This window comes from Oncorhynchus mykiss, chromosome 10 (genome assembly GCF_057628025.1).
Source record: "Oncorhynchus mykiss isolate SJ-2025 chromosome 10, ASM5762802v1, whole genome shotgun sequence".
NCBI classification, from domain to species: Eukaryota; Metazoa; Chordata; class Actinopteri; order Salmoniformes; family Salmonidae; genus Oncorhynchus; species Oncorhynchus mykiss.
In genome coordinates, this window is record NC_143031.1 from 55767333 (window position 1) to 55883251 (window position 115919).

Genomic DNA, 115919 nt, shown 5'->3' on the forward strand with positions numbered 1-115919 from the left:
TATTCTACATCTACATTTATGGCAATAACATTCTCTGTGTGATTCTCTGTGTGAGTTTCCATTTTACCTCTGACTGGGTAGAGACAGACTTACCAGCAAATAAGTGTCTCCCTCACAAAGTGGTCCAAATGTTTAATGCAACTGTCTGAAAGTATGCAAACAAGTTTGATAAATTGTTAGAACAATTAAGCAGGATAATTGTATACTATTAAGTCTTGATAATGTTGCAATCCATTTTCAACGTGTCTTTCAAAATGGTCAAGTTTTTAGCCACCAATAAAAAAACATGCACTATGTGGACACCACTTCAAATAAGTGAATTTGGCAATTTAAGCCACACTAGTTGCAGACAAGTGTATACAATTGAGCACACAGCCATGCAATTTACAGACAGATATTGGCAGTAGATTGGCCTGTACTGAAGAGCTCAGTGACTTTCAACATGGTACCAACGTGCTACCTTTTCAACGAGTCAGTTAGTCAAATGTATTTCCTGCTAGAGCTGCCACGGGCAACTGTAAGTGCTGTTTTTGTGATGTGGAAACATCTAGGAGCAACACTGGCTCAGCCCCGAAGTGGTAAGCCAGGGAAGCTCACAGAATGGGACGACCGTCTCTCCTCGGTTGCAACACTCACAAACTAATTCCAAACTGCCTCTGGAAGCAATGTCAGCACAATAACTGTTAGTCATGAGGTAAATTAAATGGGTTTCCATGGCCAAACAGCCGCACACAATTCTAAGATCGCCTTGAGCAATGCCAAGCGTGGGCTTGAGTGGTGTAAAGATCACGGCTATTGGACTCTGGAGAAGAGGAAACACGTTCTCTCCAGTGATGAAGCACGCTTCATCATCTGGCAGTCCGATGGATTAATATGGATTTGGCAGATGCCAGAAGAACGCTACCTGCCCCAATGCATAATGCCAACTTTAAAGTTTGGTGGTTGAGGAAAAATGGTCTTTGTTGTTTTTCACTCCAACTGCAAGCCAGGCCTAATCGCACAAAGTCAGTGCCCAACCTCAATAATGATCTTGTGACTGAATGGAAGCCAGTCCCCGCAGCAATGTTCCAACATCTAGAGGAAAGCTGGGGGCTATTACAGCGGCAAAGGGGGGACCAATCCATATTAATGCCCATGATATTGGAATGAGATGTTCGATGAGCAGGTGTATTTTGGGCCATGGAGTGTATTTGGTTATCTGCAACCCAAGAAGAACTGCTAGTGGGTCTTGACCCCTCTTTGGAAACAACAAAACCTCTGGAACTGATTATGAATTCAGAAGTTTTGTTGATTTCATACTTGTTTACAATTGTTTTAGGACTTGTAGAGCCTTCCACCTTATATCAGAGAGGTTTCACACTTGTTTTGAAAGGATCTCAAATAGTTTGTCAAACAAACAGAACACAACAGACAAAGACATACACAAAATGACGGATCTTAACTTATTTCATTTATTAATGATGGAATAATCAGCTCTGAACAGGAGCTAATGTCAACATATTTGATTTAAACAAGTTTTTTCTCCTTCCCCTATCGACACCCGTCTCATTTTCCACCCGCTGCCGGGGCTGGAGCTGGAGCTGCAGCAGGAGTTGCGGCAGGAGCAGAGGCAAGGCTGGCCAATAGGAAGGGCAGGAGGGCCATCAAGGCAGAGTTACCTTGAGAAGGCTGCGCATAAGGGAAGTAGGATGGGTACTGAGGCTGCTGATGGGGGTAAAACCCTCCCAAACCACGGCCATAACCCCTGTACCTCTGTAGAGAGAGAGAGAGCGAGAGAGAGAGAGAGAGAGAGAGAGAGCTGGAATAATTGTTCTGAGCTGAAACAAACTAGTAATCATATTCAAATAGTAGACTGTACTATAGTACTCTAATAGACAGAATACCTAATAGATACCAATAGATTGTACTAAATATTTCTGCACCTCATTGCTAGATGAGCGCTCCTCTCGATCATGTTCCTCAGACACCTGCACACACAAACAAAATCCCAGGATGAAATATTATGGTATAAAGTAATCAACACTCAAAGTGTGAACTTAAGTCCATCATATTGTAATAATTCAGATATTGTCATATTCCAATGCAATGCAATCTATGGAAACAGCAATCTCTTGATGTATTGATGTGTAAATTGAAGGCTTGATGTTGTATTTCAAGTATTCTTACAGGAATGGAAGAACAAAGTCCAATCAGGCACATCTCTAAGAATAGTAGTTTCATGGTCACCATGGAATTCTTGAAATGAAAAAGACGTACAATGAATTCAAAGCTAGACACGCATGACTAAACTCCCCTACAGTATTCTTTGAAACTCTTACCTGTAACTTAACAGCAAAAATATGCTTTTTATAGACCCTTTCATTCCACCAATGAGCTTTAGTCCCATGATCAAATTTGTGTCCTGTGTCCTGGAGATGTAAAATGTGATGAAATTAGGCATTTGGTGGGTAATCCTACAAAATCTATATATCCCACAGTGCCCACAAAGAACAATGTCTCATCAGTGTTAGGAAACTTTAGCTAAATTGAAAGGTTTTGAAACTGTCGATGATTCGTCTACCTGTTTTGGGTTATTGCGGAGGCTAAATGAAAACATTTAATTGTAATGTTTAACTTTAATATCTCAATTTATACAATATAGCTCAAATACCAGACTTTATTTTGATTTCTCCTGTCATGCAATATAATGTACAACATTTTTTTTTAAATTAAATAACGCAATGTAATGTACCACACTTTGTATAGATTTCTCACAATTTCCATAAACTTAATGAGCATTCATCAGAGGACTGGATAGACATACAATTGAGCTTCAAAATATAAATGTGTTTATTAAACAGAAATGCATAAAGGAATCACACTTCATAGTCAATGTCTGGGAGTTCCATGAAATACCTGATAGACAGAAAAGCGAATTAATGAATTTATAGGATATACATTGTACTTATGATGTTTGGGGAATCCAGTGTTGGGAAAAGTGCCCAATTGTCGTACTTGAGTAAAAGTAAAGATACCTTAATAGAAAATAAAGTTACCCACTTAAATACAACTTGAGTAAAAGTCTAAAAGTATTTGGTTTTAAATATACTTAAGTATCAAAAGTATATGTAATTGCTCAAATATACTCAACAGTAAAAGTATAAATCATTACAAAAACCTTATATTAAACAAACCAGACGCCACCATTTTCTTGTTTACTTTATTTACGGATAGCCAGGGGTACACTCCAACACTCAGACATCTTTATAAACTAAGCATTTGTGTTTTGTGAGTCCACCAGATCAGAGACAGTAGGGATGAGCAGGGATGTTCTCTTGATAAGCATATGAATTTGTCCATTTTCCAGTCCTGCTAAGCATTCAAAAGGTAATTTTTGGATGTCAAGGACAATGTATGGGGTAAAATGTACATTATTATCTTCAGGAATTTTGTGAAGCAAAAGTAAAAATTGTCAGAAATATATATATAGTAAAGTAAAGTACAGATACTCCCAAAAACTGTTTAAGTAGTACTTTTCACCTGTTTAACGTCCACCTGGGGCAGGGGCTGGTGCAGGGGCAGGGGCAGGGGCTGGGGCTGGGGCAGGGGCAGGCGCAGGGGCAGGGGCAGGGGCAGGGGCAGGCGCAGGGGCAGGGGCAGGGGCAGGGGCAGGGGCAGGAGCAGGGGCAGGGGCAGGGGCAGGGGCAGGGGCAGGGGCAGGGGCAGGGGCAGGGGCAGGGGCAGGGGCTGGTGCTGGGACAGAGGCAGCAAACAGTTTAAGTAGAAGTTGAAGTAGCTGATTTGAATTCAACTGTGGCAGGGAGGGCAGAAAGGAACCAGCCTAAATAGGAAAAGAAAACAGCAGTTTTTTTCTCATTCAATGTCCTTTTGATATACACACCACACATGGAATCATATTTCAGAATATTCACATTTGTTTCATACACATTGATGTTCACTACTATATGTTAAATAATTTCTGCTCATAATCTGTGGAGCTATGGAACGTACCTCCTTGGAGTTTGAGTTAGAGTTGGAGTCAGAGCTGGAACGTGCAACTCTCAAATGATCCACATCAGCCTGAAAAAGTATCATTGTATCATTTAAATATGCATATGTATGTATATATACAGTATATACTAAAATATATATACATCAAATATGATATAAAGAAGAATATTATATATTTTGGGGCAAATATATTGTATGTTGATATTTGCTAAACTCACAGGAAGAGCCAATGACAGGCCCAGGAGGCAGCCCAGAAAGATTACAGTCTTCATCATCATCTTGGTGGTCAGTTCTAAAAACATAAAAAGATAAAAAAGCAATTAGATGACCTTTTTTTATTCTGAATTTTGAAGTTGAATGTTAACACTAGAGCGTAAGTACATTTATCACTATTCAAAAGCCCTGCTTCACAACCAATTCCCTTACCTTCGTTAATTTCAGCAGTTGATCAGGTGTAATGATGCGAGTCGGTTGGTTCTTTTAAATAGAGTTAAGAGCACTGATGTCACAACCCCTAATACTAGGCGGTATTATTGTGAAAATAATCATGTTTAATATTCTGAAATCTTTAATCTCTCTGTTGAAGGATAGGTGTGGGTTTAGCATTATAACTGTATAGATGAGTCACACATGAAATGTATGATATACAGTACCAGTCAAAGGTTAAGACACACCTACTCATTCAAGTTTTTTTTAAACATGTTTTATTTTCTACACTGTATGATAATAGTGAAGACATCAGAACTATGAAATAACACATGTAGAATCATCTAGTAACCAAAAAAGTGTTAATCAAATCAAAATGTATTTTACATTTGAGATTCTTCAAAGAGAATGCCAAGTGTGTGTGAAGCTGTCATCAAGGCAAAAGGTGGTTACATTGAAGAATCTGAACACTTTTTAAAAATTACTACATGATTCCATACGTGTTACTTCATAGTTTTGATGTCTTCACTATTATTCTACAATGTAGAAAATAGTAAAAATGTAAAAAATAACCTTGAATGAGTAGGTGGGTCCAAACTTTCGACTGGTACTGTATGCATAAAAAAAACTGGTAACTCTTCACAATAATGTGTTTATTATTAGTTATTTACAACAGTATTATAAGCATACAATGTATAATCCTTTAAAATCTTTATTATAATATATAACAGTTTTTACACATTTCTGAACATTTATTAGAATTTGAAACAGCTTCATCATAAATGTTACTATAAAGACAAAATATCAACTACATCCAGCTAATAGGTGAATTTTCAGGAGATTGTGCGATATAAATGGATATAAATTATTTTGTAAACTCATGCAGTACCAGTGATTTGCAAACAAACACCCATTTCGCTCCCCACCTTTGAACGTTGCCAAATCGTCATGGGAAGGACTTGATTGTAGAATTAAGTAGGCTTGTGATTACAAGATAAACTGAGTCACCAGCTTAAACAATATAATATGCAACTCAATCCCCACCTTGCCATGACAAATTTCCAGATTCACTACAGGCAGTCCTCCCCCAAAAATCTAAAAGAAGTGTGTTCTAAAGTGTCTGTCCTAAAGGAACCCCTTTTCTATTTTTTATTTTACATTACATACCATTATTTTTTAACAATAAACAGTACTTCCATAATTTGTTTAACTGGTATCGGGTGACATTCAGACAAGTCATGTGAGGCCTGTGGGCATCCTAGAGAAAATCCACCAATACCAGTCAAAAGTTTGGACAAACATACTCAATCAAGGGTTTTTCTTTATTTGTATTATTTTCTACTTTGTAGAATAATAGTGAAGACATCAAAACTATGAAATAACACATACAGTGGGGAGAACAAGTATTTGGTACACTGCCAATTTTCCAGGTTTTCCTACTTACAAAGCATGTAGAGGTCTGTAATTTTTATCATAGGTACACTTCAACTGTAAGACAGAATCTAAAACAAAAATCCAGAAAATCACATTGTATGATTTTTAAGTAATTATTTTGCATTTCATTGCATGACATAAGTATTTGATACATCAGAAAAGCAGAACTTAATATTTGGTATAGAAACGTTTGTTTGCAATTACAGAAATCATACATTTCCTGTAGTTCTTGACCAGGTTTGCACACACTGCAGCTGTGATTTTGGCCCACTCCTCCATATAGACCTTCTCCAGATCCTTCAGGTTTTGGGGCTGTCGCTGGGCAATGCAGACTTTCAGCTCCCTCCACTCCAGGACCTTGAGATGCTTCTTACGGAGCCACTCCTTAGTTGCTGTGTGTTTCGGGTCGTTGTCATGCTGGAAGACCCAGCCACGACCCATCTTCAATGCTTTTACTGAGGGAAGGAGGTTGTTGGCCAAGATCTCGCGATACATGGCCCCATCCATCCTCCCCTCAGTACGGTGCAGTCGTCCTGTCCCCTTTGCAGAAAATCATTCCCAAAGAATGATGTTTCCACCTCCATGCTTCATGGTTGGGATGGTGTTCTTGGGGTTGTACTCATCCTTCTTCTTCCTCCAAACTCGACGAGTGGAGTTTAGACCAAAAAGCTCTATTTTTGTCGCATCAGACCACATGACCTTCTCCCATTCCTCATCTGGATCATCCAGATGGTCATTGGCAAACTTCAGACGGGCCTGGACATGTGCTGGCTTGATCAGGGGGAGCCCCAGACCGAGGGTGATTGACCGTCATCTTGAACTTCTTCCATTTTCTAATAATTGCGCCAACAGTTGTTGCCTTCTCACCAAGCTGCTTGCCTATTGTCCTGTAGCCCATCCCAGCCTTGTGCAGGACTACAATTTTACCCTGATGTCCTTACACAGCTCTCTGGTATTGGCCATTGTGGAGAGGTTGGAGTTTCTTTGATTGAGTGTGTGGACAGGTGTCTTTTATACAGGTAACGAGTTCAAACAGGTGCAGTTAATACAGGTAATGAGTGGAGAACAGGAGGGCTTCTTAAAGAAAAACTAACAGGTCTGTGAGAGCCAGAATTCATACTGGTTGGTAGGTGATGAAATACTTATGTCACGCAATAAATGCAAATTAATTACTTAAAAATCATACAATGTGATTTTCTGGATTTTTGTTTTAGATTCCATCTCTCACAGTTGAAGTGTACCTATGATAAAAATTACAGACCTCTACATGCTTTGTAAGTAGGAAAACCTGCAAAATCGTCAGTGCATCAAATACTTGTCCTCCCCACTGTATGGAATCATGTAGTAACCAAAAAAGTGTTAAACAAAACAAGCTTCTTAAGTTTTGACCGGAGAACGCATCCGAACGAGTGAAACTGCGCCCCTCTGTACTGTTCTACAGTTCTCTCTGTAGGCCATCTATCTGATGCTGTCTGGTCTTAGTGCCAGCATCAGTTTGTGGTAGTGCGCTACTCACCAGATGGCTTGTTTGCTTGTTTGTTTGATTAGTTTTGGGATATCGACCGAAGGCCTGTAAGGTCTGGAATGATATACCAATATTTTGTTTTGTTGTGTTTTGACACTCGGCTGGGAAGCTTTGATTGCTGGAGAACACTGAGTCCAGCAAATACAGTGGCAAGAAAAAGTTTGAACCCTTTAGAATTACCTGGATTTCTGCATAAAGTGGCCATAAAATCTTCTAAGTAACAACAATAGACAAACACAGTCTGCTTAAACCAATAACACACAAACAATTATACGTTTTCATGACTTTATTGAACACACTGTGTAAACATTCACAGTGCAGGGTGGGAAAAGTATGTGAACCCTTGGATTTAATAACTGGTTGACCCTCCTTTGGCAGCAATAAACTCAACCAACCGTTTTCTGTAGTTGTGAACCAGACCTGCACAACGGTCAGGAAGAATTTTGGACCATTCATCTTTACAAAACTGTTTCAGTTCAGCAATATTCTTAGGATGTCTGTCCACAGAATATTTTGCCAAATGCGTTGTGGAACATCCAGGTTCTCTATTGCAGACTTCAGACGTGCAGCAATGATTTTTTCAGACAGGAGTGGCTTCTTCCATGGTGTCCTCCCATGAACACCATTCTTGTTTAGTGTTTTACATATCGTAGACTCGTCAACAGAGATTTTGGCATGTTCCAGAGATTTCTGTAAGTCTTTAGCTGACACTCTAGGATTCTTCTTAACCTCACTGAGCATTCTGCTCTGTGCTCTTGCAGTCATCTTTGCAGGACGGCCACTCCTGGGGAGAGTAACAACAGTTCTGAACTTTCTCCATTTATAGTCAATTTGTCTTACTGTGGAAAGATGAACATCAAGGCATTTAGACATACTTTTGTAACCCTTTCCAGCTTTTTGCAAGTCAACAATTCTTAATCTTAGGTCTTCTGAGCCTCTTTTATTCGAGGCATGGTTCACATCAGGCAATGCTTCTTGTGAATAGCAAACTCATATTTTGTGAGTGTTTTTCATAGGGCAGGGCAGCTCTAAACAACATCTCCAATCTCGTCTCACTGATTGGACTCCATGTTAGCTGACTCCTGACTCCAATTAGCTTTTAGAAAAGTCATTAGCCTAGGGGTTGAAATTATTTTTTCAACCTGCACTGTGAATGTTTAATTGATGTATTAAATATAGGCAAGAAAAATACAATAATATTGTTGTGACTAAGATGAAAATCGGATCAAATTGTACGACTAATTAATGCAGGAATTGAGGTAATTCCAAAGGGTTCACATACTCTTTCTTGCCACTGTATCTATTTGAGGATCAACCATCCATCAATTCTTAAGTAAGAAGTATCCTCACTGTATAATGCTGAATAGTTTTGTTGCTTTATTTAAATGTTAAACAAATTACTTTAATCATTAACACTACAATTAAAATGGCTGCTGTAGTTGTGGCTATTTCCAGCGATGCAAAAACTGATGTCAAGGAAAATGAGACCTGGAGCAAGGTTGTGGGTTGAAATTGAGCCTGTTTTACCTTTTTCATAATGGAAAGAGAAATCCTAACAGAGGAGGAGGCCATAACCAATCTGATTATGGAGTAGGAGCTCTACCACAATCTCATACAGGAAATTCATCCAAACCACTTGAGGTCAGTACAGAGAGTACGTGCACTCTGTCATGTATATATTCTCAGTAAGGAAGAAATGGCAACGCTTCTGATCAGAGGAATGACAGTCAGAGGAAAACATGTTGTGTTCAAATAGAATACAGTCCTACTACACTGGACAACATAAGGTGCATACAGGAAACTTTTCACACTATGTGCAGGACAACGATCCTGTCCCCCTGAGTAAGGAGGATGTATCACATATCTCAGATGAAATGACTGAACGGGAGACTGAGGTTGAAGAGGATAATTCCTTGCCTACCAGGGACAAAGATGGAGTGAATGAAACATTGGAGTTGGTACCTGGGGAGTCGGAGTCTGCAACAGTGACTTCTCATTCCAAGAAAAAGAAGAAGAATAAGAAGAAAACTACTAAAATGAAGCTGGGCAAGTGGTTACTAAGACTAGTGACAATCATAACACAATAGAAAACCTTGAGGTTCATAAGAGAACCCGAAGGCGGTGCAACTCTGGGGAATACAAAAGAAGGCAGACAGACATCAATGCTGGCCTTCATTCAAACAATCCGGAATCAACATACATCCTAGCGTCCCAGGTTACCAAGCTCCCCATCAGAGTCTGGAGTTAGGTCACCTGCAGAAAAAAGGCTGATATGTAGGATGTAATTCTGGGAGAAGTGGAGAGTGGAGTCCCCCTTATTAGCCATCCAGACTGAAATCATTGATGAGGGATTGAAATAATCTATATATTTCAGAACCTATACTATCTAGTTCAGAGAAGGACATTTTCTGTATGTGAGCATAACTTCTGTTGCTAACATGGATTTTCAAGAGAATGAGCAATCTGCTAATAATTTAATTTGAATGCCAACTCTTGATACGTGTCCGAAACAAAACCTACCTTTGAGACAGAAACTCATTCGAAAACATTGTGCCATTAAACTTTTTCAAACCGTCAATCAGGCTAAAATACTCTGGGACCCTCATTCCAAGCCTAGAAGAATATTGGGAAGTCATCTGAATATTCGTAGCATTATTTCTAAGAGTGAACAGGTAGAACATTTATTGAATGACTCTAATCTAGATTTTTTTCTGTTTCTCTGAGACATGGCTGAAGAAATCTTCTCCTATTTCTGCCTTTAAAGTCCCTGGATATTCCATATTCAGGAGAGACAGGGGAGAGGGCAGAGGGGGTGGATTGCTTGAGTACATGAAAGATAACTTTTAATGCAATTGTATCATATGGAAACATGCCAATGACATTGAATGTATGGGGCTGAATGTCTTCCTCTCCCCTCATATGTCTCTCACTATTATTGGATTATATCGACCACCACCATCTGATATCTCATTTCTGATATCTGATATCTCATAAAGAATGTGATAAGAAATAGATTATCTTTATGGGTGATTTCAATATAAACTGGGGAAACAAAACTTGCAGGAAAAAACTTCAAGGGATCACAGATTATTTCAACCTGACTGAAATAATACAAAACCCAACCAGAGTAACACGGTCATCCCAGACTCAACTTGATCTGGTCTTTACTAACAGACCTGATCAAATAATTAAGTCCAGTAACTTACCTACTGGCATATGTGACCACAATGTTACATCGGTGGTTAGAAAGCTCACTAGAAAGAGATTTAAGAACCATATTAATGTTCAACAGTATGATAACAAAATGCAGAAAAGTGAGCAGAGTAACTACGATGCAGCTATAAGTCAATTTGACTGGTCTGATCTGTTAAGCAATGAAGACCCAGAGTCTGGATGCAGAACATTTCTGTCAGCTATTGACAAGTTGAATACCTCATTTACTTGGAAATTTCAACGTAAGCCAAGAAGGAAAACCTCTCTACCATGGCTCAACGAGGACCTCTGGAGGCAGACGAGAGAACGGGATTTTTAATTGAAAACAATCACTGAAGTCTAGTTAGAATGATGACAGACGTATATTTGCATCACTGAGAAATAAGGTGGTTAGGAATATAAAAAAGCAAGTTATTTCTTAGAGTGATCAATGAAGCAAAAGGAAATGGCAAAGTGATTTGGGAAAATCTCAACAAACTAATAGGGAGAGGAGCTGAAAAGTCCAAAAAACATGCTGAATTCAAGGTTAATGGGATTCTAATTCAAGACTCCAATTTCATATCCACCACCTTTAACAATTTATTTGTTGACTCTGTCAGGGAACTGTCTCAAAGATGTTCAACCAAGACAACAGTTCTCACTCCCATAGATACAAATAAACCAATATTCAGAATTCCTGAAATCTCAGTGTCAGCCGTGGAGAGTATTATTAGCTTCTTCAGGAGCTCTAGAACAAAATATGTATTTGGTCTGTACGTTGTACTTCTGAAGAGACACAAAAATTCTCTGATTGCCCCTATTTTACATCTAGTTAATCTGTCCATCAAATATGGGTTATTTCCCAATGCTGGGAAGTCTGCTGCAGTGATACCTGTCTTAAAATCTGGTGGCCAAACACTGGTGGAAAATTACCGACCTATAAGCATTCTTCCAGTGCTATCAAAATTAGCTGAAAGATGGGTGTCTGATCATCTGAATGATCACCTCATTCTCCATACATCAAATGCAATTTGGATTCAGAACTAACCATTCAACCAAAACAGCCAATTGCTATTTTCTGGAGTGTATTAAATCTAAATTGAACATAGGTAGTGAAGTCTGCACAGTCTTTTTGGATCTTGAAAGGGTCTTTGATACTGTGAATCATGAGGTCCTCCTATTCAAACTACTACCTCCCTTAATGTGTCCACTGAAGTCATTCGTTGGATGTATTCCTATCTGACAAACAGAAGTCAAAGGGTTGGTTTGGGGGACACTCAGCCGGACTCTCTTTACTATACAATTGGGGTCCCACAAGGGGCAATATTAGGCCCCCTTCTGTTTACCATCTAAATAAATTATCTCTCACTTGCTTGCCAACAAGTTAACATGCAGATGTATGCAGATGATACAGTTATGTATGTACACTCAAAAAATAGACGATTGACAAGTTACCAAGTTAACTGAAGCTATGGTATATGTTTCTAAATGGATGACTAATTCTTGCCTGCATTTAAATATCGACAAGACTATTCGTATGTACTTCTCTAAGAAATGTATTGATTCTTCCCAACAAGCTGTTCTTGTTGGGGAGAATCATAAAGTAGTGTCTAACTTCAGGTGTCTTGGTGTCATTTTGGACTCCAACTTGACATTTGACATGTGAAGAAGGTGGTAAACACGGTTAAATTTGGATTATCCAACTTAAAGGTTTATAAGAACTTTCCTTCCTCTGGAGGCCGCCAAACTATATATGCATGCAATGATTTCTCACATCTGCGATATCATCTCACATGCTGGTCACAAGCAGGAGCTACTATTCTGAAACCAATTGAATTACTCTACAAAAAAACACTTAAGATTTTTGATAACAAACCAAACAGTTACCACCATTGTTATATATTTTACAAACATAGTTGATTTAGTCTGGATAGCTTTAAGTAGTATGTAGAAGCAAGCCTTGTCTTTAAGATCCTGCATGGTCTTGCCCCTCCACCTCTACACCAGCATATCATTCTCAAGGAAAGCACCTCCAGAATATCAAGGGCAATAACTAGAGGGAATTGGCCAATCGGCCTTCTCTGTTAGAGCTACAACATACTTGAATGAAATGCCCATGAACTTGAGAAGCTGCACTGATTATTGTACTTTTAAATGTGAATTGAAAACATGGCTAAAACCGATCCAAATCTGTACACGAGTTATCTGTGGTTCCTCATACGTAAGACAACAGTTGATGATAGTGTTGTTGTTGTCGTTAGAATTATATACAGTTGAAGTCAGAAGTTTACATACACCTTAGCCAACTACATTTCAACTCAGGTTTTTCACAATTTCTGACATTTAATTCTAGTAAAAAAATCCCTGTCTTAGGTCAGTTAGGATCACCACTATATTTTAAGAATGTGAAATGTCAGAATAATAGTAGGGAGAATGATTTATTTCAGCTTTTGTTTCTTTCATCACATTCCCAGTGGGTCAGAAGATGACATACACTCAATTAGTATTTGGTAGCATTGCCTTTAAAATGTTTAACGTGGGTCAAACATTTCAGGTAGCCTTCCACAACCTTCCCACAATAAGTTGGGTGAATTTTGGCCCATTCCTCCTGTCAGAGTGTAATAAATCCTGTGTGTAGCTGGTGTAGAGTAGTCAGGCGCAGGACAGCAGATGTGATTAAGAAACGTACTTTACTCAAAATATCACAAATACAACGCAAAATAAACGAGCCCACAATAACAGACCGCATTACATACCAACAATCACTCACAAACACACATGGGGGAACAGAGGGTTAAATAATGAACAAGTAATTGGGGGATTGAAACCAGGTGTGTAAAACAAAGACAAAACCAATGGAAAATGAGAAGTGGATCGGCGATGGCTAGAAGGCCGGTGACATCGACCGCCGAACGCCACCCGAACAAGGAGAGGGACCGACTTCGGCTGAAGTCGTGACACAAAGCTGGTGTAACTGAGTCAGGTTTGTAGGCCTCCTTGCCCGCACACGCTTTTTCAGTTCTGCCCACAAATTGTCTATAGGATTGACGTCAGGGCTTTATGACGGCCACTCCAATACGTTCACTTTGTTGTCCTTAAGCCATTTTGCTACAACTTTGGAAGTATGCTTGGGGTCATTGTCCATTTGGAAGATCCATTTGCAACCAAGCTTTAACTTCCTGACTGATGTCTTGAGTTGTTGCTTCAATATAGCCACATAATTTTCCGTCCTCATGATGCCATCTATTTTGTGAAGTGCACCAGTCCCTCCTGCAGCAAAGCACCCCCACCACATGATGCTGCCACCCCCGTGCTTCACAGTTGGGATGGTGTTCCTCGACTTGTAAGCCTCCCCCTTTTCCTCCTAACATAAAGATGTTATTATTATGGTCAAACAGTTCTATTTTTGTTTCATCAGACCAGAGGACCAGATTTCTCCAAAAAGTGCAATCTTTATCCCCATTTGCAGTTGCAAACTGTAGTCTAGCTTTTTTATGGCGGTTTTGGAGCAGTGGCTTCTTCCTTGCTGAGTGGGCTTTCAGGTTATGTCAAACTCGTTTTACTGTGGAAATAGATACTTTTGTACCTGTTTTCTCCAGTATCTTCACAAGGTCCTTTGCTGTTGTTCTGGGATTGATTTGCACTTTTTTATATATTATTGGATGTAATGTATTTGTATTTTGTATTGTTTTAGTGAGTATGTGTATTATGGTTGTGTTTATTGTCCTCAGCTGCCCTGGGACTACAGGTGCAAATGAGCTTTTGGCTAACACCGGTATATTTACATGGATTTTGCATTATTGTAATATTGATGTTGATTAATGTGCATTGTCCCCTATAAACAAATACTTGATTATTATTATTTGACCCTGCTGGTCATCTATGAACATTTTAACATCTTGGCCATGTTCTATTATAATCTCCACCCGGTACAGCCAGAAGAAGACTGGCCAGCACGCATAGACTGGTTACTCTCTAGGTTTTTTCCTAGGGTCTGGCCTTTCTAGGGAGTTTTTCCTAGACACCGTGCTTCTACACCTGCATTGCTTGCTGTTTGGGGTTTTAGGCTGGGTTTCTGTACAGCACTTTACAGCTTCATGAGGTAGTCACCTGGAATCTATTTCAATTAACAGGAGTGCCTTTTTAAAAGTTTAATTAATTAATGCATTTGTGCCAATCAGTTGTGTTGTGACAAGGTAGGAATGGTATACAGAAGATAACCCTATTTGGTAAAAGACCAAGTCCCTATTATGGCAAGAACAGATCAAGTATGCAAAGCGAATCAGCAGTCCATCATTAGTCGACTGCCGAAAAACTTCAAAAACGTTGAACATTTCTTCAAATGCAGTCGCAAAAACCATCAAGCGCTATGATGAAACTGGTTCTCATGAGAACCGCCAGATAAAAGGAAGACCCAGAGTTACCTTTGCTGCAGAGGATAAGTTCATTAGAGTTACCAGCCTCAAAATTTGCAGCCCAAATAAATACTTCACAGAGTTCAAGTAACAGACACATCTCAACATCAACTTCAGAGGAGACTGTGTGAATCAGGCCTTTATGGTCGAATTGCTGCAAAGAAACCCCTACTAAAGGACACCAATAATAAGAAGAGACTTGCTTGGGCCAAGAAGCACGAGCAATGGACATTAGACCGGTGGAAATCTGTCCTTTGGTCTGATGAGTCCAGATTTGAGATTTTTAGTTCCAACCGACATGTCTTTGTGAGATGCAGAGTAGGTGAATGGATGATCCCTGCATGAGTGGTTCCCACCGTAAAGCATGGAGGAGGAGGTGTGATGGTGTGGGGTGCTTTGCTGGTGAGGTGACACTGTCTGTGATTTATTTAGAATTCAAGGCACACGTAACCAGCATGGCTACCACAGCATTCTGCAGCGATACACCGTCCCATCTGGTTTGCTCTTATAGGGACTATCTATCATTTGTTTTTCAACAGGATAATGACCCAACACACATCCAGGCTGTGTAAGGGCTATTTGACCAAGAAGGAGAGTGATGGAGTGCTGCATCCGATGACCTGGCCTCCACAATCACCCGACCTCAACCCAATTGAGATGGTTTGGGATGAGTTGGACCGCAGAGTGAAGGAAAAGCAGCCAACAAGTGCTATGCATATGTGGGAACTCCATCAAGACTTTTGGGAAAGCCTTCCAGGTGAAGCTGGTTAAGAGGATTTCTAGCTGTCATCAAGGCAAAGGGTGGCTACTTTATACATTGACGAATCTCAAAAATAAAATACATTTTGATTTGTTTAACACTTTTTTGGTTACTACATGATTCCATATGTGCTATTTCATATTAAACTAAAGTTGAGTTGTTTGGAAGGAACACACAACACTATGTGTGGAGAAGATAAGGCACAGCACACCAAAATAAAAACCTCATCCCAACTGTAAAATATGGTGGAGGGAGCATCATGGTTTGGGGCTGCTTTGCTGCCTCAGGGCCTGGATAGCTTGCTATCATCGACGGAACAATAAATTCCCAAGTTTATCAAGACATTTTGCAGGAGTATGTAAGGTTTATCTGTCCGCCAATTGAAGCTCAACAGAAGTTGGGTGACGCAACAGGACAACGACCCAAAACACAGAAGTAAATCAACAACAGAATGGCTTCAACAGAAGATAATACGCCTTCTGGAGTGGCCGAGTCAGAGTCCTGACCTCAGCCCGATTTAAAATGACAGAGAGCGGTTCACACAAGACATCCTTAGAATATTGCTGAACTGAAACAGTTTTGTAAAGATGAATGGTCCAAAAGTCCTCCTGACCGTTGTGCGGGTCTGATTCCCAACTACAGAAAAAGTTTGGTTGAGGTTATTGCTGCCAAAGGAGGGTCAACCAGTTATTAAATCCAAGGGTTCACATACGTTTTCCACCCTGCACTGTGAATGTTTACACAGTGTGTTCAATAAAGACCTATAATTGTTTGCGTGTTATTGGTTTAAGCAGACTGTGTTTGTCTATTGTTGTGACTTTATTTTATGACCACTTTATGCAGAAATCCCGATAATTCTAAAGGGTTCACATACTTTTTCTTGCCACTGGATTCAGTGTTCTCCAGCAATCTAAGCTTCCCAGCCGGGCCGAATACGCAAACAAAATGAGATGTCGAAACACAACAAAACAAAATATGGATATATCATTCCGGACCTTACAGGCCATCGGTCGATAAATCCAACAAACAATCAAACAAACAAGCAAACAAGCCACAAACTGATGCTGGCACTAAGACCAGCCTGCATCAGATAGATGGCCTACAGAGAACTGTAGAACAGTACAGAGGGGCGCAGTTTCGCTCATTCGGTTGCGTTCTCCTGTCAAAACTTTGAATAAGAATCTTTTATTTAACACTTTTTTGGTTACTACATGATTACATAAGTTTATTTCATAGATGTGATGTCTTCACTATTATTCTACAAAGCAGAAAATAGTAAAAATAAAGAAAAACCTCTTGAAAAGTGTGACACCAATCAGGCCCTCGAGGAGTTGCCCACCCCTGGTGTAGCCCAAACTGTTTGGATGCTACCGTCAGAAGTTGGCAAATTGGCTGTACCGACTTCAGACGATTACCAAGACGTTTGTTGGGGTCATACAGCAAAACAGAGAATACCATCATGTTCGTTAGAGTCTCGTCTTTCCATGTCGAGGTCATGTAGGCCAATCCGTTAGGAAGCTACAGACGATTTTGTGAGAAGACCATTTTTCGGGATGTCTCATGGTCTGACAAACACTGCACTGACACCTTTCCCTGCAGATGCAGAAGTGCAACATCGGAGGAAGTGGTGGATTGAGATGATTCCAATGCAAAAAAACAGATATCACTTGCTTAAACTGACAGATTTTTATGGGGAATTTTGTATCATGCTAATTATATTTCAGTGGGGGCGCGGACATCGTCTCAAGAGGGAAAATTGCCTGAGGGATAATTGCCCTCTTGCACACATCACACAGAGGTTGTGTTTTCTCAAACTGTAAAGAGATTGCACAACACTGTATGTCTAATATAGCACAAAGATTCTGGCCAGGTGAAGAGACTAACGAGACTAGTTTCAGAGTTGGATTGCCTCATAGCAACCTAAAAATAAATGTGTAGATTAGCAATGAAAACAATTTTCTACTTATCAGACTCATTTATCAATTTTAGCTTTTTGTTAATTAATCTTGCAGAGACTGAGAGGGTTACTACAGTGTCTGGATTGTCATACAAATTGTTCCCAATATCACTGAATATGATTTATTCGGCATGTAATGCTTATCCCATTATAATAGGTGTGTGAATGAATAAATAATGAATCAATGAGACAGGGTTATTCTCTGTCAAAAAGTAATCACATTCACGCGCGCACACACACACACACACACACACACACACACACACACACACACACACACACACACACACACACACACACACACACACACACACACACCTCAGGTGAGGTATTTCCTTTAACCACATGGTGTCACTCATGGCATGAAATTGATATTACTTCCATAACGAGTCTTTTTTTCTTCTTTGTTGATGTGTTGGTAACTTTCAGAGTAAGTCTCCAAAAAGTACAACAATCTTACTCTCAGTATAGCCAAGCACCTCCTGCGAGAATAAGTCCAGACCTAGCATTGCCACTCATTCTGCACTTGCCTTGTCCTTTTATGAATATGTCCTGTACTGTATCCAGGTACAGTAACTGTAACCCAGTGACTCATTTACTTCCTCATCGTAAGCAGCCTGGTAAAATAAGCAGTGGAGTGGGAATAAGTTGAATGATTAAATGTATGTAAAATTTATACTATATTATGTCAAGGCTTTCAATGATTTCAACCATCGAAAGATTTAAATGTTTGACCATTGAATTTGGCTACTTGACTTCCTGTAACATACTTTACTCAATGTGAATACAATTTAAAACATGTTTAATTGTTTAAAACATAACTCAAATATTGTTCACAACCAATATAGCCTCACTAAATATATTAAGACATATCAACAGACAAAACAAGATGCTAATCCTCATATTTAAGTAATGTGTTAATCATTTTCTCTCAAGCCCCACTCCTTTCCCTCTCATGCACACTACCCCTCTTTTTATCTCCTCCATTTAGCTAGATGTCCAGTGATGCATATATTTGTATGGATAGTTAATTTTATTAATGTAACCTTTATTTATAAAGGTAAGTCAATTAGGAACATTATTATTTGCAAAAGGTTACAACATATTTTCACACATCCAACTCTGACTAACAAATGCACAAACTGTGTGAATTCAAATTCGTACTTCTCAGGCAAAAGAAAGTGTGCAGGAGGGGACATATGTCATTTCAAATCCTCTTTATTGCATTGCAGATAGACATACAGCAAATACATTAAAGGGAAACTCAAGCAAAATATGGAAGACAGCTATTACAGTACTTATTGTCAGTTAATGTTCTGGTCATTTCATCAACCATAGCTTGCTCTTGTTGAGTTGAAGTTTCTGATTCATGTCCTTTCTCAGCGACAAGCTGGGGCTGGAGCTGGGGTGGGGCTGGAGCTGGGGCTGGGGCTGGAGCTGGGGCTGGGGCTGGGAGGCAAAAAGAAGGATAATCAAAACGAATGTAGTCACTGGAGTCTCAATTGTGTACACCATACACATAACTGTACATAGTTTATTTTAGCAGTAAATAATTTGTATTGAATAACTGTATATACCAGGGGCCATGTAGATGCTCATACTATATGTCATTGGTTTCTATGTCAAGTTGCTTGAAGGAAAAATCATTACATCATGTGTTCTGGGGTGGTCCAGTAGTTAATGCTGCTGCCTTTAGCTCACACTTAAAGTACCTTCAGAAAGTTCTCACACCCTCTTACTTTTTCCACATTTTGTTTTGTTACACCCTGAATGTAAAATGGATTAAATTGAGATTTTTTGTCACTGGCCTACACACAATACCCCATAATGTCAAAGTGGAATTATGTTTATAGAAAAAATGAAAAGCTGAAATGTCTTGAGTCAATAAGTATTCAATCTCTTTGTTATATCATGACTAAAAAAGTACAGGAGTAAAAATATGCTTAAGAAATCACATCAGGTGTTGCATCGATTCACTGTTTGCAATAATAATAATACTTTTTTTATGACTACCTCAACTATGTACCCCACACATATGGTTCGGTTTGAAAATCTATGACAAGATTTGGAAATGGATGTCTAGCAATGATCAACCACCAACTTGACAGGGCTTGAATATATTTTAAGAATAATGTGCAAATATTGAACAATCCAGGTATGCAAAGCTCTTAATGACTTACCCAGAAAGACTCACAGCTGATTCTGTTGACTCAAGGATTTGAATACTTATTTTTCACATTTTCTTTACAAATAATAATAATAATTTACAAATTATATTTACGTTGTACACAATAACTGTACATAGTTTATTTTAGTTGTTTATCCTTTTTGTTATTTAACTGTATATAGCAAGGGCCATGCATATTGTCACGGTTGTCGTAAGAACGGGACCAAGGCGCAGCGGATGTTGAGTTCCACATCTTTAATTTAAAGAGAACCTTAAACAAAACAAAACATATCACTCAACAAACAAACAAACAACTAACTAACTAACTAACTAACTAACTAACTAAAAATGACTACGTGGTGCACAAGCACAAAACAACATCTCACAAACACAGGTGGGAAAAATAGCTACTGAAATATGATCCCCAATTAGAGACAACGATTACCAGCTGCCTCTAATTGAGAATCATACAAAACACCAACATAGAAAATTTTAACTAGAACGCAACATAGAAATTATAAACTAGAATACCCCCTAGTCACGGGCGTGACACATATACTGATAATATATGTAATTGGTTTCTATGTAAAGTTGTTTGAAGGAAAAATAATTTAATCATGTGTCCTGGGGTGGTCTAGTAGTTAAGGCCGCTGCATTTAGCACATTTAGTGCCTTCAGAAAGTAAGTACTCCCCTTGAAATCTTCTACATTTTGTTTTGTTACAGCCTGAATTTAAAATCGATTAAATTGAGATTTTGTGTCACTGGCCTACACATAATACCCGTAATACCCATAATGTCCCATAAGTGGAATTATGTTTATAGAAACACTTAAGTATTTAACCCCTTTGTTATGGCAAGCCTAAATAAGTTCAGGAGTAAAAATGTGCAAGTCAGGAGTTGCATGGACACACTCTGTTTACAAAAATAGTGTATAATATCATTTTTTTATGATTACCTCATCTCTGTACCCCACATGTACAATTATCGGTAAGGTCCCTCAGTCGAACAGGGATTTTACCATGAGGCCAATGCTGACATTAAAACAGTTACATAGTTTATTAATGGCTGTGTTAGGAGAAAACTGAGGATGGATCAGCAACACTGTAGTTAATCCACAATACTAATCTAAATGATAGAGTGAAAAGAAGGAAGGTTGTACAGAATTTGAAAAAATTCAAAACACGCATCCTGTTTGAAAAAAAGCACAAAAGAAAAAGTGTAAAAAATGTGGCAAAGAAATTAACTTTATTCCCTGAATAGAAAGTGTTATGTTACGGGGCAAATCCAGCACAACACATCACTGCCTACCACTCTTCATATTTTCAAGCATGGTGTTGGCTGCATCATGTTATGGGTATGTGTCACGTTCTGACCCTAGTTATTGTGTTTGTTGTTTGTTTTAGTTGGTCAGGACGTGAGTTGGGTGGGCATTCTATGTTTTGTGTGTCTAGGTTGTTTTTCTGTGTTCGGCCTAGTATGGTTCTCAATCAGAGGCAGGTGTCGTTAGTTGTCTCTGATTGAGAATCATACTTAGGTAGCCTGGGTTTCACTGTTGTTTTGTGGGTGATTGTTTCCGTGTCTGTGTTTTACACCACACGGTACTGGTTTCGGTTTTCGTCATTCACGTTTATTGTTTTGTATGGAGTGTAGAGATTATGTGTTTAATAAACAACCATGGAGACTTACCACGCTGTGCATTGGTCCTCCGATCCTTCTCGCTACTCCTCCTCAGAAGAGGAGGATGAAAACCCTTACAGTATGCTTGTCAATGGCAAGGATTAGGGAGTTTTTTCGGATAAAAAGAAATGGAATAGAGCTAAGCACAGGCAGAATCATAGAGGAAAACTTGGTTCATTCAATGGGAGACAAAATGTACCTTTCAGCAGGACAATAATCTACATTGAATGTTCCAGAGTGGCCTAGTCACAGTTTTGACATAAATCAGCTTGCAAATCTATGGCAAGACTTGAAAGTGGCTCTCTAAGCAGAGATCATGTGCAAATTTTGTACCATCCAGGTGTTCAAAGATCTTAGACTTAATTAACCAGAAAGACTCACAGCTGCAATAATTGCCAAAGATAACTCAAACCTCTATTGATTCAGGGGTTTGAATACCTATGTAATCAAGACATATTAGAGTTTTATTGTTCATATTTTCTTTACAAATGTTTGAATGTTTTTTCCACTTTGACATTAGAGAGTATTTTGTGTAGATCGTTGACAGAAAATACTATTTTTTTTGTCCATTTGAATCCCACCTTGTAACACAACATGTGGAAAAAGTCAAGTGGTGTGAATACTTTTGGAAAGCACTATATAACGTGTAGGCTTCGATTTGATTGTGGCTCACACCCTTTTGGCACAAACTTTGCCTTTCCTGTCTTTGTCTCAATGTCTCTGTCCCCAATAATGCAAAAATACTCCTTTAAAAATATATACTCACCTCCTCACTTGAAGAAACTTCTCAATGACATGCTGATGGCCATGCTCAGCCTTCAAAAGCAAACAATAAGACAATTAAATAATACACAGTACATATGGATGTAATATACTAACTTTAAGATTTGCACCAGCATTTCATGTACATACTATATGCATGGCTTACCAAAGCAATAGAGAGAAGCATCACAAATCCAAGTAGAACAACAATCTTCACGCTGAAAGTCTTCATCTAAATAGAGTATAAACATAAACATCATCACTTTATTAATCCATCTATTCCCTACAAGTTACAGATTATATTATATGTATAATCTATTAAACAATTAATGAGTGTATAAGAATGACTTCACTCTGAACAAAGTGTTAGAATTATTAGTATAACCATACCTTAACGTATCTCAGGGTTAAAAGCCTTCTCAGTGCCTCTGTAAGCGCTAGCACACTCATCAATACACAGACAATATATAGTGTTTCTCAGCCAATCACAAAGCCCTAATGAAGCCTAAATGTGTTGTAATGAAGGATGTTGTATGATGTCTGGGTGTTCCATGTAACGTTGGGCATTGCAAAACAGGCAAACAAATGAGCCTCTTGCCACTGCTATTAATCAAATGTGCTAACTGAAAATGTCAGTAGGCCTACTGTGTCATTGTTTCCCATCTGCTGTTAATTCCAAACAATGTCTATTTCACATCTACATTTATGGCAATAACATTCTCTGTGTGTAACTGTGTGAGTTTGGCATATTACCTCTGACCTTGTATTGTCAGTGGATCACAGACCAGCTAATAAGGGTCTCCCTCACAACGTTTTTATATCAAATCACATTATTTGAGGAATTTACTTTGGAGCGTCAGGTATTGATCGAATTTCTATCAGGTACGACAGAAAAATAAAATGATTAAAACAATGAATCAGGGTAATTGTATACTAGGCTACTATTAAGTGTTGATACTTACTCAGTGCTAAGGATAGATAACTAGAGTAATCAAAAGGGGACCAGAAGCTTAGCCGGTCCGTAAAACCCTCAAATTCAGACAAACAAAAGGTGTAATGGGTACTCATTCAAAATAATCTCACACAAAGCTTACTAGATATCTAGAGTATCTGACTTTATACTGAAGTTATAGATTAGAGGTTCGCAAACGATTATGTTATAACCCATTTGCAATGTGTCTTTCAAAATTGTCTTGTTATTAGCCACCAAACAACATATTTCATCATGTGCTACCCAAGAGGAACTGGTAGTGGGTCTTGACCCTTTTTTGGAAACACCAAATACCCTGGAATTGACTATGAATTCCGAAGTTTTGTGGATTTCATATTTGTTCATATTTGTGTTAGAACTTGTAGAGACATCCACCTTATGTCAGAGAGGTTTCACTCTTGTTTTGAAAGCATCGCAAATACTTTGTCAAACAAACAGAACACAACAGACAAAGACATACACAATGACGGATCTTAACTTATTTCATTTATTGAAAATGGAATAATCAGCTCTGAACAGCAGCTAATGTCAACATATGTGATGTATCAAGGTGGAGACATGAGAGTCCTTCTGGCGCCCATCTCATTTTCCACCTGCTGCTGGGGCTGGGGCGGGAGCTGCAGCAGGAGTTGCGGCTGGAGCGGCAGCGAGTCTGGCCAATAGGAAGGGCAGGAGGGCCATCAGGGCAGAGTTACTTTGGGGAGGCTGGGCGTAAGGGAAGTATGACGGGTACTGAGGCTGCTGAGGCTGCTGAAGCTGCTGATAAGGATAGAATCCCCCAACACCACGCCCAAAACCCCTGAACATCTGTGGAGAGAGAGAGAGAGAGAGAGAGAGATGGATAAATTGTTCTGAACTCAAACAAACTAGTAATCATATTCAAATAGCAGCCCATACTAAAGTACTCTAATAGATAGAATACCTAATAAATAGCAATAGATAGTACTAAATATTACTGTACCTCATCACTAGCTGAGCGCTCCTCTCGATCATGTTTCTCAGACACCTGCACACACAAACAAAATCCCAGGATGAAGGATATTACAGTATAGAGTAATCAACACTCAAAGTGTGAACTTAAGTCCATCATATTGTAATAATTAATGTATTGTCATATTCCAATACATTGTAATCTGTGGAAACAGCAATCTCTTGGTGTATTGATTTGTAAATTGCAGTGTTGATGTTGTATTTCAAGAATTCTTACAGGAATGGAGGAACAAAGTCCAATCAGGCACATCACTAGGAATAGTAGTTTCATGGTCGCCATGGAATTCTTGAAATGAAGAATACGAATTGTGAATTCAAAGCTAGATAAAATTCTGCAAGCCTAAATTCCACTACAGTATTCTTTGAATCTCTTACCTGTTCAAGTGAAGATGTAAAATGGTTGAAAAGTCAGAACTAAAGTTGTGACACTGATGCTGTATTGTAACTTAACAGCTAGTTTGTGCTTTTTATAGACCATTTCAGTCCAGTGCACCAATGAGCTTTCAGTCCCATGATCAAAGGTGTGTCCTGGAGATGTAAATGTGATGAAATTAGGCATTTGGTGGGTAATCCTACAAATCTATATATCCACAGTCCCCACAAAGAACAATGTCTCATCAGTATTAGGAAACCTTAGCAAAGATGAGACGTTTTGAAACTGTGGATGATTCATTCACATGGTTTTGGGGGATTGTGGAGGCTAAATGAACACATTTAAATAATGTTAGATAATGTATATTGATAAAATATTGTTTCAAATTGTATTGCACCGCTTTCATTTCTCAAATAATGCAATATAGCTAAAGTTCCACCATTTATTTAGACCATTTACTTATCATACAATCTGATGTACCACACTTTTTTTTCACAATTTCCACAAACTTCATGAGCATTCATCAGAGGACTGGAGAGACATACAATGTAGCTTGAAATATATATATTTTTTAATTGAACATAAATACATAAAGGAATCACACTTCATAATGTAAAGTGTGGGGTTCCACAGAGTGCTGAATGTTCATTCTGCGTGATGCAGGATATATGAAGGGACAGCAGTTACTCTCTGGGAGTTCCATTAAATACCTGCTAGATTGAAAAGTGAATTAATTAATATATAGGATATTACATTTAATTTGTCACGTTGGGGGACTGGTGCAGGGGTTGAGGCAGGTGCAGGGGCTGGTTCAGGGGTTGGGGCTGGTGCAGGGGTTGAGGCAGGTGCAGGGGCTGGTTCAGGGGTTGGGGCTGGTGCAGGGGTTGAGGCAGGTGCAGGGGCTGGTTCAGGGGTTGGGGCAGGTTCTGGGGCTGGTTCAGGGGTTGAGGCAGGTGCTGTGGCTGGTTCAGGGGTTGAGGCAGGTGCTGGGGCTGGTTCAGGGGTTGAGGCAGGTGCTGGGGCTGGTTCAGGGGTTGGGGCAGGTGCTGGGGCTGGTTCAGGGGTTGAGACAGGTGCTGGGTCTGGTTCAGGGGTTGAGGCAGTTGCTGGGGCTGGTTCAGGGGTTGGGGCAGGTGCTGGGGCTGGTGCTGGGGTTGAGGCAGGTGCTGGGACTGGTTCAGGGGTTGGGGCAGGTGCTGGGGCTGGTTCAGGGGTTAAGGCAGGTGCTGTGGCTGGTTCAGGGGTTGAGGCAGGTGCTGGGGCTGGTTCAGGGGTTGAGGCAGGTGCTGGGGCTGGTTCAGGGGTTGGGGCAGGTGCTGGGGCTGGTTCAGGGGTTGGGGCAGGTGCTGGGGCTGGTTCAGGGGTTGAGGCAGGTGCTGGGGCTGGTTCAGGGGTTGAGGCAGGTGCTGGGGCTGGTTCAGGGGTTGGGGCTGGTGCCGGGTTTGGGGCTGGTTCAGGGGTTGGGGCTGGTTCAGGGGTTGAGGCAGGTGCTGGGTCTGGTTCAGGGGTTGAGGCAGGTGCTGAGGCTGGTTCAGGGGTTGGGACAGGTGCTGGGGCTGGTACTGGGGTTGAGGCAGGTTCTGGGGCTGGTTCAGGGGTTGTGGCGGGTGCTGGGGCTGGTTCAGGGGTTGAGGCAGGTGCTGTGGCTGGTTCAGGGGTTGAGGCAGGTGCTGTGGCTGGTTCAGGGGTTGAGGCAGGTGCTGGGGCTGGTTCAGGGGTTGGGGCAGGTGCTGGGGCTGGTTCAGGGGTTGGGGCAGGTGCTGGGGCTGGTTCAGGGGTTGAGGCAGGTGCTGGGGCTGGTTCAGGGGTTGAGGCAGGTGCAGGGGCTGGTTCAGGGGTTGGGGCTGGTGCAGGGGTTGAGGCAGGTGCAGGGGCTGGTTCAGGGGTTGGGGCTGGTTCAGGGGTTGAGGCAGGTGCAGGGGCTGGTTCAGCTGCTGGGGCTGGTTCAGGGGTTGAGGCAGGTGCAGGGGCTGGTTCAGGGGTTGGGGCTGGTGCAGGGGTTGAGGCAGGTGCAGGGGCTGGTTCAGGGGTTGGGGCTGGTGCAGGGGTTGAGGCAGGTGCTGGGGCTGGTTCAGGGGTTGAGACAGGTGCTGGGTCTGGTTCAGGGGTTGAGGCAGTTGCTGGGGCTGGTTCAGGGGTTGGGGCTGGTGCAGGGGTTGAGGCAGGTGTTGGGGCTGGTTCAGGGGTTGAGGCAGTTGCTGGGGCTGGTTCAGGGGTTGGGGCAGGTGCTGGGGCTGGTGCTGGTGTTGAGGCAGGTGCTGGGGCTGGTTCAGGGGTTGAGGCAGGTGCTGAGGCTGGTTCAGGGGTTGGGGCAGGTGCTGGGGCTGGTGCTGGGGTTGAGGCAGGTGCTGGGACTGGTTCAGGGGTTGGGGCAGGTGCTGGGGCTGGTTCAGGGGTTGAGGCAGGTGCTGTGGCTGGTTCAGGGGTTGAGGCAGGTGCAGGGGCTGGTTCAGGGGTTGGGGAAGGTGCTGGGGCTGGTTCAGGGGTTGGGGCAGGTGCTGGGGCTGGTTCAGGGGTTGAGGCAGGTGCTGGGGCTGGTTCAGGGGTTGAGGCAGGTGCTGGGGCTGGTTCAGGGGTTGGGGCTGGTGCCGGGGTTGGGGCTGGTTCAGGGGTTGGGGCTGGTTCAGGGGTTGAGGCAGGTGCTGGGTCTGGTTCAGGGGTTGAGGCAGGTGCTGGGGCTGGTTCAGGGGTTGAGGCAGGTGCTGTGGCTGGTTCAGGGGTTGAGGCAGGTGCTGGGGCTGGTTCAGGGGTTGAGGCAGGTGCTGGGGCTGGTTCAGGGGTTGGGGCAGGTGCTGGGGCTGGTTCAGGGGTTGGGGCAGGTGCTGGGGCTGGTTCAGGGGTTGAGGCAGGTGCTGGGGCTGGTTCAGGGGTTGAGGCAGGTGCTGGGGCTGGTACAGGGGTTGGGGCTGGTGCCGGGGTTGGGGCTGGTTCAGGGGTTGGGGCTGGTTCAGGGGTTGGGGCTGGTTCAGGGGTTGGGGCTGGGGATGGGGCTGGTTCAGGGGTTGGGGCTGGCTCAGGGGTTGGGGCTGGTGCAGGGGCTGGTGCTGGGGTTGGGGCTGGTGCAGGGGCTGGTGCCAGGGTTGGGGCTGGTGCAGGGGCTGGTGCCGGGGTTGGGGCTGGTGCAGGGGCTGAGTCTGGTGCAGGGGTTAGGGCAGGTGCAGGTGTAAATAATTTCTGCTCATAATCTGTGGAGCTATGGAACGTACCTCCTTGGAGTTTGAGTTAGAGTTGGAGTCAGAGCTGGAACGTGCAACTCTCAAATGATCCACATCAGCCTGAAAAATAATAATTTTGTACATGTAAATATGCCTATATATGAATATATTTAAAAAATGATATCGAAAATATAAATAAAATATGATATAATGTAGAATACTACGTAATTTGGGCCATATCTATTGTATGTTTATTTTTGTTAAACTCACAGGAACAGTCAATGACAGGCCCAGGAGGTATCCCAGAAAGATTGTAGCCTTCATCATCATCTTGGTGGTCAGTTCTAAAAACATATTAAGAAGCAAAAGCAGCTTAGATGACCTTTTTGTTTTTGTTCTGAATGCTGAAATAGCATGTGAACACCACAGCATAAGTATATTTACCAACGTTCAAAAGCCCTGCTTTACGACCAATTATCTTACCTTGAGTCTTACCTTGAGTCACAGTTCATTTCAGCAGTTGATCAGGTGTAATGATGCGAAGACAATGAGCTATACCCAGTCGGTGGGTTCAATTTAAATAGAGTTAAGAGCACTGATGTCACAACCCCTAATACTAAGCGATATTATTGTGAAAATAATCATGATGTTTAATTTTCTGAAATCTTTAAACTCTCTGTTGAAGGATAGGTGTGGGTAATAGTAAGTGATTTACATTATAACTTCACAGATGAGTCACATGTCAAATATTGGATATAAAACACAACCATGTGGTAACAGTTCACAGTCATTTTCATGAATAAAACTTTTATAAATAGTGTTTATCATTAGTAAATGGTATATCATTATTTAAAAACATGTATAAGTATTATAATTATACAATGCATAAGCATATAAAATGTATTATAATATATTAATTTCAAACATTTCTGAACATTTATTAGAATAAATGTCATAAATGTTAATATAAAGACAAAATATCAACTACATCCAGCTAATCGCTGAAATAATTGTTGAATGTGTGATAGAAATGGATATTAATCATTTTGAAAACACATGCAGTACCAGTGTTTTGCAAACAAACACCCTCTTAGCTCCCCACCACTAAATGTTGCCCAAACATCATGGGAAGTATTTGAGTCACCAGCTTAAAAAGTATAATACGCAACACAATCCGCACCTTGCCACGACAAATGTCCAACTGTTTTTCTTTCTTTCAAGTATATGTTGCTCCAGGCAAAAACATTAATTTAGGATCATGTTCAAGAGTTCACACATTTCAAAGGCATCCGTATTTGTAGAGAAGTAAACTATTAAACACTGAACAAAAATGTTAACACAACATGTAAAGTGTTGGTCCCATTTTTCATGAGCTGATATAAAATATCCAATACATTTTCCAGATGCACAAAAAGCTTATTTCTCTCAAATTCTGTGCACAATTTTGTTTACATCCCTATTAGTGAGCATTTCTCTTTTACCAAGATAATCCATCCACCTGACAGGAGTGGCATATCATCAATCTGATTCAACCATATGATCATTACACAGCTGCACCTTGCGCTGGTGACAGTTAAAGGTCACTCTAAAATATGCAGTTTTATCACCCAACACAATGCCACGGATGTCTCAAGTTTTGAGGGAGCGTGCAATTGGCATGCTGACCACAGGAATGTCCACCAGAGCTGCTGAATATTCATGTTCATGTTAATTTCTCTACCATTAGCCACCTCCAACTTTATTTTAAAGAATTTGTCAGTATGCCCAACCGGCATCACAACCGCAGACCACGTGTAACCATGCCAGCCCAGGACATCCGGCTTCTTCACCTGTGGGATGGTCTGAGACCAGCCACCCGGGCAACTGATGAAACTGGTTTACACAACCAAAGAATTTCAGCACCAACTGTCAAAAACCGTCTTAGCTCATCGGAATGCTTGTTGTCCTCACCAGGGTCTTGACCTTACTGCAGTTCTTGACCTTACTACAGACCTCAGTGAGCCAATCAATGCTCACCTTCGATGGTCACTGGCAGAGGTGGAGAGGTGTGCTCTTCACGGATGAATCCCGGTTTCAACTGTACCTGGCAGATGGCACACGCATGGCGAGCGATTTGCCAATGTCAACATTGTGAACCGAGTGTCCCATGGTGCCGGTGGGGTTATGGTATGGTCAGACATAAGCTATAGACAACAAACATAATTGCATTTGAATGCACAGCGATACTGTGATGAGATCTTGAGGCCCATTGTCGTGTAATTCATCTGCCGCCTTCACATAATGTTTCAGCATGATAATGCAGTCCATGTCGCAAGGAACTGTACATAATTCCTGGAAGCTGAAAATGTCCCAGTTCTTCCACGGCCTGCACACTCACCAGACATGTCACCCATTGAGCATGTTTGGGATGCTCTGGATTGACGTGTATGACAGCGTGTTACAGTTCCAGTCAATATCCAGCAACTTAGCACAACCGTTGAAGAGGAGTGGGACAACATTCCATAGGCCTACTTGTTTTTAAAAGTACAGTGCATTCGGAAAGTATTCAGACCCCTTCCCTTTTTCCACATTTTGTTACATTACAGTCTTATTCTAAAATGGATTATACAAATTTTTTCCTCGTCAATCTACACACAATACCCCATAATGACAAAGTGAAAACAGGATTTTAGACATTTTTTGCAAATTAATTCAAAATAAAAAACAGAAAAACCTTATTTGCATTAGTATTCTGACCCTTTGCTATTAGACTCGAAATTGAGCTCAGGTGCATCCTGTTTCCTTTGCTCATCCTTTTGATGTTTCTACAACTTGATTGGGGTCCACCTGTGGTAAATTTAATTGATTGGACATTATTTGGAAAGACACACGCCTGTCTATGTAAGGTCCCACAGTTGACAGTGCATGTCAGAGCAAAAACAAAGCCATAAGGTCGAAGGAATTGTCCGTAGAGATAGGTAGGATTGGATTGTGGCTAGACACAGATGGGAGAACCTTCCAGAAGGACAACCATCTCTGCAGCACTCCACCAATCAGGCCTTTATGGTAAAGTGGCCAGATGGAAGCCACTTATCAGTAAAAAGCATATGACAGCCTGTATGCAGTTTGCCAAAAGGCACCTAAAGGACACTCAGACCATGAGAAACAAGATTCTCTAGTCTGATGAACCAATATTGAACTCTTTGCTTTGAATGCCAAGCCTCACTTTTGGAGGAAACCATCCCTACGGTAAAACCACCCCTACGGTAAAGCATGGGGGTGGCAGCATCATACTGTGGGGATGTTTTTCAGAAGCATGGACTGGGAGACCAGTCAGGATCGAGGGAAATATGAACGGAGCAAATTTCAGAGATCCTTGATGAAAACCTGCTCCAGAGCGCTCAGGACCTCAGACTGGGACAAAGGTTCACCTTCCAACAGCACAACGACCCTAAGCACACAGCCAAGACAACACAGGCTTCGGGACAAGTCTCTGAATGTCCTTAGTGGCCCGGCCAGAGCCTGGACTTGAACCCGATCAAACATCTCTGGAGAGACCTGAAAATAGCTGTGTAGCGATGCTCCCCATCCAACCTGACAGAGCTTGAGAGAATCTGCAGAGAAGAATGGGAGAAACTCCCCAAATACATATGTGCCAAGCTTGTAGCGTCATACCCAAGAAGACTCAAGGCTGTAATCGCTGCCTAAGGTGCTTCAATAAATTACTGAGTAAAGGGTCTGAATACTTATATAAATGTGATTTTTCAGATTAGTTTTTCTACAAATTTGACGGAATATCTAAATACCTGCATTTGCTTTGTCATTGTGGGGTATTGTGTGTAGACTGATGAGGGGAAAAACAATTGAATCCATTTTAGAATAAGGCTGTAACGTAACAAAATGTGGGAAAAGTTCAACGGGTCTGATTACTTTCCGAATGCACTGTATCTGTGACCAACAGATGCATATATGTATTCCCATGTGAAATCCATAATGAATTTCTTTCAATTGACTGATTTTCTTTTTTGAACCTTAACTAAGTAAAATCTTTGAAAATGTTGCATGTTGCATTTATATTTGTTGTTCAGTGTACATTATACAATTTAAATACACTTATATGAGCTACTGTCAGACTGTCATTGCAATCAAAGGGCTCTTTCTGTTGGCAAACTGGCATTGCGCGACTGAAATGTCAATGTCAATGAAATACCCCTTTAGCAAAGCCTGCGTGATAATTGCCCTATTGCACACATCAAAGCATTCGTCATAGGCTGTGTTTTCTCAAGCAGTATAGAGATTGCTCAACACTTCATGTCTAATATAAGTGTCCATAGGTAGGAGCTTAGAGCACAAAGAGACTTCCAAGGTGAAGGTAAGTGCTAGGGAGAAACACTGGGTTTAGAATAGACAGGTTGTTTTCAAGCAATCTGGTGGCAAAAATGACTTGGTGTTTTTAATGTTAAAACTACTGTTTTCAGTAATGTGTTTTCAGTGTTAAACAACTTTGTGTTTGCAGTGTTAAAATGTATTTTCAATGTTAAAACCTCTTAAGGATCGGACCCTTTAAAAAAAATAGCCTAAAATAACATACCCAAATCTCTCTGCCTGTAGCTCAGGACCTGAAGGAATGAAATGCATATTATTGACACCATTTGAAAGGAAACACTTTGAAGTTTGTGGAAATGTGAAATTAATGTAGGAGAATATAACACATTAGAGCTGGTAAAAGATGGCAGCAGTGTATGTGCAAAGTTTACACTGATCCAAATAACCATTGCACTTCTGTTCAAAATGTTGTATCAAGACTGCCCAAATGTGCCTAATTGGTTTATTAATACATTTTCAAGTTCATAACTGTGCACTCTCCTCAAACAATAGCATGGTATTCTTTCACTGTAATAGCTACTGTAAATTGGGCAGTGCAGTTAGGTTAACATGAATTTAAACTTTCTGCCCATGTCAGATATGTCTATGTCCTGGGAAATGTTCTTGTTACAACCTCATGCTAATCACATTAGCCTACGTTAGCTCATCCGTCCCGTGAGGGGGCACCGATCCTGTATTAAACAACTTTGTGTTTTCAGTGTTAGCAATATCAGTGTTAAACAACTTTGTGTTTTCAGTGTTTAAATATGAATAATTGTCTTACAGGCATATAGGAAGCAATGGAGTACCTCTGTGTTGTCATTTTACTTTTCTCGGCTGTGGCTACACGTGTGAGTAAATAGTCAAGAGAGAATAGAGAATAATCCGAAAAAATATATGGGCGCAATGCATTAGGTTAATTAATATTCAGCACGGCAGATCATGTACTTTATTAAATTGTGATTTATTTTTCCCAGGCTGACCCATGGAGACAATTGCAACAGGGAGACAGTCGATTCCTCCCATTTGGCAGACCTCAACAAAGTCCAGACAGACACCCTATGAGAGTAAGAAAAAAAGGTCAAAGAGATTTCCAAGAGATCCAAGAGACCTAAATCAAAGTCAATCAAGATTTAGAGAAAAACAGACAATTCTAGATTTTACTTTGTTTTCTTACTTAATGGTTATATCTGAAGCTCATATTATTTTCCTTTACTTTGTCAAGCCCAATGGTAGAGATCCCTGGATGAAGGATGGTTCCCTCCCTCCATTTGGGGGCCAGCCAATAGGTGGAGGAGGAGAGAACTCTAGACCAATCGGTGGAGGACCTACGTGGCAAGGATGGGATATGGGTGGAACTGGCAACCCAGGATGGGTATGATGGCCTTCTAATTTGATTAACAAATGTGATTTTCCCAAACTACTAATTCATTGTATCTACTAGTAGTAATAGTTATGATATAGTACTTTTTACTTGACTGAATTTATTTTGTGTAGCCCGACCAGGATCAAATGCCCCCTTGGTACCCAAACAGACCCTCTGAAGGCCCAGGAAGTGGGGACACTCAGCGACTAATGGGAGGGCCCGAGTCTGGAGGACCCCTCGACTACCCTGATCGGGATTATAAAAGGGTATGTCGTGTCTGGTTATTTTCTATTCTATTTATGTAATGTATTGCCTTTTCAATGTTTTTTCTTCTCATATGCTGTTTTTGTGATCGTTTTATTGCCATGATATACTCAGGTCTCATTTTGGAAACGTGATTTGTAATCTCAATATGATCTCCTGAATAAATAAAGGATACAAATATAAAAGCTGTCAGGGATCCTCCATCAATTTAAAATCTATTGTTAATTAACATGTATAATGTGATGCTCGCTCCTGGTCAAGAGAGAGGACGAAGGTCAATGGTGGAACCAGGGAACCATGAGAAGAGACCGAGGATCATCATCCCCTGCCGATCTTCCACCTGTGACAGTGAGTAAACGGTGTAATGGCAACCTCCATGCAACCTGCTATGAATACAATCACCGATTCCACTTAAGATGCTTAACTGATTGTAGAACTAGAATGTAATGTTTCTCTCTCTCTCTCAATAGGGATCTGACTTTGGGTATGCTCCCAATGGACCTGGACCGCACCCTGGCCAGGGCCCCCCTCGCGGGCCAGGGTCCCGATGGCGTAGACCTGCAGGGCCCCCAAGAGGAGGAAGACCCAACATGAGGAACCTTGATGCAAGGGTAAGACATTTTTTAAACTTTTATTTCAGACTATATTGGAAAGTACTAGCCTGGCGGTCCAGTTTGTTAGTGTGTTAGCCAATGTATCCCTCTCTGTCTTTCTGTTGTTAAAAGCGCATAGATTATGGGACGCTGGCTAGGAGACGACAGAACTAATTAGCTTTGATATAATGAAGGGTGTTGTGTCTCTTTATCTCCCCAGTCTGACAGGAACCCCATTCGCCCCTCAGCTGTTCCATCTGGAGCAGGTGGACGGCCCCCGTTTGATGACACCTTCTTTGGAGGAAGACTGTTGCAACCTGAGATGGTGGTAGGTTGTTAATAGATCCTGGTTATGTCATAACCCGGCATTAAGTTTAACGTAGACAAAATTAACTTATGTCCATTTTTTTAAATGTTTTAGGGCAACAGAGAATTCATCCCCATCTTTCAGGTACAGTACCTTGGCCATTGCTAATTAATGTATGTCAATGAAGAACATCGCTTTGTGAATACAGACATATGGGTAATGAGATATGGATAATTTATTGTTAAATATGATGTTATTCCTTGTTATTCCTTGTTTATTCATTTAGAAATTCTTGAGAAATTAGAATTTAAAAAATAAATAATGTTATGGTTCTTTTACAGGCTGACAATGTGACTTTACAGGTAAGATGATGTTTTTACTATCAAAAACTGAATGGATTTACATACTGAAAATCATATTGAAACAAAATGCTTTTTTTCTTTCCCAGAATGCAAGTGGTCTGCCCCTGAAAGAGGTAAATAATGAATTTGCCTGAATGATCTAAGATAGAATTGTTATCATATGTTATACATGCGTTAATTGTCCCAGTATCATACAGTGTATGTCGTCTATATCTGTTCATGTGGCGAACATGTTTCCCTTTGTAGGGTGAGAACATTTTCCTGCTGCCAAAGGTGAGGAATTCACACAAACAATGATTTATTTTAGTATTATGATGCCTGGAGTACTGCATGATGGGATTGTGTAAAACAAATAATGTATCTTCTTTACTATCAGGGAGGACGAGGAACACCCCCACCAAGGGTATGGACTAGCCTCTCATTCCATGTTGGCTTAATTCTATGACTCTGAAGTATTGTAGGCAACATAGCAGGAAGTATGCCATTGTACTGTATATAACAGATAAGTAAACTGTAATATGTTTTACAGCATGGACATAAAAGACCTCAAGAATTAGGGGTATGACGAGATATTCCGTTTTAAATCATATTCTAGTACATTTTGCTGTGAATTTTGGTGTGAAGTGTGAATTTCTTGAAAGAACTTGAAAAGCAGTTGATATTTGTTCTGTGTCCCTGGTTTTGATAGTTTGGATACCCACACTCATCTGGTTTTCAGGTAAGTGTCCTAATGAACCTTTAAACTATTTTGTTATATATTTACAATGCTGAATAAATAGAAAACAAGTTGATTTGAAGATTTGAGAAATAGCAAAACATTTCGTTTTTTTTGTCTCAGTTCCAACCTTACCTGAAGCTCATCTACAACCCCTCAGCTACAGTATGTATACATTTATGATTTAACATCAACAAAATACCACAATGCAAATATGTTATGTGAGATTTTATCTTTTTTCTTAATTAAGAAATATACTTTACACATGTTTTAAATGTTTATCTGTTCTTTTCCCTGCAGAATAAAATCTCATTTGAATATGGGATAACAACACTTGTAAGTATTGGCTGTTTACTAAACATGCTTCTTATTGAGATTTTAATATTCCCTTTCAGCTTCAGTGTCATCATGAATGAATATTGTCAAATGTAACAATATTGTTTATTTTTCAATCAAATGTCACTCACAATACCATCTAAAACATTATTTGAATCCTTCAACCTTTACCCCAAGCTCCCATCGTTCATGAAGGTAAGAAATTACTAATGACATTGTTGTATCTGTATTCCTACAATAAAATAATGTATTTCCTTTCTTAAACCATGATATGATTGCTCTATCTGCAGGCTGAAGAGACAAAGGCTTGGGAAGAGGAAGAAAAATAATATGGTGGATACAAGGTGTGTTAAACACTTTGCCTAGGCGTTTCCTTGCAATGCATCATCTGTTTCTTTATCCTTTTCTGACTTCTTCTTCCCTGTTTACAGGGAGAAGAAGCCCAAGCCTTGCATCTGGATTGGAAACGTCGATTGGAATGAGATTACATTTTTGACATATTTTCATATCTATCTGGAGTACATTCAACTTTACAGATTACATTTGGATATTTAGTTGCTAAATGTTTTCCTAAATACTAATACATTTCTTAACTCATGAAACCAAACAACCTTTAGTTTTAGCCTAACAATATTTGATTTTACTCATGGGTGTGGGGAGGTGGGCCTCTTTCTGTCCAGTAAGGTCATTTCTGGACAATATTTCTGTGCAATTAGGGGACCCCTTTTGGCTCAAGAGCACCCCCAGTGGCAAGATATGTGTAGCCTCTTTAGAACCTATTTCTAACTGTACAGTACATGGCAGGTGTTGGTGGAGGTTACTTCTGTGATATAATTTGACACTTTCTCAATCAATTGCTCTATAACATTCATTAAAACTTCCAGCATGCAAACTAAGAACTCTTGTTTTTGTGTGCATACAAAGTACAATTGACAACTGTGATTTTGCTTGATAATGGATTTATTTGACAATAGAAAATGTATCATATTGTAACTGACAACATATCTTATATTAATATAGGAGTAGGAATGTGAGATTGATGTGCCGATCCCTGAAAATGAAAAAAAAAAAACACTTAAATGGAAGTACAGTATACTACTGATCTGAATACATTTCAGGTGTTTAGTTGACGAAATGTTTCCTTCCCATAATAAAAACCTGGAAATGGCGCTAATGTTACCCTACCTCAATTTCATTTGACCCCACATGCAATTCTATGGCTCAAACAGGAAAGAGAAGTTGGGATGACCCTGTAAAAAAAAAAAATTCAAGATGACATTATCACAAGTACAACATATGTTTCATATCACATACTAAAATCTATATATACAATGTATACATACTATAATATATTATATGTTATATTAGCATTGTTATAGTCATAGTAAAAGAAGTAGAGGTCATACCTCATCCACGCCAGGGTCAACTGTGTCTCCACGGTGATCTGGTGGAGGGTTGGCAGCCTCTGTCTGGAATCCTTTAGGCCATGTCTATCAACAACACAAAAATACAGTTAGATATCACACAGCTCAGTCTACGTCAACAGCCCTCACATAGAGGACACATTAATGTTATCCATATATGATTCAGACACAGTAGTAAGCGCTTGCTTACCTTTCCTGGTGCCTGAGGTTGGGCAGCCTGCTGCAATTATGAAATGGTAATAATAATTATTAAGATACTCTGTTTGACCTGTTGAATTTTCGAATTATAAAATTATTGTTAGTTTAAAATGAAACTAAAATCATGAAATTACGACATACTATCGGTTCATTGTCTCTAATTTCCATTCTGTTGAGAATATTTCACTGCACTTTAAACTGCCGTATTCAAATATTTTATTCTCCTGGAGCTGCAATGCTTATGCATAGGTTTCATTGAAATGAATATGAACGTCTCACACTCTGCAAAAGTCACTCGTCTAGTGTAACAGGCCTGTATGGGTGGAAGGGAGAGCACACCCATGTAATGACCCCTCCTCACCTGTAGTGGGAGCTGTGGTTTCTGAGGGGTCTTCTCCAAGTTCAGCTGGTTCTGCCCGTTGTTCTGGTTAGGCAGGGGGTAGTTGGGGTAACCGTAAGACATGTAGTAGGGGTAGCCCTAGGGAAGATACACTTGTGAAAGTTAATAGTCTTAAAGGATCAAAAAGTGTGATGATGATATGTTTGATATGCAAAACACATCAGGATCACACATTTAGCTTTTTAGTGCTCTATCTTGAAAACTTTACTGTTGACATGCCCAATTTGTGGGGACCATATCAACAGTGAACTACTAAGAAAATGCAACACAGAAATGGAGGGTAAAAGTGATCCTTTAGTCTGAATAAAGAGTGTATATCATCTCTTACAGTGAATACAAGATGCACCTTGAGGAACAAATCACACTGAAAGAGGGAAACTCCACTGTACCTGCATTCTTGGTTGCTGGGGAAATGACAATGATGGGTAGTATTGAGGAAACTGGGGAACCCCCTTCAGGATAATAGAAAATAAATACAACTTCAACAAATACTGGAAAGACTTTGCCAATTAGTAGTGGATTACCTGACACGTGGTATTTCATTGAATTACATTGAATTTGTATAAAAACATAGACAAACTGACTTCAGGAAAAAAATATGTGTATTCATTATTAGAGGCTGGGAAGCCTTTTGTCATTGGTATCCATCAAAAACATTGGTATGTCAATGAACTTGTGTGAAAACATACACAGACCAACTAACTGATCTGAAATGGTACAGTAGCCTACCTGTGCAGGGTTGTGAGGTTGCTGGGGGTTATTGGGGTTGTTGGGGTCCTGGGGGGCCCCAGGCTGCTCCTGTTGGGCATTGGCGTACAGTATGGGGGGCAGCTGGTTCCCCTGTGTAGGGAACATCATCTGGGGGCCGAAAGGGCCTCCCACCTGGGGGTTAAAGTTCACCATCTGGGGGAGACCAAGTTCAGGCTGCTGCTGGATCACGTACTGGGGCATGAATGGAGACGCCTGAACAAACAAGGTTGGGTAAAAGATCTGTCTCTGACCTAAGATCATTTCAAAGCTTTGCGGACCGAAGTTGTGATGAGCAATTGAATGAACAATTCGGCTGATGTGCCAAAGCTGAAAATATGTGTAGTTAAAGGTAAAGTGGGAATGGAAACTGCTCACTGGAGACCATTTTGAACTATTATGCTGTCTGCAAATGTGGCTAATGATATCAATCTTCTTTACTACAGTATGTCTATAGCATTATCATGGCTAATGATTTCTACCTCGATTGCGTTAGATTGGATTGGTTCAGTACCTGCATTTGTGTTTGCCCAAAGCCTACACCTGTCAGGGTCAGTCCATTCAACCGCAGGATCTGTAAAGGATGGGTGAGCAGTCAGAAAATGTTTCTAACAACCGTTACTCCACATTGCATTGTATTTTACTACACATCAATTTGAAAGAAAAATCACAAACAACAAAAAACATATGGGACAATTCAATGTACCTCATTGCTGTTACTTGCGAGGATTCCAATTTGCTGTTGGTATATCTTTAAAAAAAGCAACAAAAACAGTTTGTTATGATTCATTTTGAAGTGTAGCGCTATAAATGAAGGAATATTCAAGTAACGTGTGAAACTCACAGGAAGTGAAAGGCTAGCACCCAAAAGGCAGACCAAAACAGTTACAGTCTGCGGCTTCATGATATCCTACAATGAAGACAGAACAAATGTAGTTTATGTCTGACATCTCAATACCGTCTTGTAACCATCTTGAGCATGTTGTATGTGATGCATACTTATTTTTTTTAACTATTTTTGATTATACAAAAGCAAGTCATAGCCCATGACAGTATTACCTTATCAGAGAACGTCAGCTTCAGCCTATCTTCTTTCTTTCCAGTGTGTTCTTTATTTCTCTGTCCAGGCTACTGTGTCTCTCCTACTTTTAAACTATCTCTGTCTTCCCACTTGAGCTGTCATGTCCCAGACACACACAGACTATGGTCAATATGACGCACAGGCTCTTTGAGATGACATCACTCTCAGACTCAGACAGTTACGGTGCAGATATATGCAGCTGTATCATTATGGACTGACCATAAGTCAAAATGAATCTCATGCCTGGACATTACACCAGTACACCAATTCTAATGTTATTGTCTAATATGTTGACTCTACAGTATATGACACAAAGTAGGTGGATGAAAGGTGGATAACAGTCAACCCCTGTCCCATTATTTCAATGGGTATTCTGCCCCTACAGTATGTTCACAATATATAGAACATCTCCTATTATACATCACTTTCCCTATATTGGCCTAAAAAACCTGGAACTCAATGCCCCTGATGACCATGAGTCTGTGTTATTTGTAAACCTTTCATAGAGACCTGTGATTATAATATGCGTCACTACAAGAGAGTTTGCTGCAGGTGGTTAAGAGTTTTCAGACAGACGATTCGTCTATGGACTGGTGTGGGGTTGGCATGTGTAAATGTAAGTCTTTTGATTGACATTATCAGTGTTTATTATGTCCTATAAATAAGGTATTATAGGCAGGTAGCTGTAAGGTTGCTGGTTCAAATCCCAATGGTTACTGAACTGGCAACAGGAGGGCTGCTGGTTTAGATCCTAACCGCCATCATTTGGTTAGGATAAAACCATTTGTAAAAAATGTAAGAAACATTTGCATACTCTTATGATATTATATTACATAATTATATTCTGAAAGAGATTGAGGAAGAGTGAGAAGTGCAATCTACAGTAGAAACATTTCCCGAGTTCTTCATCAGGCCAGGTTCCACGAGGGGGCAAAAGTGGGCTTTGGGCACTCAGTTGAAACTTGTGCCCCCTCAGATTTAGTCCTATCTCCCTATATAAAAATAGCAAAAAAGTTTAAATGATCGAGAGATAGGTTGGTGCAAAATATGTATCTCCGCTGTGCTGTGTCAGCAGAATTAACAGATAGCACAGGATGTGTGTAGGGAGGTGGGCTATGGAAAGCCCCTGGGGTGGTGAGTAATGACTCCTTTGGGTTTCCATAAACATTTTGGGGAAAACACTTCTCATCTGTGGTAGGCTAATTGAATAATATGGTACACCTCTACCTGTAATATTTGATTTTGATTTATAAGGGTGGGGTCAAGTTTACCATTGAAGCTGCTTCACTCAACTCTGCCTCACACCACACCACTACAGAGTTTAGTTAGCTTCTTAGCTAGCTGTAAAAAACATTGTTATTAGCCTTAGCCTATTTAGATTGCTCGAACCAGCTAATCTGCCACTGCCACGATTGATATCAAAAATTGGCTTTGCCAAAGTACCCAAACAAAGATAAAAGGACTGTGATGAGCAGCAGCGGCAGCATCAAACCACAGAGGTCACCACCAAGCCGAGCAGCGATGATGCTGCCGAGCTCCAGCTAGCTTTGCGTGCAGAGCCTACCCACCCTTCCACAAACGCCAGGATATTGACTCCACAGTCCCCTCCACCTCCGACTGTTCCTGACGATCTTGGAACAGAGGAGCCAGCCCAGGTTTATCTAGAATACTACCCTAGCCGCAGGTTTTCTGTCCAAAAACATTCATTTAACAGCGTCTGGTTCATAGGAAGAGTGTCTGGAATACTGGGTTACTGCAGAATTCAATATAATTCCAATGCAAGAACCCAAATTATGCTCCTGGGTGTAGTTACATATCGGTATGTTTCATAATAAACATTCTATTATGGTTTTCTTGGTAGCCTATTGGTTTTTGTGCTTGTAAATGGAACTGTGTGTATTGGAAATGTGTTTATGGTAGGCTGGCATTGCTTAATCGATTAAGCCCCTATGGGGCGGCAGGGTAGCCTAGTGGTTAGAGCATTGGACTAGTTGCAAGTTCAAATCCCCAAGCTGACAAGGTTCAAATCTGTTGTTCTGCTCCTGAACAGGAAGTTAACCCACTGTTCCTAGGCCGTCATTGAAAATAAGAATTTGTTCTTAACTGACTTTCCTAGTTAAATTAAGGTAAAATACAATGAAAAAGTAGGTTGAATTTAATCAACTGAAGTGTTGGAGTACTCATGAGCAGCATGATTTTGCATGTCTTTATGTTTGGCAAGACAGCTCTGCATGGCTGCTTCTCACTGTAGTAGGTTGTAGTCTATATTTTGGTTATTTGGATCTCCATTGGGCTTTTGTTTACTGCGTTTGTTTACTGTTAATGTAACTAGCTGAAATATAGATTTTGTCATGCCTGTATTGATCTTATATTTTGTATTCTAGGCCTACATGGTACCACTGTTCTATTCACATTAATTTGTTCGCATTCGCAGCTGTGTTGGTATTCTAAGCCAAACTGCGATTAAAACCTTTTGGGGATCGGTGTCCCTTCCACGGGACGGTTGAGGTAAGGCTAATGCGATTAGCATGAGGTTGTAAGAAACAATAAAATTTCCCAGGACATATACATATCTGATATTGGCAGAAAGCTTAAATTCTTGTTAATCTAACTGCACTGTCCAATTTACAGTAACTATTGCAGTGAAATAATACCATGCTATTGTTTGAGGAGAGTGCACCATTTTGAACATGAAAAGTTATTAATAACCAAATTAGGCACATTTGGGCAGTCTTGATACAACGTACACTGCTGCCATCTAGTGGCCAACATCGAAATTGCACCTGGGCTGGAATAATACATTATGGTCTTTCTCTTGCATTTCAAAGATGATGGTACAAAAAAATATAAAAGAACAGTTGGTTTTTTCTTTGTATTATCTTTTTCCAGATCTATTCTGTTATATTCTCCTCCTTCCGTTCACATTTCCACAAACTTCGAAGTGTTTCCTTTCAAATGGTACCAAGAATATGCATATACTTGCTCCAGGGCCTGAGCTACAGGCAGTTAGATTTGGGTATATCATTTTAGGTTAAAAATAATTTAAAGGGGCGGATTCTTTTAACTATTTTTGTTTGCCTGCATGAATAACTAGGTTACTTCTTTCAGCATTTAGTTTGCATTATTTTGGTAAGACAGATAGACATGCGCATTCACATAGGTTGTTTGTAATAGGTGAATTACCCTATCTATCTTGTAGCTTAGATTCATTACCAAAATGTCATTGCTTTGGTGAGTAGGGTGCAGTCCATTGTATTGATACAGTGCAGTGTAGATAGGCTACAGATTTCTTGCCAACCTGTCACTTCAAAAGCACTCAATCAATGCTCTCGGAGTCTTGGCAATTTAACTTTATGTTCATTGTGGTATAGAGTGATATACTGTATAAGCAGAATTCTAAGCAGAATTCAATATAATTCCAATGCAAGAATCCCCCAAAATGTTGCTTCCGAACCGATTTCAACTGCCCCCTTAGTCACTTTTTTATGGCGCTGGGTCTGTTCATCCTTTAGCCCTGCAGTCACTTGAAGCCTGTCAATGTGCTTCTTCACCTACAGTGTCTTTACTTTCTCAGGTCCTCACAAATTCTTAAAGGGATGGCTTCCTGGACAGAATTTCAACCTAGTCCTGGACTGAAATGCATGCTCAATGGAGATTCTCCATTGAAAGTGCTTCTTATGGACTAAACTAGTCCATAATATTTTAGATACTCAAATTAATTTAATTCTGGCGAAATCGGGGCAATATGCCATGCATTTGCATGACAAACGTAGAAGGTGCCAAAAATCAACCCCCATTTCAAACCAAACAAACAAACAAGTTTTATGAAGGCTAATAGTCATGTTTATTGAAATTTCAAGAAGAAACATAGACATGGCAAATAAGATCTGCATGTATACAATGTTAGAAGACATTATACATTTACATTTTAGTAATTTAGCAAACGCTCTTATCCAAAACAATTAACAGGAGCAATTAGTGTTAAATGCCTTGCTCAAGGGCACATCAACCAATTTTTCACCTAGTTGGCTCAGGGATTCGAACCAGCAACCTTTCGGTTAATGGCCCAAAGCTCTTAACCGCTAGCGTATCTGATATGATTAACTTAAAGTGCTGTGGACGACTTGGTGAAATTCCCCTGTGTCCATGTTCTACAGCAGACACCTGTAAATAAATCCCCCAAGATACGTTTTGCTTATTATCTTTTTCAATAATGGGATATTGTACAATACCACAAAGAGCATTTGTATTTTGATGTATACCTTGTTCCTTTCAAATGTGTCGACTCTAAACTTGAATATTGTCTTAACAAGTAGTTGGGGACGGAGTTGTGGTTGTCTCAGTTGAAATCTGAATGAGAAAAGGAAAGGATACCTTGTCAGTTGTCCAACTGAACGTATTCAACTGGAATGTATCAGATTAAATGTGCATTATTCTGTACCTGAATGTCCAAATCCGGTTTCATGGTGTGAGCCCTCCTCATCAGAAAGCGCTAAAAGGTGAAAATTGTATGAACATATGCACATTAACTAGATTCCTTTTCTTACACAGAGTCAATTACAGATTGAAATACACTATTGACCATGAGCCACATGCACTGTACAATCAATGACCATTACTGTACCTTGAATCTTCTCACGGGCTCTGCTTGTTGAGGACCCTGCTGTGGCTGCTGCTGTTGCATCATGGGAATCCCACCTGCACCTTGGACTCCCTAACCAGAAGGAAGAGTTATTATTATACATTTATTATAAATTGTAGTCTAAATGTATTCATGATTTGTGCGTGCCTATATTTTCCTGGAATGTAACACACTCTCGCCCTCATGTTGGAAACTCGGGACCTCCAAGTTCAAATTAACGTTAAAGTTATCTGCTTAGAGATTCATATTGGTGAATTCTGATGCCTCCCCAGTAGGAAACTCGCATTCCGACTCTTCCGCCTAGGTTAGCAAGTTGGAAATGTCAGCGTTTCCGAGTTTCCAACATTAAGTGAACTCAGAATATGTTTGAGTACATAGAGTTGTCTATACCATGACTTGCTGTTGTGGAGGATTCATTCCTGCCATTTGAGGGACACCCATGTAGTAAGGCAGCTGTTTATGGGAGAACTAACATTTTAATTACTGCAAAGCATTTCCAAATTGTTTCTTCTCTGATAATACTATAATAACACCAAAAGAAAAAGCGGAATGTGCAATATAAACGTCCTGTTTTTCAAAGTTGTACCCCAGGACAAAAATGTGTACAATGTATTTCCCATTTTTAACTAATAAAACAAATAAAATATTAAAACAACAGAAAAGGACATACGTAGCAGAATAAGAAGTATGAAAGTCTATTTATTTCGAGTCATACCCCATTAGCTGGTGGGGCAGGATACTGGTACTGCCCAGGGAAGTTAGGGAACAGTTGAGGCTGCAGCATCCCGACATTGGGGAAACCATAGGGACCATTGGGAACAGCTTGTGGTTGCATGACATACGTGGGGACACCTGGGACCATCTGTATGAGTGAGGAGAGAAAGTCGTGCCAAATTATTCAGCACTTAGATAAAGATATAGTTTTCCCTCCCACATCATCTCTCCCTAATACACAATTGACTGTCTGACTGTCTGGTTATGTGAAATTATTTATAAAAGGTGTATAAGTAGTTTAAAGACAGTGTATTCTTTGTTTATCCACCTGTTGTGAACAGTTACTGTATAATACATTTCTTGAAATAGAATGAAACTGCAAACATGGATATTGATGACTGACCTGGGCAAACTGAGGCTGCCCAATCAACCCAGTGCCACCAGGGAGGACGCCAGGGTTCAGGCCCCCCACCACCAGTCCAGGGTTAAGCCCAGAAACAATTCCACCATTTAGACCTGCCAGCAGTCTCAGTTTCTGAGAAATGACAAAGATAGATATGATATGACCTTGAATTCTATCAACAGCTTCTCCTGAAGTGTCCACTCATTCAATACTTCCCACAACCCTAAAAGCATTGGATTGGTGAAGGATAAATATGTTTTTAGTGTCCAGTATCCTACCTTGCCAGCATTGACCTAAACAGATCATTGAGGGGGGGAAAAGGGAAAATTGTCATTAGAGTAATTTTGAATGCAAACATTTGATTTTGTACATTGTTGTGTGATGATCATGTGATCATACTCACATTGAAGATGGTGGCCATGAAGGCTACAAAAATAAGAAGCTTCATTTTGCAATCTGGAATATTGACAGACAGACCACAAACGTGATTAGTGTTGCTAAACTACTGGGGCTACTGTACTAGGTACATTATCTAGATTATTTGCTGCTAACCAAAATATTAAATAATATATAATGTTTGAATATGAAGGCAAAAATACAGACCTTGAAGTGGTGAAAATTGTTTTGCTTCAGGTGCTGTCCTCCAAGCAGTATTCTCAATTGCCCTCTGACATTTGAACATAGCCTTTTATTGATGTTAGATCTTCTATAGCAACCAATTAGAACAGAGCCCAGAAATTAGAAATCTTCATGTTGGTCACCTGATGCCCATAATAACAGGAGTTACCCAATTAAGATAAAGCCAAAGGCATTGTGTGGTTTTAGTCTTCAATGACTCCAATACCTGGTCCCCAAAATAAGACCATTGACCATTGTTCCAAATATTACTAAGTGACCACTAGTGACCGCAGTAGGACCATGAAAGGTCACAAACAGATTAAGCAACCAGGTTGTAATCATGGAGGCCCGTGAGCTAAGTAAAGAATTAAATCCATATGGGTAAAGAATCTAAGAACGTAAATCAACATAATATGACTGTAGATTGCTTCTGAATACCTGTAACTATTTTCACTATCACAATTGTTGTGGTTTTAACAAATGTACTCCTTAAGCAGGGTAAATGCATACGTATTGCTTCCTAAAGAGAGTGTGAACAGACTTGTGCTACTGCTAAACCTTAAACGGCCTATTTTCTTTCTCGTGCTGTAACAGCCCTACAAGTACGCACATGTTCACAGGACCCATGCTTAGTTATGACCCTTCTCCTTTGTGGTTGGATGGGAATGGTGTCATGCAGCTCTTAGGTTGTCTGGGATTGGTGTACCCGACTACAGTATTACAGGTAAATACCACCTAGGTGAGTCTGCGGCTGTATTGGGATTATAGTATGTCATGTCGTTTGTGAGGTCTGAGACCAAATGTCCCCGCTTTGTTTTTTTTTAATGATATGTTACGACTAATGACTGATCCTTTTTGGTTATACACACACACACTGAAAAACAGTTAGAAGATTGTCCAAAAATGTAAGGAAATATTGTATAATAAGTTTGTTTGTGTAAAATATTTCCCACACTACGGTTCACTCCATAGTCAACATGGCCATTGCGGCTTGTGTTTGTCTTGAACATCTTACTGAAAATGTGAAACATCTTAGTGACATATTTGTGGGTTCATGAATGAATGGTCAGGGAAAGTTCATAATGCAGCATGTGAACTTCACTGTCGTAGGAAAGCATGTGTAGCTTGTTCATTCCATAATAGTAATAGTATTTTTTTAGTAATAGTAATAGTATTTTTTTTTTTTTTACATTTTGCCCAAGGAGAGTTTCTATAGATATGCACTATTTAAGTGCCACAAAACTGTTTGAATAAGAGCACTCAAAACATACTGTGTGGAAATGCTTAGGAAGCAAGAGGGTCAAATTGACTGGTCACTTGTGCTGGACAGTGTAAGGGTAGACAGTGTCTGGGAAGCCTTTTAATATAGATTCCTTGATGTGGTGAATGTGATGGCTCCCACTGGACAGGTCAGAGTAAAGCAGAGATTGAGGCCTTGGTTTAATCATACGATTCTGGAATCTATTCAAGCAAGGTATAAGGCCTTTAAGAAATGTAAGAACTCTCAAGAGAAATTGGATTTTCTCCTATATGAGCATCTCGTACTTTGGTTCACATTTTGTCATGAGGCTGAGAGAAAATGCTACATTTGTAAAGGTAATTTCCTGCGATTCTACACATTTGGCTATCATATGCTATCTGGGGTGCCCCGAATTTAATTTAATTTAATTAGAAATATAATTTTGCCCTGTACTTCTCCACCCATGCACTATAGTTAGGCCCCTATATAGGCTATTGATAATTTAATTGATCTCACAAAATACATTGTAGGCAAACTGGATTTCCCGAGCCCAGCAGAGAACTGCACTTGGCTTGCATTTTATGAAGTGATCTCGACTAAGAAAAGGTTGGTGACCACTATTTCCGTCTATGACCTATTATTATGTGTATTAGCATACTGTTAGGCTATAATTTAAGTGTCCTTTGATGGTGTTAAATATACAGCATGAAACCTAATTCAAACCTGATCTACTTTGATTGGCCTCCGTGCCAGTAATTAACATTTACATTAGAAAAGCCTGGCCTCGTTGGACCCCACTTCGGGCCAATGACGTGTCTTTTGTAAGTCAGCAGCCTAGTAAATACATTTCATTTTTGCTATCGGAATCGTTTGGTTTTGTTTATGAAGGTCATACGTAGCATTAGAATACAAAATAAAATCGATTTGAAAGAAAACAATAGCATTTTCATTAGTTTATGTAATTTATGTAAAATAAATATGACTAAAACACCAGAATTCAAGTGTTAAAATCCATTAAATAAACAAAGATAATTTATTATTAATTTGTTAAGGGCAGGTCTTAAAGGAATTGATTTATTAATTAAAAAAATGCATTTCAAAGAACAGAATGGCATATTTTGAGTGAATGGCATATTTTGAGTTTAAATATGTTAATGTGCTTTATGTCCTCATAAAACTGCTTATAACACCAATTCTGCTTGTGATATTAAGATACTAACAATGATAGTGTGTTAGACTTATTTAGGAACATTTGCTTTGAGTCAATATGACGCTCTCGGCTCTCCTAGTGTTGAATGGTTACATTTGTGGCCTCCTAGCCTGGCCTACTATCTCCTGGTCGCTGAGGCTAGCCTAGCCTATCCTAGCCTACTATCTACTGGTCGCTGAGCTTAGCCTAGCCTAGTCTAGCTTGGTCTACTATCTCCTGGTCGCTAAGCCAGTGAGAGGTTGCCATGCCTATTGTGATTATTACTGTTGTGTCAGGGCATTATTTTCTAGTCTCATAGACTATTAATTATAAGCCTATGGTTTGTTATGTGTAGGTCTATGTGTGTCGTATGTTAAATGCAACCGTCATGGATTTACGTAAGCCTACAATACTATTTGGTCTGTGATGCAAAATCACATGTTGGATGGTTTATTGTGTGTGCTATTATGATAATTGAACCAACATTTTTGCTGGCACTGCAATTAACAGATTTCTGCCTACGCCACTGGTGTGATGACACGATATTTCAATAATGACACTCTTGTTGTGATATACATGTTCCAAAAAAGGGATAAATACTTTTATCTGAATTTTTATCAACTCACGTACAGTTCTTGGTTGCAAGGGTCCACCTGACATTTTTAATACCCTTCTCGGTATAACTGAGCCGTTGTCTGATCTATACAATACATTTCTATCTATCTGAATGTTCTGTAAAGTTTTTACCCTCATCAACCAGGCGTTTATATTGCCAGGCTTGTGTTGTATTATGGGCTGTTGTGTTGTGTTGGCATTTAGTGAGAATTTATGGGGCTTAACCACCAGTGGTGTTCATTCAGCCATCTATGAGTCTTGGGGAATTTCCTATCCAACACCAAATTAACAATACCTATCTAGATCTCTCCCATATTCCCAAGAAAGCAGTTGTTGTTTCTGGTCAATGGTCAATTATGTGTGTAATTATCAATCACAATAGTTTAATAGAGAATGAATGGCAATTAGATTGCAGGACATGGAGAGATACAACTTTCAAAGATTGCCATCCGTTTAATAATTTATTCAAAGACATCAGCTGTGGTAACAACATTTCCAGTACATCGGGAACGCCGTTACAAAACATGGAAATGGACACACAGTCGAGATAGTCAGCCTGTTAATCTAGTTTTAGTTTTGGTCAAAGGAGACTGGAATTCCACTTTTCTTTCATAACGTTTATTCAGAGATAGATTTTGAAGTAAGATGGGGAGACAAACAAGCGGGCAACACAACAAGTTGTAGTGGCGCACCCGGGAATTGAACAACCTGCCAGTAGAGGTAATTTGTCATCTGGAATTGGCAATTTGATGAGATTCTGGTATTACAGTTGAAATACTTTATTTTCGGTTGCAAGATTCTGGTAACTTTCACACTTTCCAGAAGTCCCAGTTACTAGAAATGTGCAACCCTAGTTAGAATGCTGTCCAGGTTTCAGAGGCTCAGCCTCACTTCAGCATTCACTGGTGTCAGAGCCGGAGGATTCTTCCACCTCCCCAGCAATCACCTTGGTCTGATGGGCAAAATGGAAACATGATAGAAGCATTATTATCTACTTTGTACATTTGTTATTGTTATCACAAGTGTTATATTAACAAAACATGTATAGCTACAACCTGAATTTATTAGTGACGTATAGGATTTAAACGTATGTTTCATTAGAATGCATGTTTCATGAAGTACACATTGGGCAAGTAAGCCTTGTCTGAGCCGGAATGGCCCATAGGGGCAAGAGACTACACTATGTCCTGATTCCGTAGCATGAGGCAATTTGATTTATGAGACTCTAGTCTTTTGCATGTACAAACACTATTTGTTGCAAGGCCTTGCCCCCAATACATTTCCTTAATGCTGAGTGTCAAGAAGAGAGGCATCAGGTCCAATTTTTTTTGTATTTGGTCAAATCAAATCCAATATTATTGGTTTCTGGTTAGCAGATGTTAATGTGGTTGTGGTGAAATGCTTGTGCTTCGAGTTCCGACAGTGCAGTAATATCTAACAAGTAATCTAACAATTCCCCAACAACTACCTAATACACACACATCTAAAGGGGTGAATGAGAATATGTACATATAAGTATAAGGATGAGCGATGGCCGAGCAGCATCAGCAAGGTTCAGTAGTTGGTATAAAATACAGTATATACATGTGATATGAGTGTAATGTAAGATATGTAAACATGATTAAAGTGGCATTATTTAAAGTGGCATTATTTAAAGTGGCATTATTTAAAGCGACTAGTGATCTATTTATTAAAGTGTCCAGTGATTGGGTCTCAATGTAGGCAGCAGCCTCTCTGAGTTAGTGATTGCTGTTTAGCAGTCTGATGGTCTTGAGATAGAAGCTGTTTTTCAATCTCTTGGTCCCAGCTTTGATGCACCTGTACTGACCTCGCCTTCTGGATAATAGCTGTGTGAACAGGCAGTGGCTTGGGTAGATATTGTCCTTGATGATCTGGCCTTCCTGTGACATCAGGTGCTGTAGGTGTCATGGAGGGCAGGTAGTTTGATCCCGGTGATGCGTTGTGCAGACCGCACCACTCTCTGAACAGCCTTGTGGTTGAGGGCGGTGCAGTTGCCGTACCAGGCTGTGATACAGCCTGACAGGATGCTCTCGATTGTGCATCTGTAAAAGTTTGTCAGGGTTTTGGGTGACAAGCCACATTTCTTCAGCCTCCTGAGGTTGAAGAGGCACTGTTGCACCTTCTTCCCCACACTGTCTTTGTGGGTGGACTATTTCAGTTTGTCTGTGATGTGTACGCCGAGGAAAGTAAAACTTTCCACCTTCTCCACTGCTGTCACTTCGATGTGGATAGGGGGGTGCTCCCTCTGCTGTTTGCTGAAGTCCACGATCATCTCCTTTGTTTTGTTGACATTGAGTGAGAGGTTGTTTTCCTAACACCACACTCCGAGTGCCCTTACCTCCTCCCCGTAGGCTGTCTTGTTGTTGTTGGTGATCAGGCCCACTACTGTTGTGTCGTTTGCAAACTTGATGATTGAGTTGGAGGCGTGCATGGCCATGCAGCCGTGGGTGAACAGGGAGTACAGGAGAGGGCTGAGCACACACCCTTGTGGGGCCCCAAGTGTTGAGGGTCAGCAAAGTGGAGATGTTGTTTCCTACCTTCACCACCTGGTGGCAGCCCGTCGGAAAGTGCAGGACCCTCTTGCACAATGTGGGGTTGAGACCCAGTGCCTCCAGTTTGATGATGAGCTTGGGGGGTATTCTTTTTGTCCAGATGGAATAGTGTGATTGCAATTGCGTCATCTGTGGAGCTGTTGACGCGGTATGTAAACTGAAGTGGGTCTAGGGTGGCTGGTAAGGTGTCGGTGATATGATCCTTGACTAGCCTCTCAAAGCACTTCATGATGGCAGAAGTAAGTGCTACTGGGTGATAGTAATTTAGTTCAGTTATCTTTGCCTTCTTGGGTACAGGAACAATGGTAGCCATCTTGAAGCATGTGGGGACAACAGACTGGGATAGGGAGCGATTGAACATGTCCTTAAGCACACCAGCCAGCAGGTCTGTGCATGCTCTGAGGACACGGCTAGGGATGCTGTCTGGGTCAGCAGCCTTTCGAGGGTTGACAAGTTTAAAGGTTTTACTCACGTCAGCCACGGAGAAGGAGAGGGGGGTGGATGCAGTCTTTTCTAGCGGTGGCACTGTACATTCCTCAAAGCGGCCAAAGAATGTGTTTAGTTTGTCTGGGAGCGTGACATCGGTGACCGTGACGTGGCTATATTTGTTTTTGTAGTCCATAACTTCCTGTAGACCCTGCCACATACGCCTCATGTCTGAGCCATTTAACTGCGACTCCACCTTGTCCCTGTACCGGTTTTTCACTTGATTAGTTTGATTGCCTTGCGGAGGGAACAACTACACTATTTAAATTTAGCCAAATTTCCAGACCTCTTTCCATGGTTAAATGCAGTGAATCGTGCTTTCAGTTTTGCGCGAATGCCGCCATCCACAGTTTCTGGTTAGGTTAGGTTTCAATAGTCACAGTGGGTACAACATCTCCTATGCACTTCTTAATAAACACACTCACTAAGTCAGCATATAGGTCAATGTTGTTCTCTGAGGCTGACCGGAACATATTCCAGTCTGCGTGATCAAAACGATCTTAAAGCGTGGCTTCCGAATGGTCAGATCAGCGTTGAATGGTTCTCGTCACTGGTACATCCTGTTTGAGTTTGAGTCCAGTGAAGTTCCTTGAGGGCCGTCTTGTTGTTTGCTTGAGGGGGAATGTACACAGCTGTGACTATAACTGACGAGAATTCGCTTGGTAGGTAAAATGGCCGGCATTTGATTGTAAAGAATTCTAGGTCGGGTGAGCAGGACTTGAGTTCCTGTGTGTTGTTATGATTACACCATGAGTCATAAATCATAAATCATACACCCCCGCCCTTCTTCTTCCCAAAGAGGGGTTTATCTCTGTCGCCACAATGCATGGAGAAGCCCGGTGGCTGAACCGATTCAGACAATATATCCCGAGAGAACCATGTTTCCGTGACACAGAGAATGTTACAATCTCTGATGTCTCTCTGGAAGGCAACCCTTGCTTAAATTTCGTATACCTTGTTGTCAAGAGACTGGACATTGGCGAGTAGTATACTCGTGAGTGGTGAGAGATGTGGACATCTACGGAGCCTGACCAGAAGGCCGCTCTATCTGCCCCTTCTGTGGCGCCGTTGTTTTGGGTCGACTACTTGGATCAGATCCATTGTCTTGGGCGGTGGTCCAAACAGAGGATCCGCTTCGGGAAAGTCGTATTCCTGGTCGTATTGTTAGTAAGTTGACGTTGCTCTTATATCCAATATTTATTCCCGGCTGTATGTAATAAGACCCAGATTTCCTGGGGTAACAATGTAAGAAATATTACATAAAAAAAACAAAATTATGCATAGTTTCCTAAGAATGCGAAGCGAGGCGACCATCTCTGTTGGCGCTATTTTATGTATGGTATGACTTGACCGGGGGATGAACTCCCACCCTTCCAATCTCAGATTAGACACTCTAACCACAGACAGTACAGTATAAAGTTAGACAGATACTGCTTCCCCAATAGAAATCTCCGATCACACTTGTAGGCGATGTCATGGCGACATTGGCTAGCTAAACTCATGCTCAGAAACACGTAATCGGGTCTAACAGCCTTCTCGCGTCGAACTATGCATGTGCAGGCTGTCAAATCAAAGGCACTCCTTCGATATAAAGTTGTTTTCGACAAAAATGACAATGAGTCTATTTGTCACTCCCGCAAGGTTGGAGTAATAATGCTCAATTACTTAAGAAATTGGCTCGAATCTATGTTGTCATTTACATTTTGAGAAAATCAAAAATAAATTGACTTCTCTCTCATTGACTTCTCAAACCCCGGCCTGGTCTGCTTGGTCTTTTTCACAAGCGTTCCCGGATGTCTCTCGATGTTGGCCTCTGGGTTTAGAGACTCTGTGCCCTAACCATAAGGCCACATGAGTTGTCTCATGTTTCATGAGAATGTGATTAAAATGTGAATAATGGATAAAGGTTCATTTGAGAGCTGCCTTGATAATATGGAAATTAGTGAAATGTACCTGTATTTGAGGGCAATTCTTTCAAATACATGATGAGGGTTATAAAGGCAATCCCACTGTCAGAAATGAAGTGAAGAGGAGGAATAACTGAGAATATACCAGTGGAGTATCTGTTCTTGTTGATGTGGGCATTCCATGAAAAGGGACTGAATGCTGTGAAGGGGATTTAAAATGAGAGAGCAGGTGAAACTCTTACAAAGGTATATCAAGATACATAATACGTTGCTTTGTGACTGTGATGTAATCTGTGTAATCTTCAGTTGCGAGCACTAAAATGTTTTTAAAATCTGGTGCAAAAGTACATGTTTTTGTGACGAACTACTACTATACTTACGCCAAACTATCCTATTGGATACTGGAGTAGTTGTTCCTGCCAAAACCAGCACCTGGATCTACAGTAAGCGTGCTCCAGTGCACAGGGTTTTATATTTATGTATTGCTAGAATATTTTAGTGCCGTGTTGAACACGCTTGCATTGTGGCAATTGTTCTACTAATACCACAGAACAACCTACTTCCGCCATCTGCGCTTTGCACAGTCAGCCTGGGGAACTTTTTAGTGCCCGCAACTTTATGACTAATGAGTCGAGGTGGCCCATCATGTTACCTTGACTCTAGCTTTCCTTGCCTTCCCTCCAGCCGCTGGCTGCTGAAGGTTGTTTCCTCCACCCACAGGAATAATCTGACAGGAGACGATGAAAAAGACAGAATCACCGTCATGGGTCATTGACATCAAAGTGTGGGCACCGTTAAATGGGATGTATTTGGTGCGTTGAGATATCTACAAAACATAAACATACAAGACATACTACTGATACAACAGTAATGATATACCTGCATCAACATTGGGGCCTGGGGGCCTCCGATGCCATTTGCCTGTGGCAGAACTGCAAATAATGGTACAACCTGCAAAGATATGTTTAAACAGTCACACTGTAACACTGATTATTTTAAATAGATTATCCTGATATCTCTAGGCTTCTGGTAAGTGTTAGAGAAGCAAAGTTGGACAAAGGAGACAAACCCTATTGGCTAGTTGAGGAAGCTGTCCTTGTTGTAGTGGCACTCCATTGGCTGCTCCCGCCTGTCCTACAGGAAGTGCCCCAACCTGCTGAAGTGCACCAATGGGGACCAGCTGGGGCATGGCGGCCTGACCAAGTGCACCCGGTTGTTGAATAAGTAATGATCCACCAACTGGTAACACCTGTTTGGCCAATAAGAATAGTTTGGACCAGGAGAAATAGTTTACATTGGAAATATGACATGTTAGAGAGGTAGCCCATAGTACAAATGCTCTGGTTCAAAAGTTACTTTTTAAAATGCCTGTACTGCAGCACCCGTGCATCGTCTATATGACTCTCAAATCAAATCAAATGTTCAAATCAAATCACATTTTATTGGTTACATGCGCCAAATACAACAGGTACAACCTTACAGGGAAATGAGCCCATAACCAACGATGCAGTTTCAAATATATAAGAAAAATAAATAAAAGTAACAAGTAATTAAAGAGCAGTGGTAAATTAACAATAGCGAGACTATATACAGGGGGGGGTACTGGTACAGAGTCAGTGATGGGGCACTGGTTAGTTGAGGTAATATATACATGAAGGTAGAGTTAGTGACTATGCATAGATGATGCACAGATGATAACAACAGAGAATGCAAATAGTCTGGGTAGCCATTTGATTAGGTGTTCAGGAGACTTATGGCTTGGGGGTTGAAGCTGTTTAGAAGCCTCTTGGACCTAGACTTGGCGCTCCAGTACTGCTTGCCGTGCGGTAGCAGAGAGAACAGTCTATGACTAGGGTGGCTGGAGTCTTTGACAATTTTTAGGGCCTTCAGATGACACCGCTTGGTATAGATGTCCTGGATGGCAGGAAGCTTGGCCCCAGTGATGTACTGGGCCATTAGCACTACCCACTACCCGCCTTGCGATCGGAGGCTGAGCAGTTGCCATACCAGGCAGTGATGCAACCAGTCAGGATGGTCTCAATGGTGCAGCTGTAGAACCTTTTGAGGATCTGAGGACCCATGACAAAACTTTTCAGTCTCCTGAGGGAGAATAAGTTTTGTCATGCTCTCTTCATGACTGTCTTGGTGTGCTTGGACCATGTTAGTTTACTCTCTAGTAAGTTTGTTTGCAATCCCCTAACAAAAACCTATGTAATGAAATATATAGCTGATATTTCTGTGTTGCAGCGCAGGGACACGTTTGAACCCCCCACACTGTATACGTACGTACCTGTGCCAGAAAGGTTTGCCCATTTAAGACAAGCCCATTCATAACCCCTGGTTTAACAGCGTTAACGACCATGCCTCCATTCACAACTCCTCCATTGCCACCACCAGCCTGGGAAGAGTAATGCACATTATCCTATTACTTTGCCCATAATGCCTTAACTTCTCTCACTGAGTCATACTGTCCACACTGTTTCTTTATGCTGTATATGTATTGAGACATTGCTGTGTACTATATTGTATGTATGTGTGTATAACATTATGGTAAAAGTGACTCTCAGCGATTGTAAAGAAGCTCAGAAAGTGAATGTATGTTTTATCAACAATATCTTATTGTTAAGATGTTTAAGAAACACACAATACCTCACCACTACCTGAAGACTGTCCTCCAGCTTCCACCTATAAATGAAACCAGGAAAGCACAGTGGACGCTATTAGACCTGGGTTTCAAATTCTTGAAAAAATTCTTTCAAATACTTTGTGCCTGTTTGAGCTTGCCTAGCTAAATTAAATTAGAAAAGTCCCAAAACTGGAAACCTTGATTCTGAAAGTGCCAAATCTGGCACTACTAACAAACTCAAGCAAACGCTCAAAGTATTTGAAAGGATTTCCAAGTATTTGAACCCAGGTCTGGACGCTGTAGTAGCTACAGTGTTGAATACACATTTAAATATGTCTTACCAGGAGAGACATTGTCTGAAAGACGATCCACAGCATACAAAACATGTTGCTCTGCTTTACCATACAAAAAAGAAAATCAGAAAAGCATCTCATATAACCGATAGGAGCAATAACTCAGTGTCATGAAGATTCAATAAATACAAAACAAGTACATGAAATTGGATTAAATTGCATGAAGGCTGTTCCATGAAAATGGTTAAGTTGTCATCTGTCATACCTTTGTGAAGGACGGCAGTTTTTCAGCTCACAAAGACACTTCTGGAGATGACACGTTGTTTCTAGTTTCACTCTTATAAAGAGCCCCTTCCTCCATGTCCACTGGTAACAGTCCAATCAGAATGCAGATCTAAATGTTGATCTCAACATGCACAGTCATCCTCCCCATCTGACAGACCACACAATTGTGGCTTGTTGACCCAAAGAGGGCTTTATTCAAAATCACCTGCATTGCAAACCCAAACCATGAATCTGAACCATATTATCATATTACGATTATGTCCTTATTATAAGCCTTTGTTGGATGAGTCAACTGTTTGCCTGTGGTGGCTGTGTAAAATAGATGCCTGTCATTATTTTCATGCAAACTAGAAAAGACAAAACGTCAACACTGACGTGAAAGTGACATCACCAACCACAATTTATTACAGTTACTTCCCAATTATGTCATTGCACAGTACAAATTATCATATAAGAATATAAAGAAGGGTTGAGTGTATTTCAGTGTAACCTAAATAATAAATACTGGAGTGGTTTCTCTTCGTTGTATACATTTTGTTATGGTGCATGAAATAACTTTATTGATGACAATTTCCCCCTGGGGATCAATAAAGTTACCTTCAATCCAATTGTGCATAAAGTAAAACAATCAAACAGGAATGTGATGAGATCCGATGAGGTCAACATTACTTTTATTAGAAAGGTTAGTAAAGTAGCTATATCTGGCAAGACAAATAAAACTGTTGCAGCATTCAACTCTTAGTAATTCTGTCAACATCACATGTTCTACTCCATTACTGCCATTTCAATTTCTCCTTTTGACAGCTCAATTTATTTTGACAGTCAATTACAAATGGTTTTCATACCAAAAAAATATTGTTACGCTCCCACTTAAATGTTTAAAATGAATACTGTAATATTTTGTTCAAAAAGTAAAGTGATCGGTCTCACCTGCATAGAAGTCAATTTCTGTTTTGTAGTCAGTCATCTACTAAAAAGCACTCGTAAACTTTCCCCCTCTTGGAATGTGTTCATAACACTAATATCATTGTTAATTGCTAAAAAAAACGTACTCTACTAATACCACTATCAGCTATACTCTACATACAGTAGAACAGAACATCCACATATTTATAGATCCAAATTTGTTTTAGATTAGTCTGATTTAAGACAACATGAACTATCCTCCTCTTCCATCTATGACTTAAGACATGGAAGGACATTCTCACTTTTACTTTTTAATCAATTGTACTTTGCAGTAGAATGGTAGAACCCACCTGATTATTGTGTTCACCATTCTGTTTTACTGCATATACACCTGGGCTTTCTCCAATAGATGGGAGTTTAGGACAAGCCAAGAAATGACTGGTCAAATCAGAGTCCTCTCAGAAAACCCACCCCCAAAATCCTGTGCTTTGAATTAGGTAGTCCTCTGATTGGTTTAAGGTGATCCCATCACTGACAACTTGGTTTTGAGTAATGCTTCTCATTACAGACATAGGCTCAAACAGTTTCAATAAGGAGAAATTCCAGACTGATACGTGAAGTTGAATATAATGGTGAACACAGCGATTAGGCTGGTTCTACCAGTCTAACTTTACAGAGCACATCGAAAAACATACAGTTTAAATCAACGCAAGTCTCTCTTCTGCCAATTAAGGTATGTGGTTCTGCCATAATTGAAGGTGATCTTGTTAAATGATTATTAAAGCTGGTTGCTTGATGAGGTACTGATTGGACTCAGAAGAGCAGGTTGACATCCATGTCCTCTGCAGAGAGGGAAAATGGAAAATCACAAAAGATGACATCTTTACAAGAGTTTACAATATAGGGTCATACTATCAAACATGTGTGAAAGCACATGATCATGGTCCTTCTGTAAGCTACAGTAACGCAGCATTCATTCCTTCACTCCCATCTAACTACCACAACTATCACAACATTGGCAACATCATGTCAAGCCTCCTTCTTTGGTCATTGAATTGCCTTCACTTTGTATAAGACTGCACACTCTTACCATCCTTGATGCCGAAGCAGTGAGCCCACTCCCTGAAGGACACCTGTTTGTCTCTGTCTGCGTCACACTCCTGGAAGAAGCGGGAGGTACAATGCTCCATGGGGACCAACGGGACCCTCAGGGGGGCCAGCTCAGAGTGGGACAGGAACCTGGATAGGAACACCAGTGTCATTTTCATAAGCCTATGCAATGGAAAACGTTTTGGAACAGAAAACTAAAATAAGCGCCTCCCATTCTTCAAGTAGAGCTTCCCTGTTTCACTCCGTTTTATTCCATTGGGGTTTGAGTATGGGAAGTCTGACCCAAAACTAGAAACGATTGACACACAGTCTGAAATAGATTTACCGAAACGATTGACACACAGTCTGAAATAGATTTACCGAAACGATTGACACACAGTCTGAAATAGATTTACCCAAATGGACTAATTCCAGGAATATCCCAGCTGCGCTTCCACTTTTGTTTCCCGCTCTATGGGCCTTTAAGGTAAACTCAAATGTGAAAGTTTCAGTTAAACTGATTCTTAATCACATATTAGATTCAGACCCACCATGTATCTGATTCACAAGTAATCTGAATCAGAATGTATTGTGAAGGTTAACAGCTACAAGTGAAGCTATTCACAATTGAATCATATCAAAGACATATAACAACACTTCTTCAATATTATTTATGACTGCATCACTACTTGCTGATTTGACTGCAGGTATGACATCATCCATGATACTGGCCTACTGCACTAGGCGTGTAACTTTTTACAGAAGCTCATAAGCATTTCAATGAAAACTTGGCGTAAGCAAGAGGCTCCGCAGGTTCTTTTCTTTTTCATTTTTTTTTTATGACAACAACAACAACAAAATAATTTTTCTCCTGGAGTACTGTACCTGTCAGAAGGGTGCTGGTCCATCTGAGCGAACTGCCAGTGCACGGGATATATGTACATGTTGTAGTTCTTCTCGAAGTCCTGGGCCAGCAACTCAATGGGGTGGTCGCCGGCATGGAGGCGCCTCTCACTCTCGTGGATCTTTCTCACCTGGGAGATTATTTATGGTCACACATGAATAATAAAAATTGTATTGGATTGAATATGAACGTGTGGTAACAAGATTGCTGTTTGAAAATAAATTGTGAGGCACTGGTGATTTTTGGGCTTTGAGATATACACTATTAATCCCTAAGAACGCAGTTGGTTAAAACTTCATAAAGCACCTTTATATGAATATGAAATATTTTGAAAATATAAATAATGGAATTATCAATGAACTACTTCTAACCCCTTTATACAGTGCCTTGCGAAAGTATTCGGCCCCCTTGAACTTTGCGACCTTTTGCCACATTTCAGGCTTCAAACATAAAGATATAAAACAGTATTTTTTTGTGAAGAATCAACAACAAGTGGGACACAATCATGAAGTGGAACGACATTTATTGGATATTTCGAACTTTTTTAACAAATCAAAAACTGAAAAATTGGGCGTGCAAAATTATTCAGCCCCTTTACTTTCACTGCAGCAAACTCTCTCCAGAAGTTCAGCGAGGATCTCTGAATGATCCAATGTTGACCTAAATGACTAATGATGACAAATACAATCCACCTGTGTGTAATCAAGTCTCCGTATAAATGCACCTGCACTGTGATAGTCTCAGGGGTCCGTTAAAAGCGCAGAGAGCATCATGAAGAACAAGGAACACACCAGGCAGGTCCGAGATACTGTTGTGAAGAAGTTTAAAGCCGGATTTGGATACAAAAAGATTTCCCAAGCTTTAAACATCCCAAGGAGCACTGTGCAAGCGATAATATTGAAATGGAAGGAGTATCAGACCACTGCAAATCTACCAATACCTGGCCGTCCCTCTAAACTTTCAACTCATACAAGGAGAAGACTGATCAGAGATGCAGCCAAGAGGCCCATGATCACTCTGGATGAACTGCAGAGATCTACAGCTGAGGTGATAGACTCTGTCCATAGGACAACAATCAGTCATATATTGCACAAATCTGGCATTTATGGAAGAGTGGCAAGAAGAAAGCCATTTCTTAGATATCCATAAAAAGTGTTGTTTAAAGTTTGCCACAAGCCACCTGGGAGACACACCAAACATGTGGAAGAAGGTGCTCTGGTCAGATGAAACCAAAATTGAACTTTTTGGCAACAATGCAAAACGTTATGTTTGGCGTAAAAGCAACACAGCTGAACACACCATCCCCACTGTCAAACATGGTGGTGGCAGCATCATGGTTTGGGCCTGCTTTTGTTCAGCAGGGACAGGGAAGATGGTTAAAATTGATGGGAAGATGGATGGAGCCAAATACAGGACCATTCTGGAAGAAAACCTGATGGAGTCTGCAAAAGACCTGAGACTGGGACGGAGATTTGTCTTCCAACAAGACAATGATCCAAAACATAAAGCAAAATCTACAATTAAATGGTTCAAAAATAAACATATCCAGGTGTTAGAATGGCCAAGTCAAAGTCCAGAACTGAATCCAATCGAGAATCTGTGGAAAGAACTGAAAACTGCTGTTCACAAATGCTCTCCATCCAACCTCACTGAGCTCGAGCTGTTTTGCAAGGAGGAACGGGAAAAAATTTCAGTCTCTCGATGTGCAAAACTGATAGAGACATACCCCAAGCGACTTACAGCTGTAATCGCAGCAAAAGGTGGCGCTACAAAGTATTAACTTAAGGGGGCTGAATAATTTTGCACGCCCAATTTTTCAGTTTTTGATTTGTTAAAAACTTTTGAAATATCCAATAAATGTCGTTCCACTTCATGATTGTGTCCTACTTGTTGTTGATTCTTCACAAAAAAATACAGTTTTATATCTTTATGTTTGAAGCCTGAAATGTGGCAAAAGGTTGCAAAGTTCAAGGGGTCCGAATACTTTCGCAAGGCACTGTAGATGGTATTTCTAAATGTAATGTTTTACCCTCGTATTTTAAGCATAACTTTAAGGGTGTCCATACAAGGTTTATTTTTTCTCAGATTTATTTGAGAAAAAAAATAAGATATTTACTCACTCGGATGCGTTGCTTGGGGGTGAGGAAGCCAGGGGACATGGAGTCATGTTCATAGAGCTGCAGCAAGACGTTCTTCAGCCAGTCGCGCATACGCAGAGGAAACTGGACCAGTTCGCCATTCATACATGGTGCTATGACTAACAGAGAGAGCAAGGTAGTGGAAGAAAGAGAGAGAGTGAGAAAGAGAGGAAGGGGGAGAGGCAAGGTAAGATGAGACAATTAAATAGAGAGTGAGAAACAGACAAGAATGAGAAAGAAAAACGAAAGGGAGAGGAAGAAATGGAGAGAAAAAAAGTGTTATACTGTAGTTATTTCAGATTAGATACTGTATTGGTCAGAAACTGTAGAGGTGGTCTGACTATAGCTGTCTTACATTTGCAGGGTCCAGTGTAGTCCAGGTGAAGTCTATGGCCTCTCTTGCTGCCTTCCAGGTTGCACTTGGTGGCAAAGAGCTCACAGGATGTGTCGTAGGTGACATTGTTAGTTCCACATACCTGCATGAAAGATACATTACTTCATGTGTTGTGGATTTAACAAATGAAATGCTTCAGCTAAAGATATTGTAGTGATCCTGCTCTTGGTAAGAAACTAAGCATCACAGAGTTCCAATAGAGTTAACTCTATTCAGACTGAGGCTAGTGCACCTGTCTTGGACACAGGGGCCTGCAGATACAATTATAGCCAAAACCAACAGCTCCCCAACGTTGTTAGAATATCATGTCAGGGTTGTACCTACCATAGCCAGATTCTTGGCATATTTCCTTCAAGTTTCCTCGAACTACAGATGTAGGATCAGAAGACGTATCCAAATCCTAACTTTTACAACAGCATAGTTCTGTGGTACCGATCTTATCAATTTCAATTGCCCACAGTTCCTGTCCATAATAGCAACTCTTCCCAAATGTGTTTAAAGGAATTCCTTTCGTATTGTTTACGTTTATTGGACAGGATAGAAAGAAAGGAAGGAGTAGAGAGAGAAAGTGCTAGAGCAGTGGGTCAGATTCAACCCATGCTCCTCAGCAGTACATACTGTATAGCACATGTGATCCAGAACTGTGAACCCCCCCAGGCCACCCCAATGACCACTGTTCATACTCACATGATCATAGTCAGTGACACTCTGTGGGCAGGCAGAAGGCTCCTGACACACGCACATAGGCTTCTTCTCCCCGTTGAGTTTGCAGGTCTTTCCACGTTTACAACGGAAGTTCTCACAAGGGTCTAAAAGAGATTTTTTTTGTTGTCTAAACACACTCATGCCCTAGAATTTTATATCAGTGGAACATTGATGTGATAACACTATTGTTTATTTTCTGCTAGATTCACTAAGTTATTGTATGTTCATGTGTTATTAATGTTTTAATCAAGTCTTAATCATGATTAACAAGTATGTACTTTCCAGTGGTTATAGATGTCAATGGAAACACCAGCACTACCACCACAGCCATTACCCCCTGCATTCCATTGCCATTTGAGTTTGCACAGTGCTCGAATTCAACATGAGCTCTCTCATTGACCCCTTAATCCAGCGGAGGCGGGGGGGGGGGGGGGTTGTTTTGGTAGCAGCGGTGAATTGGAGTGGCACTATTCTTCTGGGAGTGTTAGTGAAAGGGCCCAGTCAGCAGATTCCTAGTGTGTGTGTGTGTGTGTGTGTGTGTGTGTGTGTGCGTGCGTGTGTGTGTGTGTGTGTGTGTGTGCGTGCGTGCGTGCCTTGCTGAGATTGACACTTACCGGCAGCGGAGGCTTGGGGTCTGTATAGGCTGGCCGCCAAAGAGGGCCTGGCGCTGGGGTAGAGGTCCACTGTCGCCCTGATCTGGACCGGGTTCATTCCCACCAGAGGAGCCTGGGTAGGAAACAGAAGATGAAATCACAATAGAGGTCAACAAACCACCCACAGATGTTAATAGATAAGATGTGGGCATTTTAAATGACACCCTATTTCCCATACTGTATACACTAATTTTGGGAAGCTCTGAGAATAGAGTAGATCCATCCATGGACCATCGGTTGAATTTCAAATAGGTCACTCACAGAAAAGGGCCTAGCTTTATATAAGGGTTACATGGTTCAATGTAGGTTGAGGTTTTAGGATAACATTGCATTATAGCTAATGGGCGATGTGTGAAGAGTTTTACCCATTTCCCGGCTCTTCTCCGCTTGGGCTTGTAGACAGCATTGTCAGTGGTGCGGTAGTACTCCTTCTCCCCCTCATCCCCCTGGTGGTCTGGGACTCCTTCTCCTGGCGGGGCCTCATCCCTCTGTGGGGGGTGCTTCCTCACCCTCTGGTTCTTCCTCTGCTTCGTAGCTTTGCCTAGGGTGTGACTGGCGCTCTCGTTTATGTTCTTCTGCTCCTTCTCTTCTCCCCCTTCTACAGAAAGATGTGTCCCATCAAGATCCACACTGTTCTTTGTCTCTTGGAGTTCAGCGTCTGTGTCGCCGTCTTTTTTATTGTTCCCCTTTTCTTGGGAATTGTCCTTGGAACCTTTCTGCTGGTCCTTGCTTCCCTCAGGGAGTTTGTACTGGCCGAGCACTTCCTGGCTCTCAGAGGCCTCGGCTTCTTGTATGTCCTGCTGGGACTCATAGTCATCAGTGGCAGTGGGGATTTCATCTTCCTTGCTAACTTGTTCTTCTTTCTCCTCCACCTTTGCCTCCTCTTCCTTATTTAAGAGGAGCTGGGCGTCTTCGGCGAGGGATTTCCCTTCCTCAAGCTCGGTTTCCAGGGGCTGTGTGTTGTCACTGTCACCTGCGTAGTCCAGATCCTCTGGAATCTCCGGCTCGGTGTTGCTGTACGTCTCTTCGACTTCAGCCTCTTGCTTTACTCTTCCGTCCCCGACCACAGGTTCCGCCTCTTTCTCTCCTTTCTCCTCATCCTCATCTGACTCCTCCTCATCCGCCATCGCCTCCACCTTTTCTGCCTCTTTCTCTGCCTCCACATCCACCTCCTCCTCCCCATCTATCACCTCCTCATCCTCCTCCTCCTTTTCCAAGTCTCCCTCCGCTTCTTCTCCCTCCTCCTCTTCAGACTGTGTCTCCTCAGACTCGATCTTTCCCTCTTCCTCTTCTTCCTCCTCCTCCTCTTCCACCTCTTCTTCCTCTGACTCCCCCTGGAGGAGGTCCACCAGTGCCTTATCGCTCAGCAGGACAGGGGTGCTCCTCTCACCACTGTCAGACACCTCGAACACCCCTTCCTCATTGGAGGGACCCATATTAACATTAGCATTGTCCTCGTAGCTCATGTCCTCGTCTTCCTGATCCTGACTGCTAGACTCAAAGGTCATGAAAGTCGGCAAGATCTCCCCCTCATTGGCCTCATCTGGAACAATGTCCTTTAGCAGGAAGGGAAGTGTAAAAAGTCAGTACAACTAAAAATTAAAAGTTTCTGGAAAAACTTTTGTAAATATAACAAAAGATATAGCCTCTAGACAAACTTTTGTCATAAATGAAATAATAATATAATAATGAAAGGTAAAGTTTCTGGGGAATCCTTGTCAATGTTCTGTTTTTATAGAGATTTATTTAAAATACAGAGTTGGATGCACTTTACCTTCTCTTTAGCTGTGTGTGAGGACTTGGCTAAAGCTTGATGTTTGTCGTGAGGTTTGCCTTTGACCTTGGGAATGGCAAGGAATTATTGATAAAAAATCATTAGACTTGTGGTTATTCATTTATTTTATTAAAAAGCTGTTTATCAAAAAGCAAGAGTGGATTTATCAGTACTTACAGACACAGCAAATGCTGAGGTCAATAGGCAAAAGAACAGTAAATGGGTCTTCATACCTATAACGACATCAAATTCAATGGCATATGTTATTTATTAGTATTTATAAAGTTTAAAGGACCAGTGCAGGCAAATTACTTTTTTCCTTCGTTTTGTATCATATTGAATACCACGAGTGGGACTTTTTATTGCTCAATCTAATGTGAGCTGATTTAATATTTTTCCATAGGCCTAACGGACACATGCTCAATCTTGTGCACTTTTAATAGACTGAAGTTATCGAGATATCAAAGTGTCACCAACAAAAACTTAAACAGCAGGCCGGGCGAACATTTTTCACTTGCAAATAACCATTTTTCTGGAAGTGCTCAGGGCATGCCATTCCATGACAGCAGTATTTCTTTTTCAACAATGTTTTGAAGCAATGGGTCTTATCAGTCCTCCTTGACAACAAAAATATAAACAACAGAGTAGGCTAATAAGTCCTTAGTTTTTGGCTTATGTTCAGGTAAAACTATTTATCTAATCAATATTTCCAAGTCATATGCTTGAAGATAAAGGGTATTTAATCAACTGAAATTACCAGAAATCTGACAGATAAATTGTTTTTAATATAAAGATAAAGCCTAATCGTATAATTATCTATTGAAGTAGAAAGCAATGGGTAAGAAACATATCTAGCACATAGAGTAAATTGCAACATACATTTAAGGCCATCTAAACTCTAACATTGACTGACCCTGCAATAGGTGTCGTTCAATTGGTAATATTACTTTGTGTCTTCTAATAATGTCTCTTAATAGGAAAGTAATCAGATTATGTTACTGAGTTTGGGTAATCCAAAAGTTGAGTTACGTTACTGATACACTTTTGGACAGGTAACTAGTAACTTTAATGGATCACATTTAGAAAGTAACCTACCAAACCATGTCAGTTCAACACAACTATGGAAAATTAAAATCCCGCCCCAAGCCGGCACCAATGGACACCAACTGAAATGGCCCATGGCAGACCACCCAGACCTCCACCCGCAAGGTAGTCTTGGTATTGTGGACACCTTCTCCTTTCCCAGCTGTAAGCACTGTGGGCTACACTGGGAGCCGAAACATCCAAGCTATAAAAACTCACGAAAGTGTGTGATGATGCCCAACCTGCCGCAGCGCAAATATCCCCTACAGTCAATCCTTTAAATAATGCCCAAGATGCTGCCAGGCCCATGGTCGAGTGGGCGCGTACACCGCTAAGTAACCCTCACTTGCTGCTGCATGCCAGGGAGAAAACCTCCACAAGTCAGTAAGGAGAGACGCTGCTCAGAGAGCGCCCTGCTACAAGCTGGATTAGCTGAACAGAAAAAATCTGGTCACATAACCAGATATCTCGGATCCACTCAAAGGGCATGCATAAAGCTAGTACTGGACACAGAGCATGAAACCTCTGTTGCTCTTCACAAGCAAAAGGAGGAGGTGAAAAGGGAAAATAGCTCAGAGGCTAAAGACGTGTAGGTCATGACCATGAAGGCCGCATTAGGACACAGCGTCACCTTAGAGTCGCCAGGGGTGAACTGAGTACAGGAACCATGTACGGATGAGGTGTGGAGGCCCCCAACACATTTAGCCGAAGCCCAAGCCATAAGCAGAGAGCTCTTGTAGGAGAGGATCTTCAGATCCACCAACTCCAGAGGCTCAAAGGGGGCACAATGCCTCCAAAACCAGAGCTAAATCCCATGTGGGCGCAATAGGTACAGCAGGCTCCAAGACCACTGGTGCGCAATAGTTCCCAACGGGGCACTTAGGTCCCTCAGCGAGAAGAACAGACAACACTGCAAGTTTTTTTGCGATGCGTAAAGATCTAGGTTGGCCCTGCCAAACCTCTCCCATATCTGGGCAACCACCCAGGGGTGTAGCCTCCACTAAACAGCACAACAAACCTGAAACCTCAGAAGCTCCAGGTAATAGATATGTCGGGTACTCTGTCCCACCGTCCATACCCCCAAATCGAGTAGCCCCACACTTGGGGGGACACATCTGTCATGACCAACAGAATAACACCTGTCCCATGAGCACCCCTTCCGACAGTACCGGAGGGTCTCCCCACTGGGCCAGTGCCAGCAGGCCTGTCGGGGACATTGATGCATCCAAGAGAGTGGCTACCACCCAGCGCTGGAAAGGCAGCATCAATAATAATCCCAGGGCCCTGCATTAAAGACCAACATTTGTTCAAGAAAATTGTGATAAATAAAAAAATATACCAGTTTCATTTAAGGACCAAAAAATTGGCAGCTGTGCCATACATATTGCAAAATAAACTCAACAAAAAAAAGAAACGTCCTCTGACTGTCAACTGCGTTTATTTTAAGCAAACTTAACATATGTAATACTTGTATGAACATAACAAGACTCAACAAGTGAAACATAAACTGAACAGGTTCCACAGACATGTGACGAACAGAAATGGAATAATGTGTCCCTGAACAAATAGGGGGTCAAAATAAAAAGTAACAGTCAGTATCTGGTGTGGCCAACAGCAGCATTAAGTACTGCAGTGCATCTCCTCCTCATGAACTGCAACACATTTGCAAGTTCTTGCTGTGAGATGTTACCCCACGCTTCCACCAAGGCACCTGCAAGTTCCTGGACATTTCTGGGGGGAATGGCCCTAGCCCTCACCCTCCAATCCAACAGGTCCCAGACATGCTCAATGGGATTGAGATCCGGGCTCTTCGCAGGACGTGGCAGAACACTGACATACCTGTCTTTCAGGAAATCACAAACAGAAAGAGCAGTATGGATGTTGGCATTGACATGCTGGAGGGTCATGTCAGAATGAGCCTGCAGGAAGGGTAACACATGAGGGAGGAAGATGTCTTCCCTGTAACGGCACAGCGTTGAGATTGCAGGCAGAGACAACAAGCTCAGTCCGATGATGCTGTAACACACACACATGACGGACCCTCCACCTCCAAATCGATCCCGCTCCAGAGTACAGGCCTCGGTGCAATGCTCATTCCTTCGACGATAAACGCGAATCCGACCATCACCCCTGGTGAGACAAAACCGCGACTCGTCAGTGAAGAACACTTTTTGCCAGTCCTGTCTGGTCCAGCGACGGTGAGTTTGTGCCCATAGGCAACGTTGTTGTCGGTGATCTCTGGTGAGGACCTGCCTTACAAACAGGCCCACAAGCCCTCAGTCCAGCCTCTCTCAGCCTATTGCGGACAGTCTGAGCACTGATGGAGGGATTGTGCGTTCCTGGTGTAACTTGGGCAGTTGTTGTTGCCATCCTGTACCTGTCCCGCAGGTGTGATGTTCGGATGTACCGATCCTGTGCAGGTGTTGTTAAATGTGGTCTGCCATTGCGAAGACTATCAGTTATCCATCCTGACTCCCTGTAGCGCTGTCTTAGACTTCTCACAGTACGGACATTGCAATTTATTGCCCTGGCCACATCTGCAGTCCTCCTTGCAGCATGCCTAATGCACATTCACGCAGATGAGCAGGGACCCTGGCCATCTTTCTTTTGAAAAAGTTTAGTTGGGAAGAGATTTTCACGGTTTTTGGTTAGGGTAGGTTTTAATAGTTACAGTGGGTACAACATCTCCTATACACTTCCTGATAAACTCAGTCATCATATCTGTGTATTCGTCAATGGTATTCTCAGAGGCTACCCAGAACATATCCCAGTCTGTGTGATCAAAACCATCTTGAAGCATGGAATCTGATTGGTCAGAACAGCATTGAATAGTCCTTAGCACAGGTACCTCTTTTTTGAGTTTCTGCCTATAGGAAGGGAAGAGCAAAATGGAGTCGTGACTTGCCAAAGGGAGGGCAGGGGAGCGTCTTGTAGGCATTTCGAAGCTGAGTAGCAGTGGTCTAATGTTTTCTCAGAGCGAGTGCTACAGTCAATCTGTTGGTAGAACTTCGGTAGCGTTTTCCACAGATTTCCTTTGTTAAAATCCCCAGCTACAATAAATATGGCCTCATGATATGTGGTTTCCAGTTTGCAAAAAGTCCAGTAAAGTTCTTTGAGTGCCGTCGTGGTATCGGCTTGAAGGGGGAATATACACGGCTGTGATCATAACCGAAGAGAATTCTCTTGGGAGATAATACGTTCGGCATTTCATTGTGAGGTATTCTAGGTCGGGTGAACAAAAGGCCTTGAGTTTCTGTATGTTATCACAATCACACCAGGAGTAGTTAATCATGAAACATAAACCCCCTCCTTTCTTCTTCCCGGAGAGTTCTTTATTCCTGTCTGCGCTATATACTGAGAACCCAGCTGGCTGTATGGACAAAGACAGTATATCCCGAGGGAGCCATGTTTCTGTGAAACAAAGTATGTTACTCTGGAAAGAGATTCTCGCCCTGAGCTCGGCTACTTTATTATCCAGAGACTGAACATTAGCGTGAAATATACTCGAAAGCGGTGGATGGTGTGTACGCATCCTGAGTCGGACTAGAATTCCACTCCAAACATCTCTTCTCCGCTAGCTGTGTTTTGGATCAGCCTCTGGGATCAGTTCAATTGCCCTGAGGGTTACGAACAAAGGATCCAATTTGGGTAAGTCGTATTCCCGGTTGTAATACTGGTGAGTTACTAGTGGTTTACTTCTTTAGTTCTTTCCGGCTGAATGTAGTAACACAAAAAATGTCCTGGGCTAATTAATGTAAGAAATAACACACACCTGTATCCTGACGTCACTGTTCACATGATCCAGGGCAACACATGCGCGACATTGGTCGGAGCAGGCAGTGAGTCTCCCGTAAAGTGCCATCTGAGGGGGCATTAATGCCCTCTCGTGGACAGGGATGGACTGATTCTTTTTTATTTCCACCACTCTCAACAGCCACTTAGCCGGCAGGGCTCCGCCTGTCTCCTTTTCGGGAAGTTTCAGCCCCGAGAGAGTCAGCTAAAGGTGACACTTTGCCACCACAGTAGCTTTAATACATTTCCTTAGCTACAGAATGGTGCACCGGGACATGGGCAGAATGAAATCTGCACAAGAGCTCTGTGTGGGGCTACGTGGCAGTCAAAGCTGCATCCAACTCCGTCAGCAGCTCAGTCTGGTAGAACATAGTTACGGACAAAGGGGAATGTGGCTTGGAGCAGGTTGTTGTCACTTCCTTGCCAAAATCCGTAAAAAGAGGCAGGTGGTGCTTGACAGCAGAAATCACAGGGTGCAGGTACAGATTTATTCTGTGGTGGAGGAAGGTCACTTCTGCGGGGTAGGACAATCACAGGCGTGGGGAGGTGGCTGCCCCTGAATTAAGTCCTCCTCATCAACCAAGAACCCTGCTGAGCCCGCCAGGGTTAACATGTCGTCATCCGAACCTGGGCCCAGTGAGTCACTGTGGGAGACCGATTCAGCCGGCTCACTATCGCCCTGCTGGGAGGCTAGTTCTGCTCTGACCACAGCCCCAAATTCCTCCCCACGTTCTGCAACTTGACAGGTACCGACATCCAGCACAGGAAGGTCGCCAACGTTAACCCCGAGCTTTCTCAAGAATGCTACATGTCTATCCAAAGAGTTTGCATGCAGCCGCTGGCAATGCGCACACAAACTGATCGACCATGAAGGGACAGTTTGGATGGCACAAAGTCAGATAGTCTCATGTTCCAATATTTTTTTTTTGTTGAAGCATGAATTGTTCTTGCTCACATTGAGGTGAAGAGTGAAATAATTTCAGAATGAATTCGAGCCACAGTGTTATCACCTGTGGAAGGTGGGGCTTTCAGAAAGGCACGGATTTCATTAGCCTGGTCAGGCGTGATTTTAGTTCTTCAATCAAAGTCGCAAAAGTGAGTTGTGTTGTACCGAGAGTACCGACTGAAAGGGAACCCTTCCACTCAGACCACTCCCAAACATTCCTAGCAGAATTCTTGCTTGAGATATCGTTTTTTGCTTCTTTGTTTTGATATTGAGATAAAAACAGCTGTTTTGGGCCTTTAAAGAGGCAAAGTGTGATTAGTACATACATTTTTGTACTTTTATATTATTGTTATATACCCATTGATTCTTGAAGAATATAAGTTATTAATGCCTTGTTTAATTGTAGCACCCCATCAGAACCTAAAATATTATATTTTATATATCTCATGGATGGTCAGTCCTTGCTTCCATAGCTCTGTTTATCTTCCAGCTGTATCTACCAGCTGTTTAAAAAAATCAGTGGCAGGGTGGACGCTTTGTTATTGAACTGCAGAACTGCAGATTGCCCCTTTAATTATGGGTATAAATGGGCCATTCAAATGATTTTATCATACTGAATATCAAAGACAGACATGAGGTTTGTCCACCTTGGTCTCTGATAAGGGCAATGACAATCCCTTATTGTGCAATCGTTCAAAACCAATGGACAAACCATTTCCCCCAACTTTAGAACATTTAAATCTTGAGTCCCTTTAGGGCTCCTGAGTGGTGCAGTGGTCTAAGTGACTGCATCTCAGTGTTAGAGGTGTCACTACAGCCCCTGGTTCAATTCCAGGCTGTTGCACAACCGGCCATGATTGGGAGTCCCATATGGTTGTGCGCAATTGGCCCAGCATTGTCTGGATTTGGCTGGGGTAGGCTGTCATTGTAAATAAGAATTTCTTCTTAAATGACTTAGATAACTTAAATAAAGTTTAAATACAAAACTAAAACACCCTCCCTCTCGGTTTCCATAGTGTGAAACTCTCCCTTCAGAGATGCACCCCTCTCTCAAAAAGTCACATTGAGAGTTCAGTGGACGCTAAAGCAAACAGCAGAAGCTACTAGACAGGAAAGAGAGTCGACTAAGTCCACAAACTTTTTGTCCCTGTGTTTGGAGACAATGCGGGGGGGTGGGGGGGGGGGGGAGATATTGCATGCCAAAAATGATAAATCACTTGGAAGAGATTGAAACAGAATGATTTTGTTTTAGCCTAATGATATAAATATCATGTGAACGTTGTCTTTGTCGGTTTTACTAGCTACATAAATGAATGGTTATTACTCTTTGGTCAAACTTTGTAAAGTTTTTAAAGTATGAAAAAAATGATTTTTTTACCCAGTAATTTCATGAAACGCTCTCTAAAGCATGCATGCTAATGTAAAATCTGAGTCATAGACGTCTAAAACGTCCATAACATCTAAAACAATCCTGCAGTAGCACCCTATGCAACACAATGGGGACAAAAAATACACATCTGAGCAGATTGATTTAGCAGTAAACAAAACACAAAATCACTCTTCTCATATATATCCACCACATCCCCAGTGTCAATTTCCTCAATAAGACAGATTTAGAGGGATTTGTTTTTGTGACGACAAAATGTGTCTTCAAGGAATTTAAAATGATAATTTCGAGTGGATGTAACTAAGAGAGAAGAATAAAAAGTTGTTACCTGATGTTGGCAGCTGCAAGGAGAGGTTTGAGACTGCGTCACACAGACGCAAACACACATACACACACAATGTACTATCTCACCCAAGAAAGTGCACACACTGTCTCTCGCACACTGACGCTTTGTCCAGCAACACACACACCACACCTCTCAGCGTCTTTTGTGCCTTCTGTGTCAAAGGAAACAGTGGACAGTGGACAGTGGACTACAGCAGAGGAGGCAGTCAACTGAGTATGGCCGAGCAGGGAAGCGAGAGAGAGAGCTTATTCAATCAAACCCGTATTGCGGAAGTTTACGCACTAGCTCTTATTTCCTATGGTCAACTAAAATCACCCAAAATGGTTTACAATCACAAGGATGGATGATACACTGATGCATGAACCACAGGAGGCCGGTGGCACCTTAAAAAGGGGAGGATGGGCTCATAGTAATGTCTGGAACGGAATCCATGGAATGGTAAAGGACACATCAAGCAGATGGTTGCCATGTGTTTGATACACTACATGACCAAATCTGTGTGGACACCTGCTCGTCAAACATCTCATTCCAAAATAATGGGAAATAATATGTAGTTGGTCCCCCTTTGCTGCTACAACAGCCTCCACTCTTTACACTAGATGTTGGAACATTGCTGTGGGGACTGGCTTCCACTCAGCCACAAGATCATTAGTGAGGTCGGGAACTGATGTTGGGCTATTAGGCCTGGCTCGCAGTCAAATTTTGAATTAATCACAAAGGTGTTCGATGGAATCGTCTAGAATGTCACTGAATACTGTAGCGTTAAGACTTCCCATCAATGGTACCAACGGACCTAGGCCAAACCATGAAAAACAGCCTCAGACCATTATTCCCCCTCCACTAATACTATGTATTGGGGCAGGTAGCATACTCCTGGCATCCGCCAAACACAGATTTTTCGGTCGGACTGCCAGATGGTGAAGTGAGATTCATCACTCCAGAGGATGGTTTCCACTGCTCCAGAGTCCAATGGCATTGTGCATGGTGAGCTTACGCTTGTGTGCGGCTGCTCAGACATGGAAACCCGTTTCATAAGCTCCCGACGAACAGTTTTTTTTTGCTGATGTTGCTTCCAGGGGTGTTTGGAACTCAGAAATTAGTCTTGAAACCTAGGACAGACTATTTGTACGTGCTACGTACTTCAGCACCCGGCTCTGTGAGCTTGTGTGGCCTACCACTTTGCGGCTGAGCTGTTGTTGCTCCTAGACGTTTCCACTTCACTACTACAGCACTGACATGTGACCGGGGCAGCTCTAGCAGGGCAGAAATTTGGCGAACTGACTTGTTGTTTGGCGAACTGACATCCTATGACAGCGCCACGTTGAAAGTCACTGAGCTCTTCAGTAAGGCAATTCTACTGCCAATGTTTGTCTATGGTGATTGCATGGCTGTGTGCTCAACTTTATAACCTGTCAGCAACGGGTGTGGCTGAAATAGCCGAATCCACTAATTTGAAAGGGGGGACACATACTTTGCTATATACAGTGCCTTGCGAAAGTATTCGGCCCCCTTGAACTTTGCAACCTTTTGCCACATTATAGACTTCAAACATAAAGATATAAAACTGTTTTTTTTGTGAAAAATCAACAACAAGTGGGACACAATCATGAAGTGGAACGACATTTATTGGAATTTCAAACTTTTTTTTAAAATCAAAAACTGAAAAATTGGGCGCGCAAAATTATTCAGCCCCCTTAAGTTAATACTTTGTAGCGCCACCTTTTGCTGCGATTACAGCTGTAAGTCGCTTGGGGTATGTCTCTATCAGTTTTGCACATCGAGAGACTGAAATTTTTTCTCATTCCTCCTTGCAAAACAGCTCGAGCTCAGTGAGGTTGGATGGAGAGCATTTGTGAACAGCAGTTTTCAGTTCTTTCCACAGATTCTCGATTGGATTCAGGTCTGGACTTTGACTTGGCCATTCTAACTGCTGGATATGTTTATTTTTGAACCATTCCATTGTAGATTTTGCTTTATGTTTTGGATCATTGTCTTGTTGGAAGACAAATCTCTGTCCCAGTCTCAGGTCTTTTGCAGACTACATCAGGTTTTCTTCCAGAATGGTCCTGTATTTGGCTCCATCCATCTTCCCATCAATTTTAACCATCTTCCCTGTCCCTGCTGAACAAATGCAGGCCCAAACCATGATGCTGCCACCACCATGTTTGACAGTGGGGATGGTGTGTTCAGGATGATGAGCAGTGTTGCTTTTACGCCAAACATAACGTTTTGCATTGTTGCCAAAAAGTTCAATTTTGGTTTCATCTGACCAGAGCACCTTCTTCCACATGTTTGGTGTGTCTCCCAGGTGGCTTGTGGCAAACTTTTAACGACACTTTTTATGGATATCTTTAAGAAATGGCTTTCTTCTTGCCACTCTTCCATAAAGGCCAGATTTGTGCAATATACGACTGATTGTTGTCCTATGGACAGATTCTCCCACATCAGCTGTAGATCTTTGCAGTTCATCCAGAGTGATCATGGGCCTCTTGGCTGCATCTCTGATCAGTCTTCTCCTTGTATGAGCTGAAAGTTTAGAGGGACGGCCAGGTCTTGGTAGATTTGCAGTGGTCTGATACTCCTTCCATTTCAATAGTATCGCTTGCACAGTGCTCCTTGGGATGTTTAAAGCTTGGGAAATCTTTTTGTATCCAAATCCGGGTTTAAACTTCTTCACAACAGTATCTCGGACCTGCCTGGTGTGTTCCTTGTTCTTCATGATGCTCTCTGCGCTTTTAACGGACCTCTGAGACTATCACAGTGCAGGTGCATTTATACAGAGACTTGATTACACACAGGTGGATTGTATTTAGTCATTTAGGTCAACATTGGATCATTCAAAGATCCTCACTGAACTTCTGGAGAGAGTTTGCTGCACTGAAAGTAAAGGGGCTGAATAATTTTGCACGCCCAATTTTTCAGTTTTTGATTTGTTAAAAAACTTTTAAATATCCAATAAATGTTGTTCCACTTCATGATTGTGTCCCACTTGTTGTTGATTCTTCACAAAAAAATACAGTTTTATATCTTTATGTTTGAAGCCTGAAATGTGGCAAAGGGTCGCAAAGTTCAAGGGGGCTGAATACTTTCGCAAGGCACTGTATAGCGTAACATTCCATTCACTCCATTCCAGTTATTATTGTGAGTCGTCCTTCTCTCAGCAGCTTCCTGTGGGATAAACATGCATAAGCATTGTGGTATGTAGTAGGTGGGTAAGAGGGGTAGGCCACAGTCAGGGCCAGATTAATGCAGGGGTTTACCGGAACTGAAGCCCCTCTGCCCAGGAGACAGCAAAATAAAGCAGTTTATATACACAAAGTTGACAGTGCCTTTAAACAGCTTGGAAAATTCCAGAAAATTATGTCATGGCTTTAGAAGCTTCTGATAGGCTGATTGACATAATTTGAGTCAATTGGAGGTGTACCTGGGGATGTATTTCAAGGCTTACCTTCAAACTCAGTACCTCTTTGCTTGACATCATGAGAAAATCCCAAGACCTCAGAAAATAAATTGTAGACCTCCACAAGTCTGGTTCATCCTTGGGAGCAATTTCCAAACGCCTGAAGGTACCACGTTCATATGTACAAACAATAGTACGCACGTATAAACACGATGGGACCACACAGCCATCATACTGCTCAGGAGGTAGACGCGTTTGTCTCCTAGAGATTAACGTACTTTAGTGCGAAAAGTACAAATCAATCCCAGAACAACAGCATAGGACCTTGTGAAGATGCTGGAGGAAACGGGTACAAAAGTATCTGTATCCACAGTAAAACAAGTCCTATATCGACATAACCTGAAAGGCCGTTCAGCAAGGAAGAAGCCACTGCTACAAAACCTCCATAAAAAAGCCAGACTATGGTTTGCAATTGCACATGAAGACAAAGATCGTACTTTTTGGAGAATTGTCCTCTGGTCTGATGAAACAACAATAGAACTGTTTGGCCATAATGACCATCGTTATGTTTGGAGGAAAAAGGGGGAGGCTTGCAAGCCGAAGAACACCATCCCAACCGTGAAGCACGAGGGTGGCATCATCATGTTGTGGGGGTGCTTTGCTGCGGGAGGGACTGGTGCACTTCACAAAATAGATGGCATCATGAGGGAAGGAAATTATGTGGATATATTGAAGCAACATCTCAAGACATCAGTCAGAAAGTTAAAGCTTGGTTGCAAATGGGTCTTCTAAATGGACAATGACCCCAAGCACACTTCCAAAGTTGTGGCAAAATGGCGTAAGGACAACAAAGTCAAGGTATTGGAGTGGCCATCACAAAGCCCTGACCTAAAATCCTATAGAACATTTGTGGGCAGAACTGAAAAAGCATGTACGAGCAAGGAGGCCCACAAACCTGACTCAGTTACACCAGCTCTGTCAGGAGGAATAGGCCAAAAACCCAACTTATTGTGGGAAGCTTGTGGAAGGCTACCCAAAATGTTTAACCCATGTTAAACAATTTAAAGGCAATGCTTCTAAATACTAATTGAGTGTATGTAAACTTCTGACCCACTGGGAATGTGATGAAAGAAACAAAAGCTGAAATAAATCACTCTTTACTGTTATTCTGACATTTCACTTTCTTAAAATAAAGTGATGATCCTAACTGACCTAAGACAGGGAAATTTTACTAGGTTTAAATGTCAGAAATTGTGAAAAACTGAGTTTAAATGTATTTGGCTAAGGTATTTTTTTTACTGCAACTGCCAACCACAACAGGACTCAAGAACCCACTCTCAATGAGTGTAGATAGCCTGTTGCTGCCTGCTGCTGCTCTGCTAATCAATAGATGGGGGAGGAGAGTAGTTGGGGGGCCCACGTGGGTAACTGGGGGTCCTGCCTTGATTGGGTAACTTATTAATAAAAAGTAAAAAGAATAAACTGCAAAATAAGTACAATTAACTGGTCAATTGTGTGAGTCATGTGTCATGCATAATCCAATCAGAAAGCTGTTACCAAATATGGCATAGGACATCTTGCTAGCTAGCCTGCCTACTGAAAATGTGGGCAAAAGTGATAGTGGCCTGAGTGGGGCCCAGAAAATCAAATTACAGAAAATAAATCAACAGCACGAGCAACAACTTAAACAGTACCCAAACTGACAGGTTATTTTCTGAGCAAAATAAAGGCACAACAACCAAAATGCCTGCAATCAAGCATATGAGAGATCAACCCATTGGGAGAGTGGGTGCCTTGCACTGCACATACTCTGAATTTGGTTGGGGTAAATATTGTAAACTGCTGCCTTGACACATTTGTTTTTCATGCAGTCAGTATTTAACTTTAGCCCCAAATCCACTTGGCGATGGCAGATTGTTACATCAGGTTTACAACCAAATGAAAACAGTTGAATTGAAACCCACAAAACTCTTTCTGGTATGATGTGGTCTGCCCATGCACAAACCACAATTATGCCAATGTTAGTCAGTCTCTTCTACAATAATCTAAGGCCGAAAATCACACTCTGGCCATGTGTAACAAGGCTCTAACGCACTATACCCAACTGGACAAACTTGTGATTGCTTTACAGTGTAACTTGTGAAACACAATACTCCAACGTTTTAAGAATATAAGCAGTGCACTTCAGGCATTCCGACTGAACCTCTCTAACGCTGTTCATTTGGTGGCCTCGAGATATTTTGTTGCTGGGCTCCGGGATCAGTTTGATAGCTTTGAGGCAAAAGGAATACTCCCAGACTGTTTAGTGATTCGCTCTCAAATGTAGGCCAAGCAAGTACCGGTAGACCCCTCAAAGGATTGAGAGGACCCAGCGTCCCAGTTAGCAGACACGGGGGTTTGCTATGCTAGGGACCCCTTTCAATTCAAGCGGAAGGTTTTCGTTGAGGAGCAACGGAAGGACCCTACCATGGCTCCTCTGATCGATACCGCATCATCGCTCAAGGAGATTCAGGAGATAGAAGAGGGGTGTAATGGTGTCCGAGCTGTGTGTTGGTAGTTTAAACAGACAGCTCGGTGCATTCAGCATGTCAATACTTCTCACAAAAACAAATGATTTGTATCCTATTCCCCGACTGGAGGATTACATCGATCGGATTGGAAAAACTCAGTGTGTCTCAAAGATTTATTTGCTGAAAGGATACTGGCAGGTTTCCCTGTCAAAACATGTTAAAGAGGTATCTGCCTTTGTGAAACCAGAGGGCTTGTATCGGTGTCAGGTTCTTCCGTTTGGGATGAAAAATGCCCTAGCCACATTCCAACATTTGATGAATACAGTGACAGCAGGGTTGAACAATGTGGTCCCTTACATTGACGAAGTGGTAGTGTACAGCGACTCATGAGCAGAGTATGTGGACCATATATGTGGATGGTTGCAGTGTTTGGAAGGGGCAGGGTTGGTGGTAAACTTACCCAAGTGTGAGATCGCACAACCCCAAGGTGAATTTTTGGGTCATGTGGTAGGGTTGGGGAAGGTGAAGCCAAGGGCAGCCAAGATCCAGGCCATACTTGACTTGCCGGTGCCACAGACACGGAAGCAGGTGTTGAGAGTTCTGACAATGAGTGGGTTCGATCAGAGATTTTTACCCAACTTCGCAGCAGTGACTGAACCCCTGACAAATCTGTTGAAAAAAAGGGGCTAGGGTTTGCTGGACGGAGCAGTGTGAGCAGGCACTGGAACAGGCCAAGGCCATCTTATCATGTGAGCCAGTGTATGGGGCACCACATTTCACAGTACCATTCAAGCTGGCGGCTGAGGCACGTGATGTAGGGGTAGGGGCTGTGTTGCTGAAGAAGAACTCGTCTGGGGTCGAATAGCTTATTAACAGTGGTTACCAACCAGTCTAGCTCGATCGACTGGTCGGCTTTCCTAGGCTTTCCTATTCGATCGCCAAACTTTTCTGTAAAAATCCCAACAATAAAGCTTTACGTTCCTATTTTTGTATTTGTTTCACACTGCTTGCTGTAGGGCCACTTGATTCAGCAGCCCTGCCCATCAGGTAGTCAAAGTGTCCCATTTTTAACCATTTTGACTGGTACAAACACTACATACTCAGTGGGCTCAGAGAGCAAATCAAGTACGCCTATAGGCCTACCGCTGGCCAATGAGATAGCTCAGATCACCGTGTCTGATGCTTCCATGAGCTCACAGCAAAGTTGACTCTACTGTGTGAGATTTCAAGAGAGACTATAGAGAGACGGTCAACGAGTACAGCAAAGTTCTGCTGTCATGAGTCTGTTAATGTTTAAGGTGTTATTCAGCACTGTCAACATTTTATTCATCATTTTTATAAGCTCATTTTTATAAGCATTTTTTTCCTGGGACTTAAGTGTAAAATCCGACCAAGCAGGGCTTCAGGCAGTCTGTAGTTTCCATTCTGACCAACCGGTTTTACTCTCCTGCTTTTTCTATCTCCTTAGGAATATGTTGTTATTACTGATGTTTTATTGTATGTGCAGCTAAATGTAAATTCCAAAATCTTGATGTCTTGTTGTTTGGAGCTAAATGGTGTCTGTTGTAAATATGTACCATTTGTGTTAAACTTGCTAGCTATCATTAGCATTAGCATTGTCATCCAGAATGCATTACTATTTAGCATGCTTATCAGCGATTAGCATTTGTCTGTGGTGCTAGGTTATTTTCGGTTGCAGATCGCTCATGCTTATGTTTTATAATGTGTAGATGTTTCTACATTGCTCTATTGTTTCTCTGTGCATCAAGCATGTGTTTGGCTCCACATAGTTTGTTAACATGCAAATAGGCATATTTTTCCAGTACTGTGCTAGAGCCTAAATTCACTTTTCTTTACAGAACCACAATTAATATCAGAGAGAGTGGTGTTGTATGTGTGTGTGTGTGTGTGGATCTTCATGAAACCATGAACTGGAACTACTGCTTCCTCATGTTTTGAACATACATGGTGTGGTGGTTGCTGTAAGTGGAACAACAAGACCAGCTGCAGCTACCCTACAAGATGAGAGAGAAACCGGTTCTTCTTTCAAAACAGTCATAACGTGCCTGAAGCTGATAGGAGAGGAAACTGTGGAGTTGACATGGGAGATACTGGAGCTATCGGAAGAGCTAAATTCAACCGCTTAAATGGATCCCCAACAGTGTCTTCCCAGGCTGACCCACAACAGTGAGGATGGAGCCTCACCTTCATCGGTTGCCAACTCACCGGCCCCCCTAGAGATCGGAACAGCTGGTGACAACCAGAGATGATAAACTGCAGTCACAAAGGCAGCGTGATAAGAGAACAGCTCATTTAAACCTTGGGATCAGCCTACACCTGATCGAAAACATCAGCCTTCAACTAACCGCTGCGGTCAGCCTACACTGATCGCCATTGTCAACCCACACCTGACAGTCGAGTCTACTTACCTGACCGTTACGGTCAGCCTACATCTGATCACCATCATCAGCTCATACCTGACTGTCGCCACCGCAACTACTCACCTGACCACTGCGGTCGGCCCGCACCTGATTACCGTCGTAAACCCTCAGCTGATTGCCATTGTCAACCCACACCTGACTGTCGCCGCCACGACTTCTCACCTGACCGTTGTCATCAGGCCTTACCTGACCATCGCTGATGCGACTACTTGCCTGACCATCGCCACCGGGCCTAATGTAGACCAACTCGTACCATCCCCAACTGAACCCATGGAGATAGGGGTCACACACCTCCCCGCGGCAGAGTGATATCGCCTGAGACAGATGGGGCTGTGTCCCTATTGTGGCCAAGAATAACCTTTTGGTGGCAATTTTCAGAGCCAAGAACCCTAAGGTTCTTCGAGAAACATCTAGGATCTTAGAAGAACCCTTGTTGGATCCCTAACTTTTAGAACATAGAGAGCCTAGACTTTGCGAGTATGGTGTAATTGTAGGTTTGTCTAATTGATTCCGTATAACAATTGTATTACGTCATTCTATTGAAGATTAACAATGGAACAGCTGGACTTCCGCTTTATGCTGGTTGTTGTTCTCTTGTTTCAACTCATGTATTACACCTACTTTAACCAACAGCGGAGCAGGAGAGTGAACACGGGTAGCTGGCGTGAAAGGCAAACTCCCTATACATCACGCCAATAGGGTTAACTCAATTTGTGAGAATTCTAACGTGGCTAATATAGCAAAGATTGCTACACTGCCCTTTCCGAACAGGGAAGGCGCATCCCACTCTGACGCCAAAGTAGCAAACAGCTGGACAGGAAAGCAAACCAGGTCGCTAAAAGTGAAAGGCAAACACCCTATGCATCACACCAGGGAATTATAACATGGCTCATATAGCGAGGATGAAGTGTTGATGTTGCCACTTTGCACCACTAGATGTCCATATGTATCAAGTTCCTCAGTCACCCTGAAAGTAAGTGGGTCAGCTAAGAAAGTTTCCTTACATTCCATTTAATATAATTCAGTAATTAGTTTTGTGCAATCTTCATTTGGTGATAGTGGCAACTATCAATATGTGATAGTTTTGGGGCCTGTAAAAAATATAACATTGATTTCTCTCAAAATGGGGTTGGTCAATACAGGTAATCTACATGGGTAAAAATGGATTCTTACAATAAGAGAACTGTTTCCAAAGGGTATGTGCCGACATGTTTAGCTAAAATGTTTAATTAGGTTGTTTACCAAAGAGACCAAAATAAAATAGATTTTGTGAGCTGTGGGTTTTTTGCCTTCAGCCACATGTTACAGCCCCCCCCACCTCCACCCTAAACTAAACCACGTTGCCTACACAAGCCACAGCCAGACACACACATGCATGCATGCACGTGCACACCCATACACACACAAACATATGCTTGAACACCCACAAACACACACCCATGGTGTGGTGAGAGACAAAAGGCTCTCTCCCAGAATAGTGCACTGTTCTGAGAATCAGTCCCCTCCCCACACACATGGAATTCCATAGGCCAATTTAGGATGAGCCAAATATGGATATCCAGGAAACAATTTATTACATGAGCTTCTAGAGGAAAGTGACTGTAGTCAGCATTTAGACCGACTGTGCTATGTTTATAGCATAAGAATTCCACTCATATCCATCATGTTACTGTGTATGACTCATATTATATGTGTTAAATAATGTACTACCGACATTCAGAAAGAAAACAATACACTTAAAGTAAAATTGTCTGTCCAAAAATGTTGAGATATGTATAATGATTTTGGTATCCTCATCTTAACAACAAGTATGAACGTATAATCCACCCTCTCATCTACACTGACTGAAAATTACATTTTCACTCACTTACAACCAGTGCAGGCCAGTGATGGGAGAAATGAGGAGGACAGGCTCATGGCTGGAATGATGATCTATGTATGTTCAGTGTGTATTTACTGTATTTCTTTGAGGAAATGGAATAGTTTCACAGGAAGGAGACATGTTCTTATTTGACCTTCCGTCTTCCGTTCCAGGAGTGGGCACGCTTGTTTTTACAAGAAGCTGCCCACCCTATAGTTTAGCATCCTAAATTATATTGACTTAAGTCAGTGAGGGGGAGGAGGTAGAAGAAGAAAGACTGAATGGAGTAACTCTTGGAAGCATGCATGTGTTTGTGTGTGTGCGTGCCTGTGTGTGTGTGTGTGTGTGTGTGTGTGCGTGCCTGTGTGTGTGTGTGTGTGTGTGTGTGTATGTGTGTGTGTGTGTGTGTGTGTGTGTGTGTGTGTGTGTGTGTGTGTGTGTGTGTGTGTGTGTGTGTGTGTGTGTGTGTGTGTGTGTGTGTGTGTGTGTGTGTGTGTGTGTGTGCATTCAGCATCCGACACCAATACAGTGATGAAGCTGAGTTGGCTAGGAGGAAGTGATGCAATCATGTTAATTGGCATTTTAATCAGTATTCAATTCATACAGTAAAGTCTACACTGATTAACACAGTACAGGAATACAACTTTATATCATTGCTACCATAAGAGCACTATAAATATTATCCGTAGAATATTATATTTTGTGGATCACAATGATTTCCTAATATGTGATTTCTCTTAAAACACAAGGAACTTCAGGAATAAGTTGTGCAAAATATATGATCTGTTGCCAAGCTTTTACTTCTAAAACAAGGAGATTTCCAGCCCATACAGACAGTTTATGATTTATGGTAATAGCAGGTGCTGCAGTGACACTCTGTGTGGTTCGTCACCGGGAAGCCATCCTTGGTGGTGACCTGAGAGAGGAGAAGGATCGAAAGAATCAAGTGAAAGAGAGACGGTTTAAAATAAAATAAAATAATTCAGGTTAATTGGAGTTGTTGTTAAATGATACGTTTAGACGTTATGTGCGTTACGCTAGGAATGTCATCAGGCCAGATGATCAAACTTTCGGTGGTAGAGAATATCATTCCCAACTACTTTATTAGCTAAATATTGTCTTACCCTTTCCCCTTCTTTTGCAACGCAGCATGTGGCTTCAGAGGTGATGTTCTTGGGGACCAGCATGGTTTGCTTGGACCGTAGTGGGGTTGGATAAGCTCTGGAGAAGCAACAGCCTGTACACTGCATGATGTTGGGGAAGATTGTGTTCGGCTTCAGTGTGCATTCCTCACAGCCCACTGTGAAGATAATGACATACATTCATTGAGAATCTATTGAATAGTCTGATCTTAAGCTTGGTGCACTATTCATCACCAATGTGTGGCTCTCTTCCTTGTAAACACACCGTTTGGGAATAAGGAGGTAGTATACCAATTTATATTCTCTCTCTCTCTCTCTGTAATGACAACAGAACTCACTGCTAATTTTGTTCCCAGAACATATGAACCATCAACAAAAACAGTTATTGAAATGTAAAACTTACTGTTTGTCTTGTCACTGTTTGGATAAGAGTCTGCGATGACTAGAAGTGCGGACAGGATGAGGAATAGTCCAGTTGATTTCAACAAGCACATTTTAGTGACGGGTGGCAATATCCTGACAGGAAACATGAATAAAACCATTCAAAACCAGCATATTCATCTCAGAAGTTGAAAACTCATAAACACAAAACACAGCAGTGAAACAATACATTGGAAACACAACACAGTGAATGGGAAAAGCATTACCTGCGTATGTTGTGTATCTTGGTGGAAGCCTGGTCAGTGTTCAGTGTGTAGACCCTATTGCTCCCTCCATTAACTTTTATACCTCTGCCCATGTGCTCGACTGGGATTAAGTAAAACCCTCCAACCTTATCAGTGATATCTGTGAGGCATTGGCCACTTGACTACCTGCTCTAATCCTTTAAATGAAAAAAGGAACTGCACACATGGTCGAAAGTCAAAACACGCTTCCATCCTTCCATCCTGACTATGGATGGAAGCTTCTAATCCCTTAAACAGGTGGGATGTTGCTAGGTAACTGCTGTTATGTCATGCAGAAGGCAAGGCAAGGTCATTGGTTCATTAGTTTAACTTATGTTCATGGTCTTTTGCTTTGTAAATTCAATACATCTAAAGACAAGTTTAATACTTTGAATATCTGATCCATCTTTCCATGCTGAATTATATCTCCCAAAAATAAGTAAATATGTAAGCTACACAGAAAAGTGAAATATTTCACATTAAATAAATGGGGTTTCTTATATAAACCATGAGGACTAGTCCCAGGCCATGCTTTATTATCATCTGGGGCAGTGCTAACATGAGTGCAAGCAATGAATACGGTATATGAAATAATACTATCCTCTCAGAGATCCAAACAGATACACTACATGGCCAATGGTATGTGGACACCTCTTCCAACTAGTGGATTCGGCTATTTCAGCCACACCTGTTGCTGACAGGTGTATAAAATTGAGCACACTTCAATGCAATCTCCATAGACAAACAATGGCAGTAGAACGGCCTTACTGAAAAGCTCAGTGACTTTCAACATGGCATCATCATAGGATGCCACCTTTCCAACAAGTCAGTTCGTCAAATTTCTGCCATGCTAGAGCTGCCCCGGTCAACTGTAAGTTGTGTTATTGTGAAGCGGAATTGTCTAGGAGCTCACAGAACGGGACCGCCAAGTGCTGAAGTGAGTAGCGCGTAAAAATAATCTGTCCTCAGTTGAAACACTCACTACCCAGTTCCAAACTGCCTCTGGACGCAACGTTAGCACGAAAACTGTTTTTTGGGAGCTTCATAAAACAGGTTTTCATTGTCGAGTGGTGTAAACCTCGCCGTCATTGGACTCTGGAGCAGTGGAAACGCGTTTTCTGGAGTGATTAATCACGCTTCACCATCTGGCAGTCTGACAGACGAATATGGGTTTGGCGAATGCCAGGAGAACGCTACCTGCCCCAATGCATAGTGCCAACTGTAAAGATTAGTGGAGGAGGAATAATGGTCTGGGGCTGTTTTTCATGGTTCCAGAGAAGGGAAATCTTAAAGCTACAGCATACAATGACATTCTAGGCAACTTTGTGGAAATAGTTTGGGAAAGGCCCTTTCCTGTTTCATTATGCCAGTGCCTCCTTGCACAAACCGAGGTCCATACAGAAATGGTTTGTTGAAGTCGGCGTGGAAGAACTTGACTGGCCTGCACAGAGCCCTGACCTCAACACCTTTGGGGATGAATTGGAACGCCGACTGCGAGCCGGGCCTAATTGCCCAACATCAGTGCCTGACCTCACTAATGCTCTTGTGGCTGAATGGAAGCAAGTCCTCGCAGCAATGTTCCAACATCTACTCTAGTGGAAAGCTTTCCCAGAAGAGTAGAGCTTGTTATAACAACAAGGAGGACCAACTCCATATTATGTGGTGGTCATGTCGTGTATTTCCCTCAGAGATGCAGATCAATGATATGTTTATATTCATGTAATAACATTAATGAGTCGGTGTATCCTCAATTAAATGAGAGGTATGCTAATGAATGTGTACTCTAAATTAAAGGTACACTATGCAGAAATCTGTCAGGTGGATGGATTATTTTCACAAAGGAGAAATGCTCACTAACAGTGATGCAAACAAATGTGTTCACCAAATTTTTTTGAAAAACGTTTTTTTGTGGTATGGACGTTTTCAGGGATTGTTTATTTTAGCTCAAGAAACATGGGACCAACACTTTATACATGATAAGACACACACTCTACACACATGAGATGTTGTATTGTAAATATGTAAATATGTGATAGTGGAGGAGTGTCCTGAGGAAACACACTAAATGTATTTGGTGAAGTGGTAGGAAATGTCATGTCATGTCATATTTTAAACTGTATATAACTGTCTTAATGTTGCTGGACGCCAGAAAGAGTAGCTGCAGCCTTGGCAGCAGCTAATGGGGATCCTTAATAAATATAAAAACAAAATACGCATGTTGCGTTTATATTTTTTGATCAGTGTAAGAACAGCTACACCACAGTATCTTTTTATCTTTCCGTTTACCTATGTTTTAAAATTTCCCGACCTTGGTTGCATTGGAGACTAGACCCAGGCAGGTGTAACTCAATATGCATGGAGGATGGTACATGAAATCTCAGAGATTTAAAGGCTTATGGTGCAACCATGTCATGAGCAATAACTGCTCTTCAATCCTGCACTCTTAGTGTAATTGTATTTCTCCATTCAAAATGGCAATTGTATAGCCTACTGTAAAACATTAAGACTAATTGCAACGGTGTTTTTTTATTGATGTTTTCATTAACAAAAAGAGGAAAAGATGAAAACCATATTGTCAACTAAATGCATTCTCAACTAAAAATATGTGGGTCAACACTGATCGCCAGTCAGTGTGAGCAAAGTAATGTTCACTTTACTTTCAATGCATTTTTCTGCAAAAGGTAATGTTCAAAATAATTTGCATATGAACAGCATTTGTGTGCATTTACCCTCCACTACACCACTGGTGACATTCTGTAAATGATCTGTTATATACTCTTCTCTAATACCGCTCTGGATAAAGGCAATCTACAATTTTCTAAGTACAAATGAAAAACGCTTTTATTCCCCCAAAATGTTGCCATTTTCTATGGTTTAGCATAGCATCTTTAATACATTGTTTACTTGCCGATTAACAATCAGTCCAGACATAGCCATCGAAAGCAGTCCTAGTGAAGCATTTGTGTGACGCGGTAGCTACTGAGGTAATTGTGGTGCTGGCTCTGTTTGTGGTACAAGGTGCAGGCCGCGATGAAGATCCTGTAGTAGAAAATGAAGATGAGGCCATGGAGATGTAGAAGGCCCTGAAGGTGGAGGAGATGGTGTGGCCGATGTGGTCATGCTCTTGTAATCACGTGTGGTGTGTGTGCGTTCGGTATCCGGCACCCATACACTTTCACAAAACGTGTGGTGAAGCTGAGTTGGCTGGGAGGAAGTGAGGCGATCATGTTAATTGAGGGTTCTGGTTAGTATATAGCCCTGTCTGTCTCCTCAACTCACCACATCCACTTAATCCCTCTCTTATTGTCTCAACATCCAGTGGGATAGTAGTGCCTGGCGTTCCAAACTACTACACAGTACACGGACTATTGGCAGAGTTGGGATTACAGCTACAAACATCTGATTCTGGTGGAACTGGGGAAAAGGTAAAGAACCATGGTTGATTTCAACACATACACAATACACAGGTTTAGCACAGAATTTATACACTAAAGTGTATATAGTTGTAGTATATAGATTGGATATAGCTATAGTACATAAAATGTAAATGAAAAATCTGCATGTGGGAAATTAATTGAACTGCAACTGTCTCACTTGTTTGGGTTGGCAACATTTTTATGCTTTTCTTTTAACAGCACATCTAGGACAAACTATTGATGGTTTTATTCAGATGCTTGATACATGTTATTAGAAATACAAAAAATAATTCCAGTAGGCCTAATGCATCAATCCACAGTTACTATAATCAACCATGTTAATATTCTGTGTTCATTGTAGAATGAAGATTACAGTAGTGATTTTTTGCTTGGTTGGGGCGGTTTATGCCAACCCAGTAAGTACCCTTGTTTTTTTATTGAACAATCTTAATTTATTCACAATAAAATGTAAATGATGAGTTGATATAGATTTAACACATCAGACTTTTGTATTATTTTGTGTTCTCCTACTGTATTTGTTTCTTTTGACAGATTCTGTACAAAGCTATTTTGGAGCAGAGCGAACTGGAATCATCAAACATGGTAAGTGCTATCAAAAGAAGCAATCAAAAGTATCTGCAGTTTGATTGTTGTGTTGGGGTGTGGGTCTGAAAAATGCACACAAACGCAAGCCTGTTGACTGCAATCACGTTGACAACCTCCACCACAGTCCAAGTCAGAAAAGCTGACAGTTACGGTAGTTCCTCACTCCTGTGCCAAACCTCAAGTTTAGATTGTAGTCGAGGTAGAGGTCATTGCACTGTATACACCCATATTTATCCCTACAATGAGTTTTTTGGGCAATGGTGGACTTGTTAAGATTTTAAATAAGCATGATGATTGTTGATGCTGGCACACAATTAAATGCATTGCGGTTTTCTGCTGGCATTGTGTTTCAGACTCAAACGCAAAGGTTAAGTTCATCCGCCTCACAATCTCCGCATCAAAGTGACACTTCAGAGCTCAAGGTGGGTTGAATGGAATAATATTAAAATGTCAACAGGTGTAGAATGTAACACATACAATTGTAAGTGCATTGGCGAAAATCAGAATAGGTCTTTATCTAACACATATCCGTTACACTTTATAATTACTTGCACGAATAAGACATAAATGTACTATGCTTGTTATTTGTAATACATATAAATGTTTATAATAACCCACATCTCTTTTCTTATAGAGCTCTGAAGAAAGTACCTCAGAGGACCAAGTAAGTTCATCTTTTTAAAAAAAGGCTCATTATTTTCTGCTCAAAAGTATTGACATTACAAGCAATGCCTAAATATATCTGGGGGCGTATTTACACAGCGTTTCAAAGCAGTAGTGCTGATCTAGGATCAGGTCCCCATTGTCCATGTAACCTTATTCATTAGGATCTACAAGACAAAACTGATCATAGATCAGCATACTCTGAGACGCTTGATACATACGCTTGATACAGACGCCCCTGTTCTCCTTTATCAAGTGGCTCTAATCTTTAATGTTCAATCTGTGTTAAATTGCGTTTCAGAGTTCAGAGTCTGAGTCCGAATCATTGGAATCCAATTCAGAGGTGAGTGACAACAACAGTATTCCTACTCCAGTATTATCCTTCCCAAAAAATACTGTATTATTAACTGGGTGGTTCGAGCCCTGAATGCTGATTGGCTGACAGCCGTGGTATAGCAGAGTATGACAAAACATATATTTTTACTGCTCTAAATACGTTGGTAACAAGTTTATAATAGGAATAAGACACCTCGGGGTTTATAGTACATGGCCATTATACCACGGCTAAGGGCTGTATCTAGCCACTCCGAGTCGCATCCTGCATAAGAACACCCCTTAGCCGTGTTATATTGGTCATATACCACACCCCCCCGAGCCTTATTGCTTAAGTATACTATGGTATAAATACTATATTATTCACTGTAGTTTTTACTGTAGTATACTGTAGTATTCACAGTAAAATATAGTACAAACAGTGTAGTAAAATACATTTGTAGTATATACTATAGTAATTAATGTAGTGTTTTTGCAGACTGTAGTATACTGTAGTATTTACTGTTGTGTTTTTGCGGATATTAATATAGTATTTACTATAGTGTTTTAGTTTTATTATCTTTGACATAGAAGTGGAGGCTTTCTCCTTCAGGAAACCTACTGGAGAAATACTAAAAGAGCACATTTTCCATAACCTGTACGTAGGTAGGACTGGGGTCTGAACGGATAGTTCAGAGCTTCTGCTCTTTTCTATACCCTGTAGAGAACGCAATATATGTTCTATACTTGGCATGTAGGTTTCTCACTTATGCGTGGCATAAATTGCTATAAGGTGAGGGGAATAGGCAGAGTAAATGCAAATGAAATACTGTAATATAAAAAGTGCAGTATTTTGCACATTGTGGTGTTTTTGCAGACATTACTGTAGTATTTACTACGGAGCTTTTTTTTGCAGATAATACTGTAGTATTTACTATAGTATTCTACAGTATACTGCAATGTTGTATAGTAAGTACTAGAAATGATTGAGGGACACTACAGTGTGTAGTATAGTATTCTACAGTATCCTACAGTTTACTATAGAATTCTATAGTTAAGTATTGTAGTATTCTACAGTAAACTGTAGTATTGTATTTAATGTGAGTTGTTCTGGTTGTGCAAATACTAGGGCTGTTAGTCGAATACAAAAGTAAATACATTGAAAAATACCTCCCTGGTCCATTTTGTTGTAATCTGTTCCCCTTCACACAGTCTTCCGAGAGCCATTCTTTAGAGAGTGAGAGCCAATCACTGGAGGACAGGGTAAAGATCCTCAGATTTACATCATTTCACAGATTGCATATCAAAACAATAAAATGAGAAAGATGCAATCAATTTACAACATGTCGGGAAAATGACAATGGTTGCATTTACTGTATCTTCTGTTGGTTTGTTTCAGCAGACTGACTCCAATGCTATTGGGGATACAAGAGACAACAGCCAAGGCAGTGAAGAAAACGTTCGAAAGGTTCGTCTTGCACTTGTCATAATATCCTGTGTCCTGTTATGTCATGTACTTATAATAAGAACGCATTTTTACACAATGCTAAGCCTGTCAAAATCTTAGTTTGACATTTATATTTAGTCTGCACAGAGCACTTACTACATACAGTATGTGCTTACGAGTCAACAAAAAAGCCCTCGAGCGCCAGAGAGGGTGAGCGGGAGAAGGCGTGACAGTCACATCTGGAGGAAACCTGGCACCATCCCTACAGTGAAGCATGGTGGTGGCAGCATCATGCTGTGAGGATGTTTTTCAGCGGCAGGGACTGGGAGACTCGTCAGGATCGAGGGAAACATGAACGAAGCACAGTTCAGAGAAATCCTTGATCCTGCTTCAGAGCATTCAGGACCTCAGACTGGGGCGAAGGTTCACCTTCCAATAGGACAACAAACCTAAGCACACAGCCAAGACAACACAGGAGTGGCTTCGGGACAAGTCTCTGAATGTCCTTGAGTGACCCATCCAGAGCCCTGACTTTAATCAGATCTAGCATCTCTGGAGAGACCTGAAAATAGCTGTGCAGCAACGCTCCCATCCAACCCGACAGAGCTTGAGAGGATCTGCAGAGAAAAATGTGAGAAACTCCCCAAATACAGGTGTGCCAAGCTTGTAGCATCATACTCAAAAAGACTCGAGGCTGTAATAGCTGCCAAAGATGCTTCAACAAACTCCTGAGTAAAGGGTCTGAAGACTTATGTAAATGTGATATTTCTGTTGTTGTTTTTTTATAAATTTGCAAAAAAATCTAAAAACCTGTTTTTGCTTTGTCATTATGGGTTATTGTGTGTAGATTGATGAGATAAAAATTGACTTAATAAATGTTATAATAACACTGTAATGTGACAAAATGTGGAAAAAGTCAAGGGGTCTGAATACTTTCCGAATGCACTGTAGCTCCATTCTTGTGTATTTTATTTTATTCCGCTTGTGTTAGTTGCTATTTTTGAAACTCTGCATCGTTGGGAAAGGTTCGGGAAGCAAGAAATTTCACTGTACAGTCATATTCGGTGCATGTTATCAACAAAGTTTGATTTGATTTAAAATGAAGGATTACCATTCTGTATGAAATGACGACAACCAACCTTTATTTCACCCATCTGTGTCTTGTCCACTTCTCTAGAATTGGATCCGAGTGTTTGCCGTCCGAGTCTTGAGTGCAGAGGACAACAGCAGCTTTGAGGTCAAAGGGCAGCTGGACCTACCCACTAATCAGGGGGCAGTGAAACAGAGCACACTCTCTCCCACCACTTTGACAACCAACCACAGCCAGCCTGGCGATACAGTTCAGAGCAATGCAGCCTTGGCATTGGTAGAGAGCTTCCTCAAAGCCTCTGGTTCTCTCAGTGAGACCAGTGTCAGCATTGATACCAGTGACGTCAGTGCTGTTACTGGTAATGTCAGTACTGTTACCAGTGACGTCAGTACTGTTAACTTTGACATAAGAGACACAAGTAACATCAAGGATACCAGCGATAGTAGCGAAAGCAGTGAAAGTAGCGAGAGCAGTGACACTAGTGATACCAGTGATAGCAGCAATACCAGTGACAGTAAAGAGAGTGATACCAGTGAGAGTGAGGAGAGACACCAGAGCCAAGCTACAGACTGCCAGCAGGGTGTCCACAGCACTGCCTGTGACAGTGAGGAGTATTTCATCCAAGATATAGGTGACGATGGTCATTATCCAATGGATGATTTGCTCATGCCTGAAGAGGAGCATAGAGAGTTGAGTTTACGGAGATAATGCTAACATCCCCGGTTTGACTGTATCAGGTTGGATGCATTTCAAATGAAGCAAGGGGAGGGAGTACAGTGTAGATCAAGTAATATAGTATGACATTGACTTCTATGATTTGTTTTGACGTTGGCATGAAATAAACATTTAAATAAACTGTTCGGCCTACTGCTTGGAAATATAGGTTTAAGTGTTGTAGTAGATGGTTTGAAGTCATGGTTGCAAATATTTTTCCTATCCATTTGCATTTTTCACTCATTTTCACGAAGAGTTTAATTCCAAAATGCTATATATCCATTTTCAGAAATGTTGGTAAATTATATTTTATTGTTTATAGAAATTATGATAGAGATGGATGTGTTTTTTCACTATCTAATTATGGCATGGGGTTGTTCGACTCTGATCTGGATTACTGACCTCTGCCTGCCCTTGACCTGTTGTTTTGTCTGCCCCCTGTTCTAGTAATAAACTTTTGTTACTTCGACACTGTCTGCATCTGGGTCTTCCCTAAAACATGATAAATGCTATATATTTGCCTCAATCTCAGATAAATAGGTAGTAGTGCTAGGTTTTACACAGTCAAATATAACAAATATCTATTTTTTTTTATAAAGAAAATTATACATATGGGTCCCAAATATATATATACAGTACCAGTCAAAAAAATGTACACCTACTTATTCAAGGGTTTTTCTTTATTTGTACTATTTTCTACATTGCAAAAAGTGTTTAACAAATTCAATTATACTTTAGATTCTTCAAAGTACCCTACCTTGCCTTGATGACAGCTTTGCACACTCTTGGCATTCGCTCAACCAACTGTGAGAACTCCTTCAAGACTATTGCTTTTCCAGCAGTCTTGAAGGAGTTCCCACATATGCTGAGCACTTGTTGCTTTTCCTTCACTCCACTGTCAAACTCTTCCCAAACCATCTCAATTGGGTTGAGGTCGGGTGATTGTGGAGGCCAGGTCATCTGATGCAGCACTCCCTCACTCTTCTTCTTGGTGAAATAGCCATTACACAGCCTGGAGGTGTGTTGGGTCATTGTCCTGTTGAAAAACAAATGATAGTCCCACTAAGTGAAAACCAGATTGGATGGTGTATTGTGGCAGAATGCTGTGGTAGCCATGCTGGTTAAGTGTGCCTTGAATTCTAAATAAATCACAGACAGTGTCACCAGCAAAGCACCCCCACACCATCACACCTCCTCCTCCATGTTTCACGGTGGGAACCACACATGCAGAGACCATCCATTCACCTACTCTGCATCTCACAAAGACACAGCGGTTGGAACCAAATATCTCAGGACAGATTTTGACAGATCTAATGTCCATTGTTCGTGTTTCTTGGCCCAAGCAAGTCTCTTCTTATTATTGGTGTCCTTTGGTAGTGGTTTCTTTGCAGCAATTTGACCATGAAGGCCAGATTCACGCAGTCTCCTCCGAACAGTTGATGTTGAGATGTGTCTGTTACTTGAACTCTGTGAAGCATTTATTTCGTCTACAACTTCTGAGGCTGGTAACTCTTATGAATTTATCCTCTGCAGCAGAGGTAACTCTGGGTCTTCCTTTCCTGTGGCGGTCCTAATGAGAGCTAGTTTCATCATAGTGCTTGATGGTTTTTGCGACTGCACTTGAAGAAACTTTCAAAGTTCTTGAAATGTTCCGTATTGACTGACATTCATGTCTTAAAGTAATGACGGACTGTCATTTCTCTTTTCTTATTTGAGTTGTTCTTGCCATAATATGGACTTGGTCTTTTACCAATTAGGGCTATATTCTGTATACCACCCCTACCTTGTCACAACATAACTGACTGGCACAAACGCATTAAGAAGGAAAAACATTCCACAAATGAACTTTTACCTAGGCACACCTGTTAATTTAAATGCATTCCAGGTGACTAACTCATGAAGCTGGTTGAGAGAATACCAAGAGTGTGCAAAGGGCAAAGGGTGGTGTAACGTTCGTAGTTGGGAGAGAGACAGGAGGACCAAGGTGCAGCGTAGTAAGCATTCATATTCTCTTTTAATGAAAACGAATACTCAAAATACTCGAAAAAGAACAAAACACGAGAACGAAACGAAAACAGTCCTAAACGGTGAATTACAAACACAGAACAGAAAATAAACACCCACGAAACACAAGTGGGAAAAGGCTGCCTAAGTATGATTCTCAATCAGAGACAACTAACGACACCAGTACCCCCCCCCCCCCCCCAAAGGTGCGGACTCCGGCTTGCAAAACCTGAATCTATAGGGTAGGGTCTGGGTGGGTGTCTGTCCGCGGTGGCGGCTCTGGCGCGGGACGTGGACCCCACTCCACCATAGTCTTTGTCCGCCTCCTCATCCACCTCCGTGGCCTCTCTCAAGCGGCGACCCTCGCCGCCGACCTCGGACTGGGGACCCTAGCAATGGGTCCCGAATGGACAGGAGGTTCCGGCAGCACCGGACAGGCGGGAGTGAAGGACGACTCCGGCAGCACCAGAGTGACGGGCGATTCCGGCAGCTCCTGGCTGACAGATGGCTCTGGAAGCTCCTGGCTGACAGACGGCTCCTGCAGCTCCTGGCTGACGGACGGCTCCGGCAGCTCCTGGCTGACGGACGGCTCCGGCAGCTCCTGGCTGACGGACGGCTCCGGCAGCTCCTGGCTGACGGACGGCTCCGGCAGCTCCTGGCTGGCGGACGACTCTGGCAGCTCCTGGCTGGCGGACGGCTCTGGCAGCTCCTGGCTGACGAGCGGCTCTGGCAGCTCCTGACTGACGAGCGGCTCTGGCAGCTCCTGACTGACGAGCGGCTCTGGCAGCTCCGGACAGACGGGAGACTCTGGCAGCTCCGGACAGACGGGAGACTCTGGCAGCTCCGGACAGACGGGAGACTCTGGCAGCTCCGGACAGACGGGAGACTCTGGCAGCTCCGGACAGACGGGCGACTCTGGCAGCTCCGGACAAACGGGCGACTCTGGCAGCTCCGGACAAACGGGCGACTCTGGCAGCTCCGGACAGACGGGAGACTCTGGCAGCTCAGGACAGACGGGAGACTCTGGCAGCTCAGGACAGACGGGAGACTCTGGCAGCGCAGGACAAATGGGAGACTGGCAGCTTAGGACAGACGGGAGACTCTGCATAGCTCAGGACAGACGGGAGACTCTGGCAGCACTGGGCATGAGGAAGACTCTGGCAGCACTAGACAGGCGGGAGCACCTGTAGGGAGGAGACGGAGAGACAGCCTGGTGCGAGGGGCTGCCACCGGAGGGCTGGTGCGTGGAGGCGGCACCGGATAGACCGGACCGTGGAAGCGCACTGCAGGTCTCGAGCACCGAGCCTGCCCAACCCTACCTGTCTGAATGCTCCCCGTAGCCAGGCCAGTGCGGCGAGGTGGAATAGCCCGCACTGGGCTGTGCTGGCGAACCGGGGACACCATGCATAGGGCTGGTGCCATGTACCCCGGCCCAAGGAGACGCACTGGAGACCAGATGCGCTGAGCCGGCTTCATGGCAACTGGCTCAATGCCCAACCTAGCCCGGCCGATACGAGGCGCTGCTATGTACCGCACCGGGCTATGCCTGCGCACCGGGGACACCGTGCGCCTCACGGCATAACACGGTGCCTGCCCGGTCCCTCTCTCTCCACGGTTGCACGGGAAGTTGGTGCAGGTCTCCTACCTGACTTCGCCACACTCCCCATGGGCTCCCCCCAAGAAAGGTTTGGGGCTGCCTCTCGGGCTTCCAGCCGTGCTGCCGTGCTGCCTCCTCATACCACCGCCTCTCGGCTTTCGATGCCTCCAGCTCAGCCTTGGGGCGGCGATATTCTCCAGCCTGTGCCCAGGGTCCCTTGCCGTCCAGAATCTCCTCCCATGTCCAGGAGTCCTGAGAGCGCTGCTGCTGCTGCTGCTGCTGCCTGTTACCACGCTGCTTGGTCCTTTGGTGGTGGGTGTTTCTGTAACGTTCGTCGTTGGGAGAGAGGGAGGAGGACCAAGATGCAGCGTGGTAAGTATTCATATTCTCTTTTAATGAAAATGAATACTCGAACAAAAACAACAAAACACGAGAACAAAGCGAAAACAGACCTGAACGGTGAAATACAAACACAGAACAGAAAATAAACACTCACGAAACACAAGTGGGAAAAGGCTACCTAAGTATGATTCTCAATCAGAGACAACTAACGACACCTGCCTCTGATTGAGAACCATACCAGGCCAAACGCAAACACAACATAGAAAATGGAACATAGACAACCCACCCAACTCACGCCCTGACCATACTAAAGCTACTTTGAAGAATCTCAAATCTAAAATATGTTTTGATTTGTTTAACACTTTTTTTTAGCACATGATTCCATATGTGTTACTTCATAGTTTTGATGTCTTCACTATTATTATACAATGTAGAAAATATTTTTAAAAATAAAGAAAGACCCTTGAATAAGTAGGTGTGTCCAAATTTGACTAGTACTGTATATATATATTTATATATATATATATATATATATAGTTGTATTTGTATTTTGTTGTATTTTACATGCAATTTTCGAATTGTATTGCACTGTAATGAGAATGGTATTGAAATTATTGTGTAATTTATCTAATAATCACTAATTAAAAATACAAATAATTACCAATCCATCAGTTTTCTTGCATAAACTTAACTGCATTAAAGAGCATTGGGATGCCATGATTCTCTCCACTTAGTGAGTTCTCAGTCATCTAACCTGATAAAATAATGGTCAATAAATAAATCTGTCTGTTGTCTGAACCAATGTTTTGACTTATTTTCGTGTTTATTTGAGTTCATGGCCTTGGGCAGTGGTGGAAAAAGTACTCAATTGTCATACTTAAAAAAAGGTAAAAATACCTTAATAGAAAATGACTCAAGTATAAGTGAAAGTCACCTAGTAAAATACTACTTGAGTAAAAGTCGAAAAGTATTTGGTTTTATGTTTCAAAAGTAAATTGAATAGCTAAAATGTACTTAAGTATCAAAAGTTAAAGTCAAAGTATAAATCGTTTCAAATTCCTTTTATTAAGAAAACCAGACGGCACCATTTTTTATATTTTTTATTGATGGATAGCCAGGGGCACACTTCAACACTCAGACATAATTTACAAACGAAGCATTTGTGTTTGATGAGTCTGCCAGATCAGAAGCAGTAGATGACCAGGGATGTTCTCTTGATAAGTATATGAATTGGACCATTTTCCTGTCAAAATGTAACGAGTACTTTTGGGTGTCAGGGAAAATGTATGGAGTAAAAAGTACATTGTTTTCTTTAGGAATGTAGTGAAGTACAAGTAAAAGTTGGCAAAAATAGAAATGGTAAAGTAAAGTACAGATACCCAAAAAAACTACTTAAGTAGTACTTTAAAGTCGTTTTACTTTAGTACTTTACACCACCACTTTAGATCTTCATCGACACGGAAAATAAATGTGACATTGGTAACCGATTTTGTTACAATTGTATCATGATTTGTTACGCCTTGGTGCGACCTGCCGTTGTTACAATATATCATCACGAACTTGGCTTGAAGAGTGAACACATGTTGTTTTTTATTTTCTCACTATCTCGTGTCATCTGGCCGGTTAGCTCAGTTGGTTAGAGCGTCGTGCTAATAACGCGAAGGTCGCGGGTTCGATACCCGTACTGGCCATACATTTTTGGCTAAAATCCCAAAGTAGGCTCGATAAATTTGAGGTTGAAAATTCATTGCCTATGGGTAAACTCATTTATCACATCATGTTGAATACAACATCTGGTTTGTAAACAATTGAATTAAACACACTAGATTAGAGGTACATAAATTCATTTCATTCATTGTCATTCATTCAGGAAAATAGAGCTACCGGCAACTCATTTACATTCCATCCGATAAAACAGCGTTGCTTCACGGATTTTTTACCAGGCGGATTACTCAAGCAAAGGCCGCTAGTTTAGAAACCGTCAAACCAGAATTGCATGATCTGTGGATTTACGCATGTCACAAGAGGGAGGTAACGTTAGCCCACTATGTTACCGGAAAAGTCGTACGCATGTGCAAATAGTTCAAGCAGCTGCGTTTTTTTATTTTGCTCCCGTCAAACTGTCAATTTAGTCCAGTGTCCTTTATTGTTAGAACATTTATTAAGGAACGAAAGCATATCATTAAGATTGTTACTGGAATGGATGATTGATCAACTCGGAAAGGAGTTGTCAATTTACCCGACGTTGTTAAAAAGTAAAGTACAAGAAAAATCCACCTATTGTGTCGGGGAAGCCCCTCTTGGAAATCCCCTGTAATTGTCGGAATTATATATTTCCAAATTCAGATGAGGCACATCCTTTAGGCTACATAGTTGACATCCTCCTCAACCTAATCTTGAAGACATGTTGCATAACCTACGAACACAAACTCTGTCGAACTAATAAACAGAATCATTTCAGAAGTTGATGGAATATTGAAGATTTTTCCCCATCCACATCTGTCAGAAGCAACAGCGATACATGACCTCTGGAATAAGGAACATGACTGGAATAAAGAACACGATGGATGTCGATTTGGATAATGATACGCTGAAATCAAAAATACGGAGCTGCCATACATTGACTACTTTCTACCACGAAACTCGGCTGGAGATTGACACATTAAGTAAGAAAATCAAGAAAAGGGACAATTTAATCGCAGATTTGAAGGCTAGGTTAGGCAAATACGAAAATACCTGTATCAATGTGGAAGGGTATGACCCTGTTGTCATAGCACCGGCCGAATCTTTGCTGGAAAGTTTATGCAAAGAAATCTGCAAACTGAAGCTAAAATTGAAAGACACAGAAATGAATGCGGTTCAGCAAGCAGAGTTGAGACAACAAGTGAGTAGAATTTACTGTATGTTATGTGTTCTTAATGTGTATCATGTGCATTTAATGTTTAGGCTAACCCTGTGAAACATAGTTGTGCTTTTTAATATTAGGTTATAGCCCTACTTAATTTCAAAGTCTGCTCTGCAAGTATTAAAACGATCATTGATGACAAATATACAGTGCCTTGCGAAAGTATTCGGCCCCCTTGAACTTTGCGACCTTTTGCCACATTTCAGGCTTCAAACATAAAGATATAAAACTGTATTTCTTTGTGAAGAATCAACAACAAGTGGGACACAATCATGAAGTGGAATGACATTTATTGGATATTTCAAACTTTTTTAACAAATCAAAAACTGAAAAATTGGGCGTGCAAAATTATTCAGCCCCTTTACTTTCAGTGCAGCAAACTCTCTCCAGAAGTTCATTGAGGATCTCTGAATGATCCAATGTTGACCTAAATGACTAATGATGATAAATACAATCCACCTGTGTGTAATCAAGTCTCCGTATAAATGCACCTACACTGTGATAGTCTCACAGGTCCGTTAAAAGCGCAGAGAGCATCATGAAGAACAAGGAACACACCAGGCAGGTCCGAGATACTGTTGTGAAGAAGTTTAAAGCCGGATTTGGATACAAAAATATTTCCCAAGCTTTAAACATCCCAAGGAGCACTGTGCAAGCGATAATATTGAAATGGAAGGAGTATCAGACCACTGCAAATCTACCAAGACCTGGCCGTCCCTCTAAACTTTCAGCTCATACAAGGAGAAGACTGATCAGAGATGCAGCCAAGAGGCCCATGATCACTCTGGATGAACTGCAGAGATCTACAGCTGAGGTGGGAGACTCTGTCCATAGGACAACAATCAGGTGTATATTGCACAAATCTGGCCTTTATGGAAGAGTGGCAAGAAGAAAGCCATTTCTTAAAGATATCCATAAAAAGTGTCGTTTAAAGTTTGCCACAAGCCACCTGGGAGACACACCAAACATGTGGAAGAAGGTGCTCTGGTCAGATGAAACCAAAATTGAACTTTTTGGCAACAATGCAAAACGTAATGTTTGGCGTAAAAGCAACACAGCTGAACACACCATCCCCACTGTCAAACATGGTGGTGGCAGCATCATGGTTTGGGCCTGCTTTTCTTCAGCAGGGACAGGGAAGATGGTTAAAATTGATGGGAAGATGGATGGAGCCAAATACAGGACCATTCTGGAAGAAAACCTGATGGAGTCTGCAAAAGACCTGAGACTGGGGCGGAGATTTGTCTTCCAACAAGACAATGATCCAAAACATAAAGCAAAATCTACAATGGAATGGTTCAAAAATAAACATATCCAGGTGTTAGAATGGCCAAGTCAAAGTCCAGACCTGAATCCAATCGAGAATCTGTGGAAAGAACTGAAAACTGCTGTTCACAAATGCTCTCCATCCAACCTCACTGAGCTCGAGCTGTTTTGCAAGGAGGAATGGGAAAAAATCTCTCGATGTGCAAAACTGATAGAGACATACCCCAAGCGACTTACAGCTGTAATTGCAGCAAAAGGTGGCGCTACAAAGTATTAACTTAAGGGGGCTGAATAATTTTGCACGCCCAATTTTTCAGTTTTTGATTTGTTAAAAAAGTTTGAAATATCCAATAAATGTCGTTCCACTTCATGATTGTGTCCCACTTGTTGTTGATTCTTCACAAAAAAATACAGTTTTATATCTTTATGTTTGAAGCCTGAAATGTGGCAAAAGGTCGCAAAGTTCAAGGGGGCCGAATACTTTCGCAAGGCACTGTATGTATTTTCTTTCTTTCATTTTCAATTTACACATTATGCAAGCAGGGTAGTTTAGGCCTCCTGTAAATGGTCTTCTCTGAAAATAGCCACTAGCCTACACCATTCCTATACGCACTTGGTCTATTGGGAAGACTATTAGTGTAGGCCTAACCTACCACCAAACTTGCCAACCAGGCTTGATAAAAATGTCCCTGCTTCAAAACCACCTTGCAGTACAGAGAGGATGTTGCTTTTTCTATTTCAATGTGTACAACTGCAGCGGTTCAGGTGTCAGTGTTGTTTCGCCTTAACTTCATAAAACAAACACATCTGTGTCAGATACAAGTCATAATTCAATACAATAAAACATTCTAAAAAGCTATATTGTCCATCAATAATAATAATATATATTTTTTAAGTATCTTCTGCATTTGACACACATTTGACACTGAAGCCTATTCTATTCTTTTCTCCCACCCCTGAAGGAGATACAGAGGTTGCAGAAGCTGCTGAGGGAGATGGAGCGAGAGCTGGAGAGTGTGATCCGTCAATCAGACCACGAGAAGGACCAGGATATCCAGAGGCTCCGCTCTGCCCTGGCCGAGAGGGACCGAGCCCAGGCCACCCGTGCCGTCCTGTGCACCTCGCTGGCTGGAGAGGCCGACCAGCTCCGGGGCCAACTGGGAGCCACAGTCAGGGTGTGTCAGGAGTTACTGGGCCGACTAGAGAGAGAGAAGGGAGGAGAGAGAGTGACGGAGGAGGTGAAAATGCAGCAGAAGGCAAAAGAGGTGTGTATGAAGGTTGTATAATTAAGCAATAAGGCCCGAGGAGATGTGGTATACGGCCAATATAGCACGGCTAAGGGCAGTTCTGGACACAGCCCTTAGCCGTGTTATATTGGCCATGTACCACAAACCCCTGAGGTGCCTTATTGCTACTGCTATCTGCATTCAGGGCTCGACTCACCCAGTTTATAATAAGTGTGTAATAGCATAGTTATCCAGCACTTTTATGCAAGGCAAATTATAGTTAACCCCTTACACTCGTGGGAATTGGCCTAAAGATAGGGCTAAGTTGAAATGTTTCTTACAGCAGAAATGTGGAAAGCACATGCGTAAATAGGGTAGCAATCAAAAGGGGAACCGTTTGGAGATTATGGAAAAAATTTATATTAGACTAAAGGGTGAGGACAAAACAGTTAATCTGACACAAGACTGAATCCAAACATTACACTGTTGATTTTACGTTTACTGTACTTTTCGCTGCAGTTGTTGAATACGAACTCTGAAAATGCTCTGGATACATTCAGTAACACGATAAGAACATTCACGGTAAAATTGGGGTAGGTGCAACATAAGACAAAGAAATGACAAGTGATAGGTCTAGCTGGTGTCTCCATGTGGAAACATACCTCTCCAAAGTGTGCACAGTTCCTACGTAATATCCTACGTAATTGTTTACGCATTCAAAAATGGTCCATTCTAAATCGCAATCTGGTCAGGTGGGCATGATTTGAAAGCGTGTTATATTGCTAGCTAAGTTACGAAATACGATCTTACAATGTTAGGCTTTCACAAGGCAATTCAGAGAAGCAAATACTAATTTTGGTACGACTATAAAATAATCACGAGTGCATTTAGATTCGTGTTTCCTGCCAAATTTTGTCACAATACGCCATGTCATCTTGTAACTAACTGTACATCAAACATTGTGATCATAATCGTTGGCACTGTATTTTACATGAGTTTTATGATATGGAATGGGGAAGTGCACATTTGAACTAAGGGGTGTTTGGCTTGCTTGTGTGACATCAAAGTGGTATTATAATCCTCAATGTCTCATCTTTCAAAATACATTGAGTCCTCTTTATTTATAGCATTTCCCTCACTCAGACAACATTTGCGGGAGAGATGGGGCTAACTTATTGTCACGCGCGGTGTTCAAGTTCAGTCAAAACCAGTACTGCGCTGGGAAGCAGAGACCTTGCATTTTGACTTCACATATAGCATGTTACTGTACATTCACTGTGTTCCAATTTAGGCATTTATCATCACCCATATCTGCTATTTTGAACCTGTAGAGGGGTACGAGTGTAAATAGCTAACTCATATCCACAAACTGTGTATATACTGAATGTTATATTCAGTATATGTGGCCTATGCGGGAATCGAACCCAAAAGCCCACAATCCTGGGGTTGCAAGCACTAAACTCCAACTGAGAGAGGAGAACAGCAGTAGCTACATCCGAGCTACAACCCCATTGGCAAATTACGTATTTTCAATGTCTTGTGCTCACTGGGAAGAGCACTATAACTGTCTTTCAAACATAACAAAGAAAGCAATGAAAAAGAGGTGTGTGTACTAAAGCATTTGGAATCGCTCTGTCTCTGCCATTATGTGCTTTTCAGCCAAGTTATTTGTGTTTGTTTCTGTTGGATTTATAAATGGATAGTATCATTTTGAGCTCTTGTTTCCCCTTTTCATGGTCAGATATTGGATTATACGGAAGCTGGTCGCGTTGACATTCGAGTCAGCAAACTTCAAGAAGAGAACCAAAAGCTAACTCAAAGAGTGGCATATGTAAGCAGAAACACACTGTAGAAACCCCATTCTACCCACATGAAAAAATACTATAGTATACAATGGTATTCACTGTTTTTGTAGACTTTACAGCACTATGCACAGCAGTGTTTTTGCAAAAACACTACAGTGAATACTGTAGTATTGAATATACATGACTCTAGTATACTGTACTATTTACAGTTTATTAAAGTATAAATACTATAGTAAAGAAACTGTAGTACACATATACTGTAGTAATTACTGTCGTGTTTTTGCAGACTGTAGTTATCCAACATTGTCATAGCATATGGGCTATCAGAACCAAAGTTGAACAGCCTTCTGTGTGTGTGTTTGTGTGAAGCTGTGTGTGCGCAAGTGTGTGTACATGTTTTTGACTAATGTCTCCCTCTTCCCCTCCCTCCCTCCCTCCTTCATTTTCCCAGGTGGAAGGTCTAAACTCCAAATGGCAAAAGTATGACTCGAGCAGGGAACAGTATGTGAGGTACCTGTGTCAGAAGCTGAATGAGTCTAGTGCCCTGGCTGTTTCCTCCAGCCCTGCTCCAGGTATGGGGCTTATGTTAGGGCCCAGACCTACACAAGAGCCTGGGCCTGGCCTGGGCTTGTTCCCAGAGTTGGCCTCAGCCAAAGCTGGGTTGCTCCAGCAGGAGATAGCCAGGCTCAACGGCCTACTGGAGGAGAAGTTGGGGGACTGTGGGAGGTTGGGGAGAGAGCTGGATGAGAGCAGGAGACGATACAAGGACCGCATCCAGATGCTAGAGCAACAGGTTAGTCTGGTCTAGGATCGTCTGACTCCTCTCTCTTTCAATTTCTCTTTCTTTCTCTCTCTCACGTTCTCTATCTTTATTTTTCTCTTTCAATCTCTCTGTTTGTTTGTCCCTCTGTCTCCCCACTCTTGCTCTCCCTCTTCCTTCTCTCTCTCTCTGACACGTACACATCAGAAACATATCCCTATCTCTTTCTCACACACACCCTCACCCTTTCCCTCTCTTCTTCACAGGTTCTCATCTACACAGATGACTTTAAGTCGGAGCGGGCAGACAGGGAGAGAGCGCAGGGCAGGATCCAGGACCTCCAAGAGGAAGTATCTCGACTACAGGAGCAGCTACACACACAGGCACAGGTAAGGCCACACACACACATAGTCATTACTAACATACATTACATACAAACGTGTTACAGGAGTAAAATAAATAGCCATGAAAGGAAGCTTTTGTGTCCCTCCCCTATTTGCCATTTATTGAGGATTGATGATACAATGACGTTTCGACAGACATGTTCTTCATACAGTTCGCTATCGGCTAATAAGATACAGTATTTGTATTTATTAGGGATCCCCATTAGCTGTTGCCAAGGCAGCAGCTACTCTTCCTGGAGTCCAAACACTCTAAGACACTTACATTACATATAAAGCAAAGATAAAATAGTACATCATAAAACATTATTACACCACTACATATCTACAATACAAAATGTATAATACAACAATATTACAATGTACGTGTGTGTAAAGTGGGTGTGCTAGCGTTTGTGTGCGTATGCGTGTGTCTGTACCTTCCGAGCTACTATGCCTGTTGTATCAATATATTTTGACGATAACAGTTTACAATCCTGGGTTACTCCAAGCAGTTTAGTCACCTCAACTTACTCAATTTCCACATTATTCATTACAAGATTTCGTTGAGGTTTAGGGTTTAGTGAATGACTTATCCCAATACAATGCTTTTAGTTGTAGAAATATTTAGGACTAACTTATTCCTTGCCACCCATTCTGAAACTCACTGCAGCTTTTTGTTAAGTGTTGCAGTCATTTCAGTCACTGTAGTAGCTAACGCGTATAGTGTTGAGTCATCCGCATACATATACACACTGGTTTTACATGTCATTAGTAAAGATTTTGAAAAGTAAGGGGCCTAGACAGCTGCCCAGGGGAATTCCTGATTCTACCTGGATTATGTTGGAGATCTGGATTATGTGTTCTGTTAGACAGGTACCTCTTTATTCACAATATAGCAGGGGTTGTAAAGCCATAACACATATGTTTTTCCAGCAGCAGACTATGATCGATAATGTCAAAAGCAGCACTGAAGTCTAACAAGACGGCCCTCACATTATTTTATCATCAATTTCTCTTAGACAATCATCAGTCATTTGTGTAAGTGCTGTGCTTGTTGAATGTCTTTCCCTATAAGCGTGCTGAAAGTCTGTTGTCAATTCGTTGACTGTAAAATAGCATTGTATCGGGTCAAAAAAGTTGACTAAGGTTTGGTAACAGGCTGATTGGTCAGCTATCACATTAGGGAACAACAAAGAGCACTTCCCTAAAATAATAATAATGCTATAATGATAATGTTATTTATTTGGAGTGTTTCATACATTATCCTCAAAGTGCTACTATGCCTAGTTAGGCTATGGGAAGGAACACTTTTACTCATGATCATCATTCATTTATCTTCCAGAGCCCTACTAGAGATGCCAACTCCACGTGCCGAGTCCATAAAGGACACCGGATCTCCCCACGCATGAGCACGGACTCGGCCGAATCACTGCTGAGGAACAGCGCCAATCCACCTGTGACAAAAATCAAAAACTAAAAGTGGGCCTTCACCTGGGGCGGCGTCAGCGGTAATTAGCACCCAGTCCCACCTGGACAAAGTGCCAGAGTTCGTCAGAACTCCAATGCCCAAGATGACATATGATGACACACATGCGGTGGAGTACCTCAAACACTGCATGGAGTGTGTCAGGCTATGAGCTCTGGCGTGAAGTTTCCCCTAGGTACAGCTATAGGATAATTTTCCATTCCCCAATCCAAACCATAAAGTGGGGAAAATGCAAAACTGACCCAACATCTAGGGGCAACTTTGCCCTACTCCCAAGCTATGAGAGTTACTGCCCCTCCCACCCCATGGGGGTGTTAAGACAAATATCGCTAACTGACGATAATTGAGCACTGAAAAAAAAGCACTACATGCACCCTAAGAAGGGTTGGGACCGGGGAGCTTAGAAAACTGACTAGTTCAACTGGGTTGTGTTCATTAGGCACTAAATGGAAGAAAATGGACTGAAACAGGGAGGTACTACCTGGACTTCAGACGCTGCCATGCTTTTTGGTTGTTAAAAGACTGAATCGAATAGATTAGCGATGCAGAGTTGGAGTGTCAGTACTAGCTTGGTGGTCGTAGTGTGAGAAATAGCGCTAGCACTTTATTTTACAGTACATAAAAGACCAGGTATTTACCAGGATACTACATGGTAAAATGTAACACAGTAGTGACTTTGAATTATCTGTTTCTTTCGGATTCGTAACAACAAACACCACTGGCCACCATTTGAATGGGTTGAGTGCCTTAAAGGAAATACCATAAAGTACCCATTGTTACCATATAATTTCTGATAAATAAGTAAATACCTGATAAATACCAGTGGAAAAAGTAAGTAAGTGTAAAATATTTTTTTGTGAAATACCTTTGGTTTGGCAAGATGAAGCGATTTCCAGTGCAAACCCCACTCATGTTTGACTACATGAACCATATGAATTATCACATGATACTGCATGGTTGTGTTTCTGTGTGGAGATGATTGATTGCGTGGTCTGTAGAAAATCTAGATGGGAAATTGGATGTTAATTACGATATTTGAATGTCACATACCTCAATTCAATATTCCGGCATCAAATTGTTAACCTGTTGCACTTTCCTAACCTGTTTACCAAAGTAGTCATTAATGCACATATTTATTTTTTTAGATTTATTGAATTTGAAATACATAAGCTTCTTTCCGGTTGAAGATACTGTAATAACGTTGTCTGTCGTTAGCATGGCGCTATTTGTTGTACTGTATATTTGGATGTTGTTCACGTTTTGAGTAAGTAATCTATTTTCAATTTAACCTATATATGTTGACCTATGATATTTGTGCCTGGAAATATGTATTCACCGTATTATATATGATTGAATATTTACAGTGCCTTGCGAAAGTATTCGGCCCCCTTGAACTTTGCGACCTTTTGCCACATTTCAGGCTTCAAACATAAAGATATAAAACTGTATTTTTTTGTGAAGAATCAACAACAAGTGGGACACAATCATGAAGTGGAACGACATTTATTGAATATTTCAAACTTTTTTAACAAATCAAAAACTGAAAAATTGGGCGTGCAAAATTATTCAGCCCCTTTACTTTCAGTGCAGCAAAGCCGGATTTGGATACAAAAATATTTCCCAAGCTTTAAACATCCCAAGGAGCACTGTGCAAGCGATAATATTGAAATGGAAGGAGTATCAGACCACTGCAAATCTACCAAGACCTGGCCGTCCCTCTAAACTTTCAGCTCATACAAGGAGAAGACTGATCAGAGATGCAGCCAAGAGGCCCATGATCATTCTGGATGAACTGCAGAGATCTACAGCTGAGGTGGGAGACTCTGTCCATAGGACAACAATCAGTCAGTCGTATATTGCACAAATCTGGCCTTTATGGAAGAGTGGCAAGAAGAAAGCCATTTCTTAAAGATATCCATAAAACGTGTTGTTTAAAGTTTGCCACAAGCCACCTGGGAGACACACCAAACATGTGGAAGAAGGTGCTCTGGTCAGATGAAACCAAAATTGAACTTTTTGGCAACAATGCAAAACGTTATGTTTGGCGTAAATGCAACACAGCTCATCAACCTGAACACACCATCCCCACTGTCAAACATGGTGGTGGCAGCATCATGGTTTGGGCCTGCTTTTCTTCAGCAGGGACATTGAAGATGGTTAAAATTGATGGGAAGATGGATGGAGCCAAATACAGAACCATTCTGGAAGAAAACCTGATGTAGTCTGCAAAAGACCTGAGACTGGGACGGAGATTTGTCTTCCAACAAGACAATGATCCAAAACATAAAGCAAAATCTACAATGGAATGGTTCAAAAATAAACATATCCAGGTGTTAGAATGGCCAAGTCAAAGTCCAGACCTGAATCCAATCGAGAATCTGTGGAAAGAACTGAAAACTGCTGTTCACAAATGCTCTCCATCCAACCTCACTGAGCTCGAGCTGTTTTGCAAGGAGGAATGGGAAAAAATTTCAGTTTCTCGATGTGCAAAACTGATAGAGACATACCCCAAGCGACTTACAGCTGTAATCGCAGCAAAAGGTGGCGCTACAAAGTATTAACTTAAGGGGGCTGAATAATTTTGCACGCCCAATTTTTCCGTTTTTGATTTGTTAAAAAAGTTTGAAATATCCAATAAATGTCGTTCCACTTCATGATTGTGTCCCACTTGTTGTTGATTCTTCACAAAAAAATACAGTTTTATATCTTTATGTTTGAAGCCTGAAATGTGGCAAAAGGTCGCAAAGTTCAAGGGGGCCGAATACTTTCGCAAGGCACTGTATTTGCTATTAGTGGGGCTTTTTCAAATCTTTATAGTGCTGTATCAAAATGAATATCACATAATGTGTTTTGAGGTGTCGTCTGAATCCTGGTACACCTAAGCAGGATGTTTCCCATATCCTGGTAAGACAATACGGTGTGGGAGACAAATTCTCCGCAACATGGCAACCTTAAAAAAAGTGCCATTTCAGATCTGACATTTGAAACTACATTTGGAGAAATTACCTCCGAACTGACACATCAAAATGTGATTATCTGTTTTAACCTGTTTAATTGAAAATATATTTTTGTAATAAAATAAATGTTGTTTGACCAATCATGTGGAGTGTTTGTGATACAAACCAGACAACATCTCAGCTTGAGGAACTTTTGTTGGATTTTAGTTTGATTGGTGGATGACTGCCAGTCAAGTTATATTTTGGGGTGCAGAGTCAGGAGGAGTGACAGTGTGAGACAGCGAGGGGCTCTGACCATAGAAACTCAGGTCCCACAGTATGTGTGTGTGTGTGTGCATTTGTGTGACTGTGTATGTTCCTTGTCTGACTGTGTGTGTTTGTACACACTTTGGGAAACCCCTTCCCAGAGTAGCCTGAATGGGCACTCTGTCCTGTGTGTCTGTTCCACATTCCCAGCTGTCCTGTGTGGCTGAAGTGAACACAGCAAGTGGACTAGAGACCAGTGAGACAGAGGCTCTGGTTACATCCTGGCCCTAACATCTGATTTGGGATCAGTTGTCTTCAGACTAGTCCTCAAATCATTTTGAGTTAAACAACACAACAAGTCCAGGACCAGTTGTTACGGGTATAATATGGCCTTAGGGAACTGGACATTCCCTGTCAGAGAGTAGTTATTTAAAGGGGAGGCAGATGAAGCACCAAACAAGGTGTGTGTGTGTGTGTGTGTGTGTGTGTGTGCGCGCGCGCGTGCGTGCGTGCATGCGCGTGTGTGTGTTAGAGACACTAAAGTAGTAGATCGCTGGATCATTAAGCTCCATTGTTTTTAGTTTTTATTTAGTGGGTAGATCAGCTTTAATATTGCAGAGCTCCATTGTTATTGGAGTCCCAGTGTATAGCAATCTTGAACACAATTGAATTATTTAGCAATTCAAAGAGGTATAGATGTTACTTTGTTTATTGTACCTTTGTTTTTTCTATATTTGTATTGACGATTTAGCCTAATGGCTGATATTGATATAGTGTATTATGACTGCCTACAGAGGATTATAGTGTCACATACAGTATATACAATATGGTTTTAAGTCTGTAATATGTATTATGTGGTGTAATATTGTACAATAACACAATATAATTCTAAACTCTAAACTTCAAAACTCTAAAAAGTGTCCTGAACAGCCTTTAATGATTATATCCTATATCCTGCCTCCAGTATTTATGCTGCAGTAGTTTATGTCGGGGGGCTAGGGTCAGTCTGTTATATCTGGAGAATTTCTCCTGTCTATCTGGTGTCCTGTGTGAATTTAAGTACGCTCTCTCTAATTCTCTCTCTCTTTTTCTCTCTCTCTTTCTTTCTCTCTTACTTGTTTTCTCTCTCAGAGGACCTGAGCCCTAGGACCATGCCTCAGGATTACCTGGCCTGATGACTCCTGGCTGTCCCCAGTCCTGCTCCAGTTTCAACTGTTCTGCCTGCGGCTATGGAACACTGACCTGTTCACCGGACTTGCTACCCATCCCGGAACTGCTGTTTTCAACTCTCAAGAGACAGCAGGAGCAGTAGAGATACTCTGAATGATAGGCTATGAAAAGCCAACTGACATTTACTCCTGAGGTGCTGACCTGTTGCACCCTCTACAACCACTGTGATCATTATTATTTGACCCTGCTGGTCATCTATGAACATTTGAATATCTTGGCCATGTTATAATCTCCACCCGGCACAGCCAGAAGAGGACTGGCTACCCCTCATAGCCTGGTTCCTCTCTAGGTCTCTTCCTAGGTTCTGGCCTTTCTAGGGAGTTTTTCCTAGCCACCGTGCTTCTACACCTGCATTGCTTGCTGTTTGGGGTTTTAGGCTGGGTTTCTGTACAGCACTTTGTGACATCAGCTGATGTAAGAAGGGCTTTATAAATACATTTGATTGATTGATTGATTGGTATATATAGAAGTAGAGTACAGACACTAGGTCATTGTTGCCGTACAGATGCAAATAGGGCCTCATTTATAGGAATTGTGACCTCCGTCAAAAAAGGCCTCGCTATAATTGTGTCAAGGGACTATAGCAGCCGAAAGAGTTAGAAACTCCATCAGAGGTTTCAAAGTCCTCCGAAGAGCCAAGTCACAGACTGTGTTCCAAATGGCACTCTATTCCCTATAAAGTGCACTATTCCCTCAAAAATAATACACTAAATAGGGAATAGGGTGTCATTTGAGCCACAGTCTCGAGATGACATAGCACGCCGGATGCTCACCCACTCATATGCAGTCTGGGGAAGATGGATGCGGTTGGGCCAGTTCTTATCATTCTCACACATTTACATCTATTCAGTGAAAAGAGGGTGATTCTATGAGAAGTTTAATTCAAGAATTCAATTAGTTGTGTTTCAGATTGTAGCTTTGTAAAGCAATCCTTATTTTACAGTTGCATAGAACAAACACACACACATAGTGTCACACACACAGCCCACAGATAAGCCATGGTTGGGGTTGACAGGAATTTACTCCCCAAACACCTACACAACTGCACGGTTGGTCTATATGTGAACACACACACACAAAGCCCACCTTTATGGAGTGGAAAAATGTGGTATCTCGGCGACCTTTTGATAGAAACAATGTCTGACTACATACATTTACAAATCCATTCATTTCAAGTCAGATGACGTGGCAAAACAGTTCCTGGCGCCACTAGGTTTCCATTAACCGGGTGTTTACGAGATCAGTCCCTGTCTAGCACTTTATCAGCAATGGGAATACTTAGCCTGACACTTATCTAGACAGACTACAGAATGGATAGATGTGGCCTTTAATCTCATGTGTATCCAAAAATAATGGGAAATTCCCATAAAGGGAATTCCCAACACACACTGTATGCAAGCGCGGCAGCTCTATACTTGGTAGTTGTAGATCACTGTTAGTTATAGGGGGGTGGAGGTAGTTGGCATTATTGTCAATTTCCTTTGTTTTGTTTATTTTATAAGAAAGGCCAGTTCATTCGCTTAGAGTGGTTTTCCACTTGCTGGTACAAAACACCATTGTGAAGTATAATATGTGGGAAAGACTGGGGTCCCCCTCCCAATGTAAGTAGATGGTGGGTGTGTTTCTTCAATGCCTCAGGCACTCCACAATGAAAAAATCCCCCCCTACTGATTACAAGCTACAGGCCGCCATCTGAAAGTTCTGATCCCCTCTTATAACCCTATTGCCTCTCGCCCCTGTCATACTTAGAGCCCTGCCATGTGTACTGAAGACTCAGTGGCACCATGATATTTTTTAACCCCAGCCATCACTGGCTAGGGATAGAGGCCAAAGCGGAGGCCAAAGCCAAGGACTGTCAGATTTCTTCAAAGTAATAGTGATCCAGATAGGGTTTTTAAAAACATTTGGGGGGTTTTTATATGGAAAACGTAGAATCAGAGTAATGTCAAACATGTACCCATACTTGTGGTTCAGTATGGCTCAGTTGTTAGAGCATGGCAATTGTACCGCCAGGGTTGTGGCTTCGATTCCTGGGGCCACCCACATGTAATGTATGCATGCATGACTGTAAGTTGCTTTGGGATAAAAGCGTCTGCTAAGTGGCATATATGATGATTCAAGCATGGTCATTTTCATAAGCTGAGGGATTACAAAAAAAAAAAGGAAATAAAGAATACTTTCATCATTGTATTAATGCATCATTTACAGTCATTTAAATGATGTTTCACAAATACCAGAGCAAATGTTAATGTCCTTGTCTGGTTCAGGTAGTATTTTCTTGCACATCCTCGCTTACTCAAAAGCAGATGTCCATTTTTACATCGTTGATGACTGATAGCGAACACACTGTACAGGCATTTATTTTATTTAACCGTTATTTAACTAGGCAAGTCAGTTAAGAACAAATTGTTATTGATAATGACGGCCTACCAAAAGGCAAAAGGCCTCCTGCGGTAACAGGGGCTGGGATTAAAAATCTAATTAAAATAGAATATATAAATATGGGACAAAACACACATCACGACAAGAGAGACAACACTACATAAAGAGAGACCTAAGACAACAGCATAGCATGGCAGCAACACATGAGAACACAGCATGGTAGCAACACAACATGACAACAACATGGTAGCAACACAACATGGTAGCAGCACAAAACATAGTACAAACATTATTGGGCACAGACAACAGCACAAAGGGCAAGAAGGTGGAGACAACAATACATCACGCAAAGCATCCACAACTGTCAGTAAGGCAGACAGTCTGTCAGTAAAGCAGACAGTCAATTGGTCAGCTATTCATTACTGAAATAAACAATGACTAATTTCAGCTGGGCTGTCTTTTCAATCCATGCTGTTTTTACTTCTCTGCGTGACTAACATTTCCCGCATTTCTTTCATCCGATAAATGTGTATGAATAGTTACTATTCATTGTGAAACCCATCTGTGATAAGAACAGTTGATTCTTGAAAAATATGAGGAAGCAAGCAATAAGGGAGAATGTCCTACTGTTGATGTCATTGTTACTCAATTCCTCTTCAGCTTGAAACGTTTGATTAAGTCACTCCGATTTGTTTTACATTTATATTTGAGTAATTTAGCTGACGCTCTTATCCAGAGCGACTTACATAAGTGCATGAATCTTAAGATAGCTAGGTGAGACAACAACATATGACAATTGTAGCAAGTACATTTTCCCTCAACAAAGTAGTTATCATCAAAGTAGGAAAAGACAAGTGCTGTGGGATTTATTTAAGATACTCTTTAAAGAGGTAGGTAGTTTTAAGAGTTAAGTTTATGGGCTAAAATAACTGTATTTGATGAGTATATAATGTCATGACAACACTTTACTTACAATGCATTATAATGCAGTCATAATGCATTGTAAGACTTGTCATAAACATGTATGGTCCATTAGTTATTTAAGGCAGTTGAAAATTTGCTACAAAGATTGACATAACATATTTTTTATCCTTATAATACATCAAAAAGGCTCATACTATATTATAACAAGTTATAAAGCCTTATACCTGTCAGTTTTAAGTAGGTGCTACCAAACTGAACTGTAGCAGACACAAGTCTGCCTCACAGGAAGTACATTCTGGTTATTGTGTCACTGTGACCTCATTCCTGTGTGAACCCTTAGTGTAAATGTGCAGTCACACATACAGTAAACAGTGGGCTTATCTACCTAATAAGTAGTTTGTCTATCTATTCATATGGAAATGAGCTCAGATGATCAAGCAATGTTGAATTAGTCTCGCTTGGTGTCATGTGACATCGA

The 115919-nt window shown here is 41.5% G+C and overlaps 8 protein-coding genes and 2 non-coding genes across 14 annotated transcripts; 4 read left to right on the top strand and 6 right to left on the bottom strand.

Moving 5' to 3' along the window:
• Positions 1-32944: 32944 nt before the first annotated feature.
• On the top strand, positions 32945-37273 carry LOC149980082 (uncharacterized). The gene is made up of 19 exons (XM_090188639.1): positions 32945-33011; positions 33138-33227; positions 33386-33535; positions 33658-33792; positions 34052-34138; positions 34261-34401; positions 34604-34711; positions 34805-34834; positions 35032-35052; positions 35139-35165; positions 35299-35325; positions 35429-35455; positions 35582-35611; positions 35741-35770; positions 35891-35932; positions 36068-36103; positions 36281-36298; positions 36394-36447; positions 36535-37273. Exons 1-18 carry the CDS (start codon positions 32961-32963, stop codon positions 36430-36432), a joined length of 1089 nt encoding a protein of 362 aa, XP_090044765.1. The 5' UTR covers positions 32945-32960; the 3' UTR covers positions 36433-36447; positions 36535-37273.
• On the bottom strand, positions 37046-40117 carry odam (odontogenic, ameloblast associated). Of its 2 annotated transcripts, none has more exons than XM_021619087.3 (11): positions 39932-40117; positions 39717-39782; positions 39579-39623; positions 39387-39446; positions 38855-39088; positions 38515-38577; positions 38087-38203; positions 37718-37747; positions 37510-37593; positions 37289-37353; positions 37046-37154 (listed from the first exon to the last, which is right to left on the bottom strand). In XM_021619087.3, the coding sequence occupies exons 2-10, from the start codon at positions 39774-39776 to the stop codon at positions 37318-37320; spliced, it is 729 nt and encodes a 242-aa protein (XP_021474762.2). In that variant the 5' UTR covers positions 39777-39782; positions 39932-40117; the 3' UTR covers positions 37046-37154; positions 37289-37317. The 2 variants fall into 2 exon arrangements, with proteins under 2 accessions (XP_021474762.2, XP_090044766.1); XM_090188640.1 differs by having other exon boundaries at positions 37718-37744; positions 39932-40065.
• Positions 40118-43788: 3671 nt separating this feature from the next.
• On the bottom strand, positions 43789-46133 carry scpp9 (secretory calcium-binding phosphoprotein 9). The gene is made up of 9 exons (XM_036989359.2): positions 46116-46133; positions 45991-46005; positions 45713-45844; positions 45311-45457; positions 44986-45048; positions 44578-44667; positions 44395-44445; positions 44216-44303; positions 43789-44117 (listed from the first exon to the last, which is right to left on the bottom strand). Exons 1-8 carry the CDS (start codon positions 46131-46133, stop codon positions 44259-44261), a joined length of 561 nt encoding a protein of 186 aa, XP_036845254.2. The 3' UTR covers positions 43789-44117; positions 44216-44258.
• Positions 46134-49807: 3674 nt separating this feature from the next.
• Positions 49808-57694, bottom strand: LOC110534935 (uncharacterized). 2 transcript variants are annotated; one of them, XM_021619842.3, is made up of 9 exons: positions 57525-57694; positions 57308-57361; positions 56990-57025; positions 56631-56738; positions 55410-55589; positions 55220-55291; positions 54993-55067; positions 54486-54539; positions 49808-50326 (listed from the first exon to the last, which is right to left on the bottom strand). In XM_021619842.3, exons 2-9 carry the CDS (start codon positions 57350-57352, stop codon positions 50267-50269), a joined length of 630 nt encoding a protein of 209 aa, XP_021475517.1. In that variant the 5' UTR covers positions 57353-57361; positions 57525-57694; the 3' UTR covers positions 49808-50266. The 2 variants fall into 2 exon arrangements, with proteins under 2 accessions (XP_021475517.1, XP_090043283.1); XM_090187157.1 differs by having other exon boundaries at positions 57308-57358; positions 57525-57625.
• Positions 57695-58198: 504 nt separating this feature from the next.
• sparcl1 (SPARC-like 1) lies at positions 58199-73983 on the bottom strand. Its single transcript, XM_036933386.2, has 11 exons — positions 73644-73983; positions 66285-66340; positions 66108-66173; positions 64699-65889; positions 64295-64406; positions 63663-63784; positions 62937-63057; positions 62564-62700; positions 60425-60573; positions 59541-59689; positions 58199-59292 (listed from the first exon to the last, which is right to left on the bottom strand). Exons 2-11 carry the CDS (start codon positions 66336-66338, stop codon positions 59264-59266), a joined length of 2130 nt encoding a protein of 709 aa, XP_036789281.2. The 5' UTR covers positions 66339-66340; positions 73644-73983; the 3' UTR covers positions 58199-59263.
• Positions 73984-84433: 10450 nt separating this feature from the next.
• Positions 84434-85914, bottom strand: LOC100135808 (gonadotropin alpha subunit). 2 transcript variants are annotated; one of them, XM_021617171.3, is made up of 4 exons: positions 85663-85914; positions 85419-85531; positions 84998-85173; positions 84434-84789 (listed from the first exon to the last, which is right to left on the bottom strand). In XM_021617171.3, exons 1-4 carry the CDS (start codon positions 85752-85754, stop codon positions 84712-84714), a joined length of 459 nt encoding a protein of 152 aa, XP_021472846.1. In that variant the 5' UTR covers positions 85755-85914; the 3' UTR covers positions 84434-84711. The 2 variants fall into 2 exon arrangements, with proteins under 2 accessions (XP_021472846.1, NP_001117676.1); NM_001124204.1 differs by lacking the exon at positions 85663-85914 and having other exon boundaries at positions 84443-84789; positions 85419-85509.
• A 2686-nt stretch (positions 85915-88600) lies between these two features.
• On the top strand, positions 88601-94397 carry scpp1 (secretory calcium-binding phosphoprotein 1). Of its 2 annotated transcripts, none has more exons than XM_090188641.1 (9): positions 88601-89105; positions 89458-89512; positions 89649-89699; positions 90056-90124; positions 90337-90366; positions 90667-90708; positions 91890-91940; positions 92077-92145; positions 93302-94397. In XM_090188641.1, the coding sequence occupies exons 2-9, from the start codon at positions 89459-89461 to the stop codon at positions 93920-93922; spliced, it is 987 nt and encodes a 328-aa protein (XP_090044767.1). In that variant the 5' UTR covers positions 88601-89105; position 89458; the 3' UTR covers positions 93923-94397. The 2 variants fall into 2 exon arrangements, with proteins under 2 accessions (XP_090044767.1, XP_021474766.2); XM_021619091.3 differs by having other exon boundaries at positions 88958-89105; positions 92080-92145.
• On the bottom strand, positions 91273-91325 carry LOC118937069 (U7 small nuclear RNA). The gene has a single exon (XR_005034466.1). It is a non-coding gene; the product is annotated as a U7 small nuclear RNA (small nuclear RNA).
• A 4630-nt stretch (positions 94398-99027) lies between the features above and the next one.
• LOC110534311 (TNFAIP3-interacting protein 2) lies at positions 99028-110799 on the top strand. The gene is made up of 6 exons (XM_021619092.3): positions 99028-100755; positions 103005-103307; positions 105010-105099; positions 105525-105866; positions 106100-106222; positions 107559-110799. The coding sequence occupies exons 1-6, from the start codon at positions 100393-100395 to the stop codon at positions 107691-107693; spliced, it is 1356 nt and encodes a 451-aa protein (XP_021474767.2). The 5' UTR covers positions 99028-100392; the 3' UTR covers positions 107694-110799.
• trnai-aau (transfer RNA isoleucine (anticodon AAU)) lies at positions 99489-99562 on the top strand. The gene has a single exon. It is a non-coding gene; the product is annotated as a tRNA-Ile (tRNA).
• Positions 110800-115919: the final 5120 nt, after the last annotated feature.

Coding starts and splice junctions, on each gene's coding strand:
- odam (XM_021619087.3), bottom strand. CDS start 39,776: ATGAAGCCGCAGACTGTAACTGTTTTGGTCTGCCTTTTGGGTGCTAGC. Junction 38,578..38,854: donor AACCTCACAACCCTGCACAG/GTAGGCTACTGT, acceptor ATTATCCTGAAG/GGGGTTCCCCAGTTTCCTCA. Junction 37,594..37,717: donor AACCTCAGGCACCAGGAAAG/GTAAGCAAGCGC, acceptor TGTTGTTGATAG/ACATGGCCTAAAGGATTCCA.
- LOC100135808 (XM_021617171.3), bottom strand. CDS start 85,754: ATGGGCAGAGGTATAAAAGTTAATGGAGGGAGCAATAGGGTCTACACA. Junction 85,532..85,662: donor AAGATACACAACATACGCAG/GTAATGCTTTTC, acceptor GTTTCCTGTCAG/GATATTGCCACCCGTCACTA. Junction 85,174..85,418: donor AAACAGTGACAAGACAAACA/GTAAGTTTTACA, acceptor TTATCTTCACAG/TGGGCTGTGAGGAATGCACA.
- scpp1 (XM_090188641.1), top strand. CDS start 89,459: ATGAAGATTACAGTAGTGATTTTTTGCTTGGTTGGGGCGGTTTATGCC. Junction 90,709..91,889: donor CATTGGAATCCAATTCAGAG/GTGAGTGACAAC, acceptor CCCTTCACACAG/TCTTCCGAGAGCCATTCTTT. Junction 91,941..92,076: donor GCCAATCACTGGAGGACAGG/GTAAAGATCCTC, acceptor GGTTTGTTTCAG/CAGACTGACTCCAATGCTAT.
- scpp9 (XM_036989359.2), bottom strand. Junction 44,446..44,577: donor AGCCCGTGAGAAGATTCAAG/GTACAGTAATGG, acceptor TTCACCTTTTAG/CGCTTTCTGATGAGGAGGGC. Junction 44,304..44,394: donor AACCGGATTTGGACATTCAG/GTACAGAATAAT, acceptor TTTCTCATTCAG/ATTTCAACTGAGACAACCAC.
- LOC110534311 (XM_021619092.3), top strand. CDS start 100,393: ATGACCTCTGGAATAAGGAACATGACTGGAATAAAGAACACGATGGAT. Junction 105,100..105,524: donor TAACTCAAAGAGTGGCATAT/GTAAGCAGAAAC, acceptor TCATTTTCCCAG/GTGGAAGGTCTAAACTCCAA. Junction 105,867..106,099: donor TCCAGATGCTAGAGCAACAG/GTTAGTCTGGTC, acceptor TCTTCTTCACAG/GTTCTCATCTACACAGATGA.
- sparcl1 (XM_036933386.2), bottom strand. CDS start 66,338: ATGAAGACCCATTTACTGTTCTTTTGCCTATTGACCTCAGCATTTGCT. Junction 66,174..66,284: donor CCTCAGCATTTGCTGTGTCT/GTAAGTACTGAT, acceptor GCCATTCCCAAG/GTCAAAGGCAAACCTCACGA. Junction 65,890..66,107: donor CACACACAGCTAAAGAGAAG/GTAAAGTGCATC, acceptor TTCCTGCTAAAG/GACATTGTTCCAGATGAGGC.
- LOC149980082 (XM_090188639.1), top strand. CDS start 32,961: ATGGAGTACCTCTGTGTTGTCATTTTACTTTTCTCGGCTGTGGCTACA. Junction 33,793..34,051: donor CTGATCGGGATTATAAAAGG/GTATGTCGTGTC, acceptor CTCCTGGTCAAG/AGAGAGGACGAAGGTCAATG. Junction 35,771..35,890: donor CACACTCATCTGGTTTTCAG/GTAAGTGTCCTA, acceptor TTTTTGTCTCAG/TTCCAACCTTACCTGAAGCT.
- LOC110534935 (XM_021619842.3), bottom strand. CDS start 57,352: ATGTTTTGTATGCTGTGGATCGTCTTTCAGACAATGTCTCTCCTG. Junction 55,068..55,219: donor AGGCCCCAATGTTGATGCAG/GTATATCATTAC, acceptor GTCTCCTGTCAG/ATTATTCCTGTGGGTGGAGG. Junction 50,327..54,485: donor CAAGAACAGATACTCCACTG/GTATATTCTCAG, acceptor TTTGCCCATCAG/ACCAAGGTGATTGCTGGGGA.